The sequence below is a fragment of the Staurois parvus genome, unplaced genomic scaffold, assembly GCF_062004578.1.
Source record: "Staurois parvus isolate SC_StPar_1 unplaced genomic scaffold, SC_StPar_1.0 ptg000259l, whole genome shotgun sequence".
NCBI lineage: Eukaryota > Metazoa > Chordata > Amphibia > Anura > Ranidae > Staurois > Staurois parvus.
The window spans coordinates 2,313,917-2,458,095 of record NW_028318055.1 but is presented as its reverse complement, the minus strand read 5'-3'; positions in this window follow the sequence as shown (position 1 = coordinate 2,458,095).

Sequence of the window (144,179 nt, the reverse complement as noted above, 5' to 3'; positions counted from 1 at the left end):
AGGACCCCGAGTGTGGAGGAAGAATGGAGAGGCCCAAGGACCCTGAGTATGGAGGAAGAATGGAGAGGCACAAGGACCCCGAGTATGGCAGAAGAATGTAGAGGCACAAGGACCCCGAGTATAGAGGAAGAATGGAGAGGCACAAGGACCCCGAGTATGGAGGAAGAATGGAGAGGCCCCAGGACCCAGAGTATGGAAGAAGAATGGAGAGGCCCAAGGACCCCGAGTATGGAGGAAGAATGGAGAGGCCCAAGGACCCCGAGTATGGAGGAAGAATGGAGAGGCCCAAGGACCCCGAGTATGGAGGAAGAATGGAGAGGCACAAGGACCCCGAGTATGGCGGAAGAATGTAGAGGCACAAGGACCCCGAGTATAGAGGAAGAATGGAGAGGCACAAGGACCCCGAGTATGGAGGAAGAATGGAGAGGCCCAAGGACCCCGAGTATGGAGGAAGAATGGAGAGGCACAAGGACCCCGAGTATGGAGGAAGAATGGAGAGGCACACACTGCAAGATGCTTGAAGTCCAGTGTGAAGTTTCCACAGTCTGTGTTGGTTTGGGGAGCCATGTCATCTGCTGGTGTTGGCCCACTGTGCTTCATTAAGTTCAGGGTCACTGCAGCCGTCTACCAGGATATTTTGGAGCACTTCATGCTTCCTTCCGCAGACGAGCTTTATGGGGATGCTGACTTCATTTTCCAGCAGGACTTGGCACCGCCCACACTGCCAAAAGCATCAAAACCTCCTGCTTCAATGACCGTGGGATTACTGTGCTTGATTGGCCAGCAAACTCGCCTGACCTGAACCCCATAGAGAATCTATGGGGCATTGCCAAGAGAAAGATGAGAGACATGAGACCGAACAATGCAGAAGAGTTGAAGGCCGCTATTGAAGCATCCTGGTCTTCCATAACACCTCAGCAGTGCCACAGGCTGATAGCTTCCATGCCACGCCGCATTGGGGCAGTAATTGCTGCAAAAGGGGCCCAAACCAAGTACTGAGTACATATGCAGCTTCTACTTTTCAGAGGTCCGATATTGTTCTATGTACAATCCGTGTTTTATTGATTGCATGGAATATTCTCATTTTCTGAGATTGTGGATTTGGGGTTTTCACGAGCTGTAAGCCATAATCATCACAATGATGACAAATCACGGCTTGAACTATCTTGCTTTGCATCTCTATCACATATATGATATGCTAGGAGTAGACATGGGGATGCAGGCCATACTGATTCCCACCCTGAATAACATCATAAATATAGTTTATTTTACAACTTAAACAGAAATAAAGACACAAACACTCTTTTTTGGCATAAAATTGGCTGCGGCACTTTTATTGGTATAAATTGAAAATTAAACAAATAATAATAAATAACTCATATCATTTATTCAAATGTAATTAATACACTTAAATAATCAAGAATAGTTCAGTCATTAACAAATTGACGCCGATCGCACGCAAATATGCGGCCTCTCGGCGTCTGGGCCTTGACGCAGAGCGGCCGCATATTTGCATGCAATTAAAAATGCATATGCGCTGCCCTATTATTTATATGCAAAATGTTATAAGAAAAACACTTTTTTTCAAATTTTTTGGACATTTTCATTTAAATAGCAAAAAAAATAAAATTCCCAGCGGTGAATAAATACCACCAAAATAAAGTTTTATCTGTCTCAAAAAAATGGTAAAAGATTCATAGGGGTACAGTGTTGCATGACCGCGCAATTGTCATTCAAAGTGTGATAGCGCTGAAAGCTGAAAATTGCCCTGGTCAGGAAGGGGGTAAAAGTGTCCGGACTGGAAGTGGTTAAATTTGTTTCAAAACCAGAGGGAGTGACAGCCGCAAGCCCATGAAAGTGGTCATTGATTGTCTGCCCACTTTTTACATTCTAAATCTTCTAGGAAACCTTTGCGTAGCTCTGAACACCTCACTGCATACAATAATAATTGTTCTCTCACACAGCACTGTCACGGAAAGGTCCTTTCATAGTACATGTACAGTAAAACAGTCTGTGCATTCTGATGTCACGTAGGAAAGAATTAGCAACCCCTTTCTAAAAGTTGTGTGCAAATAAAACTTCAGCTCAACAAATAACTCCTCAAATTCCTGTGTATACCAGTGCTGCTGACACTTACGTGCCATTCCACACACAAAAGATATGTCACAAAATAGTGCAGCACATACATCTCTATAACCTCATATATGAATTAACCTCCCTGGCGGTCTGAATATGTCCATATTTCTGTGCTCAAAGCGGTACTTTTTTTGCATGGAAATATGTTGTTTATTTATTGTAGGCTGTAATTTAGGAATAACTCACTGAAATCTGTCCGAACAAGAGTCTAGTAAACATCCCGGGGAGGATAAAATTTGAAACACGAAATCATAAATTATAATATAATAAATAATCATAAAAAGTAATAATATAATAATAATAAATTTATTTAAATAATGTAATTAAACCAAAAACACTGAAATGTGAAATAGAGCGCCAAGTTCGCACATCGCTGAGCAAAGTCGCAGAATCGTTTTCAGTGTCTGATGAGGAATTTCCCCCACGAATCATTATCACTCAATTCTGCAAGTGGTTCTGATTTACTATCGCTGTTCTCTAGCCGGTCTAAAACCGCTTTTGACCTAAAAGGGACGCTTTTTGGACGCCATGGACTTTTCTAAGTTTCCAGGCAGAAAGAACAGTAAAAATGCAGGCAGGGCGCCGGACAAAGCACTCGGGACAAAATGTATGTGAAATGCTTTGATACAGGAATGTGATACTATGTGATTTTAGTGTATTATGTGTATGTAAAATTTTGACATTTTTGAATCTCCCACCGTTTCCGTCCCCCGTACGTCCCGACTCTCGCAGGGAATGGAACCCGGAAGATGGATGCCAGCATCGGCCGGATTACATTGCCGAGGACGCAGCGGGAGGACAGCACGGGAGCGCAGGACAAGGTAAGTGATCGAGGGATCCCGGATCAACGCTGCAGTGTATTCCCGAGTGTAGCTCGGGGGGGGTTACTGGTTCTGGTACTGAAACTTTACCCCGAGCTACACTCGAGAATACCGCCTCCAAACCATGTGATTCTGCAACAATAGTGAATACACTGAATACAACATAAAAGTCACGTGATGTAATGCAATGTGTAGAATGGGCCAATGACGTCACGCTGCTAAACAGGAACTTTACGAGCCGCCATCTTGAAAATTCCTAAACACATTGAAAATACATTATAACCAGGTTTTTACTGTGGTGCCCCAGCAGGACACTCTAAAATGTGAGTGCACTTTGTTTTTTTTTATAAATCCCGCTATATTTATATACTGCACTATGGCAAGCGTTTCTGTTTACATATACAGAGGATATGTGGGATAAAGAGGAAACGGGACCGTTTGCAGCAGAATGAGGAGGAAAGTGGAGTCATCTACACAGTATACCTACCCGGGTTAAAAGGGAAAGGCGGTATTTGACCGATGCAATTTGGGTCATAAAAGGAGGTGAGAGTATATATGTATGTCTGTGGTGGAGGAGCACCTATAGGAATATATGTAAATGTAAGCAATAAAGAGCACCTGTATGGAAACAAATAATAAACACACGGATCAAGCACACATTATGTATATAAACGGCCGGACGGGAGCAGTGCAGGGGCGGGTTGCCGTTCATAAACAGCGCCCGCCATTTTTGCCTGTGTGCGCTCCCTGGGAGTACGCGGCTTCGCGATCCGGTGCCCGCTGTGTCCGGAGGAACACCGATTGCTGTATGGGACTTCTGTGTGAGGTCCCGATCATTTGATCACTGATTGGCCAATCAGTGATCACATGAATAGTAATAAGCAAGTTGTCACTTGTGACATCATCGCTTACTTTGTGTGAAATCTGTGAATGATCACAGAGGTCACATGGTACAGGGCCATTCACAACAGCCTTGTACCATGTGACAAGCTGTGACCAATCACAGCTCACTCAGTAGTTCTCAATGGCTGCAAGAATGCAGACAGAGAGAAAGAGAAATGATTGCTTTTACAGCCTTTATGGGTGTAAAAGCAATCAGTGTAAAAAAAAAAAATCGTCATCACCCCCCACAAGTAGTATAGTGTCACCATGGTGTAAAATGTAAAAAAATGTTTTGAAAAATTATAATTTTTGGTTATAAACTAATTTGGGTTATTTTTGTTTTCACTAAAAAGATAGCTGAATACATTTTGGCTAAGATTTATGAAGAAAAATTATTTATTTGCAAAATTTTATAAGAAAAACACTTTTTTAAAAAATTTTTGGACTTTTTCATTTATATAGCAAAAAAAAAAAAATAAAAATCCCAGCAGTAAATAAATACCACCAAAATAAAGTTTTATATGTCTAAAAAAAATGCTAAAAAATTCATATGGGTACAGTGTTGCATGACCGCGCAATTGTCATTCAAAATGTGACAGCGCTGAAAGCTGAAAATTGGTCTGGACAGGAAGTGGTTAAGTTGTATTCAGTGTATTCACTATGGTTGCATAATCACATGATTTGGATGCTGTAATTACGTGTTCTCGCATGGCGACCACTTCCTGTTATCTCACATATATATTCTTATTATTATAGCCAAATTTACCCCCCTAACTCCTCCCACAGTTTTTACACTACATAGACAGTAATATACCGAAACGTGCGGATTGTTCCCGATTGGTGTGCTATTACTTTGTGGAACGTTTTGCCGAATGGTACACAAAATATCGCCGTTTTTGTGGTGAAATTGGTCCCATAGGAATGAATGGCGGAATGTTCAAAACTAGAGTGGGAGCTGACAAAAGCTAGAGTGTGAGCTGAAAAATCAGGACATGATTTCTAAACTGCCATCACTCCCTCATTTTCAAGCCCACCTACACAAATCTTATATCACAACGTTCAGCTATCCCTGCTGCCACTACAAATGTCCACGGCTAAGCCATAGTCCTGATAGTTTTCACAATATGACCATTTGTTTGCACCTCACGCCGCCCATTGACATTCATTGAAACTCCACTCTAGCCACCTCAAATTTGAAGGGCAACTGTGCCTTCATTTATAATATTTCAGAGACATACTATGCATCAAAATGTAGGTCTGGGTCTTGTGATTCTCAAAATATAAAGCTCTTCCGTGTAGGATTTACAATTTTTAAACTTCAACTGTTTGAAGATGGCAACCGCCAGTGAAGTGAGCAAGTTGGAGCAGTTTGTTTTTAACCGCTCTTCTCTGCCCTTGCTGTAGAGTGAGTTGCCATAGGAAACCAGGTGTGTGAGCAGGCAGCAGAGTGACAAAAGCTACTCCACCCAGTTACTCCGCCCACTCCAGTTGTAGGCTACTGGTGGAGGCAAGAACACTTCACACAATTTTCCCAGAAATTGGAGCTTTTCTAGTTCATAGATGAGGTTATAGAGATATATGTGCAGCACCTTTCTAAAAGTTACGTTGTATTCAGTGCAGGGGCGGACTGACAACTCATGGGGCCCCCGGGCAATAGGGGATCATGGGGCCCCTGTGTCCTTGCCCAAACTCAAAAAAACCTATGAAAAAGGCGGACTGACCATTTGGAAACTCGGGCACTGCCCGAGAGCCCGGGGTCAGTAGGGGGCCCCATGAGATGCCCCTGGTACCTTTTTCATAGGCTTTTTTGAGTTTGTGCAAGGACACAGGGGCCCCATGATCCCCTATTGCCCCGGGGGCCCCATGAGTTGTCAGTCCACCCCTGTTATAGAGATATATGCTCGGCAACTTTCTAAGAGTTACATAGTATTCAGTGTATTCACTATGGTTGCATAATCACATGGTTTGGACGCGGTAATTCCTGGATGCGGTTATAGAGCAGGGGGGACTGACCATTTGGAAACTCGGGCACTGCCCGAGGGCCCGGGGTCAGTAGGGGGCCCCATGAGATGCCCCTGGTACCTTTTTCATAGGCTTTTTTGAGTTTGGGCAAGGACACAGGGACCCCATGATCCCCTATTGCCCGGGGGCCCCATGAGTTGTCAGTCCGCCCCTGTCATAGAGATATATGCTCGGCACCTTTCTATAAGTTACATTGTATTTAGTGTATTCACTATGGTTGCATGATCACATGGTTTGGACGCGGTAATTCCTGGATGCGGTTACAGAGATATGCGCGGCACCTTTCTATAAGTTACATTGTATTTAGTGTATTCACTATGGTTGCATGATCACATGGTTTGGACGCGGTAATTCCTGGATGCGGTTACAGAAATATGCGCGGCACCTTTCTATAAGTTACATTGTATTTAGTGTATTCACTATGGTTGCATGATCACATGGTTTGGACGCGGTAATTCCTGGATGCGGTTACAGAGATATGCGCGGCACCTTTCTATAAGTTATCAGGCATTTGTCACTAATTAGAAATGGTCTTTTTTGTGCCCTTTTATTAGCTTTGCTTGTGACGTTGAAGGGATTCATCTGACCTCTACATCACGGCTGCCCCACAAAGCCGCCTGGTACAGTGAAGCTGTCACCTACAAAGCGTCTCATCCTGCCACACACACTGATTTAAAGATGCAATGAAAATAACTATTATTCCCTCCAGGAGGATCAGCAACTTCCCACCACGGCTCACCCTCACACCACATCAGAACCCCCTTTTTTCCATGTCAGTGACGTGAGAATACTAACAACTCAGACAGTTCTTCCCAGCTTGTTTACAATACCGTGAGCCATCATTTGGTTTGTTTTCAGGCACTGACACAGTGCTGACCAGGATGCACTGATGACACAGGAGGTCCTGTTCCTGTCGGGGTAATAACAGTTCACAGGGGCTTGCCATCATTTGGGATAAGGGGAAATCATAAGAAGATCCTGTTTGGGATTACTATTTGTGCTCTAATGAGTCACAATATGCTGGATTCATAAGAGCCAGATGTCACAGCTGACCCAGACAAAGTACTCAGACAGATCCCACGCGTTTCATGTGTCAGCCTCACATCCATTCATAAAACGCTCCCCTCCCACAATGTAAGCCTTGGGAAAATTTGAAATTGTTGCACAACACTGATATTGGCTTCATTGATGCCTTCGCTTCCTTCTGTCCAGACTGTGTATGTTGTGGTAAAAGATGGGCAGGAAAGCGGCGCTATCACGTCCTCTGCTGCACAAAGCCAACAAGGAGCTCAGTTAGTCACACTAGGAAAAGAAACAATATTATTTTTCCCTGCTATAAATTTTCCAGAGAGAAAAACCATCTCCTGGATGCAAACAGATGGGTGTGTTTTTCTTTTTTTTTTTTTCTTGTCTTGTTTTTCTTTTTTTTTTTTCTTTGCTTGAAGACTTTCTCAGCCGCACAGCTGAAAAGCTTTTGGAAGGAACATAATAAATAAATAAATAAATAACAGCAGGCGTTGGAGGTGTCTGAAGCTGAGGATTACAGCCGTTTTTAAGTTGGCTCCTCTTGTCAGAATTACAGCTGGAGAAAAGATGGTACCGGCTATCAGACACAAAATGCAGAAAGCACCATTTTTTATTTTTTTTTTCCAGTTCTAGCAAACCCCACAGATCCTGATATCCTGCAGCTGTAGCCGACACCGTGTTATAGATGGTCTGTTATCAATGCCGTATTGTTATGTGCAAATCTATTAAGAAGGATTACAGACTGATACCTCCCTGCTAATGTTTATAATAGACAAACCCTGTGCTTTCCTGTATTCCCTCAAGCTGAACAATTCCCTTCCTGGCGTGCTTTAAAAAGTTATGCAACTCTTCCAGGATTTTCCAGCAGATGGAGAGTTAAGGACGTTACGGGAGGCTTTGTCCAGATTTTCCATCTCTGCATATTATCTCACAAGAGACTTCTAGAATAGGTTCTGCTTTTTTTGTTTTGTTTTTTTTTTAGATATTTTGCTGATAATCAGTGCATGCTTTGTAATTAACCACGTGCCTACTGGGCACTTATATCCCCTTCCTGCCTACTGGGCACTTATACCCCCTTCCCGCCTACTGGGCACTTCTACCGCCTTCCTGCCTACTGGGCACTTATACCCCCTTCCTGCCTACTGGGCACTTATACCCCCTTCCTGCCTACAGGACACTTATACCCCCTTCCTGCCTACTGGGCACTTCTACCCCCTTCCTGCCTACAGGGCACTTCTACCCCCTTCCTGCCTACAGGGCACTTCTACCCCCTTCCTGCCTACAGGGCACTTCTACCCCCTTCCTGCCCACCTGGCACTTCTATCCCCTTCCTGCCTACAGGGCACTTCTACCCCCTTCCTGCCTACCGGGCACTTCTACCCCCTTCCTGCCTACAGGGCACTTCTACCCCCTTCCTGCCCACCTGGCACTTCTATCCCCTTCCTGCCTACAGGGCACTTATACCCCCTTCCTGCCTACAGGACACTTCTACCCCCTTCCTGCCTACAGGACACTTCTACCCCCTTCCTGCCTACAGGGCACTTCTACCCCCTTCCTGCCTACAGAGCACTTCTACCCCCTTCCTGCCTACCGGGCACTTCTACCCCCTTCCTGCCTACAGGGCACTTCTACCCCCTTCCTGCCTACCGGGCACTTCTACCCCCTGCCTGCCTACTGTGCACTTCTACCCCCTTCCTGCCTACAGGGCACTTCTACCCCCTTCCTGCCTACAGGACGCTTCTACCCCCTTCCTGCTTACAGGGCACTTCTACCCCCTTCCTGCCTACAGGGCACTTCTACCCCCTTCCTGCCTACAAGGTACTTCTACATCCTTCCTGCCTACCGGACACTTCTACCCCCTTCCTGCCTACCGGACACTTCTACCCCCTTCCTGCCTACAGGGCACTTCTACCCCCTTCCTGCCTACAGGGCACTTCTACCCCCTTCCTGCCCACTGGACACTTCTACCCCCTTCCTGCCTACAGGACACTTCTACCCCCTTCCTGCCTACAGGGCACTTATACCCCCTTCCTGCCCACTGGACACTTCTACCCCCTTCCTGCCTACAGGGCACTTCTACCCCCTTCCTGCCTACAGGGCACTTCTACCCCCTTCCTGCCCACTGGACACTTCTACCCCCTTCCTGCCTACAGGGCACTTCTACCCCCTTCCTGCCTACAGGGCACTTCTACCCCCTTCCTGCCTACAGAGCACTTCTACCCCCTTCCTGCCTACCGGGCACTTCTACCCCCTTCCTGCCTACAGGGCACTTCTACCCCCTTCCTGCCTACCGGGCACTTCTACCCCCTTCCTGCCTACCGGGCACTTCTACCCCCTTCCTGCCTACAGGGCACTTCTACCCCCTTCCTGCCTACCGGGCACTTCTACCCCCTGCCTGCCTACTGTGCACTTCTACCCCCTTCCTGCCTACAGGGCACTTCTACCCCCTTCCTGCCTACAGGACGCTTCTACCCCCTTCCTGCTTACAGGGCACTTCTACCCCCTTCCTGCCTACCGGGCACTTCTACCCCCTTCCTGCCTACAAGGTACTTCTACATCCTTCCTGCCTACCGGACACTTCTACCCCCTTCCTGCCTACCGGACACTTCTACCCCCTTCCTGCCTACAGGGCACTTCTACCCCCTTCCTGCCTACAGGGCACTTATACCCCCTTCCTGCCCACTGGACACTTCTACCCCCTTCCTGCCTACAGGACACTTCTACCCCCTTCCTGCCTACAGGGCACTTATACCCCCTTCCTGCCCACTGGACACTTCTACCCCCTTCCTGCCTACAGGGCACTTCTACCCCCTTCCTGCCTACAGGGCACTTCTACCCCCTTCATGCCCATGCCAATTTCCAGCTTTCAGCGCTGTCACACTTTGAATGACAATTGTGCGGTCATGCAACACTGTAGCCATATGAAATTTGTATCGTTTTTTTTTAGACAGATAGAGCTTTCTTTTGGTTGTATTTAATCACCCCTGGGATTTTTATTTTTTCTTAAACAAACCAAAAACCATTGAAAATTTAGGAAATTTTTTCTTAGTTTTTGTTATACAATTTTGTAAATAAATGATTTTTCTCCTTCACTGATGTGCGCTAATGAGGCTGCAGTGATGGGCACTGATAGGTGGCACTGATGGGCACTGAAGAGGAGGCAGTGGTAGGTTGCACTGATGGGCATTGACAGGCATCACTGATGGGTACTGAAAGGCAGCACTGATACATGACACTGATACATGACACTGATATATGGCACTGATAGGCGGCACTGCTAGGCGGCACTGACTGGCAATGATAGGCAGCACTTACTGGCACTGTTAGGTGGCACTGACTGGCACTGATAGGTGGCACTGACTGGCACTAATGCGCACTGATATGTGAAACTGACTGGCACTGATAGGTGGCACTGATTGGCAGCACTGATAGGTGGCACTGACTGGCACTGATGAGTGACATTGGAAGGCAGCTGATGGGCAATGGCACGTGGCACTGATGAGCACTGACAGGTGGCACTTCTGGGGCCACACTGATCATCAGGGCACACTGATCATCAGTGCACTGATGATCAGTGTGCATGTCCCCTCCGCGGAAAGCCAATTACAGGCTCTCCTCTCCTCTGTCAGCATGACAGCTCGAGAGGAGAGAAATGCCGATAACCAGCATTTCCATGTTTACATGTGATCAACTGTGATTGGACACAGCTGATCACATGGCCGAGCCGACATCTTCAGCTCTTTCCGTGATCTGCTGTGTCCGAGGGACACAGCACACTGGCGCTCCCTGAGCCGTTCATGCGCAGTGAGAATATGACATCCTATCAGAACGAGAGAACCACTTGCGCCCGTCATTGGACTATAGGGCGGGCAGAAGGTGGTTAAGCTTCAGCTCCACCCCATAGCAGAAATACTGCTACAGGGCGGTAGCTGTGCGCAAAATCACGTATATATATATATATATGTGTGATTTTGCATTTCCACCATTCACGGCCGCGGCTGTCAATCACTGGGTCCCGGACGGTGATTATTCGCCCGTGCCCGGTGATTGCCAAGGATCTCTGATAGGGGGGAGAACTGTTAGTAAACAAAACTGTTCTTCTTACAGTGAAGCACAAACACAGAACATGATGTAAAACAGCACACAGTTAACCCTTTGAGCACCCCAGATGTTAACCCCGTCATGCCCAGTGCCATTAGTACAGTGTCAGTGCTTTTTATTAGCACTGAACACTGTATTGGTGTCACTGGGGATGTCAGTGACACCATGTCAGTTCCCACCAGTATCAGAATGCCTGCAGCAGTCCCGCAGTCCTGCTATAAGTCGCTGATCGCAGCAATTACTAGTAAAAAAAAAAGCCCATTATATATACCACCATCTGTAAACTCTATAACTTTGACGTAAACCAATTAATTTACACATATTGGGATGTTTTTTAGCAAAGACATGTAACAGAATACATTTTGGCCTACATTTATGAGGAAATTAGATTTTTTAAATATTTTTACTGGACATGTTTAAAAGCAAAAATTTTAAAATATTGTTTTATTTCTCAAAATTGGCAGACTTTTTTTTTTACAGTGCAAAAAATAAAAAACACACAGGTTATCAAATACTACTGAAAAAAAGCTCTATTTGTAAGGAAAAAAAGGACGTAAATTTCATTTGGGTGCAGCGTTGCATGACAGTTAAATTGTCAGTTAAAGAAAGAAGTGCCTAAAGCAAAAAAATGGCTTTGTCAGGAAGGGGGGTAAATCCTCTGGAGGGCAAGTGGTTAAACTGCTGGCAAAATAAAGGCTACCACTTTTTTTCCGTTTGTAAACAAATTGGCCTGGCTTTCCCTTCATCTATATCAGACCTTTATCCTAAATGACAGATACAGATGCTAATGAGAGACCCCCAAAAAAACTGCCCAGGGTCCCCCTAAAAATCATACCATTCATATCCATTTGGAGGGCTCATTTAGGCACAGGGCTCTGTATTCCTTTGGTTGCACAGTATTTGTCTTTTGCACATATTTTATATATACTGAAATTTGTTGCATTGTGCACATGTAGAATGGTTTGGAATTGATAGATTGATAATAGGAGCAGGGGCGGACTGACAACTCATGGGGCCCCCGGCAATAGGGGATCATGGGGCCTCAAACTCAAAAAAGCCTATGAAAAAGGTACCAGGGGCATCTCATGGGGCCCCCTACTGACCCCGGGACCTCGGGCAGTGCCCAAGTTTCCAAACGGTCAGTCCGCCCCTGAATAGGAGTAAGGTTCATATATTCGTAGATCTGTTTTTTTTGCTTTTTTATTTTTAATACCAGACATGTTATGCTTACCTGCTCTGTTCAATAGCTTTGCATAGCGCAGACCCAATCCTCCTTTTCTCGGGTCCCCTGACGACACTTCTGCTCCTTCACCCCTGCTGAGTGCCCCCAGAGCAAGTAGTTTGCTCACATCAGAGCCCAACTCTGTGTGTCTATAGGATGTAGAAAGCCAGCTCTGCCATGCTCAGTCTTCACTGGCTGTGTTTGACAACAGTGGGAGCCAATGGCTCCTGCTGCTGTGTCTCAGCCAATCAAGAGAGAGAGCACCAAGGCTCTTGTGCACAGCACGGGATTGAGATTGGGCTCAGATAAGTATTAGGGGGAGCTGTGGGGGGAGCAGCACACAGAAGGTAGACTTCTGTCCGTATCACTTGAAGATGTAGATGTTACAGAGGTGGAAAGTGAGAAGCAAGGAAAATGAAAAGTAATTGTTCTTCAACTGCTAATGAAAACGACTTCCATACAAGACATCCATAGCCTTAGCGTGCGCCCCTGACCTGTTTTGAAAACACACGTCTTAAAACGTGGTTTTGCCCAGCCGTGCCACCCTGCCAACGTATTTCTACAGTGGCTGGGCGGCATGTGGTTAAATGGCTTTATTAGGTACTTCAAAAAGGAGCATTTCAAAATGCAATCCTTACAAACCGTCCTGAAAGTTATTCAGCTAGGGGACTGGCTGCTGTAAGTCAATCTGAAAAATGCTTACTTTCATAATCTAATTGCCCCCACTTCCAAAGGATTTTTCATTTTGCCATCCGCCATCTGCACTATCAGTTTGTCTGCCTTCCCTTTGGCTTGATCACATCTCCAGTTGCCTTTACCATGGTGCTTCTTGCAGTGATTGCCTTTCTTTGGAAGCAAGGCATCTGCATTGATCACTACTTGTACAATATCCTGCTGCTAACTCAGGAGAAGAAGCTGCTCCTAGCCCTTTGAAATATGGTAGTAGCAACTCTAGAGAAATTTGAGGAATGCTTCCAATGTGTTGGAATTAGGAACAGCTTTCCAGGCTTTACTAGCCTTCAATCATCAAATTAACGGAGGCTTAGTGATTCTGCAATTGGACAATACAACAGCAAAAGCTTACATCAAGAAGCAAGGAGGCATGCAGAGTCATTCTTTGTTGAAGGACGTAGACCAATATGTTTCAAGGTGGAACAAACTACAAGCTGACTAGTGTCAGCCAGGATGTTATTAAAGCTATCAGCCTTACAAGGTTTAAAAAATCCTTTGCAACCTTTCTAGAGGACTGAATAGTCCTTGTGCTGATGTTGGGTTTCATTTCAAAGGTGACCTCAAAATTCCACATGGAGCAAGAAATAGTTCTTCCCAATTTCTTTTCAGAAGACAACCAAACAGCCAGCCTGCTGCATGTGTGGAAAACTTTTCAAATTTCCTTGATGCCAAGGGATGGGATTAGGTCCACAGATCATCCATTCAGAAAAATTGTTCTTCATATTTACTGCAATTTTCCTTTCCTGACAAGTTACATGACCACACAATATTCTTGCCCAGTCCAGAGAAACATGTTGTGTAACACCGGTCTGCTGTGAGGGTGGATATTTTTTTTCATTTCATTACTTTATTTGTTTTCATAAGTATGGTCCTGGTTAGTACAAGGGGTGGGCAGGGCTTACGCTGGTGTACTGCCATGGAGCTTGTCAGGAAAGGTGATTTGCGGCAAGTATGACGAACAATTTTCCATTTTTTTTTCATTTTGAATAGAGTAAAAGAGGGTTATAATGTCTTTCAATGATATTGGTAAACAGGAAAAAAAAGAAAATGTGAATCTCCCTAACAGGTGCACAGACAACAGTAAGAACTGACATTTGTTCTAATATATCTCCACTGTATCCAAAAATAAAAAATACAACATTTCTGCCTTTAGTTATACTTTAGAGATCAGTCCAAATACAAGTTTGGACTGAACCTTGGCTGTTCAGGTGTACGGACAAGCGCCCAAACATTTACCCATTCAGCGGCTGCAAACATCATGTATAATAGCTGTATTACAGTCTCTATTTCACATGACAGCTTTATATTGTCAATGGTTGTTAAGGTCGCCAGCGGGTGCAGGTACTGATGAATCCTTAACAACTAGTGATGTCATGGCCCCATTCACTCACATGGCCAGAAATCCCCAGTTATGCAAGCAAAGGGGCAGGATGTTGGTGACATCACTGGCCAATATGGCCATAGACCAATTATAGCCATAGACCAAATATGATCATTAGTAATGGAGAAAAAGATATTGAGTGGACTTTTGAAGCACAAAAACTCAGTATACAAAAGATAAAATGAATGTTCCTTTATTCACATACAGTATCACCTCTAAAATATGTCTTGTATATAGTTAAAATTACATTGCACACTTAAACCACAGCTGATTTCTCACAACCAACCAACCATAACAAACTGGTTCCAACAAGGGTGTTGAGTACAGACGGTGATGAGAGTATATTCCTTCCAAAAGGTGGGGAATATTCAAGTTGTGCAACAGATGCCTGACATGTTTTGTGACTGAGCCAAGTCCCTCCAGGCCACCAAAAAAGGGTAGAACCAGGGGCAGAATGACAACTCATGGGGCCCCCGGGCAATAGGGGATGATGGGGCCCCTGTGTCCTTGCCCAAACTCAAAAAAGCCTATGGAAAAGGTACCAGGGACATCTCATGGGGCCCCCTACTGACCCCGGGCCCTCGGGCAGTGCCCAAGTTTCCAAATGGTCAGTCTGCCCCTGGGTAGAACCCACTGTTGGGTGTGGGGGTGCATAAACCAGACTATGGGCAGGTGAAAAACCCCACGAGACTCCCCAGACAATCAGCAGGTAAAGATTTTAAAACAGAAGTGCCGGTTGGTGGTCTACAATCTCCGTATAATAGTCCAGCCACATCTGGGTTGATAATGCCAAAACAATATGGGCCTAAAAAACCATAATATATAAATATAGATTGGCTAGTATTCTGCTGAAACGCGGATATTACGGCATGGGCCCAAATCCATAAGAAGAGTTTATCTCTATGCTTGAAAAGATGTTTCAACAATGGAGACCAATATGTATCCAATCCCTCACTGGGGAGTAAAAGGCAAACAGTTCTAACAGCCCGCAGTAGGTTGTCTCCAATAGTACGTATAGAAACTAGTTGGCCTAGAAGGAGAGAGGAGAAAACAAGGTGCCACCATTAGTGTGAATCCCCTCTATGTTCATAACCCCAAACCATCTATAGTATTTATCACCCCAAGAGGATGTAATCTACCTGTAATCACAAAGAAGCCCAAATTCTGTGGGGTCACTGATGAGGTGGGCCTGCGCACAGAAGTCTTAAGACCCTCACATACACCCCAACCGGGAACGCCAACGCCGCTCAGCATGTGACACTATCCCAGCCTGGCCAGGAGAGTCCATGCATATGTGGGAGGCCTGCACACGCGCAGAGCCCAACCTGACAATTCGCGACCGTGGGACCATGTGCAGATGGGGAGAAGAAAGGATCCGGGGAGATCCAATGCTCCCTAATTCACGGGCGAACCGGCACGGCAGCCACCGCCATCCCCAGGAGCACAATGGCAATGGGGGGAGCAGGCGCCTGCCAGTCAGCCAAATAAACAACTGCGGCCTTCCGGCCACACACCCGACCAAAAGAAAGGACCCCCACCAATGGAACCCAAGGACACCCGGCGCCCCCAGAGGGCCCATTGTGACAACAATGCACATCTTGTACAATATATAAAAACAAAAAAAAAAAGAACATTATCTTAAAGGCGGCTTCCAGATTCCAATAAGTCCCTCCACACCCCACAACCACTGGGCTAGGGTTGTGGGGAAGATGCCCTTGTCCTCATCAATATGGGACCCTTTCTATGTTGAAGCCATGTGGCTTGGTATGGATTGAAAGGGGCAACAGGTCTTTTTTTTCCATGTATGAGAAGGAGAACCTTAAAAAAAAGTTATTTTTAGGAAAAAAAAGCTGTTTATTCACTTTTACTCAAAAGCTTTCTTTATTTTGGAAATAATGCAACGGGGACTACCCCAAAATACATACCATATCCTAATCCTCCTTAAAGAGGGTCTGGTATATATTTTGGGGGTACCTATTGCATTAATGTCAAATATAAGACGCTTGCAGAGAAAGTGAATGTATGCCTCTAGCGATGACCCTAAAATTATCCTTCTATATCTGGCATGTTTGGAGATATCTAATACATGTTATATACAGTAGTAGGCAAGTGACCTATGTGTACTTATATTTATGTGTATTTATGTATGTTCCTATGTGTGTGTGTGTGGGGGGGGGGGGGTAACATTTTATTTTTTTTATTGTGTTCATTTTTTCAGGGACACAGAGCCCTTGATCTGATGCTCACCCAGAAGTTGCCAAGATTTGTTTGATAACTCTTGGAAGTGCTCAGAGATGAGCATTTATGTGTTAAGTGTAAATTGAGGAGATCAGCAAACAGAATATCCATGATCTCCCTCTTCCTGTCATGTAGTGACCTGCAACACTCATTGATTCGCACAGTAGCTGGATTAATGCTGATGCCATTAGGGAAAGAGCAACACTTTCCACGTGTAGAAGTGGCATTGATGCTGTTAGCATCACTTTACACCCTGTTACAAATTATTCTGCAAATGATATTTTTCTCATTTACCTAAATAATTGATGTAAATAACAGTCGGCAGAATTCTCAGGTTACAACTAGAAGAGTACAATTCACATTTTATTGAACAAACCTCCTAATGATAACAGGATTTTTGTTCCAAATTATTCCGCACAGGAAGTTTCAAAACACTTTATAGGTTGTAAAGAACTGAAAATTGTCATTTGTTGTGTTTGCAGCATATTTACTGAAATCTAAAGCTATTTCAATGAAACTTTTACCAACATTTTAACGTTTTAAACATTTGAACCGGTCACGTTACATTGTAACATAGGAGCCCTTAGTTGATAGCAGCTTCACAAGTCTCGCATCCATTAAACTTGGGAGTTGTTGGCAAGATGTCAGAATAGCCTCCCAGAGCTGCTGTTTGGATGTAAACTGCCTCCCACCCTCATAGATCTTTTGCTTGAGGATGCTCCAAAGGTTCTCAATAGGATTGAGGTCAGGGGAGGATGGAGGCCACACCATGACTTTCTCTCCTTTTATCCCCATAGCAGCCATTGATGCAGAGGTATTCTTTGCAGCATGAGATGGTGCATTGTCATGCATGAAGATGATTTTATTACGGAAAGCATAGTTCTTCCTTCTGTACCAGGGAAGAAAGTGGTCAGTCAAACTCCACATACTTTGCAGAGGTCATCTTTACACCTTCGGGGCCCCTAAAGGGGCCGACCAGCTCTGTTCCCATGATTTCAGCCCAAAACATGACTCCACCACCACCTTGCTGACGTCGCAGCCTTGTTGGAACAGGGTGGCCGTCCACCAACCATCCACTACTCCATCCATCTGGACCATCCAGGGTTGCACGGCACTCATCAGTGAACAGGACTGTTTGAAAATGAGTCTTCATGTATTTTTCTGCCCAATGCAGCTGTTTCTGCTTGTGAGCATTGGTTAGTGGTGGCCGAATAGAAGGTTTATGCACAGTTGTAAGACTCTGGAGGACTCTACACCTTGATGTCCGTGGGACTCCAGAGGCACCTGCAGCTTCAAATATCTGTTTGCTGCTATGTAATGGGATTTTAGCAGCTGCTCTCTTGATCTGATGCATGGATCTGGCAGAAATCTTCCTCAATGTGCCTTTATCTGCACCAACCCGTCTGTGCTCTGAATCAGCCACAAATCTCTTCATAGTGCGATGATCACGCTTAAGTTTTCATGAAATATTGAATGTTTTCATACCTCGTCCAAGGCATCGAACTATTTCACTCTTTTCGGCAGCAGAGATCCTTTTTCTTCCCCATATTGCTTGAAAATGGTGCTCTGCTTAATAATGTGCAACTCCCTCCTTTAGTATTTTTTCTTTAAATTGGGCTCACCGGCCAATCTAATTATCACAGGTGTCCGAGATTGTTTTCAGTGATCAAAAGAGCCCTGACACACAATGCCATCCATGAGTTACACTGAAAAACAAAATATTTCATCTTTGTGACACTTAAATAGAATTTGCATAATAATTTGGAACACGGTGTAGTAAAACAAGGTGCAGGTGGTTAAGACAACGTCCTAGATTGCCCTGTGGGTAATTCAGCCTTGCATTAACTTTGAATAATTTATTTGTATCCAACCGACAAGATGGTTATATCTGTTAAAACGTTTATGTAAACTATTTTTATCAGTATAACAACTTCTATATATTGCAGTAAATTTATCTCTTTCTAATATTAACTCAATTGCAAACAGGGATCATGTCCATGATTCACACATGTATGCTGCTCCTAGTGAATGACTTTTGGAGTTTTTACAGGCTAAGAAACTAGAAATACTTTTTCTGCCAAACAGGTCATCCAAGAAATAAAGCTGACACATGTAGCTATACACATAATAGATACATTACTAAATCAAAATGGAACTTTAACCAAAAACTAAAAGGTATATTTATAAATGCCCTTAGCCTAATTAGACATTTGACATGCCTAAAAACATTACCTAGCTTGAGTTAATAAAAGTGAAATCTTGCTCTCTGCAGCTGTAGTAGCTCCTCTCTTTTGGCAACCTTAAGTGCCGAGAACATTCTTCACTCTACAGCTCATAGACAAGGTAGATATTCTCTCAGGATTCTGTTTCTTCAGTTCTTCAGTTCAACTTCTGTTGTACAGCAGCCATGCTTTTATCCAAGTTATATTGCTTAACTGTTTTTCAAGCCAAATTAACATTTTTTATTGCTTCAGTGATAATTCTGATAGCAAGCACCAGTGAGAGAGGCAATAAATGAAGTAATAAAAAGGTCTGTGTGGCACTAATAACAAATAAGTAACACAGTGGAGAAAAAAAATTGTTGCCACTTAACAGCATTAGCAGATGCATTTTAACAAGCACTGAGCAGAGTGGGACCTCTATGAAACTGGCAATAGGTTCTGAGAGCATGTGTGGGTGTGTTCTCAGCTTGGAAGAAGGTTAGGATGTACAAGGTGTCACGGACGCACGATCGCCACCCTCAACATGCGACAATCGCACGACCGCGACCAACAATACGTCACGACCGCGACGTCAGACCACACTCATGACCAAAGGACCTGCCGATCTAAAACCGCGATGTGACATGCGTAACAATGCCACACTCAGCTGCACCCTGTACAACGATTGTCCAGCTAATGGAATGCAATCGACACACCAGCAGCCTGAATGCGCTTGTTACTGGGTCGGGTTAATTACGCAACCAACCCTTCACTGCCACCACCCCTTTTTCTACAGAGAAAGGGGAAACTCTCTTTATCCAATATACATTGTAATGGTTACAAAAGTCGCCTGTCCAATACGGTCACCGCAGACCGATTGGGCAGAGGATTAAACAAACACAGTAGCGTTTAGCAGGAATTCGTGAATTGCAAGTAAGCGCTTAGAAACAGTTTAACACTTTCAGAAAGAAAGATTTATTACTAAGAGAGTCAAACAGGTGCAATAAAATATTTACAAAGAAAATGTAACTAAGATATATATACAGTATATATGCATAGAAAACAGCTCAGCACAGAGATAACAGGGAGAAGTTAAAAGGTTAAGTTACTTGCCATGTTCAGCCTTAAGGTAAGCAGATCCAAGTTGCAGAGCGAAAAGGGTCTTTGATCTCCTGCTGTTACGATGTTAAAAATTGGGAGATGTCTTTAGCTTAACTTTTTAGGCCTGTTAGCCTGAGTTTTTAAAAGTCCCCCAGCAGGGGGAATGGCTCTGAGTAACTGACCAATATGCTGTTTAGGGAGGGGTCAGTCGGGCGAACTCTGAATTAGAACCAACATCTGTCATAATCCATGATATGAAACATAGGGGGAAATCAGATCTGTTAAAAATGTTATCTTGTTTGTGCTTCTGGGGAATGCCTTGAACTCTTGAGAAGGTTCTGCCATCCTTCCCCGAGGTGTGAAATCACACAGGTCCCTTGGACAGAGAGTCTGCTGTCTCTATGGGGGGGCTTTGTAGCACTGGGTCCCCTGCTGCTCCAGCCTGCCAGCAACTTTTAACACTTACACATCTGTCCCTGTGCCTCTCAGGAAGGGAGGGGGTAGGGAATAAAGGATTGAGGAATACTTCTAATAAAAAAGGAGAACTCCACGTCCATCTCTGATGAGCAAGTTTGCTACACAAAGTACATCCTTGGTGTGACGGGAGTCACTTTGGGTGAGGGGGCCCATGGAACCCAGCTCACTTTGGAGAGGTGGGGAGACCCCTGTCCCAGCTCCCCATATCCCTATTATGTGTAAATCACCCTGTGCCTTTTAGGGGTACATGGTGATCTGTCCTAATAGTGTGTGGGCTTTGTCTCAGACTGTGTAGACATGTTTGGGAAATAGGTGGGGTGGGGGTTGTTGATTGTTTATTGTTGTGTGGCTGCATCCTATTTTTCGAATGTTTGTCTGGCTGGGGAGCAAACTATTATGGGATGTATGTGTTTATGTGTAGTAGCTTAGTGGGGGGTGTCTCCAGCAGCCCTCCCTCCTGATTGGACTGTCTGCTGGTGTGAAGTTTCAATATCTGTGTGTTACTAAATGTAGATTGCCCCACCCTGTGTCATTATTATCTATGGAGGGGAATTGTCCCCTGAGTGTATATATCTTGTATCTGTGTTCAAATAAAGTAGTCTTTTATGGTCAGTGTCCCCTCTGATGATGTGCCTTAGCACAAAAGGCCTCAGGAGGAACTGACAGCCTGTGACGCCTTATTGCCGCCCAGACCACGAGGAGGTCTGGCAGCCATTCTACTATACAGGGTCAGTAACTTTTTTTAACCCTCTGTTTTCCTGCATTATATTCCTGGCATTTGCCAGCACCTATACAGATCTACCCTGCACTAAGTTTATTATCAATAAAATTTTTATGACATACTACACTATGGGTACTCTTCCACTTTTTGCCCCTCATTGAGGGGTCAGCAGACACAGCTTCCAATTTTATACTACATCCAGAGGAGGGAAGCCTTCACCTGGAGGGATTCTTTATCCGGCTGATCCATCCTGATCCTAAGGAGGTCCTGTGAGCCCAGCAGATTATCATTTGATGACATCCCTTCCTGAGGGAGATCGGTATCTCTGGGATTTAAGTACACACATGCGCATTTCCTATGCGCGGTCGGTGAGTGCGCATTTTTGCCATTTCTTGGATTCCTCATAGCTGTGCCCACTTTAATATCATATTGATGAAATTAACGAACTTTTGATAACTAAATTTCAGATCAAACTTTTTAGATCGAATTTTTCAGATGGATTTCTCTACTTGTTGATTTTAGCGCTGCACTTTATTTATTTTATTTTCTTGTAGTCTTGTATGGTCGGTTGTGGTGTTTGTTGTCGGTGGTCGGACGTGGAAGAGGTATTCTAACAGAAGTACTCAAGCGTAGTCTGGGTCGGTTCCGTTACACTTGGGTGTAACTATTAAAAAATATTTAATTGTTTAACTCTTAGTTTCAGTGTTTCCTTTTCCTTTTAGCATCACTGTTATTATGACTACATTTACGTCTATGCATATGAAGAGTGCATTTATAAAAGAAGATGGATTGGACGTCCAACATCTGCCTTTGACTAAGCATTAGCTTTTTTCCTAACACATGCAGAATTTTTAGCTTTTTATTATGGCAACCTGAAATTATTCTATTATGTACATTGGATATATTTTTTACAGTCAGAACAATGGCCTTCTTCAATGAAAAATAATTTATTTTGTCAGACAAACTATATATAATGTAGTATAGTGATGATAAAGATGGACTGAGCTTCATATAAACGTTGACAATAAAAACACTGCTGTTCTTGATCTTCCTCCTCTGCAAGACCCGTGAGTGCCGCTACATCAGTTGTGGATTTATAATGTATACCTCATATCAGAACCTGGATGACAGAATACAATCTAATTCAGCAATGGGCAAACTACGGCCCGGCGGACCTTTTAATCCGGCCCGCGGAGCGTGATACTGTCAGGATGGCTGTCAGGATGTGTGTAGGCGGGGCAGCGTGACGAACGCGAGGGGAGCTAGGCTCCTCTCACAGTCCGCCCTGAAGACCGGTGTAGCATGAAAATCTGTCTCCTATGAGGATCTGTCCCCCTCGACGTATCTGCGCATGTGCCGGAGATCGCCGATCGGCTGCTAATGCCTGAAACTGGCACATGCGCAGATACGTCGAGGGGGACAGATCCTCATAGGAGACAGATTTTCATGCTACACCGGAACGGCGCAGGAACACGGCGAGAGGAACGCGCGGAGCAAAGGTAAGTGAATTGACACAGGGGGGACTTAATATGGGGGATGAATTACTATAGGGGGGATGAATTACTATGGGGGATGAATTACTATATGGGGGATGAATTACTATGGGGGATGAAGTACTATAGGGGGTGAATTACTATATGAGGGATGAATTACTATATGGGGGATGAATTACTATGGGGGATGAATTACTATATGGGGGATGAATTACTATGGGGGATGTATTACTATATGGGGGATGAATTACTATGGGGGATGAATTACTATATGGGGGATGAATTACTATATGGGGGATGAATTACTATATGGGGGATGTATTACTATGGGGGATGAATTACTATATGGGGGATTAATTACTATATGGGGGATGAATTACTATGGGGGGTGAATTACTATATGAGGGATGAATTACTATATGGGGGATGAATTACTATGGGGGATGAATTACTATATGGGGGATGAATTACTATGGGGGATGAATTACTATATGGGGGATGAATTACTATGGGGGATGAATTACTATATGGGGGATGAATTACTATGGGGGATGAATTACTATGGGGGATGAATTACTATATGGGGGATGAATTACTATATGGGGGATGAATTACTATGGGGGATGAATTACTATGGGGGATGAATTACTATAGGGGGGATGAATTACTATGGGGGATGAATTACTATATGGGGGATGAATTACTATGGGGGATGAATTACTATATGGGGGATGAATTACTATAGGGGGGATGAATTACTATGGGGGATGAATTACTATATGGGGGATGAATTACTATAGGGGGGATGAATTACTATGGGGGATGAATTACTATATGGGGGATGAATTACTATGGGGGATGAATTACTATATGGGGGATGAATTACTATGGGGGATGAATTACTATGGGGGATGAATTACTATATGGGGGTTTAATTACTATGCTTACTATGGGGGAATATTACTATACTTACTATGGATGACACATACACATCATTCATCTACTCTTGGTCCGGCCCCCGGGTCCAATATATGAACCCATTGCGGCCCTCAAGTCAAAAAGTTTGCCCACCCCTGATCTAATTGCATCATAGTTATCTAATACAGTATATATCAAAATGCATTTTATTTTAGCACAAGAGCATTTGTTTATTTAAAACGAATGAAAAAACCTTTGCAGGACCGTGTACTTGATATGCATTAAAGCATTTATATTGTATGTTACATATACTGAATATAATTTAAAATTAGACACACAAATTCTCCAGTTATCCTAGTTTCTGATGCATATCTTGACTGTAGCTCAAATGTGCGCAAACAATTATGGATGGAAATTGTTAACTATTTCTCAAAATATGAATCCACAATTACAAAGTTGTCGGAATACAAGAAATTGATGATGATCCAATTAGAACACAGTGGAGGAAGAAAGTTCGATAAAACATTTCACTACTTTTTTTTGGTACTATGGCCCTGTGCCACATTCAAAAAGTCCTGCTACCAGTTTTAGTAGCTTTACAAAAGAGTGCCTGTCTATGTCCACTGTGTAGCAGGGTGGCATGTTTGCCGCTGCTGCCCCAACTCCTGCCCACCTGTAGACTTCACAGCTGACAGGCAATTAGCCACCAGTGATGCTGACAGTGGATTGAGCCTGATGAAAAAGCTGAGGGACTAATTTCCTATCAGGTCTGAACTCTTCTTGACAATTATTAAATTAATTGACAGTAGGCAGTCTGCTTATTGTCTATGGATCCGCCCACTGCTAGCTGTCAATCACAAAGGGAGTGGACCTAATAGGTACAGTGGGGAAAAAAAAGTATTTAGTCACCACCAATTGTGCAAGTTCTCCCACTTACAAATATGAGAGAGGCCTGTAATTGGCATCATAGGTAGACCTCAACTATGAGAGACAAAATGAGAAAACAAATCCAGACAATCACATTGGCTGATTTGGAAAGAATTTATTTGCAAATTATGGTGGAAAATAAGTATTTGGTCACCTACAAACAAGCAAGATTTCTGGCTCTCACAGACCTGTACCTTCTTCTTTAAGAGGCTCCTCTGTCCTGCACTCATTACCTGTATCAATGGCACCTGTTTCAACTTGTTATCAGTATAAAAGACACCTGTCCACAACCTCAAACAGTCACACTCCAAACTCCACTATGGTGAAGCCCAAAGAGCTGTCGAAGGACACCAGAAACAAAATTGTAGACCTGCACCAGGCTGGGAAGACTGAATCTGCAATAGGCAAGCAGCTTGGTGTGAACAAATCAACTGTGGGAGCAATAATTAGAAAATGGAAGACATACGAGACCACTGATAATCTCCCTCGATCTGGGGCTCCACGCAAGATCTCACCCCGTGGGGTCAAAATGATCACAAGAACGGTGAGCAAAAATCCCAGGACCACACGGGGGGACCTAGTGAATGACCTGCAGAGAGCTGGAACCAACGTAACAAAGGCTACCATCAGTAACACACTACACCTCCAGGGACTCAGATCCTGCAGTGCCAGACATGTCCCCCTGCTTAAGCCAGTACATGTCCGGGCCCGTCTGAAGTTTGCTAGAGAGCATTTGGATGATCCAGAAGAGGATTGGGAGAATGTCATATGGTCAGATGAAACCAAAATAGAACTATTTGGTAGAAACACAACTCGTCGTGTTTGGAGGAGAGAATGCTGAGTTGCATCCAAAGAACACCATACCTACTGTGAAGCATGGGGGTGGCAACATCATGCTTCGGGGCTGTTTCTCTGCAAAGGGACTAGGACGACTGATCCATGTACAGGACAGAATGAATGGGGCCATGTATCGTGAGCTTTTGAGTGCATACCTCCTTCCATCAGCAAGGGCATTGAAGATGAAACGTGGCTGGGTCTTCCAACATGACAATGATCCCAAACATACCGCCCGGGCAACGAAGGAGTGGCTTCATAAGAAGCATTTCAAGGTCCTGGAGTGGCCTAGCCAGTCTCCAGATCTCAACCCCATAGAAAACCTTTGGAGGGAGTTGAAAGTCCATGTTGCCCAGCGACAGCCCCAAAGCATCACTGCTCTAGAGGAGATCTGCATGGAGGATGGGCCAACATACCAGCAACAGTGTGTGCCAACCTTGTGAAGACTTCCAGGAAACGTCTGACCTCTGTCATTGCCAACAAAGGATATATAACAAAGTATTGAGATGAACTTTTCATATTCACCAAATACTTATTTTCTACCATAATTTGCAGATCAGCCAATGTGATTGTCTGGATTTGTTTTCTCATTTTGTCTCTCATAGTTGAGGTCTCCCTATGATGCCAATTACAGGCCTCTCTCGTCTTTGTAAGTGGGAGAACTTGCACAATTGGTGGCTGACTAAATACTTTTTTTCCCCACTGTAACTACTGTCTTTTAATCCCCATCAGTCTCCACCCACCCAGCTACAAAACTGCTGGGTCACTACATTGTCTGTGTGTCTTAGCTGCACTGAAGACCAGCTGTTTCTGGTAAGTACATGAATCTGTCTTTCACACTGAAATTTATCATACATAGACACCCTTTGTAAATTCCATTGAGTGTGTGTTTTGCAATTCAAGATGTATGTTGAGGTCATATCCACATAGAAATATTTCAAAAGATTCCCCAGCAATATAAGGCTGTCCCAAGTTAATATGTAAGATTATAACATATACTGTATAATATATAAAATAATATGTAATATGTATATAATTGACTTTGATCCAGACAGGTAGGATTAAAGTGTGATACTTGCATCTACAGTAGGTGTGGGTTGTTTGGTATCTCAACACTGAAAAAAGTTCAGGCTTTTTCCTCAATGCAAGCAAATGAACCAGATCAGCAGTTGATAACTGTTGGTAAGATAACTCTTGGTTAGGTAATTCAACATTTATGAAAGCAACATATGTCTGTAAATTCTCCCAGCAGAAGTTGGATGTTTCAAAACTCCATGTTCCACATGTCTTCTAATTGCACGAAGGGCTATTCTACGCAAATGGACTTCCAACTGCCCCCCAACTATGGCAGACATCAAACAAGAACTTAACTCTCTTCTTCGTTTGGACAGACTCCATCTACTCACATCCCCGAACACTTCGAAGGAATCACGTTACTTTAGTAAATGGAAGTCCTATATTGTAGGCTCCTTATCCATACCGGAGCAGGTCTTTTTTACTCAGACAAGGACTTGTTGATATGGATACATGTAGCCACATATGCCAATCGGTTATCTATGTGATTTATTGTCTCATTTACACCTGATATTGTAAGCACACCATAGATCTTCATTAGTCTGGTGGGGTGCCACTGATAGCGTCTTTCATACTACCACATCTTCCATGGCGGGACCCGTGACATGTCATACATACATACTTAATACATAGTCGCCACATACAAAGTATACAACTCCTGACTTCGCTTCCTACACAGGATCTAGCAACTTCCATCTCTCTATGCTCCGCTTACCTCGGTCTCTCGGTCTCCTATCTATATCTATCTCTATCTCTCTCCGAGCAAAACCACTTCTACCGCTATTACTACCCTTACCACTACTTCTGAATGTTTCCTGAACCCGGCTGACACACCATCTTTCCACTCTATTAAGTCCGTCTATTTTCGTCGATGCTGATTGGTTTATCTCATTCGCTCACAATTTCCCTCTTTCCTCTATGCTTACCCCCTTTTCTTCTGCACCTCTTGATAACATTAACATCTCCTCTCACCACCCGACTTTCAGTTATTGTCTTGCGCATTGGATCCCACACATAGGATTGGTGGGACATGATGTTAGTTAAATACTTTTTCACCACTCATCACTTGCTATTAGTAAATTACGTTTTGCTAGTTTGAGGCGTGTATACACCTTCATCACATCAGATATGACATAACATTGTACCACTACCCATTGTTGCTGGCTAACTTGTACTATGTTTCTTTTTCATACTAATATATTCATGACTAGGATGGATGTAACATGGAGGTTATGACTGCAGCTACACTTATCAGAGGTTGTTATTTGTTAAAACTCAATAAATCTTTCTTTAAAAAAAAAAAAACTGCCTGTTCCCAGTATTCATGGTAAATTTATAGTATATGCTTATAAATTGCAAATTTGTAGCCATACAGCTGACCTACAGTTATCACTTGAAATTTCCAACCAAATAGAATGATCTACCTCTGATGGTTGTGAATATCATGGAATGCACATAGCCCAAGGTTAAATGATGCATCAGTGCAGCACTTATTGGGTGAACAAATGTCTGTAAAAGCTCTAAGTGGTGTCCAAGCATTGCACCTAAACTGTCGAGATCATTCAATGTCCAGCTACCCAAAATTAAACCCAAAGGAGACACATATTGTGTGCTAGTAGCAGGAAACTCTGGCAGACGCCATTCTACCATCTAGCATGCTTCACTTGTGAAGACTGGACTTTTCTCTTATCAATTTACTAGCTGGTATTAATGAAAGCCCAATTTCATGGTGCAAAATACAGGTTATTGCCAGCATATTTCCAAACACCATCAATTTCCTATTCTTATCACTGGAACCCTTGTCTTAAAATACTTGTAAAATTGGTATATTTATAGTTTAATTAAAAATAAACAAGGCCTAAGCCACCCTTGGCTCTAGTTTTTACTAAAATGTAGTGGGTCATTTTTGTTATCTTTTATTTCAAACAAAAACTGGTGAATATTAAGGTAAATTAGGCAGCCTGTAAATGTTGCCTTTTTGGGACACCTGTACACCTGCATATTTATGCAATTATCTAATCAGCCAATCATGGGGCAGAAATGCAATGCATAAAATCATACAGATACAGGTCATATGTTAATGTTCACTTCAAAGAGCATACTTGGGGAAAAAATGTAAGCTCCATAATTTTGACCATGTTATGCTTGTTGGTGCCAGAAGGGCTAGGTTGAGTATTTCTGTTGATCTACTGTGATTTCATAAACGGTCCTTAGAGTTTACTTGGAATTGTGACAAAAACAGAAAGTGAGTGAAGGCTCTGTGGACAGACATATCTTGTTGAGAGAGATCAGAGGAGAATGGCCAGAATGCTTTTAGCTAATACTAGAAAGGCTATGGTAAATCAAATAACCATTCTTAACTACTGTGGTAAGCAGAAAAGCCTCTCAGATCATCAGATATTAAGGCAAATGGGTGTCAGGACCTGGATCACCTACTGGTAGCACAGTGGTCCTCAGAGCTGTACAGCAAAGTTCCCTTAGCCACCAGTAGGTGTCTCCCAGCAGATCACAATATTTAGGTCCCACCTAATGCTGGCTGATTGGAAGGTATATAACCCCTCCCTTGATATGCATCAGTGCTTCAGTGTTTAGCCTGTTATCCATATAAATGCTGCTGACTATTATGCATCCTGCTCCTTGTATCCAATACCCTGTATCCTGTTACCTCACCTCTGCTCCGCTGTCAGTCACAGCTAGTGGGGAGGGAGTGGGGGGGGGTGAGACTGAGCTGAGCTCTGTGTTTCTTATGGACACACAGAGCCAGCTCGCAAGCAAGCTTGCATGAGGGCCCCCATTGCAAGTGGCTTGCTATGGGTGCACTTGGCAGGTAAAAGGAGCCAGAAACTCTGGAAGGGGACCCTAAAAGAAGATCAGAGCTGCTCTGTACAAAACCATTTCACAAAGCAGGAAAGTATGATTTTTTTTTTATTTAAAAAAATAATAACTAAGCCTTTATAATCAATCACGTTAAGCCTTCAGATGGCCCCTGGGATCCAAGAGTTGGGATATGTGCTGCTTTATGGAACTGCAAATTCCAGGTGTTGCACCTTCTAAAGGATCTGACCTGCAGGGTACCCAGCCAGCTCCAAAACACCATTGGGAAGGCACCCAGCCAGTTTCCAGACCCTGCCAGCAGGCTGAAGGACTATGGCCTAAGGAAATTGGGAAAGTCCTCAGACATGGCTGATGGGAGGTCTTCTCCTGTTTGGACTTATCCAGTGCAAGAGACCATCCGTTCCAAACCTTCAAATTAGAGAAAAATGGAAGTAGCTCTTTACAATATTAAAAAGGCACTAATCCCACTTAAAGTGAAATAATGCTCAATACCACTCAGCAAAAAATACATAAAACTTATAATAGTAGCCTCTAATAATAATCAACATAGATCATTTGCTTCATAGTGTCCATTAACAAATCATAGTCCATCCAATGATTTCCCATACAATTTATCGCAACTGTGTGCCCAACACCTATGTGAAAGCCTTTCAATGCCAACTCACCACCACGTTCGGTTCTTGAAAGCTTACCATATCTCCATCAATTCATGCATATCACATAACGCAAAAAGATCAAGGAGGAAGTGGGCATCACTGGGGTCTTCTTTTTAGGTGATAAACTATGACAATACACAAACTCAGAAAAAAGGGATTTCTCCCACGGTGTAGTATGTTTTATTAAAAGTGCAAAGAGCAAAAAATGGAAATACACTCACATTTAAAAGTACGGCTTCAGACACTGAAATAACGATGTGGATAAACCACTAGGCTCCTCCACTCTAACTGTCTGAGCTGGCGTGCGATCCACAGGCTGAATCCAAATCACCGGAAGTGACTTACAATAGGGACCGGATGTGACAACAGCAGCCAGGCCTCAATGCATTTTGAGGAATCGTGTCATCATTTAATTTTTATAATTTCTTTTGAAAAAAAAATGCATTGAGAGTGCGCATGCACAGCCGGCGGGACGGACATGCCGCAATAGAGCTCCGTCTCCCCGTCAGGTGACACAGCAGTCCGCCCACAGATCCCGGCCAGCACGGCAGCTCGAAAGGTACCTGTCCCCACGGCAACCCCCCCCAGATCCGGCTCGGTCGGCGGCCGGCAGGATAAGTACAGGGAGCTGCAGCTCCGTCTCCACTGCAGACAGAGCAGAGGCCCGTCCACCGCCCACAGATCCGAGCCCGCACGGTGACACATGGCAATACAGGGGGGCTCCAATCCTAGTGGCAACCCCCCCTGACAGGATAAAGCATTGGTAAGGGAGCACCCCGCCACCAGGCTCCACCACAGCATAAAACAATAAAGGCGGCAAAGGCCTCCTCCAAGAAGGCCACCGCTCCAACACATGGTAGCAAGCAGGCTGCAAAATCATATGAAGCCCTGCAGGATACACAGCCCAACTATCCCTGCGCATCGGAGGGTGAGTCTGATATTGAACCAGACACCCCCCCACACACTTCAACACCTGATCTTACACCCCCTGACCTTCTAGCATGCTTTGAGAGGATGCTACATAAAGTTCTGAAGCAAACCTCTGACCACATCACCGCTACACTGTCCAGAGAAATCCACGAACTAGGACAACGCACTGCCGACCTAGAACAGAGAGTAGACGATCTTGACACCTCGTTTCAGACACATGTTGACGACCTTGACCTCCTGCGTGATGAAAACGCAACGCTGCTAACGAGCCTCGAGGACTTTGAAAATCGGGCAAGGCGCTCAAATTTACAAATCCGTGGCCTTCCAGAATCGATCGTCGATGCCCAATCAACCATAACGGCGCTATTCTAAGAGCTTGCCCCAGCCATTCCAGTTGAACGACTAGAAATGGACAGGGTTCATAGGGCATTAGCTCCACAGCGCCCCGTTGGCCCACCGCGTGACATCGTAGACAAACTTCACTTTTTTCGCACTAAAGAGCAACTCCTACAAGCAGCCCGCAATGCGGAATCCCTACAATTTCAAGGTCACACCTACCAACTGTTTCAAGACCTCTGCCCTACAACCATCGCTAAATGTAGGGCTATGAAGCCCCATGTGCAAGCGCTTCAGCAACATGCGATACCATGTAAATGAAGCTTCCCCTTTGCAGTGCGTTTCCGATATCAAACCCGAGACTACACATGCAAAACCCCCGAAGACCTACTGGACACCCTGCGGAACCTTCGGCTACACTCTTCAACAACACCACCAGAGAGTTCCAAACAGAGATCTACATCCTGCTCACCACGGAAATCCTATCCCCCACGCTCCACTGATGGTCAACTCAGTGTCCACAAACGAGGGCCCATCTCCACAAGACACCATGGACTGAACCGCATCCTTCAACTTCTACCTTACCACATACACCAGGCTACATATCATTTAGCCAGCGTTGAAGTTACCACCCATGGTGCCTACTTTCCCTGCTTCACACTTTGATGCGGGAGTTGTGTATCCTTATGCTAGTCCCCAGGGCTTGTTTAGCCCCCTTTTTCTCCCCTTTTTGGTATTTGTTCTTGGAAAATCCCTTCTTTTTGGTTTTCCTCACAAGTTGATGGTTACTTTAACTTTTTGTCTTTCCTATATCCTTGAGAGCCTGTTGAACCTCATATACTGTTTTTGGCATTATTTCACCAAGGTTGTATCTCAGGCTGTGTACAGAGGCCTCAGCTCTGGCAGCATAGGATACCACTTCTCCCCACTCTTATTGGTCCGCCTTCACAACTGATGCCGCCCGAGCTCAGGACCCCTCAAATTGTATGGGAATATATTTACCTACTCTTTTTCGGGATCTCATTACTATACATTTATTTAAATGCTGTCATCCCCACGGTCCGCGTACCTGTGCACTCTCCATTAGCCCTTATGCTATTGTTTATTTATTAGCACTTGGGCTATTACTGCTCCCTGGACCACCCTGATTTTGGGTGCCCCCGGGGACCACTTCTCAGGCCCAGAATGGCCCTTTACACCCTTTTCCTGATACCTTTCCCTATTCATATCCCCTCACCCTTCCCTTCATATGACTCCATGACCTCACCCGACCTCCTGTGCATTCACAGTGACTAGCAGACTCTCTCCCACCTGGCAATAATTTATTACTCAATACACCATACACTATGGGCTCGTTAAATATTCTCACCCTAAACGTTCAGGGCCTCAACACGCCATAGAAACGTAACACAGCCTTCCGCTCTTTTGCATCACTTAAGGCCCATGTAGTCTGCCTGCAAGAAACACACTACACTCCCAATTCAAATCCCAAGTTCTTTGGCCCCCGTTACCCACAGGTCTACACGGCCTCAGCCACAACCAAATGCAGAGGGGTACTCATCGCCTTCCACCGCACAACACCCTTTATATTATGTAATGAAATCAAAGACCCAGAGGGCCGTTATCTCCTGCTAATAGGACAACTCTTAGATGTGGACGTTACCATTGCTACATATTATGCCCCGAACCAGGGTCCCCTACTATTCCTTTCCCACTTATTATCAGTTATAGATCACCGCAAGCGAGGTACTCTGTTTGTCTGCGGAGACTCAAACTGTACCTCATATCCCTTCCTTGACAAACCTCCTAAACCTTCCCCCCTTCCTACCCCCAAGCAAACCCTTCAAGCCATGCTACAGCGTCATTCCATGATAGATACCTGGAGGGAACTTAACCCAAGCGCCAATACACTTTCTACTCTCACCCCCATAAGACCGTCTCTAGGATAGATCACATTCTCATAACTGCCAGCTCCTCCTCCCGGCTTTTGACCTCTTAAATACTTCCAATCCCTTGGTCAGATCATAGAGCCGTATTCACTTCCATGGCCTCCCTACTGACCCCTCCTGGATCATTAATGACAACTTATTAGCAAATCCATCCCACTGCTCAGAAATCGCAGCTGCATCCAAGCCTTACATCACCAAGTGCAATGCAAAGGGTCGGATGCAGTGGTGTAAAGTATGCCACCACTGGACTCCAGAGCAGTGGAGAAATGTTGTCTGGAGTGACGAATCACGCTTCTCTATCTGGCAATCTGATGGATGTGTTTGGGTATAGCTGTTGCCAGGAGAATGGTACTTGCTTGACTGCATTGTGCCAAGTGTAAAGTTTGGTGGAGGAGGGATTAGTCAGTGCCTGACCTCACAAATGTGCTTCTGGAAGAATGGTCCAACCTTCCCATAGACACCCTCCTAATCCTTGTGGACGGCCTTCCCAGAAGAGTTGAAGCTCAGGCATCCTCCAAACACACCCCTATCCAGACATCAAATGTGCACTCTGTTGTGTCAGTGGTCAACATGGTCCCCCTGTGTCATTATTCATTGGGAGGGGTCTCCTGTGTCACAGGGTGGAATAGTGTCTTGTGTCAGTGGGAAGAATAGTGTCCTTGTACAAGTGGTCAAAACTGTGCCCTATGTCAGTGGGAGGAATAGTGTCCCTGTGTCAGTAAGACGAACATGTCATTGGTCAGTTAGAGGAACGGTGCCTGAGTTTATCTCTATTCCCAACTTAATTAAAATGAATGCAGTGAAGCTCTTTCTATCCTGCAATTTCTAGTATATGCCTTCTTGCACGGAGAGGAAGCCTGCTTCTGTATATTGTTACTTGCCTAGTGATAAAGATGCACTGCAGATGGTGCAGCTCTTCACGTACAGGGGGAAGCTGTGAGCAGGTGGGAAAAGCTTCTGGGGCCCCATAGGAAAGTGAGGGCCCTTGGCAATCCGTAATTTTCCCACTCCAAATGCCAGCTTTGCTGTAGATCCCACAATAAGCATAAGAAAATCCCTCTAAAGTGAAGGAAAATCCCCTTGTAACGGACCGCCTGACAGCACCTCTATCAGTCCCCCGGTAGAGCCTCCCCAGAGTGCGGAGTCTAAGCACCGGAGCACTTGTTCACCAGGGCCCTGATGGTGGGGATGGACTTGGAGCACTCCGGTACCAGGTCGCAACTACCAGGTATCTCCAACAGGGGTAGAGGAGTCTGACAGGGGCTCCAGAGAGCTAGGAGTCTGATGTAAGGGAGCCTAGTGATCCCTGGGGGGTGGGTGGGTGGATGGATGAGCTAAATCAGAGTCATGCAGGTCAGGTCGGTAACTAGTGGATCGGTAAGGTACTAAACGGTAGGCAAAGGATAGTCGGGTCACACGCAGGGTCAATACCAGGAGGTCAGATCTAAACGGGAACATCCAGGAGCAGAGTCAGGCAAGCCAAGGGGTCAGGACGGGAGAAGGCAACAAGGTCAAAACAATCCAGATCAGAAGTACTCACACACAGGTAACAGCATACAAAGACCATTCGGTAACAAGTGTCTGTGCAGGGCTAGTTTAAATAGCCCGCCCTGCACCTGACAGGCGTAGCCTGGGTCCAAGTGCCTGCCTAGTACTGTCTAGACGACGGGTGCGCCTGGGTCCTAGTGCCCTGCCACCTATACGTCTCGGCAGACACCTACGCATGTGTAGACCCATGCGTCGCGATGGTTCCTGACACCCCTCTTAGACAGTTTTTACAGGAAAAGATGCCCTATTGCAAGCTTTTCCTTCTTCTCAGTGCCAGCACTTTATTCCAGCAGCAATTTGTTGCCTCTATGAGCAAAAAAGGTAATACAAATGAATCATCTTCCAGTGCTAGGCAGAGCATCATTCCCAGGTGGTGGCATATGTAGTGTTTTTGTCAATTAATAAATTTGTAACCCTATCTGAAGATGAAGAGCGCTGTATTGCTTGGACCTTCAAGACGGACGGGGGGGGGGGGGGGGGGGGGGGGTATGCCCAGAAAGCTTGTCCTGAAAATTTGAATGTTAGTGCAAATAAAAAAGCATCACAGACAGCAGTAGAATTGTCAAATAACCATTTATATTCTTTAAATATAATACCACACAGAATTACAGTATATAATATTTTTTTTTATTATGTATAATATATATGTATATTAAGTATAGGTTTTATATATATATATATATAACCACACACAGTGGTTTAGAAATGAACATGTCACTGAATATAGCATTTAAGCTTGCAATGACAGAAGTCTTGTATACAGCGTATCAGAGGTTAAGCTTTTAGGTTAAGCTTTTAGTTCTTATATGGACCACCTTGGAGGGCACTTAGGAACAGAAATGTAGAGCAGGTGTCCAACGTAATTTAATACATTTTTAAACATCACATTTATATGATACGCATTGTTATTCCAAAAACAAACAAAAAAAAAGAAAAAGAAAAGCAACTTTAGTGAACAATTTTGGCCAGACAGAAATCATTGCCACAAATGTTTTATTTATTTATTTATTTATTTTAATTTTCACTTTTATTTTGTTTTCCTTTTATGTATGTTCCAGTAGCTTACTAGCTTATCCTCATGCTGCATATTTTTATTCAACTTTCTCTGAAGTGCCTGTCCCATGGTATTGAGCATGATAGAATTGAGAGATCATGATGGGAGAACCTTGCTGGGTTTGATTCACCTGTTTGAAATTCAGAGAAGCTGCAATTAGTAGTGAATCCCATTCAAGGTTGTCTGTCTATGAAGTGAATCCTGTCAGTAAACTCTACCCACTTACAGCTTTAATAGGCAAGCTACTGTCAAAAAAGGCACGAGAAGCTTGACACTGCCTTGTGGTACATGCCAACAATGCTAACAATGCCAAAAAAGTAAAAAACAAACACAAAAAAAAACTAATAATAATAATAATGTAGAGAGGGGAGGTGATCATTTTCATATGTTTTTGAGGCAACCTGGAAATAAACACAAATTCTTAAAATGACAGCTTTGGAGGGGTGTCTTAACCACTTGCCCTCCTGAGGATTTACCCCCCTTAATGACCACGCCTCTTTTTGCTACTCGGCGCTGCACTAATTCAACTGATAATTGCGCGGTCATGCAATGCTGCACCCAAACGAAATTTACGCCCTTTTTTTCACACAAATAGAGTTTTTTTTCGGTGGTATTTGATCACCTGTGCGCTTTTTATTTTTCACGCTATAAACAAAAAAAGGCCTAAAATTTTGAAGAAAAACAATATTTTTTATTTTCAGCTATAAAAAATATATAGTAAACTCAAAGTTGGTTACAAATTTAGGCCAAAATGTATTCTGCTCCATGTTTATGGTAAAAAAAATCCCAATAAGTGTATATTGATTGCTTTGTGTGACAGTTATAGCGTCTACAAACTATGGTATAAATACTGCAATTTGCGCCATTTTTTTGCTATACAGCGCTGCGCTAGTTTAACGGACAATTGCACGGTCATGCAATATGGTACATAAATGAAATTTACATCCTTTTTTCCCCACAAATTGAGCTTTCTTTCGGTGGTATTTGATCGCCTGTGCGGTTTTTATTTTTTGCGTTATAAAAAAAAAGTCTGACAATTTTGAGGAAAAAAAAACAATATTTGGACTTTTTGCTATAAAACATGTCCAGTAAAAAAAAAATGCAAAAATCAAATTTAGTCATAAATTTCTGCCAAAATGCATTCTGCGACATGTCTTTGCTAAAAAAAAACCCAATACGTGTAAATTAATTGGTTTACGTGAAAGTTATAGCGTTTACAATTGGCGGGAAAGATACTGGGATTTTTAGGGTTTTTTTTATACTAATAATGGCGGCGATCAGCGAATTATGGCGGCGATCAGTGAATTATGGCAGCGACCAGCGACTTATGGCGGGACTGCGGCGGACATTTTGACATTGGGGGGTACTGACTTGGGGTCACTGACATCCCCAAAAACACTAATACAGTGATCAGTGCAAAAAAAAAACTGACACTGTACTAATGGCACTGGGGAGGAAGGGGTTAACTTTATTTTGCAGGGAAGGGTTATAGGAGTGAGGGGAGTGTTTTACTAGGGGGCGGGGGAGTGTACTGGACGGGACAAGGCTGATCGAGAAAGAGAAACTGTTCTTTCTCGATCAGCTCATCCTCGAGCTGAGAAGGAAGTGACAGACAGCACAGCTACTGCAGCTGTGCTCTCTGTCACTGTTTGCCGCCGATCGCCGGGACATAGCCGCTAAGGAGTGGCTGTGACCCAGCGACTGACATCCGCAGATCACAAATATCCGCGCGCCCCCTATTTGTTTACAAAACACACGTCTTAAAACCTGGTTTTGCCTGTGAGTGCCGCCCTGCCACCATATATGTACAGTGGCTGGGCGGCATGCGGTTAAAGAGATGTTATGGAACAGTACAATTTTCACGGACAGCCTCAATGACAGCATACTCTGGCAGTGCATATTTACAATTACCTTGTCTTACATATAGCAGCAGCACCCCAATCAATTGCATTTCAATAAAAAAAAAAATGACTTATTTCAGGTAGTTATAGCAGTGATATATGCTTTCTCATCAAGTGGTATTAGGTCTCATATGACCGGCAAAAATATAATACCCAGGGGTGTGCTGGGGCTGTTCTTGTTTCCCCTGATACAAAACTGTTCTACCTAGGGTACACGTACATGCTTTTGTGCAAGAATTAAGAGACCACATTTCATAAAGCAGTGTAAAAATTGGGCAGTGGCAGAAAAGTTTTAATCAGGGAGAATAGGCCTAGTCTGTATGCCTAACTTTTATTTTCACTATGAAGATAGGAGGCCATGTATGAGGGTTATAGAACGTGAGATGGATTAGGATCTTGCACTTTTTTTTTTTAACAATGCAAACAAATGGGGCAGCTCCAAAATGTGGATGTTCAGGAACAATCGAATGCTGTGTTTTGGGCACTCCAAACTTTAAAAAGGCCATATCAACATAGTTTTAAAAACAATATACTCCCCCCCAAAAAGAAAATACCCAAATCCCTCCCCTTCCTCCCACACACACAAATCAAAGTCCATTAAAGAAAGAAAACCTTGTAGCAAAAAATAAATAAAAGAGGTTTGCTGTCCCCAAATCACCCACAAGCTAAGCTTAACCACATATATAGCTGATTGATGGCTACAGCACGGTTGTCCAGTTCTGGGAGGGTGTTATATGATGTTCTCCTAGAACGCGTCCTCCCACGTGCCCCCAGTGGCGCGCACCCGGCGATCTCCATGATTGCTGTGTGCTACAGACACAGCTGATCACGTGGTGAGGTAAAAGGCCAATCGCAGCTGTCTTTTACCACGTGATCAGTTGTGTTCAATGACAGAGCAGATGACGGATCAGCAGTTGCCGGTTATTGGCAGCACTTTCCTCACGCTGTCACATCCAGGTGCTGACTGACAACTCATGGGGCCCCCGGGCAATAGGGGATCATGGGGCCCCTGTGTCCTTGCCCAAACTCAAAAAAGCCTAGGAAAAAGGTACCAGGGGCATCTCATGGGGCCCCCTACTGACCCCGCGCCCTTGGGCAGTGCCCGAGTGTCCAAATGGTCAATCTGCCCCTGGTCACATCGTGAGGAAAGTACTGCTGATAACCAGCAGCTGTCACTGAGAAAATCAGCACTGATCATCAGGGCACTAATGATCAGTGCCCTGATGATCGGTGCCCTGCAGTGCCACCCAGCAGTGCCACCCATCACTCCCCAGCAGTGCCACCCACCAGTGCCCATCTGTGTTCAGAAGTGCCACCCACCAGTGCCCACCTGTGCCCGGCAGTGCCACTCTGCAGTGCCACCCATCAGTTTCCCCCATCAGTGTCACCCATCAGTGCTGCCCAGCAGTTGAGCCCATCTGTGCCAGCCATCAGTGCCGTCAGTCAGCGCTGCCCATCAATACTGCCTATCCATGCCATCTCATCAGTGCCCATCAGTGCTGCCTATCAGTGCCCATCAGTGCTGCCTACCAGTGCAGCCTCATCAACGCACATCAGTGAAGGAAATTACCTGTTTGCAAAATGTTATAACAGAAACAAAGAAAACATTTTTTTTCAAATTGTTTGCTACTTTTTTGTTTATAGTACAAACAAAACACCCAATGGAGATTAAATACCACCAAAAGAAAGCTTTATTTGTGTGAAAAATTTCATATGGGTACAGTGTGCAAATGTCATTCAAAGTGTGACAGCGCTGAAAGCTGAAAATTGGCCGGGGTAGGAAGGGGGTAAAAGTACCCGGTAGGCAAGGGGTTAAAGACAAAAAAGTCCCAAGGAACAAACTTGTTTAACCCCCCTGGCGGTATTCCCGAGTGTAGCTCGGGGTAACATTTCAGTACCAAAAGCGGTAACCCCGAGCTACACTCGGGAATACCATGCGGCGCTGCTCCGGCATGTGTTCTTCACTTACCTTACCCTGCGCTCCCACGATGTGTCCCCTGCAGCGTCCCCGGCCATCTCCTCCAGCCGATGCCGGCATCCGGCTTCTGTGTCCTGTCCCTGTGACGTCGGGACGTACGGGCGCCGCCGCCGCCGCCGGCGGGAAATTTAAAAATTTTAAAAAATGTCATTTTTTTTTTTTTTCATTTTACACAGTAAAACATTGCTGTTTCAACCTATTTCACTTACATATTGTCCCTAGTGCTTTGTCCTGCGCCCTGCCTGCATTTTGTCTGTTCTTTCTGCCTGGAAACTGAGAAATGTCCATGGCGTCCAAAAAGTGTCCCTTTAGGTCAGACGCGGTTTTAGATCAGCTAGAGAACAGCGATAGTAAATCAGAACCACTTACAGAATTGAGTGATAATGATTGGTGGGGGAAATTCGTCATCAGAAACTGAAAACGATTTTGCGACTGAGCTCAGCGATGTGCGAACTTGGCGCTCTATTTCACATTTCAGTGTTTTTGGTTTGATTATATTATTGAATTAAATTTTTTATTATTTTTATATTATTTTTATGATTATTTATTAAATTATAATTTATGATTTTGTGTTTCAAATTTTATCATACCCGGGATGTTTACTAGACTCTTGTTCGGACAGATTTCAGTGAGTTTTTCCTAAAAATTACAGCCTACAATAAAAAAAATACATATTTCCATGCAAAAAAATGGTACCGCTTTCAGCACCAAAAATCTGAAATAATCAGACCGCCAGGGAGGTTAAGAAATAAATCAGGGTTGTGGAGAATCTAAGCCTCATTCATATTGATCAACTAGACTACAATGTGGAAATATAACATACTGTAAATAGTACTGATTAATTTGGACTGCTTTTGCTTGTATTAAAAAGATGAGGAGGATGATGAGTAGGAGGAAAATGAAATGTATTTATTTTTATTAGATTAAGTATAGGCCTATTTGTCAAAAATATGTTGGACTGCTAAATGTAACAAGCCAAGAAAAATATAAGATTTTATTTTAGTTTATTTAAAATTGAATCCACACCTGACAAAGTCACCAGGTCACAACATGAATACATAGGAAGATATTACCAAATCAACATTTTCATTGGATTTTTGTTCTTTTATTCTTGTGAAAGAACTTATTTTTACTTTTTCTTAGCCGTGACAGTTCACTATTAATCAAATACATATGGCTGCACTTTAAATGAACATCCATTTGTATTTTGGAAGCCTAGATATATTGTATATACAAGACAAAATGTGAAGGTTACATTTCAATAACTTGATTTACTGGCAGGTAGGTGGTGGTCTGCTGTTTATTTTCACCTTTTCCCTTTCTAAATTGTGAAAACTGTGGCTATAAAGATTCGTCTACTGCACATGAAGTGAGTTTTGAGCCAATGTAAAGACAGGATTGTCATGTTGAATTATTCCAAGACTTTGTAATGTGTGTATTGGCACTGCAACTTCTTTCCGGAGCATTTATTGTATTTTAAACATTGTCTTGCAATGGGTAGATCATATTTAAATGTCTGACCTTCAAAAGAGAAGCTGTCCAAATGTCTTTTAAGTTCTATCTTAATGTGAAAAATAGAACCACTGACCCCTGACCTAACAACGAAAGATGAATTTTAGTTTTAAAAAAATGGAAGAAGAAAGCTATTGGAGATCTTAATTGTATCAACAAATGGACTTGACTAAACATGAGAAAAATAACAAACGTTTAATTCTTCTCTGATCTTGTGAGCCCATCTACCACTGCAAAACAATCATAAACCACAATTTTTTAAACTGATCCACAATTTAATGCACAAATGTAACAAGACTATAGACATTGAAGCGATTACACATTTTTTTAGCAAGCAACAGATTAAAAACACGCCCTTACTGACCTCTCTAGTTGCTTGCACTAAGACGTAATTCAATCTCAATGATTTGCAATGATCACAACAATCACTCTAAATATGTAGTTCAGTTGGTTTCTAACATCTTGAAGAAACTTCCTGTGTGTTTACATTAGAGGGCTGGCAGGCTGCCAAGATACTTTACTGCCAAGAAGTCTTCATGGTGAAAAAGGTGAATTTCTCCACAATGCCTGAGGCTACATAGGTGACTGGGGGCTTATCTCTAAAGGCTTTCACTGCTTACTTAGAATATGTAAATACTTCAGTGTGCATAGCCTGGGCACAGATTAACTTTAAACACTTTTCTACCAGGGCAATTTTTTTTTCCGCACACAAGTTAAAATCTGCATTTTTTTGCTATAAATTACTTTAAATCCCCAAATAAGTATATATTTTCTGAAAGAAGATACCCTGGGGAATAAATGGTAGTAGCTCCATTTTTATGTCACATTTTTTTCAGGAAAAAAATGCATGTTTCAGGAAAAAATACATTAGCATGAATTTTAATGCATGTAAAAGTTAAGTTAATACCAAACAAGTCAGGTTTTAACATTGCAAATGGCCTTGAAATTGCAAAAACAAACTTTTGTCCCCCAAATTTTCCATAGGCAATGCTTTAGAGCCTTTACAGGTTATCAGTTTACAGGTAACAATTATACCCCTATAATTGTTTTCTCTCACTTCAGCATTTGCAGCAACACCTCATATATGTGCTACAATTTATGCTTGAATATACATGCTCACCCTACACTGTGTGCTTGAATTAGGTTGTGTGTGGGTGTGACAGGGGTGCTTTTAAATTTTCTTTTTAATTAATTTATATACATTTTTCATTTTTAATTTACTTAATGTATTCTTTTTATAATTATTACCGAAGGGTAGTAAGCCACTTATGCGATATCATTGACAGGTGACAGGTCTTCTTTATGGAAACATTGGGCGTTTATTAGACCACCATTATCTTCCCTGCCATCAAGGAATGTGCCAAAACCTACAGATCCTGAAGCATTAATAAACAAACCAACATCAATATCATCTATGAAAATGTGTTGCCAAATGGAAGAACCAAGAAAATTAACCAATAATTTTTACCAAAATTTTACTGCTCGTTCACACAGCCCTGGACAGCTGCCATACACAAAACTGCAGTGGCTTTGTATGTGGCAGCTGTCCATTCTGGCTGCAGTGAGCCAGATTAGGGGATGTTTCAGCGCTTCACATGGCTCCGTTTTGTTTGTACCAACTTTATTGAAGTGAAGAAAAGTGACACTTCATTCATGTTACTGTACAGCAGCATGGTGTGTTGCACTGCTATACTGTGACATGCAATCCTGTTCTGTACACCGCATGCAGCATGTCTACATTTTGTCATAGCTCACTGCATTGCACCTCAATAGGACACATAGAAAACAATTGTTTTTGTGTGTCCTAGTGGTGTAATAAAACACAGGTCATTAAACTATGTAAGAACAGGGTCTTAAATATTCTTTGATACACCTAGAAGTACTAACATAAGAATATAGAGTTTTAAGTTCTCTTGTGGCTAGATCAAATCTGCGTGAACATATCTTATACAGTATATCTTAGCTACAAGAATGACTCTGGCTGCTAAAATAAAAACACAGAGTAGTGAATAAACATCTTTGAAAAAGGTCATACATTTACTGAAAAATATTAAGATCTAAATATGGACAGCACAATGGCTAACTGGGTAGTGTCACGGATCCACGGTCGCCGCCACCAACATGCGACAATCGCACGACCGCGACTAACAGTAATACGTCAAGCCCACGGCGTCAGACCCCAGACCTTCTCACCAAACTCGTGATCGAAGGACCGGCCGATCTAAAACCGTGGTGTGACGCGCGTAACAAGGCCCCACCCAGCTGCACCCCACACAGTGATTGCCCAGCTAATGGTCTACAATCGGTGCCTGCAGCCTGAATGCGCTTGTTACTGGGTCGGGTTAATTACACCACTAACCCTTCACACTTCCACCACCGTCTTGAAATGTACAGAGAAGACGGACTCTGTCAGAAATACACTTTAATGATTGAAAAGTCACCTGCCCAATATGGTCAATTGGGCAGGGAGTAAACAAACACAGTAGCGTCTCTTCAAAAGGCAGGAATTCGTGAATTGCAGGTAAGCGCTTAAAAACAGTTTAACACTTTCAGAAAGAAAGATTTATTACTAAAAGAGTCAAACAGGTGCAATAAAATATTTACAAAGAGATGTCACAAAAATATATATATATGTATATAAATATATATAAAGATACAGCAAAGAGATAATAGGGAGGAAATTAAAGAGTTAAGTTACTTGCCAATATGTCTTGGTTTCTAAGCAGATCCAAGTGCAGAGCAGGAAGGTTCTTTGATCTCCTTTTGTTACGATGTTCAGCTGAGGAGATGTGTTACACTCTAACTCTTAGGCTTGCAGCCTGTCCCTTTTTAAAAATCCCTCTGAAAGGGGGGATGGCCTTGAGTCTGCCCAATACAATATGTTGGGCAGAATGTCAGTGGACTCTCAGTTAAAACTAACAGCTTCATACCCCATGATATGAAACACACAGTTGACCTGAGGAATGTTCAATTAATTGCTGGTCAGTTTTATGATGTGTGGGCCTACACAGTTTTGGGTGACGAAGGTTACACTTCAGCAGACTGCCTGGCACCTGGACTCAGGATGCTTAACCTGGGCTGACCCACACCATCTGTCAGGAGATAACGTTTGCCTCTCAGGACTGCAGGGGGGTAGGGAATGAGGCTGAGGAGTGAGAAATATCTCAAATAAAAAGGAAAAAAAAAGGAAAAAGGAGAACTCCGCTCCAACTCTGATGAGCTAGTTTGCTACAGGTAGCACTTATGCCTAGCAACAGTAGCATTGTTGGTTCGGATACCAACCACAGCACTACCTGCCTGAAGTTTGCATGCTCTCACTCTGCCTGAGTGGGTTTCCCCTGGGCACTCCGGTTTCCTCCCACACTCCAAAAGACATGCTGGTAGGTTAATTGTCTCCTGTCTAAATTGTCCCTAGTAAGTATAAATGAGAGTTAGGGACCATAGATTGTAAGCTCATTGAGGGTTAGGGACTGATGTGAATTTACAATATATATGTAAAGTGCTGCATAAATTGACAGAGCTATATAAATACCTGTAATAAATAAATAAATAACTTATGCTTACTAATTTCATTAAAGGCAACCTGAATTCCACAGAAGTTTACTCTATGGTGATAGCTGGGAGTGCCATTTTACCTCAGCAAAAAGAATACCAAAAGCTTTTTTAAATACCCAAAAAAGAAAAAAAAAACAGGGTGTAGTTTCAAAGCAAACAGGGGAATCAGCAGGACCAAATAAAATAAAATTATCCAAATAATGAACAAATCTGCCAAATGGAATCGCTGTTAAAAAGGTGGGAAATGCTTTAAAAAATAAACCCAATAAAGGAACATCCATTTACATTTATCGTAATAGAGAAATTAATCAAAAAGGAAAACCTATTGGATTGAAACATTGAGGATGGGCTGTAGTACTGTATATAAGGAGCTGATTTAGTATCAGCCTTAGACAATAAAGCAGACCTACCAAATAATCTTAACAAAACAAGAGCCTTATCGAAAGATGCGGAGGACACTACAGCTTCAAAGTCTGAATCCTCAACATTCAATGATTCAACAGGAGGATACAATATATGGTGAACTACATGGAAAGAATCTGGTTCTTTTTTAGAGACTATACCCAGCAGGGAAATTCTCAAATCATAAAAAAGAGTAGATAAGAAAGGGCCAGCAATTCTGCCTTCAGTCAACTCTTTTTCAATCTTTTCTTTCACAATATTAGGATGAAAAGACACAGAATGCACATTCTTTACTAAAACACAATACTTACCAGAGGGAAGAAGTACTAAAAAACCTTCCTGGAAGTCATTAAGAAGGAGTTCCGCCATCTTGTTGTTTGGATAAGGATCTAGCCATGGCAATATTTTTTGACAACTACACTGGCATCTAGGTTTTTGACATTAGCATTTCTTGGTTGGAGTTAAGCAGATGTGGCGGAAGCCTTTCAAAAATATTAGCAGGCAGGGTGTGCACCGAACTTGTAACGGAGCCCAGACACCCATGACTGGGTATCTCCGTCAAGAAGCTGCTTCTCAGGCTCTGGAACACGAGACCAGTGACTCTGGCTATTGCTACCCCAAGATCTAGACGACATCAGATTTAAAGTAAGACAGAGGTAGACTAGTTTATTTGAACACAGATACAAGATATATACACTCAGGGGACAATCCCCCCTCCCTGCATAATGACGCAGGGCGGGGCAATCCCCCCTCCCCGCATAATGACACAGGGCGGGGCAATCTACATTTAGTAACAAGAGACATGCAAGTATTCAAACTTCACACCAGCAGACAGTCCCATCAGGAGGGAGGGCTGCTGGAGATGGCCCCCCACTAAGCTAATATACATAAACACATACATCCCATAACAGTTTGCTCCCAAGCCAGACAAACAATAGAACAATGGGATGCTGCAGGCACACAACACAAACAATCCACAACCCCCACCCCACCTATCTCCTAGACATGTCTACACAATATTAGGACAGACTACCCAGTACCCTTAACAGGCACAGAGTGACTTACACATAAGATGGATATGGGGAGCTGAGACAGGGGTCTCCCCACCTCTCCAAAGTGAGCTGGGTTCCATGGGCCCCCCACCTAAAGTGACCCCGTCACAATACTGTATGAACATTCATGTCCGTTTCTACAGTTTGATAAAAACTTACACTGCCCATTATTAGATGCAAAGCATATTCCTTCGCAAAAGGAATACTGCATGTTATCTGGGAATTTAGATTGCAACGACAGCATCAAATTCAACCATAAGTCCACATTATTATTATTATTATTATTATACAGTATTTATATAGCGCCAAAGGGTGTGCTCAGCGCTGTACAGTAGCAAGGGGGACAGAACATGAGACAAGACAGTAACAATACAATACACGAGGGGTTCAAGGGCCCTGCTCTTTCGAGCTTACAGTCTAGGAGGGAGGGGAAGGTGATACAGGAGGAGATGGCTGTGGGGGATGGAGTGGTGGGAGGAGTGGAGGAGGTTGTTAGGTGAGGTCAGGTGTTAGGTGAGGTTGGGGTAGGCTTCCCTGAAGAGGAGGGTTTTCAGGGTGCGCCTGAAGGTGAGGAGGGTGGGTGACAGTCTGATGGATTGGGGTAGCGAGTTCCAGAGGATGGGGGAATTGAAGTCCTGCAATCGGGCGTGGGAGGAGGAGACCAGGGAGCTAGAGAGTAGGAGGTCCTGTGAGGAGCGGAGGGCATGGGTAGGGTAGTATTTGGGTATCAGGTCAGTTATGTAGTTTGGGGCGGCATTGTGAATGGCTTTGTAGGTCAGGGTTAGCAGTTTGAATTTGATGCGCTGGGCAATCGGGAGCCAGTGAAGGGATTGGCAGAGGGGGGAGCAGGGGCGGACTGACAACTCATGGGGCCCCCGGGCAATAGGGGATCATGGGGCCCCTGTGTCCTCGCCCACACTCAAACGACACCCAAAAAAGCCTATGAAAGGTACCAGGGGCATTTCATGGGGCCCCCTACTTACCCCGGGCCCTCGGGCAGTGCCCGAGTACCCGAATGGTCAGTCCGCCCCTGGGGGGGAGGCAGATGTGGAGCGGTTGGTGAGGTGGATAAGTCTAGCCGCTGAATTTAGGATCGACTGGAGTGGGGATAGCGTTCGTTTTGGTGGGCCAGTGAGAAGGGAATTGCAGTAGTCCAGGCGTGAGATGATGAGGGAGTGTACGAGTTGTTTGGTGGTTTCTGGGGTGAGGAACGTACGTATCTTGGAGATGTTGCGGAGGTGAAGCCTGCAAGATCTAGATAGCAATACATAACACCCCATTGCATGTTTGGGTGCACAGCTAATTTTTGCCTAAAGACCCCATCATATGTGAACTATGAAAAGCTGCCAAAATTTCTAAAAGCTTCTGCTGACAGCAATAATAAAATCACCACATCAGATTTTCTCCTTAGCAGATGTATAGTAGCCAAGTGAAAACCTAAAGGGTTTTTTTTCTTGGATTGAATCAATACAGCTTTGACCAGCACCAGCACTCTTGAATAGCACCAATACCATTTGCTCCTATATCATCACTAGAGCTTTGAGGTTTATGTGAAGCACCAGATCTCTGTGCCCTTTTAAATTCATTAACACTTTGAGATGTATGCAACACACCAGTACTCTGTGCCCCTCTATTAACATTAGCGTTTTGAGATGTATGTAACGCACCAGTGACTTGTGCCGCTAAAATGTTGCTGAATAAACCAACATTGTGTGCACCTTGTAAGCTTCACAGGACATTGTCTACAAAGGCAAATGATCATACCAAGCGCAATATTAGAGAAAAAGGAAAATTAATCACCAGAGTGTTATTTGATCTGATTTCCTGCCCACTTGGAACCAACTTGTTACTGGCTGGGGGGTAGCTACAGAAGGAGGTACATCCAGAAGGCGGCACATCCAAACAAGGCATTTGCCTAGGGCGGCATTTTTCAGAGGGGCAGCACTGCCCCTCAGAAGAAGGGATGGAAGAAGAGCCATACATGGCATGGGGACCAGGCGGGTTCTGAGAGAGACTGTGGGTTTCATGATGGTGTATGCACAGCCCGACTCTCGTTCCCAGGGATGTCCGGAGCTGTGAAGGTGAGTGTCTTTCTCTCTCTCCTCTTGGGCGATGGTGGCTGGTGTATGGGTGGGCAGTGGCAGTAGAAGGCTCTCTCAAGTTGGGGACAGGGGTGTTGTTGGTCAATGTCAGGCTCTCTCTGCAGGGCGACGCTGATTTTTGTGTTGCCTGGGACAGCACAAAACCTAAATACATCACTGGGTACATCTGTGTGTTTCCTTTAGAGCGAAAACGCTGGTTACATCTGCTGGTCTTGAGAGGTGAAGGAGGAGATTCACCTACATTCTCCTCCTAACAGTCAGGTGGAGTTTGCTGTTCATGTCAGAGGTAGCAGAGTCCTCCCTGACTGACACAGAGACAGGCTGCTCATCGTCTAGGGGCAGCAAAGGTATGGCAGCAGGTATATCTTCACTTACAATACACTTCACTCCTCCCCACTCGAGTTCTGTGCCTTCTCAGGCACCTGAGGAGATCTTCCATAGATGACGGCTGCAGAGAAGGGGAGCCAAGGTTCGGTCACTTAAGCAGCTCCTCTTGCGCAGAATGGAGATGTTCTTCTATAGGCAATGGCGCTCAGGATGCTGAACCAGCCAAAAGGTACCAGTAAATGGATTGTTGCTATGTAGGTTCTCCAGAAACAGCAACCAACAGCAACATATAGTTTAACCAATTCAATACCGGGCAATTTTCCCCCTTCCTGCCCAGGCCATTTTTCAGGTTTCAGCGCTCTCACACTTTGAATGAAAATTGCGCGGTCATACAACATTGTACCCAAACTAAAATTTTATCATTTTCTTCACACAACTAGAGCTTTCTTTTGGTGGTATTTAATCACTGCTGGGGTTTTTATTTTTTGCTAAATTAACAAAAAAAGTCCAAAAATATTGAAAAAAAACCCACGTTTTTCTTGGTTTCTGTTATAAAAGTTTGCAAATAAATAATTGTTCTTCATAAATTTAGGCCGAGATGTATTCTGCTACATGTCTTTGGTGAAAATAACCCAAATTAGGATGTATTATTTAGTTTGTAGGAAAGTTATAGAGTTCACAAACTATGGTATAGATTTGAATATTGATCAATCCTGAAGTACTGACAACCAATCTAATTTCTTGAGGTCCAAGAATGTCAGAACAGTCCAGATATCCCCCAAATGTCAGGACGGTACATATATCCCCCAAATGTCAGGACAGTACAGATATCCCCCAAATGTCAGGACAGGACAGATATCCCCCAAATGTCAGGACAGTACAGATATCCCCCAAATGTCAGAACAGTACAGATATCCCCCAAATGTCAGGACAGTACAGATATCCCCCAAATGTCAGGACGGTACAGATATCCTCCAAATGTCAGGACAGGACAGATATCCCCCAAATGTCAGAACAGTACAGATATCCCCCAAATGTCAGAACAGTACAGATATCCCCCAAATGTCAGGACAGTACAGATATCCCCCAAATGTCAGAACAGTACAGATATCCCCCAAATGTCAGCACAGTACAGATATCCCCCAAATGTCAGGACAGTACAGATATCCCCCAAATGTCAGGACGGTACAGATATCCTCCAAATGTCAGGACAGGACAGATATCCCCCAAATGTCAGAACAGTACAGATATCCCCCAAATGTCAGGACAGTACAGATATCCCCCAAATGTCAGGACAGTACAGATATCCCCCAAATGTCAGAACAGTACAGATATCCCCCAAATGTCAGGACGGTACAGATATCCCCCAAATGTCAGGACGGTACATATATCCCCCAAATGTCAGGACAGTACAGATATCCCCCAAATGTCAGGACAGTACAGATATCCCCCAAATGTCAGGACGGTACAGATATCCTCCAAATGTCAGGACAGGACAGATATCCCCCAAATGTCAGGACAGTACAGATATCCCCCAAATGTCAGGACAGTACAGATATCCCCCAAATGACCCCTTTTTGCAGAGTTGACAGTCCGATGTACTTCATAAGAGGAATGGCGAGTTTTTTGAAGTTGTATTAATTTTGTCATAATTTTTCTGAAAATGAAAAAATTAAAAAAATTTGTTTCACTATTTTTTTTTACATACTGTCACCAGTGCAGTACAGCGTCATCATATAACTGGCATGGCGGTGATCAGGGACACTGACTGGTGACAGTATGAAAAAAAAAATATTTTTTTATTATTATTTTTTATTTTTTTTTAATTTTTTTATTTTTTTTTAAGATTTTTTTTTTCATATTTCACTATGACCAAAGAAGTACAATGTTACCATAGTAACATTGTACTACTTTGGGGAAGTGATCAGTATTTTTTTTTTTTACACAATTTGCTTATAGCAAAGAATTACTCTGCTATAAGCAAGCATTTACCTGAATGACATCGATTCATTCAGGGTTTTTTTTTTTGTGCTTAGCTGTGATTTGGCCACAGCTAATCACATGACATGTGCATGTGACCTGCTGTGACCATTCACAGCTAGGCAGTAGTATACAATGGATGGTATGAATGAAGCCACCCATTGTATACAACTGTCATGTGACCTGCTGCGATTGGTCACAGCAGGTCACATGGTACCGGCAACAGGGGCTGATACTCAGCTCTGTCATTGGCCGTGTCCGAGGTACATGGCCGGTGACAGATCGCGCCACTGCGCGGCTCTGCAGGAGCGCAATCTGCGCATGTGCGGGAGGACGCCATATGGCGTCCACCCGGAACGCTGATGACATTTGCCGGCCGCCATTCGGCCATAGGGTGGGCGGCAAATGGTTAAAGAGGGATGGGGAGCAAAAATAGGGCGCTTTGGGGAGGTAATAGGGCTATCCCTTGGGGTTCCTGCCAAGTACTAGGGAACCAATCATAGAAGAATAGATAACTGAAGGTCTGCTTCCATACATATGTAGAAAGACAATGAAGGTCTCTTTTAATAAATATTTACTGCAAAAGAATAGACAGAAAGTAGATTTAATACATTGGGAAACCATGAAAAATTTAAATTACAAAATGTGTCCTGAACATTGTGTTCCAGAAGGAATTATTCTAGTCATAAGTTGCTTATTGTGGTCACGCATCAAAAACAGGGGAACAAACATGTCACTGTGACAACCCCACCCCCACCCCCCACTTTTGTTTTCAGAATAATGGAATATAATAAGTTCAATATCACCATGACCCCAAACAAACAAGATTTATTTTATGAATAGCAGAATATATCACAAATGGAATTAGTACATTTGCCCGTGCAACAAAAAACATTGTTTACACAAAAACCTGAATTCATCTCAGAAATGTTTTATTAGATTTTACATTCTGTCCTGTGTATTTGAACTTCTTTCCTTATGTCCCGATCTTTCATACCATTCTTATGTATCTAAAAAAAGTAAATATTGCATATTTATAGAAATATGAAAAAAATGTCAGTGTTATCTGAACCTGACCCACACGGCTGGATTCACACTGGAGTGTTGTGTCTTTGATTTTTGGGCACGACTTTTGCATGTTTATGCGTGTTTTCATACAGCCTATTTCAGATGTTTTTGAGATTTGCTGTTTTTTTTATTAGCCAATAGAGAAAAATATCATCTGTTGCATCATTTGTTGCTATATTCTTCAGCTTTTGCAGCTTTTCCATCAGCTTTTCTTTCTTGTTTTTTTCAATTATTATTAATTTATATTATTTTTTTGTTAAAGTAGGGTAGAGTGGGGATAGTATTTTATGTATTGTCTTCCTTTTTTTGTTGTTAAGGTTTGGGTGTTAATAATAACAGTAATAATAATAATAATACATTAATAGATTCATGTAAAATAAATAAAGTACAATAAATGAATAATATGTAATAATAAATAAATAATAATTAACCTCCTATCCCTTAAAAAATTTAATACATTATTATTATTAATAAATAACAATAATAATAATAATAATAATAATAATATACCCTAATTATAACACAGAGATCAAGAGTCTGATAGACCCCAGATTTCTCAAAAAAAGAATATATGACAATGCCAATTGAAATTATAGGGGATATTTGCATTCCCTGTGATAGCATTAAATCAAAGTTACAGTGTAAAAATAATTAAAAAAATCAAAATAACAAAAAAAAAACTCGCCCCCCCATGCTCGCACACCTGTGTGCACAAGCCTTGACCCTGTGCCGGTATGTAAACAGTGGTTGCACCATACATGTGAGGTATCGCTGTGAACGTCAGATGAAGGGCAGTAATTCTAACACTAGACCTCCTCTGTAAATCTAAAATGGTAGCTTGTAAAGGCTTTTAAAGCATTGCCGGTGGATATTAAAAATGTTTGCAGTTTGTCGCTATTGCATGGGGCGTGCACAGTTTTAAATCATGTCATGTTTGGTATCTATTTACACGGCATACCATCAACGTTTATATTTTACCAAATAATTGGCCAATATATTCTGTTTGTGTGCATTAAAAGTAAAAAAAAGTGTATTTTGTTTTAAATTTGCCTTTGTAAAATCGCTGCGCGAGTATTTTGTGACATAAAAATTTTTAGCACCCACCATTTTATTCACTAGGGTGTCTGCTTTAAAAAATATATAATGTTTGGGGGTTTAAATTAATTTCCTAGCAAAAAATACTGATTTTTTTCATGTGAACAAAAAGTGTCAGAAAAGGCTTGATCTTCAGGTGGTTAGAAGAGTGAGTGATGTGTGGCATAAACTTCTAATGCTGGGCATGTAATGCCCCCACCCCCCAAAACGACCCCTTTTTGGAAAGTAGACACCCCAAACTATTTGCTGAGAGGCATGTTGAATCAATAGAAGAATTTATTTTGTTTACCGCAAGTTTTTGGATTATAAAAATTTTTTATTTTTTTTTTACACAAACTTGTTGTTTAATGATTTACTGCTCACACATGCCATGGGTATATGTGGAATTACTCCCCAAAATACATTCTGCTACTTCTCCCGAGTATGGGGGTACCACATGTGAGAGACGTTTTGGCAGTCTAGCCAAGTACAGGACCCCAAAATCCAATAAGCACCTTCAGGCTTTTAAAGGGCTTTATTTCCTCATTACACTTCCTGACTACCTATCACAGTTTCGGAGGCCCTGAAATGCCAGGATAGCACCAAACCCCCCAAATGACCCCTTTTTGGAAAGTAGACACCCCAAGGAATTTGATAAGAAGCTTGGTGAGTATTTTGCAGATCTCGTTTGTTGCCACATGTTTTTGGAAAATGAAGAAAAAAACTTTATTATATTATAATATTTTTTCTTTTCTTTTTGTATATTTGAAAACCTTGCGAGAAAAAATGAGATCTGCAAAATACTCACCATGCCTCTTATCAAATTCCTTGGGGTGTCTACTTTCCAAAAGTAGATCATTTGGGGGTTTGGTGCTATTCTGGCATTTCAGGGCCTCCGAAACTGTGATAGGTAGTGAGGAAGTGTAATGAGGAAGTTACGCACCTCCCAGGTTTCAAAGTGGTCATTGGATTTCAGGCTCCTGTCTGTGGCTAGGCTCCCAAAAAGTCTCACACATGTGGTATCCCCATACTCGATAGAAGTAGCAGAATGTATTTTGGGGTGTAATTCCACATATACCCATGGCTTGTGCGAGAAATAAATCATTTAAATGACAGCTTTGTGTTTTTGTCATTTTCCAGAAACTTGTGGAAAAAAAAATATCTTCCTTGGACTCAATATGCCTCTCAGCAGATAGCTTAGGGTGTCTACTTTCCGAAAAGGGGTCATTTGAGGGTGTTTGTGCTATGCTGGTATTTTAGCACCTCAAGAAATGTGATGGGCAGTCAGAAAGTAAAAGCTGTGTAAATTCCATAATCACACAAAGATATCAATATACACTTATTGGGATTTTTTTAACCAAAAACATGTAGCAGAATACATTTTGGTCTAAATTTATGATGAAATTTTAGTTTTTTTTAATATTTTTTATGACCGAAAAAAAAGAACGTAAATTTCATTTATGTATTGTATTGCAATACCGCGCAATTGTCCGTTAAACTTGTGCAGCGCTTTATAGCGTAAATGGCGTAAATTGCAGTATCTATACCATAGTTTGTAGACGCTATAACATTCACACAAAGCAATCAATATACACTGATTGGGATTTTTTTTTACCAAAAACATGGAGCAGAATACATTTTGGCCTAAATTTATGACTAACTTTGAGTTTACTATATATTTTTTATAGCCGAAAGTAAAAAATATTATTTTTCTTCAAAATTTGTTTATAGCACAAAAAATAAAAAGCGCACAGGTGATTAAATACCACCAAAAGAAATCTCTATTTGTGTGAAAAAAGGGGGTAAATTTCGTTTGTGTGTAGCATTGCATGACCGCGCAATTATCATTTGAATTAGTGCTGCGCCGAGTAGCAAAAAGAGGCGTGGTCATTAAGGGGGGTAAATCCTTTAGAGGGCAAGTGGCTAATTGGGTTTTTTTTTGTTTTTTTTAGGGTTAAGGGCAGGGGCGGACCGACCATTTGGAAACTCGGGCACTGCCTGAGGGCCTGGGGTCAGTAGGGGGCCCCATGAGATGCTCCTGGTACCTTTTTCATAGGCTTTTTTGAGTTTGGGCAAGGACACAGGGGCCCCATGATCCCCTATTGCCCGGGGGCCCCATGAGTTGTCAGTCCGCCCCTGCCCTGCACTCTGTATGTAAAGCACTCCTGGTATTTATTGTCCCTTTAAAAATCTCCCACTGTGCAATGTGGCTACACCCACCAATTTATGTGGTTCATCTTGGAAGGGGAGTGAGGGGTTCTGGGGGGTGTGGCTGAGTTCTCTCACCTATTCAGTGAGAAGAAAACCCCTGGATTTCCAGTATATTTGATGGTTTTGTGTTAACTTGATCACTTCACTATATTGTATTTTTATTTAATTAATGATAATATATCAACAAATTCACTCCTCTAGATTTTCTTCTTAACAGATACAAACAAGTGAAAACCTAAAGAGGGAAGCTTGCAAGGGAGAGCCTCTTTCATGCATCATTCAGATATATAATCCTTTGCAGGGACAGAATGAGAGTTTGTAGTTGAAACAGCAAATAAAGGGTTAATGCTAGTAATTAGAGATGAGCGAATTATTCAAAAATTCGATTCGGCTGATTCGCCGAATTTGCGGAATAAATTTGATTCGATGCGAATTTATTCGCTGCGAATTTAACTTATTAAAAGGGTTTCTAGGCTTCAGAGAGCCTTTATATTAGTGCAGAACACTGTACCTTTAATTTAAATGCCCTTGGAGTCTGCTGGGGAAGAGAAATAATACTGTCAGTCAGTATGACATGCAGATGAGTGCCGTCGATCTTAGAATCACCGCACACTTCACTCATTTGGGCAGTCACGGGGCACGACGAAGAAGAAGAAGAAGAAGAAGATGAAGAAGAAGAAGAAGAATGAAAAGAAGAAGAAGAATGAAAAGAAGAAGAAGAAGAATGAAAAGAAGAATGAAAAGAAGAAGAAGAAGAATGAAAAGAAGAAGAAGAAGAATGAAAAGAAGAAGAAGAAGAATGAAAAGAAGAATGAAAAGAAGAATGAAAAGAAGAAGAAGAAGAATGAAAAGAAGAATGAAAAGAAGAAAAAGAAGAATGAAAAGAAGAAGAAGAAGAAGAATGAAAAGAAGAAGAAGAAGAATGAAAAGAAGAAGAATGAAAAGAAAAAGAAGAAGAATGAAAAGAAGAAGAAGAATGAAAAGAAGAATGAAAAGAAGAAGAAGAAGAATGAAAAGAAGAAGAAGAAGGAAAAGAAGAATGAAAAGAAGAAGAAGAAGAATGAAAAGAAGAAGAAGAAGAATGAAAAGAAGAAGAAGAAGAATGAAAAGAAGAATGAAAAGAAGAAGAAGAAGAATGAAAAGAAGAATGAAAAGAAGAAGAAGAAGAATGAAAAGAAGAAGAAGAAGAATGAAAAGAAGAAGAAGAAGAAGAATGAAAAGAAGAAGAATGAAAAGAAGAAGAAGAAGAATGAAAAGAAGAAGAAGAAGAATGAAAAGAAGAATGAAGAAGAAGAATGAAAAGAAGAAGAAGAAGAATGAAAAGAAGAAGAAGAAGAATGAAAAGAAGAAGAAGAATGAAAAGAAGAAGAATTCCAGTACAGCAAAAAGTGTATCTGCAGAGAGCTCCGCTATTTCTGACAGTTCTCTGACAGTTCCTTCACATTTACAGCGGTTGAAACATTGTATCTATTTGTTTCCGAATAAAAACATCTGTATCCTAAATGGAAACAAATAGATACAATGTTTCAACCGCTGTAAATGTGAAGGAACTGTCAGAGAACTGTCAGAAATAGCGGAGCTCTCTGCAGGGACACTTTTTGCCGGCTGTAGAAGGGATGAAAATCGGCCGATCGGGAAAAATTTGATTCGTGCATCCGAAGTTTGCTAATTTTCGGATTCGGTGCGAATCGAATTTTTCCTAATATTCGAAACGAATTCCACTTCGCCAAGTTCGATTCGCTCATCTCTACTAGTAATATATGTATTAGCAGACAAACTATGAACATGTACACTAGCATTATGAACTGTAACATTTAAAGGGGTTCCAACAGGGTTCATTGAAATGGAGAGGGATTCCCCACTGACAGCAGAATATTAACAAAGCAGTGCCATCATTAAAAAATTAAAACAAACAAAAACAGCATGGGGGTCCCCCTCCCAATCATTACTATGCCCATTGGGTACAATGTTCACATTAGGGGGCTAGGATCTGGGGCCCCCTTGTTAAAGGATTACAATAAGCCCCCCATCCTCAGACCCCCAAAACCACTGCTGTGAAGTGAAACAAAAAGAAAACGCCCCAACCTTGCGCATTACCTCAGTAAAATTTTATTTTATTGAATTTAAAAATATACTCACAAACAGAGACGTATAACAAGCGTGTAAAATCCTCAACGGAACTCTAGGAGTGTGAGACCAGCGCAAGTCTTATCACGAGGGAAAACTCTCAAAGTCAGGCTGACGCGTTTCGAAGGGAGTCCCTTCTTCATCAGCGCTCACAGGGTTGTGGGCAAGATACCCTTGTCCCCAACAACATGTGGACAAGGTGCTTTGGGGGGAATCCCCCTGCCCCAAAGCACCCCCCATATTGAGGGCATGTGTCCTGGTATGGTTCAAGAGGGAGGGTGTTTGCTTGTTCCCCCCCCTTTCCTGACCTGCCTGGTTGCATGCTTAGCTAAGAGTCTAACAAATAAAAAGTGTAAACCTCCCGCGCTACTAAGCCTATACTAAGAAGATCAAAAGAAGCTGCCAACATCCAATCATATACCAGATGATAAATCAAATCATGAAAAAGGAAATGATGTGGCGCTGCTACCTAAGAAAAACCTAAACCTGTAAAAAATAAACTTATAAACGCATGTAAATATCTACAATGAAACAAATAAAATGAATACACAAATCAAGTGATATTATAGTGCATGTGATAAATGCCAACTATATAAGTGAAAAAAGGAACATACATAAGCTGATAAAGTATCAAAACACATGTACATGTAACATATAGACAAAATGAACCAACCAACTAAATCAATATGTGAAAAAACACATCACATTTCATGCAAATACTCAATAAAACGATGGAAAACACCTATATGCATAAAGTGCAAAAAATATATCTCATGCCGTGCAGAACATACATATATATAGCACACCCTAATATAACAAAAAAAGTCCAAGATGGGTGCAATACACATAAAATATGAAATCTTGTGAATTTTAACCATTAGCCTCCTGGCCAATGGCCGTTTGGCGGCTTCAAAAGTGCTTCTGCACTCCGGGTGCACGCCATTTGCAGTTTGCGCTAATGCAGAATGGCGCAGCGGCGCGATCTGTCACCGGCCGTGTACCTCGGACACGGCCGATGACAGATCTGAGTACCGACCCCCGTTGCAGGTATCATGTGACCTGCTGTGACCAATCACAGCAGGTCACATGACAGTTGTATACAATGGATGGCTTCATTCATGATGCCAGCCATTGTATACTAGTGCCTAGCTGTGAATGGTCACAGCTAATCACATGCACATGTCATGTGATTAGCTGTGACCAAATCACAGCTAAGCACAAAAAAAAAAAAAAAAAACCCGAATGAATCGATTTCATTCAGGTAAATGCTTGCTTATAGCAAAGTAATTCTTTGCTATAAGCAAATTGTGTAAAAAAAAATACTGATCACTTCCCCAAAGTAGTACAATGCTACTATGGTAACATTGTACTACTTTGGTCATAGTGAAATATGAAAAAAAAATCTTAAAAAAAAGTAATAAAAAATTAAAAATAATAAAAAAAAATAAAAAAATATATATATATTTTTTTTTTCATACTGTCACCAGTCAGTGTCCCTGATCACCGCCATGCCAGTTATATGATGACGCTGTACTGCACTGGTGACAGTATGTAAAAAAAAAAATAGTGAAAATAATTTTTTTCATTTTCCGAAAAATTATGACAAAAAAAATACAACTTCAAAAAACTCGCCATGCCTCTTATGAAGTACGTCGGACTGTCCACTTTGCAAAAAGGGGTCATTTGGGGATATCTGTACTGTTCTGACATTTGGGGATATCTGTACCGTCCTGACATTTGGGGATATCTGTACTGTTCTGACATTTGGGGGATATCTGTACTGTCCTGACATTTGGGGGATATCTGTACTGTCCTGACATTTGGGGGATATCTGTACTGTTCTGACATTTGGGGGATATCTGTACTGTCCTGACATTTGGGGGATATCTGTACTGTCCTGACATTTGGGGGATATCTGTACTGTCCTGACATTTGGGGGATATCTGTACTGTCCTGACATTTGGGGGATATCTGTACTGTCCTGACATTTGGGGGATATCTGTACTGTCCTGACATTTGGGGGATATCTGTACCGTCCTGACATTAGGGGGATATCTGTACTGTCCTGACATTTGGGGGATATCTGTACTGTCCTGACATTTGGGGGATATCTGTACTGTTCTGACATTTGGGGGATATCTGTACTGTCCTGACATTTGGGGAATATCTGTACCGTCCTGACATTTGGGGGATATCTGTACTGTCCTGACATTTGGGGGATATCTGTACTGTTCTGACATTTGGGGGATATCTGTACCGTCCTGACATTAGGGGGATATCTGTACTGTCCTGACATTTGGGGGATATCTGTACTGTTCTGACATTCTTGGACCTCAAGAAATTAGATTGGCTGTCAGTACTTCAGGATTGATCAATATTCAGATCTATACCATAGTTTGTGAACTCTATAACTTTCCTACAAACTAAATAATACATCCTAATTTGGGTTATTTTCCCCAAAGACATGTAGCAGAATACATCTCGGCCTAAATTTATGAAGAACAATTATTTATTTGTAAACTTTTATAACAGAAACAAAGAAAAACGTGTTTTTTTTTCAACATTTTTGGTCTTTTTTTGTTAATTTAGCAAAAAATAAAAACCCCAGCAGTGATTAAATACCACCAAAAGAAAGCTCTAGTTGTGTGAAGAAAGTGATAAAATTTTAGTTTGGGTACAATGTTGTATGACCGCGCAATTGTCATTCAAAGTGTGAGAGCGCTGAAGCCTGAAAAATGGCCTGGGCAGGAAGGGGGAAAATTGCCCGGTATTGAAATGGTTAATGAACTGTGCAGATGGTGACAAGAGGGCATCCACTAATGGAAAAAAAAGCGCGCTCAACTCCCCGCGTCGACCCGTTAAGGGTCACAATGCTATTAGGATCTCTATCACTGGATCCTTCATGTGAAAAATTCCTCCATAACCGCGTCACTTTCTCCTGGATGACATCCCTTTTTCAGACTGGTATATGTAATGGCAGACCTCTTTCCCGTAGTGTAGTAAGTATGGCCAGTAACTCTCACAGAATATAAGCAGAAGCTCCAAACGGTGTAATACTGCTTTTATTAATTAATGCAGGTAACAGTAAGATATACACTCACATAAAGAGCCCAGAGGAAGTCTCGAGACACACGTGACGTAACGCGTAGGCACGCAGTGACGCACTTCCGGTTGGGCGCCATCTTTGTGCACCCATTCAGCTACACCCATTGTGAAGGGAAATATCTGTTTATGCTGTTCACAAGAAGGAGGATCATGTGAGTGTATATCTTACTGTTACCTGCATTAACCTCCTTGGCGGTATTCCCGAGTGTAGCTCGGGGTAACATTTCAGTACCAAGAGCGGTAACCCCCCCGAGCTACACTCGGGAATACCATGCGGCGCTGCTCCGGCATTTGTTCTTCACTTACCTTACCCTGCGCTGCCACGATGTGTCCCCTGCAGCGTCCCCGGCCATCTCCTCCGGCCGATGCCGGCATCCGGCTTCTGTGTCCTGTCCCTGTGACGTCGGGACGTACGGGCGCCGCCGGCGGCGGCGGGAAATTTAAAAATTTTAAATAATGTAATTTTTTTTTTTTTACATTTTACATAGTAAAACATTGCTGTCTCAACCAGTTTCACATACATTTTGTCCCTAATGCTTTGTCCGGCGCCCTGCCTGCATTTTGTCTGTTCTTTCTGCCTGGAAACTGAGAAACGTCCATGGCGTCCAAAAAGTGTCCCTTTAGGTCAGATGCGGTTTTAGATCAGCTAGAGAACAGCGATAGTAAATCAGAACCACTTGCAGAATTGAGTGATAATGATTTGTGGGGGAAATTCCTCATCAGACACTGAAAACGATTTTGCGACTTTGCTCAGCAATGTGCGAACTTATTATGACGCTATATTTCAAATTTCAGTGTTTTTGGTTTGATTATATTATTGAATTAAATGTATTATTATTATTATTATTATTATTTTTTATTATTATTTATTAAATTATAATTTATGATTTTGTGTTTCAAATTTTATCATATCCGGGATGTTTACTAGACTCTTGTTCAGACAGATTTCAGTGATTTATTCCTAAAAATTACAGCCTACAATAAAAAAACGACATATTTCCATGCAAAATAATGGTACCGCTTTCAGCACCAAAAATCTGAAATAATCAGACCGCCAGGGAGGTTAATTAATAAAATCAGTATTACACCGTTTGGAGCTTCTGCTTATATTCTATGAGAGTTACTGGCCATACTTACTACACTACGGGAAAGAGGTCTGCCATTACATATCCGAAGGACCTGGTAAGGATTGGGAGGGGACTCCCATGCTGGTTTTTTTTTTATTTTTATATCAGCACTTGTTTGTTTATATTGTGCTATTAACGGGATTCATGATTGTTAAGGACGCCACAGCTGGCAGGCCACCCCACTCCTTAACAACCAGCTATTATCGTATGAACTTGAATAATTTGTTTCATTCAGATGTTTCTAATATTCGAAAGAAAGATTTAATTTCGTTATTTTGTTATTGTTTATTTCAGATTAATTGAAATTTGTTACTGTTATATTTCAATTTGACACAAAATTTACTGCGCATGTCTAGTGTGCCGTGTCTTTATTCAAACAATGCTTCAGCCCAGGGGCGGACTGACCATTTGGAAACTCGGGCACTGCCTGAGAACCCAGGGTCAGTAGGGGGCCCCATGAGATGCCCCTGGTACCTTTTTCATAGGCTTTTTTAAGTTTGGGCAAGGACACAGGGGCCCCATGATCCCCTATTGCCCGGGGGCCCCATGAATTGTCAGTCCGCCCCTGCTTCAGCCACTCCTGCCCACTTGAGTTCTGTGCCTTCTCAATTAGGCACCTGAGGGAGGAGATCTTTCATAGTTGTGAGGCAACTGATGGGTGCAGAGGAGGGGAGTCCAGTCACTTGAGAGGGAAGATAATATCCTTTTATAGGCAGTAGCACTTGGGATGCTGAGCACTCCAAAATGCACCAGTAGCTGGCTTGATGCTATGCAGGTTCCCCAGAAGCAACAGCCAATAGCAACCTGCAGGAGAAAAGAAGGATGTGGAGAAAAGTAGTTCCCTTTGTGCTATCCCATAGGGTCCCCTCTAAGCACCTGGGGCTCAACCATTGTAGAAGTATACAACACTGAAGGCCTTATTGCATGCATATGTACAAAGACATTGGAGCTTCTCTTTTAATACATTTTTAATACAAAAGAAAAGAAAATAGATTTAATAATTGGGCAACCATGACAAATTGAATGTACCCAGAACATCTTGTTCCAGAAGGAATTCTTCTAGTCATCAATTGCTTATTGTGGTAAGGCACCAAAAACAGGGGAACAAACATGTCACCGCGACTTCCCCCCAAAGGTTTATTTTCAGAATAATGGGATTTGTTAAGTTCAGTATCACCATGACCCCAAACAAACAAGATTTATTTTATGAATATATTACAAATGGAATTAGTACATTTGTTCATGCGATAAAAAATTACTGTATTTTTTTCAGTGGGTGATTGTAAAAAATGTTTACACAAAAACCTGAATTTGAATCGATTTTTATTCGATTTTAGATACTGCCCTATGTATTTGCACTTCTTTCATTATGTCCTTATCTTTCATACTATTCTTATGTATCCAAAATGTAAATACTGTATATTTATAGACATATGAAAAAAAAATGATGTTATCTGAACCTGACCCATAACAAGTTACTTCCAATATGTTTTATATATTGGGATTTAAAGCAAATCTGCCACCATCTTAATGGGTCTGTACCAGGGGCGGACTGACCATTTAGAAACTCGGGCACTGCCCAAGGGCCCGGGGTCAGTAGGGGGCCCCATGAGATGCCCCTGGTACCTTTTTCATAGGCTTTTTTGAGTTTGGGCAAGGACACAGGGGCCCCATGATCCCCTAATGCCCGGGGGCCCCATGAGTTGTCATTCCGCCCCTGGGATGAAGTTTATATCAGCTGATTTGCCAATCCTATCAAGATCAAATGACTGAGTGCTTAGACTCTCAGCCATTTAGACTTCAGACCAGGGGCGGACTGACAACTCATGGGGCCCCCGGGCAATAGGAGATCATGGGGCCCCTTTGTTCTTGCCCAAACTCAAAAAAGCCTATGAAAAAGGTACCAGGGGCATCTCATGGGGCCCCCTACTGACCCCGGGCCATCGGGCAGTGCCCGAGTTTCCAAAGGGTCAGTCCGCCCCTGCTTCAGACTTCATGTTCATATCCCAGTAAGACTATTAATTTAGTTATATGTTAAAATGCATGTAAACCCTAAACATGCACTTCTGGCTCATTAACCCCTCGCCCCCCTGAGGATTTACCCCCCTTAATGGCCTCTTTTTGCTACTCGGCGCTGCACTAATTCAACTGATAATTGCGCGGTCATGCAATGCTGCACCTAAACAAAATTTACGTCCTTTTTTTCACACAAATAGAGCTTTCTTTCGGTGGTATTTGATCACCTGTGCGCTTTTTATTTTTCACGCTATAAACAAAAAAAGACCAAAAATTTTGAAGAAAAACGATATTTTTTACTTTCAGCCATAAAAAATATATAGTAAACTCAAAGTTGGTTATAAATTTAGGCCAAAATGTATTCTGCTCCATGTTTTTGGTAAAAAAATCGCAATAAGTGTATATTGATTGCTTTGTGTGGAAGTTATAGCGTCTACAAACTATGGTATAGATACTGCAATTTACGCCATTTGTTTGCTATACAGCGCTGCGCTAGTTTAACAGACAATTGCGCGGTCATGCAATACGGTACATAAATGAAATTTACATCCTGTTTTTCACACAAATAGAGCTTTCTTTCAGTGGTATTTGATCGCCTATGCGTTGCTTATTTTTTGCGCTATAAAAAAAAAAGCCTGACAATTTTGAGGAAAAAAAACTATATTTTGGACTTTTTGCTATAACATGTCCAGTAAAAAAAAATGTAAAAATCAAATTTAGTCATAAAGCCAAAATGCATTCTGCGATATGTCTTTGCTAAAAAAAAACCCCACTTCGTGTAAATCAATTGGTTTACGTGAAAGTTATAGCGTTTAGAAATTGCTCTATATGTGAAAAACTCTACCAACTGATCTTACCTATCTCAAGTAAACTTATCAACCTCATCCTGTTGACCTATGTGAACTACAGAATGCCTCCCCCATGTTATTTTTATGAGGAGAGAGGAAAGTTTTTTCTGTAGTTCTAACCCATTTCATGTCCTATGGTGACAATGCATCTCTTTCATGGATACAGTACAGTGGGTGAGCTTTGCCACCCTAGGGTAGGAAATGTGTTTATTGGCAGGATAACCAGGAGAAAATTAAGGTAAAAAGTCAGAGTAAAAATGCAACATCACATGTTTTTGGGTTTAGATAAACTTTAGTGACTCCATTGCTTTGTGCAAAGTATTGTTTAATCTCTTCTTTGCTTTCATATACCATCGCAATGACCTGTTCAATAGAGAAAAGATCAATAAACACCCAAAAGAGATTCTAATCTTTCCTCAATATACAATAAAACTGATTTTTACTTGAGTCTAAGTCCTTCTTGGAGAGATTTTGCTCACTCCCTGTATTTACACAGGAAGTGATGACAAATTGTCTCTACAGATACACAGATAGCAATCAGGGGTGTAGATAAGGAGGGGAGGGAGGTTAGGGGGGTCTGAACCAAAGCAGTTACTATCTTGTGTAGGGAGAGACTGTAAAAAACCAGGGCGCTTTGCTCCTATCTGTAATTGTACAGGAAACACTGGCAGTCTGCCATACTACTGATATTTCTTTCTCCTCCTCCCTCCTCCCTTCTCCCTCTAGGCTGCTCAGTGGAACATCTCTCCTCCACCTGCAGTAAATTTTGCCCGCTAATATGTGGCAGTGCCAGATCTAGGGTAAGTTGGGGTAGGCTGCCCCCCCTCCAGATTTCAGTTGGATTCTGATGTTAGAGAGAATTCTGCTGGAGGATGATGTAAGGGGATACTCTGCTGGTTTCTGATGTAAGGGGGCACTCTGTTGGTTTCTGATTTCAGGGGGCACTCTGCTGGATTCTGATGTAAGGGGGCATTCTGCTGGTTTCTGATGTAAGGGGCACTCTGTTGGTTTCTGATTTCAGGGGGCACTCTGCAGGTTTCTAATGTAAGGGGGTACACTGCTGATTTCTAATGTAAGGGGGTACGCTGCTGGATTCTGATGTAAGGGAGCACTCTGCAGGTTTCTAATGTAAGGGGGTACGCTGCTGATTTTTAATGTAAAGGGGCACTCTGCTGGATTCTGCTATAAGGTGGGATTCTGCAGACTTTGCTGTAAGGTGGTGAAACTCTGGGGACACTGGTGTAAGGTGGGAGTTTGGAGACACAGATGTAAGGGGGGAAAGCTGGGGACTTTGATGTAAGGAAGGACTGTGAATGTGGGGCTCATCCTGACTGCTGCACTCCATATGTTGTTTTGTTCTTTACTTACTCCTGACCCCTGCACTCTATACATTATGTTGGATATAGACCTTACCAAGGTGTTTATTTTCTCACCAGTTTCTGGTTTTAATGAAGTTCTTATTTAAGGTAAGTTCAGTAAGGCAGCCCATACATTAGTCACATTTTTTTGTTCATTCGGTAGGTTGAACAAAAAAATAAGTTGTTTTTCCCATCCACATATTCAAGGTGCTGATCGGTGTATTATGAGAGTGGAGGAGTCCCGCTGTTAACCCCTTCCTGTCCGGACACTTTCACCCCCTTCCTGTCCGGACACTTTCCCCCCCTTCCAGTCCGGACACTTTCCCCCCCTTCCGGTCTGGACACTTTCCCCCCCTTCCTGTCCAGGGCAATTTTCAGCTTTCAGCGCTATCACACTTTGAATGACAATTGCGCGGTCATGCAACACTGTACCCATATGAATTTTTTACCATTTTTTGAGACAGATAAAGCTTTATCTTGGTGATATTTATTCACCGCTGGGATTTTTATTTTTTTTTGCTATGTAAATGAAAAAGTCCAAAAAATTTTTAAAAAAGTGTTTTTCTTCTAAAATTTTGCAAATAATCTTTCATCATAAATCTTGGCCAAAATGTATTCTGTTATCTTTTTAGTAAAAAAAAAAAATAAGCCAAATTAGTTTATAACCAAAAATTATAATTTTTAAACTTTTTTTTACATTTTTATTTTAGTTTTTTATATTATTATTTGTTTTTTTTACATACTGTCACCCTAGCAGTACAGTGTCACCATGGTGACACTGTACTACGTCTGGGGGGTGATGATGATTTTTTTTTTTACAGTGATTGCTTTTACATCCTATATGGGTGTAAAAGCAATCATTTCTCTTTCTCTCTGTCTGCATTCTTGCAGCCCTTGAGAAATACTGAGTGAGCTGTGATTGGTCACAGCTTGTCACATGGTACAAGGCTGTTGTGAATAGCCTTGTATCATGTGACCTCTGTGATCATTCACAGATTTCACACGTTATAAGCAATGATGTCACAAGTGACATCTTGCTTACTACTTTGTATGTGATCACTGATTGGCCAATCAGTGATCACATGATCGGGACCTCGCACAGAGGTCCCATCTGACGATCGGTGTTTCACTGTGTCCGGAGGACACAGCGGGCACTGGATTGCGGTGCTGCGCGCTCCCAGGGAGTGCGCACAGCTAGAAATGGCGGGTGCCGTTTATGAACAGCAACCCGCCCCTGGAGTGCCACCGCCCTGCCGATTATAAACAGCAGGCGGACGGCAGGAGGTTAAGCTGGTTTTAGATGAGTCAGTGGTTGAACCAAAAAAATTGACCTGATTCGATTGTGTGTGGATGGTGGAATCCTCTCTGTTGAGCGTTTGTATTCTGACATCAAGAAGACTCTCCCGCCATCAGAATACACTGATTAGTCATGCTGGCTATAGCCTGCTGCACTGATCGAGCGGGGAAAATATGATAGGGCAGTTGTACAGCAGCCGATCGGTAGATCAACTTCTTTACAATCTCCCTACACATACATAGATCAAAATATTCCCTGCTGAATTTATATCTATGTATGGCAGGCTTTAGAGTACAATGACAGAGTGGGGAGAATTTCGCCATCCACCTTGGTTTTATGGATGGGGAAATCTGTTTGTTTGTTTGTTTGTTTTTTTGATCAGCCCAATAAAGTTAGTTTTGGTGCATTAACAAGACTGGTGAAAAAAGGCTTCTACATAGCTTATACATGACAGGTTTTTTTCTATTATACTTTTGAATTTGTTTTATTTTCTGAAACAAAAGTGAGATATTTCCATGAGAATATCAATACTTTAACAAGAATGGAAAAAGAAAAAGTACAGTTAAAGCATTACTTATTATAGGGAATGTTAAATGATAAGTTCACCTTTACAGAATAAAATAATAAATGAACATATTTTTGCAGAAAAAAATGTGCATTTATTATTTTTTCTTGCAGGAGTCTGGAAAGCATTGCACCTGGAATTAGTAGATCACAGGTGCAATGTGGGCTCTAGTAAAGGGCTGCATGTTTCAGTCTAATGTAACTTCGACTCAAACATGGGCCGTTCCTGTGTTCTTTGATGACACAAACGGTATGGGTATTCGGCGGGCTATTCGCTCGTCGCACCCAACAATACACTGTGCCCTGGCAGTGCATTGTGATTGGCCAAAGCAGTGCACCTGACCACAGGTCAGGTGCACTACTTTGGCCAATCACGGGTGTCATAATGACGTCACAAGGGGGTTGGGGTGATCCCGCCCCCTTGTGACATCATCACACTATTTAAGAAATGTTATTGTGGCGCAGCTGTCAAATGGCAGGAGCCAGCTTCGAGCCAGCGTTTTTTGGCTCAGTGGTAGCCGCGGGCATCGTGATTGACATCGGATCTGCTTTAGGGGACATTTTTTTATTTTTAAGAGGACTTGTCAAAGACTGTCTCCTGTCTATTTTTACACTACACTTTTTTTTTTGATGAATGGATGGCGGTTCCATGTACCACAGACTCATTCTCATGGGGGGGCGGGATCCGGGTCCACCTTGTTAAAGGGGGCTTGCAGATTCTGATAAGCCCCCCACCCTCAGACCCCCTCAACCACCAGCCAGGGCTGTGGGGAAGAGGCCCTTGTCCCCAATCTACATGGGGACAAGGTGATTTGGGGGGAGCCAAAGCACCCCCCATGTTGAGGGCATGTGGCCTGGTATGGTTCAGGAGGAGGGGGGAGTGCTTGCTAATCCCCCCTTTCCTGACCTGCCAGGCTGCATGCTCAGATTAGGGTCTGGTAGGGATTTTGGGGGATCCCCATGCCATTTTTTTTTAATTTTGGTGTGGGGGGGTTCTATACAAGACCCAAAGGGCTAGGTATAGATGGGAGGGGGACCATATGCCATTTTTTTAATTGTCTGGCAATGCCAACAATTCTTTTGACATTCAGCTGTCAGCTGGGAAAAAAACATGAATGAATGTTTCACTACTAAAATACTGCATGACTTAATAATATAAATCATGCCGTATTTTAGTAACTGAGCGGTATCTTCCCTCATACTCACATACGGTTAGATACCGCTCAGTAAATTGTCCTTGTTCAAAGTTCGCGGTCAAACTTTTGGTAGGTTCAAATGTTTGACCGTGAACCGAACAGGGGGGTGTTCAGCCCATCACTAGTGGGCTCCTGCAGACATGTCTTCCACCTCTGTAAAGGTTTTCTTGAAAGCCAGGGGACATGTCAGTGGAATACTGGAGCTTTCATCAGCACTTCTGCAGCCCATTTAAACTTGAAAAAAGAACAATATTGCTTTGCCTTCCCTATAAATAGTACAAAACCTTATATATCACCTTTGATATGCAATATAAAACAAATATATCATACAATATTCCGCAGAAATTTAACAAGTGTTCATTAAAGTAGATGAATGTCCTGATATATCTTTGTCTATATTATAAGGTCACACCGTGCTGCCTTCTCCTCACTCTTGTTGTGTTGAGCCACTTGTATTCCTCAAGTATGTGTATAGTGATGCCCACCACCATTCACCACTGCACTCATCTTAGCTGGTGGACCTGTCAATCTCCAGGTCTCAAACTCTTTTTCCCCTTTATGGGACTTCCTTGGGTAGCTACACTCCAGTAATCTATGTTGTGGGCTCTTCTATGATTCCTAGATGAAGGATCTGTGGGTCACCATATATGGTAGTATGGCCCTTTAACCACCTCCTGCCTGCCATAGAGTAATATGACGGATGCAAGGTGGTTCTCTCGTTCTGCATGTGCGGCTCCTGGAGTGTGCTGTGTCCCTCGGACACAGCGGATCACTGATCCACGGAAAGAGCCGAAGCTGTCAGCTCGGTCATGTGATCAGCTGTGTCCAATCACAGCTGCTCACATGAAAACAGGAAAATGCCGGTTATCGGCATTTCTCTCCTCTCGAGCTGTCACGCTGACAGAGTAGAGGAGAGTCGGTAATCGGCATTCCTCAGAGGGGACATGTACACTGATCATCAGAGCACTCCTGTTCCTACTTATTAGGCGCAATGTAACGTGTTGGCCACGTCCCTGACGTCGCGTGTTTGCCATCTTGTTGGTTGGAAATACTATTCAAATCTGCTGATTTTTACCTCTGCTATTTTAAGTGCATTACTTAAATAAATTGCATTTTCAGTCAATTACTACACTATGAGCGGTTATACTTTTTCCCTATGTGGTGTCTATAGTGTGGAGAAGTATTTGCCATCCTAGACCTTGTTGTTTAGTGAGAAGTCCCTAATTCATCCTGATTTCTTGGGAGATCCATCTGGGAGTCTTGGACTCATCAGCTGGACTTGATATCTGCTTCGTTTGACCAATCCTTTAGGAGGTCAAACTCTCCGGGAAGAGGCCAAATGATTGGGTGAAAGGTAAAGGATTCACTCTCTTCTTCTGGCTTTTGGTTCCACTTGGCACCACCACTACTGGATCAGAGGAATTTTGCATAGACTTTATTTAATGTACTATATTGTCTCGCCATTATCCTTCTCATGTGGGGACTTTGACAATATTTTTTATTGTTAATTACTATGATAAGCGCTACACTATGTATTTTTAATTTCTTGTACACCTAATGTCACCCCTGCACTCTGTCAAAACTAATTGAGCACACACAGTGTGCTGGATCTATTGCTTTCTTGGCCACGCTCACCAGGGTTTAACAGCTTTGAACCCAGAAAAACGTAGAGCTGAGTGCTTCTAGGCTTGTACTGCGCAAAGAAGGTCAGCCATTGCTGACCCCCCCATCCTGACATCTGTCAGGGACATGAACCCAGGTTTATACACATACAGGCAATGCCTGTTTTTAATTCGACAGATTGATGTACATTTTTATATAAGTTAGGGATTTTAGATTGTACACCCCTTGAGGGTTAGGGGCTGATGTGAATGTACAATATATATGTAACGCACTGCATAAATTGACAGCACTGTTAAGGACCGACTGGCAGTAGCCTCTAGTGACTCACAGGCCGGAATCCCTCAGGACGTGGAATCTAAGCCTCAGTCTGCTGTTTCACCAGAGCCCCTGATGGTGGGGATGGACTTGAAGCAGCCTGAGACCAGGTCGCGACCCCCGAGTTCAACCAGCTGTGGTAGAGGTGGATTTGCCAGTGGTAGGTAACAAGTGAGAGCCAGATGTGAAGAGGTAGTGTGTAACGTAGTCAGACAGGCCAGGTCGGTAACAGCGGAGGCAGACGGTACAGATCAGCAGGCAAAAGGATAAACGGGTCACAGTCCAGGTTCAGCAACAGAAGGTCAGGTACATAGGAGAAAGTAGAAGAATGGTCAGACAAGCCAGGGATCAGGGCAGGAGAGAGTCACGATAATCTGGGTCAGGCAGGTTCGGCAACAAAGGCAATCTCAGGTACTAGGAACAGGAACACAGGAATAAGACCATACGGCAATGTGAGCATTGCAAGAGCTGATTTAAATAGCCCGCCCGACGCTGACAGGCGCGCCTGGGTCCTAGTGCCTGCCCGGCCGTCATTGGCGACAGGTGTGCCTGGGTCCTAGTGCCTGCCCGGCTGTCATTGGTGACAGGCGCGCCTGGGTCCTAGTGCCTGCCCGTGCCGTCATTGGTGACAGGCACGCCTGGGTCCTAGTGCCAATCTTCCCTATGTCTTGTCAGGATTCTACGCATGTGCAGATTCATGCGTCGTGGCGATCTTCTCGTTCCCTGACAAGCACTATATAAGTACCTGTAATAAATAAACAAATAAATAATTTAAGATATGAAATTAATTGCAAAAATGAGAATATAAACGTGAATTCTTTGCCAGGGAGTGATACCAAAAGGTAACATTAGACTCTTCACCCGTGTATACACATGTGTATAATGTATGTTTTCCACTATCAGTACAAGTTTTCTGCCTATATTTACAAATATTACATATATAAAATGTAAGCTAAAATGATGATGACAATATAATTCTGTTATCATTTTTGATAACACTATATCCTGATTAAAATAGTTTATAGTTTCTAACAAAAAAAAACATAACTTTTTATTTAATGCAATGCTCCACCACCTGTATTTTTTTGGCCTGGGGAGTGCACTAATGGGAGTAATAATGTTGTCTACATCTGTATCTTATGTAGAGTATTTGAAAACATTACAGTGTTCAATGTTTATCATTCAAAGACTTACAAAGCATTCATTTTGGATGCATCTCTTCTTCTTGTTGTGTCTAATTAGCCAACATTTTAACACTTGTAGCCATCACATTCACGTCTCATTAATTTTACCATCAGAATTTATAAGAAGTGGGAGCTCAAAGTCAGTAACTTCCACAATGTGTCAGAAACGCTGGCAAGAGTCTTTTCTCTCTCACTTGCTTCCTTTACAACACATAGTAACTTTTATAGAGTTTTGCTAAGAAATGTAATTCTGAGTCAGGATATCGGTGGCCAGTTGGCAAATAATCAGAACATTAACTTTTGTTTTTTTATAGTCTGTTTGGAAGAAGTCAACAATTATTTCCCTTGAGGTGGATCTATTATTTCCTTCTGAATCTGAAAGCAAGGCTTAAGAGTGTGTTGCCTAGAATACATTGTTGACAATTTAGAAAAATGCAGGAGAGATTTAAGTTTTAAAAGAAAGAAAAAATCAACTATTTGCTTAAAATTATGTCATTAGAAACCAAAATTTAAAAAAAAAATAAAGACATTTTGCACTATATAGAATATCAAATATGTCCATCCATTGTTATATATTGTACTCAGGTTTGCACTTTGACCACACCTGAGACATGTACTTCAGTTTCTGGAAAGTAAATTTCAGAGGGACAGTAAATAGCAGAGACAATTCAAAACAGGTTATTAAATTAGTATACGAGCTTAACTGTTTTAAGAGAGAGTCAGTTATAAATAGTTTGGATCAGCATTCAACTGCTTTCATCCAAAATACTGTCATTGAACAGCAAATTATAACTATCCATAGCACTGCACACATGAATTAATATGATAACCGAGACTGTAATTACCATGCTTGGATTTCCTCCACACAATCCACAAGCAGAAGTCATTTAGAAAGTGGACCTGCTGTGCATATGACCTTCAAACATCAATCAATTTATTGTTTATGGGCTGTACACAAAATAACCCATTTGTGTATTTTCAAGACAAGATCATTCCCATTGTAGAATCAGCATATACTAAACATTTCGATGAATTAGCAGGGAGGTTAGTTAATAGAATTGTCTTTTTACATACTGACTGTGCAAAATTTAGGTTTCAGAACCTACAGAAAGAGCCTGAAGCTGGTGCTTTAGTGCAAATCGAAACAAAAACGAGAAGCGCACCAACCTTGCGCATTACCTCAGTAACCAAGGTTTATTAATTATAAAATAATACTCACAAACAGCGAATAAAATCAGGCATGTAAGTCCTCAGAGGGACCTGAAAGATAAAGAGCCAGCGCGGATCCCATCATGGGGGTGGATACTCAGTACCACTGACGCGTTTCGAAGGGCATCCCTTCTTCATCAGCGTCAGCTGTACTGAGTATCCACCCCCATGATGGGATCCGCGCTGGCTCTTTATCTTTCAGGTCCCTCTGAGGACTTACATGCCTGATTTTATTCGCTAATTGTGAGTATTATTTTATAATTAATAAACTTTGGTTACTGAGGTAATGCGCAAGGTTGGTGCGCTTCTCGTTTTTGTTTCGATTTGCAGTATTGGTCGGGCTTCCCCAGCCTTATTTGGAGCTGCACAACTCTACATGCATTGGTGGTCAATCTTTCCAGGTCTGGTTCCATCTATTCGCCACCCGCCTGGGTCTTTGAGTGCAGGAGATTTCGCTTATGAGCTGGTGCTTTAGTATTTAAATTAAGAAGAAAAAAAATGGGAAAAAAGTAAATTCTATTTTAGTACGATAAAATATTCGAATGGTGCATCCAATTTTAAGCCCTGGGGTCTGAGGACTCAAATCGTCCCAAATATAAAGAATGTCAGTTCAGATTTTAACCTCTTCGTGCCTAAAGGTAAAACAAATCTTAATGCTTAAGCCCAATTTTGAAACTTTGACATGTGTTAGTAAAACAGTCCATATCATCACAACTACTTTGTACATCCAGGTGGATTATACCGCGTTTTTTTTCAGGGCAAATTGGGCTTTCATTTGGTGGTAAATGGTAATGGATATCTCCTGATTTTTTTTATATTATCAAAAGAAAACTGACCCAAAATAGTAAAGAAAATCATTTTTTTAGCTGTATATTTCTTGCTACTACAATAACCTACCACCAAAGTAATTCTTTGCTATAAGCAGATTGTGTAAAAAAAAAACAAATACTGATCACTTCCCCAATGTTACTATGGTAACATTGTACTACTTTGGACATAGTGAAATATGAAAAAAAAATCTTAAAAAAAAATTTAAAAAAAATGTAATAAAAAATTTAAAATAATAAAAAAATAAAAAAAAAATAAAAATATAAATATTTTTTTGTTCACACTGTCACCAGTGTCCCTGATCACCGCTATGCCAGTTATATGATGACGCTGTACTTCACTGGTGACAGTATGTAAAAAAAAATAGTGAAAATATTTTTTTTTATTTTTTCATTTTCCGAAAAATTATGACAAAAAAAATACAACTTCAAAAAACTCGCCATTCCTCTTATGAAGTACGTCGGACTGTCTACTCTGCAAAAAGGGGTCATTTGGGGGATATCTGTACTGTCCTGACATTCTTGGACCTCAAGAAATTAGATTGGCTGTCAGTACTTCAGGATTGATCAATATTCAGATCTATACCATAGTTTGTGAACTCTATAACTTTCCTACAAACTAAAAAATACATCCTAATTTGGGTTATTTTCACCAAAGACATGTAGCAGAATACATCTCGGCCTAAATTTATGAAGAACAATTATTTATTTGTAAACTTTTATAACAGAAACAAAGAAAAACGTGTTTTTTTTTTCAAAATTGTTGGTCTTTTTTTGCTAATTTAGCAAAAAATAAAAACCCCAGCGGTGATTAAATACCACCAAAAGAAAGCTCTAGTTGTGTGAAGAAAATTATAAAATTTTAGTTTGGGTACAATGTTGCATGACTGCGCAATTGTCATTCAAAGTGTGAGAGCGCTGAAACGTGAAAAATGGCCTGGGCAGGAAGGGGTAAAATTGCCCGGTATTGAAATGGTTAAGTACACTTCATGGATAATTCTCTTTCTAACAGACATTGGGGTGGCACTTTTTAATAAAATATGTTATTTAACTAATCTTTTCTTAGTGCAGACCCCAGGAGGGTAAAAACACAATCTGGACCATTCCTAGTAAAAAAAAGATTCAAAGGATAAATCAGTAATAAATACAAATACTGGGCGTCAGCTTTTATCCCCTCCAAACAAGTTCAAACCTATCAAGGATCCTTACTTTTTTGCTCATAATTGACTTTATAAATATCTCTTTTAATAAAAATTATATTCAATGCAATTGAGGGATACTTTTGATCAGTGGAAGGAGAATGAGGCTCAATTTGAAATGACTATGGAACTTTATCTGATGATTGTTTATCCACAAATGCAATACGTGACCTTGAGGTGAGAACACAATTGAGGGCCCGTTCCTGCCCTGAGCTTCTTCCAGGATTAACATTTAAAATTTTCTGGTGTTTCAGACATATCTTAGTACCTAGGCTTTTCTTTAACAAACCACTAAGAGAATTGAACAATTTTTGGTTAAAACCCCATTTCTATTTCATTGTATCTCAATTGCAACAATGTGCTCTGTTCAATTTATAATCTAATTCAGATATTCTAACCAAATCCTCAGGTAATGGTGGTAACTTTTTTGTTAAGAACAATTCTTTTCACAGGAAATGTTCCTTTGGATACTTAGGTATCAACCTGTTTATGACACCATAAACCATATCCTCAGAGGGACTCATTCTGGAGCCATTATTGATAAGTATACCTTTGACTACTTAAACCTTCAACTTCCACATGTTCCTATATTTTATGTGTTTCCTATACTGTATAAAGATCTTCAGACACTGTTTATATTTTTATGTGCCTCCTATAATGCAAAAGCAGCTTCAGAAACTGTCTGACTGGCCAGTAGACATGAGCAGAATGAGAAAATGTGTTTCCTTTTGATTCGTTATTTAAATAATATTGTTTAGTCAAACGTGTTTAATTTGTTTTTGGAATTGGTTTAGTTTCGTTTCTTTTATTAATTTTTAAATTTGAATTCAAAATTCAAAAAATAATGAATCGGTATTCGAATTGTAATGTATTTTCAATTCTATTATATTCTTTTCTATTCTATTCTAATCTATTCTATTTGAATTTATTCTGTTCAAAATTTGAATTTTGATTCTATTGTAATCTATTCTATTTGAATTAAAATTCTATTCTGTTCTATTTAAAATTCAAATTTCGGAAGATAGTTGTATTCTTTCTATTGTATTGTATTGTATTCTATTGTTTTTTTCTGTTGTATTCTATTCTCTTTTCTTCTATTATTTTATTTTCTATTCTGTTTTTTCTATCCTATTTCTATTCTATAATTTTCTATTGCAATCTAATCTGTTCTATTAAAATTTAAAAATTTGAATTTATTCTATTTTATTTCTAATTTCAGAAGGCAGTTATATTTTACTCTACTATTCTCTTCTATTATTATTATTATTATTACTTCGAGTTTATATAGCGCCAAAGGGTTTACTCAGCGCTGTACAATAGAGGGGGGACAATACATGAAACAGAACAGCAACTACAACAGCACACGAGGGGTTAGAGGGCCCTACTCTTTCGAGCTTACAATCTATTCAAATTTAAATTTATTCTATTGGAAATTCACATTTTGGAAGACGGTTAAATTCTTTCTATTTTTTTTTTCTATTTTATTCTATTGTTTTTTCTATTCCATTCAATTATTTTCTATTCTATTTCCTTATGTTCTATTTTAGTCTATTCTATTCTTTTCTTTATATTATATTTTGTTCTGTTTTACTCTACTCTTTTCTGTTCTATTTTCTTTTCTATTCTATACTTTTCTTTTCTATTCTATTCTTTTCTATTCTATTCTGTTCTTATTTACTCTATTCTTTTCTGTTCTATTTTATTCTATTCCTATATTTTCTATTATACTCTGCTCTGTTTTACCCTATTCTTTTCTATTCTATTCTTTTTTCTATTCTATTCTATTCTTTTCTGTTCTAAATGTATTCTTTTATTTTCTATTCTATTTTATTATAATCTTTTTCAATTTTGTTTTCAAATTTGATTAGAATTTGATAAGAATTTTGGCCAAAATTTTGTTTCATTATTTCAGATTCATTTAAATTCATTACTATTGTAATTCGGGAATTCGGTGAAAAATTTGCCCAAATTTCTATTCGGAACTAAACGAACCACACGTGTACTGGCCAGTTATGTCTCTGGCTGGACCCTAGATGCAATTGGATTGTAGACTACTTGATGCATACCTCAGGCCACATGTTGTGAGCTTACCTTCTTACATAAAAAAATATATTAGAGCTGTTCAAAATCTTAGAAATTGTATTCTTATTAGAGCACTTTGGATGGTGATTGACATTGAAACACCGTCTTGCATTATAGTCTGAATCAGGGCGGATGGCTTCATACAAAGCAGGCAGCCCACTTAGATATATAACAAATGTATATATTGTTTTAGAACACATTTTGACACAATATATTTACATTTCATGATTACCTCTACCTCCAGGTGCAGAGGGTTACAAGGGGGACTTGTTGTACCCCACTATATGTCAAGTTATACCTGTGGAGGGTGGGAACAAACCCTGTATTTTGATGACTCCTTTGTCATGTACATATGCCACATTTTTGTGTGGTACTTTTACATTGATAGTGTCCTGCTTAAATAATCAGGGGCATCTCAGGAATTCAAGCAAGTCCTGGTAATTACTTAATTTTAATTAAAAAAATGCACTCTGGTTATGCTAGGGTCATATTCCCTGAAATGGAGAGAAGGTGAATGGCTCGTTAGCCACCTCCTTGTACAGAAAACTCATGTCAGAAAATAAAGTTCTCTGTGCTCAATGGCTAACCTCTTGCCCCTCATACATAATATCCCTTGTAGTCCATACTTTAGGCTTAGGATAAACTGTTCAAAAGAAGAGGATTTTCAAAGAGAAGCCAAATTACTTTTCAACAGAGGATATAGTAGAAAATTGCTAAAATAAAGGCATACCAGCAAGCTAAAACAAAATCAAGACAGGACTTGCTTTGAAATGTTATCCAATTCCATACCGGGCACTTTTACACCTTCCTGCCCAGGCCAGTTTTCACGTTTCAGCGCTCTCACACTTTGAATGACAATTGCGCGGTCATACAACACTGTACCCAAACTAAAATTTGATCATTTTCTTCACACAACTAGAGCTTTCTTTTGGTGGTATTTAATCATCGCTGGGGTTTTTATTTTTTGCTAAATTAACAAAAAAAGACAAAAAATTTTGAAAAAATAAACACATTTTTCTTTGTTTCTGTTATAAAAGTTTACAAATAAATAATTGTTCTTCATAAATTTAGGCCGAGATGTATTCTGCTCCATGTCTTTGGTGAAAATAACCCAAATTAGGATGTATTTTTTAGTTTGTAGGAAAGTTATAGAGTTCACAAACTATGGTATAGATCTGAATATTGACCAACCATTGGTCTCTAAGGGGGGTGGCTTATATAAAGGGACTCTGATCTAATGGGGGTATCTATGGGTGCACCTGTATTATGAGGGGGGAGTGACAGCCCAGACAGCCCAGACTTTGAGTAATGTGTCCAGGTGTCAGTCCACCTGTCTCTTTGCTATATGTGGATGTATCTTTGCTGGATTAGTTAGCATTAGGCTGAATTGGAGATATATATATATATATATATATATATATATATATATATATATATACACAGTATAATGTATATGTTGTATTCTGTATAAGTCATTTGGTACTTCATTCTCAATATGCATTAAGATGTTTCTTTTCCTTCCTTGTTCCTTCCTTGTCATTGCTTCATGTGTAATGTAAATATATTGTTTTAATGTGATGTGTTTTATTTTTTTTATTTAATCCCACCTTAGGATTTGTGATTTATGGATATCTTTTCTCATGCAAGATTATTGGTGTTACCCATAGAGACTAATATTTGTGACCTCTTTTTTTCATTACACTTAGGATATGTCATCACCCCTAGCAACCTATCGCCCCTAGCAACCTATCGCCCCTAGACACCTGCTTTTTCAATTTCCCTTGGCATTGTAAAGGGCTATGGATAGGGGGATACATTAGATTATGGGTGAATGCTTCATAATAGAGAACCTTCCTCTTTGTGCTTTACTTCTCCTAGTTACATATTTTTCTTTGAGGGACTGGGATGGGGTGGTGCCCTGGGCAAGGCATGCTGCTTGGCACTGCCCCTCTTCCACCAGCATTTTGCGGAAATATTATTATATTGATTTTGAGGTAGTGGTATATGCAGTGCATAAATTAATGTGTGTATATATACAGTGGGGATCGAAAGTTTGGGCACCCCAGCTAAAAATTTGTATTAATGTGCATAAAGAAGCCAAGGAAAGATGGAAAAATCTCCAAAAGGCATCAAATTACAGATTAGACATTCTTATAATATGTCAACAAAAGTTAGATTTTATTTCCATCATTTACACTTTCAAAATAACAGAAAACAAAAAAATGGCGTCTGCAAAAGTTTGGGCACCCTGCAGAGTTAATATCTTGTACTGCCCCCTTTGGCAAGTATCACAGCTTGTAAACGCTTTTTGTAGCCAGCCAAGAGTCTTTCAATTCTTGTTTGAGGTATCTTTGCCCATTCTTCCTTACAAAAGTCTTCCAGTTCTTTGAGATTTCTGGGCTGTCTGTCACGCACTGCTCTTTTAAGGTCTATCCATAGATTTTCAATTATGTTGAGGTCAGGAGATTGTGAAGGCCATGGCAAAACCTTCAGTTTACGCCTCTTGATGTAATCCCCCGTGGATTTTGAGGTGTGTTTAGGATCATTATCCATTTGTAGAAGCCATCCTCTCTTTAACTTCAGCTTTTTCACAGATGGCATCAAGTTACCATCCAAAATTTGCTGAAATTTTATTGAATCTATTTTTCCTTCTACTCATGAGATGTTCCCTGTGCCACTGGCTGCAACACAACCCCAAAGCATGATTGATCCAACCCCATGCTTAACAGTTGGACAGAGGTTCTTTTTATTAAATTCTGTGCCCCTTCTTCTCCAAACGTACCTTTGCTCATTCCGGCCAAAAAGTTCAATTTTAACCTCATCGGTCCACAGAACTTGTTTCCAAAATGCATCAGGCTTGTCTATATGTTCATTTGCAAAGTTCAAACGATGATTTTTGTGGTGAGGACGTAGAAGAGGTTTTCTTCTGATGACTCTTCCATGGAGACCATATTTGTACAAGTATCTCTTTATAGTGGAATAGTGACCACAACTCCAGTGTCTGCCAGATCTTTCTGGAGGGATCGTGCAGTCAAACGTGGGTTTTGAATTGTTTTTCTCACAATCCTGCGAGCTGTTCTGTCTGATATTTTTCTTGGTCTTCCAGATGTTGCTTTAACTTCCACTGTTCCTGATGACTGCCATTTCTTAATTACATTCCGAACAGAGGATATTGACATCTGAAAACGCTTTGCTATCTTCTTATAGCCTTCTCCAGCTTTGTGAGCGTCAACTATTTTCAGTTTCAGTTTTCTAGACAACTGCTTAGAAGAACCCATGGTGCTGATTGTTGGGGCAAGGTCAGATGAGTCTGGGCATTTAAAACCTTTGAGATTGACATAACCTGGTCTTCCCAGACGATGATTGAGAACAATCCATGACACTGGCAGGTCTCAGCTTTTCAAAGGGGGCAGTGCATGCTATAAATTCTGCAGGGTGCCCAAACTTTTGCAGACGCCATTTTTTTGTTTTCTGTTATTTTGAAAGTGTAAATGATGGAAATAAAATCTAACTTTTGTTGACATATTATAAGAATGTCTAATCTGTAATTTGATGCCTTTTGGAGATTTTTCCATCTTTCCTTGGCTTCTTTATGCACATTAATACAAATTTTTAGCTGGGGTGCCCAAACTTCCCATCCCCACTGTATATATATATTTAATCATCAAACTTTTTTATGGCAGTGTATTTTATATATGCTTTGTAATAAAAGTGTGATTGTATAATTTTGTTGTGTCCTGGAACCTTTAAAGTCTGATGTTTAAAATGTGTACTGTTAGGTATGTGGTACCATGTCAGCCCAATATACCGTATCATATGTTGTCTCTTTCCTAGACCTTTTCTTTGTTTCCTTTTTTTATTTATTTTCTGCTTATGTTCTAAAAACCAGTGGCCCACCACACCAGCCCGTCAACTAACATTTTCAAAAGTAGATGAAAAAAGGCAGTTCTTTTTTTCACTTATGGCACGCTTACTTTAATATGATACAGTTTAATGGCTAACTCAGTAGACTGGAAATGGAAGGTTCCAAACATGTTAGGTTTCTTCATCAGATCCAAGATTAGAGGAACGAATGGCCAGATTAGTATCTGCAGGTTGATTGCCCATTTTGTTATTTTCTGTAAGATTTACTGTATTTACTAGCATTGTGCTATGTAATACTTGCAGGCTTGTAGAATATGACCATATGTGTTTATAGGCGAGAAAAAAAACCCGATGTTTCTGTGGATGAGTTTTTGGATCTTTCCTCAACATCCAAACAACATGTAAGCAAGAAAGTGCAATGAATGCAATTTCCTGCCTGTTATATATCCTTCACTATATATACAGCATTCACATGTTTTTAGCATAATTAAACACAGATGAGAATGGAAGTTTGTCCAATCAGTTTCTTGAATGCTGCCAAAATTTATGACAACACTTCATTTTCAATATATATATATATATATATATATATATATATAATATTCTGCAAAAACATACCCACAGAAGGTCTGAATTTTCCTGCAATGTTTACATCTTCACCACTTTCGTGAAATTTTTTAAAATTTAATTTTCACATAAAAAATTAGACTCAAATCTAAAGCATGATGTAAACAAAGTTCCCTTTTTTTTTGCTTTATGACAATAGATTAGTTATGTTGGTTTAAAAATCTATAAACACAAAGTAGTGTAGCACTCAATCAAGCAAAATGTAAAACAAATACTCCAGAGGCACCTTGTGGTTTGAATATATATATATATACAGTGGGGATGGAAAGTTTGGGCACCCCAGCTAAAAATTTGTATTAATGAGCATAAAGAAGCCAAGGAAAGATGGAAAAATCTCCAAAATGCATCAAATTACAGATTAGACATTCTTATAATATGTCAACAAAAGTTAGATTTTATTTCCATCATTTACACTTTCAAAATAACAGAAAACAAAAAAATGGCGTCTGCAAAAGTTTGGGCCCCCTGCAGAGTTAATATCTTGTACTGCCCCCTTTGGCAAGTATCACAGCTTGTAAACGCTTTTTGTAGCCAGCCAAGAGTCTTTCAATTCTTGTTTGAGGTATCTTTGCCCATTCTTCCTTACAAAAGTCTTCCAGTTCTTTGAGATTTCTGGGCTGTCTGTCACGCACTGCTCTTTTAAGGTCCATCCATAGATTTTCAATGATGTTGAGGTCAGGAGATTGTGAAGGCCATGGCAAAACCTTCAGTTTACGCCTCTTGATGTAATCCCCCGTGGATTTCGAGGTGTGTTTAGGATCATTATCCATTTGTAGAAGCCATCCTCTCTTTAACTTCAGCTTTTTCACAGATGGCATCAAGTTACCATCCAAAATTTGCTGAAATTTTATTGAATCTATTTTTCCTTCTACTCATGAGATGTTCCCTGTGCCACTGGCTGCAACACAACCCCAAAGCATGATTGATCCAACCCCATGCTTAACAGTTGGACAGAGGTTCTTTTTATTAAATTCTGTGCCCCTTCTTCTCCAAACATATCTTTGCTCATTCCGGCCAAAAAGTTCAATTTTAACCTCATCGGTCCACAGAACTTGTTTCCAAAATGCATCAGGCTTGTCTATATGTTCATTTGCAAAGTTCAAACGATGATTTTTGTGGTGAGGACATAGAAGAGGTTTTCTTCTGATGACTCTTCCATGAAGACCATATTTGTACAAGTAGCTCTTTATAGTGGAATAGTGTACCACAACTCCAGTGTCTGCCAGATCTTTCTGGAGGGATCGTGCAGTCAAACGTGGGTTTTGAATTGTTTTTCTCACAATCCTGCGAGCTGTTCTGTCTGATATTTTTCTTGGTCTTCCAGATGTTGCTTTAACTTCCACTGTTCCTGATGACTGCCATTTCTTAATTACATTCTGAACAGAGGATATTGACATCTGGAAACGCTTTGCTATCTTCTTATAGCCTTCTTGAGAACAATTGAGAACAATCCATGACACTGGCAGGTCTCAGCTTTGCAAAGGGGGCAGTGCATGCTATAAATTCTGCAGGGTGCCCAAACGCCATTTTTTTGTTTTCTGTTATTTTGAAAGTGTAAATGATGGAAATAAAATCTAACTTTTGTTGACATATTATAAGAATGTCTAATCTGTAATTTGATGCCTTTTGGAGATCTTTCCATCTTTCCTTGGCTTCTTTATGCACATTAATACAAATTTTTAGCTGGGGTGCCCAAACTTTCCATCCCCACTGTATATCTTTTTTTATTTTTTTTTTAAACTTATTTCAAGTACTTATATAGCACCATCAAATTACGCAGTGCTTTACATATGTATTGTACATTCACATCAGTCCCTGACCTTTAAGGGGCTTACAATTTAAGGTCCCTAACTTACATTCATAACCATGGACTGTTTATAGTCCTTCCATCGGGCAAATGATACAGGTGTCTCAGAGCCCGTACAAATAGACTGAAAAAATGTTTTTTTTTCCCCTGTGGCTATTAAAGTATTGAACAGCTAATCATTAGACAATATTGCATTACTGTATATTTTATTCACCGTTGCATTACTGAATATTGCATCCATTACTGCACTACTCATTGCACCGATTATGGTATTACTGTATATTCCATAGTCCGATTTTTTTTTATATTGTTATTTATTGTAAATGGGTCATTTATTCACTTCTGGCTGGATGCTAACTGCATTTCATTGGCTCTGTACATGTACTTTGCACAATGACAATAAAGTTGAATGTAAAAAAATCTATCTAAAATCATACATACACATACCAGGGCCAACGTAGTCAGGATCCAATTGTGATGGATTTGGTAAAATGCCTATTGGTTTCCTATTGAACATATATATATATATATATATATATATATATATATATATATATACACTTTTTTATACATATTTTTATACATATTTATTTTTATATTTTAATACTATTTTTTTCCACATATTTATAAATGTTTAGTATGAATATATATGTTGTGTGAATATTTTCTGTCTGCTGGGTTTTGTGGTACTTTAAGAAATTTTTGCTTAAGAAATGTTTGCTCACAGGCACCGACCCCCTCCCATCGCGTGATTTCGAAGACAAAAGGAATGTTTTTTTTTCTGTAAGATAAAACTTGGAAAAAAATCACACCTATACCATAACGGAGATTGTTTTCGTGTAAAATGACCAATCAAAAACTAATATAATGCTTATACTTTTATCACGTGATGTTCGCATAATTTTTCATATATAAACTCACGATTTCATTTCAATAAATTAGAGAGAAGTTTTCACAGACCAAACGTGTCAGTGTGAGTTTCTTTATGTGCGCACATTCCAGAGCAAACCAGCATCATAAATTAGGACAGGAACAGATAAGCACTGGACAATTCAGTCCTCAACTAAATCACAATTAACCTACCAGCATGTCTTTGGTGTGTGGGAGACAACCGGAGTACCCAGAGTAAACCCCCGCAGGCACAAGGAGAACATGCAAACTCCAGGCAGGTGGTGAGTTGGTGTGGATTCGAACCAATGACCCTAGTACTGTCAGGTGGAAGTGCTAACCATTTAGCAATTGTGCTGCCCGAATATTTTGTTATATATGCTAAAAAATAGTATATAAAATGGTCCACTTACAGCAAATATATATTCTGTAACAAATGTAAATAATAACATTTTCTGTGTATGATTTTCATTGATAACAAATAAGTGCAGGAGGTTACATTAAACTTGAACTCCAGGCAAGAAAACTTTCATTCAAATTTACTCCTCAGTAACCACAAAGAAGTTAAGTCCACTCTGTGCACCAAAATTACCAGGGGGTGGGGCGGTGGGGATACAAGACCAGCCATCCTGCACCAGGAGAGAAAGTAGCAGTGACTGGTCTTTATTATAGGAAACTCCTACAAAGTTTTATACTCAATTACTGCCCAGATGTGGAAGACATACATATAACACATCAACATTCAAGTAAGAATCAGGGGCGGACTGACAATTCATGGGGCCCCCGGGCAATAGGGGATCATGGGGCCCCTGTGTCCTTGTTCAAACTTAAAAAAAGCCTATGGAAAAGGTACCAGGGGCATCTCATGGGGCCCCCTACTGACCCTGGGCCCTCAGGCAGTGCCCGAGTTTCCAAATGGTCAGTCCGCCCCTGGTAAGAATACATGTCTTTTATGTGTACACAATTTTTACTTATTTTGGAGTTCAGTCTCAACTGGAACTATACTCCGATATTAACATACAACAATGTTAACAGTCTTGCTGGGGTGGGTAAATGTACTTAAAGTCCTGGAATAGCTGCTTCCAGGGGCGGACTGACAACTCATGGGGCCCCCAGGGCAGTAGGGGATCATGGGGCCCCTGCGTCCTTGCCCAAACTCAAAAAAGCCTATGAAAAAGGTACCAGGGGCATCTCATGGGGCCCCCTACTGACCCCGGGCCCTCAGGCAGTGCCCGAGTTTCCAAATGGTAAGTCCACCCCTGGCTGCTTCCCAGGAGTTCTACTCTCATAATAAAATCCCAGGCCTTTTTTTTTGTGATCTGCGATGAAAAGGAGACTTGCAGTTTAAATGGGCTAATAATTTGCTTCTTCACAGATTATGTGACCAGATACCTAGCCTATGGTTTATGTGCACCAAAAGGAGCCTTGAGCAGGAACGTTAATTACTTCATTTACTATACAATCTGCTGGTAAACTATAATAGCCAATGGTGTGGTTTTTAAAGTTAAAGCTGAACTGTAGCTTTTTAAACTCGTTTATGTTTTATCATTTTTTTTTTAATTGCTATCCATAATTTCTCTTACATTTCATGTTATTTACTAAAGTAATAGAGGCTATGTTATTATAAAAATGAATATTCACTGTGTAATGTATACACCTCATCAGCCATAACGTTATGACCGCTGACAGGTGAATAACATTTTTTATCTTGTTACAAGGTCAGTGGAATATATTAGGCAGCAAGTGAACAAGTTGTCCCTGAAGTTGTGAAAGCAGACACAAATTGCTGGTAGGTTAATTGGCTCCTGTCTAAATTGTCCCTAGTATCTGTATGTATGTGAGTTAGGGACCTTAGATTGTACGTCTCTTGAGGGTTAGGGGCTGATGTGAATGTACAGTATATGTATGCAAACTGAAAGTGCCATATAAGTACCTGTAATAAATAAATAAGTAGAGTAAATACAAAGAGATACTTCGGCATACTACACTATCAGAGTATCTCTTTGTATTTACTCTACTGGAACGAGTGGCATTTGGAGTGGAGATCGGGAGCCAGGACATCTGGTGCACTATCCCCATAGGAGGGCAGATCTGGAGGAGTCTATCTAACACCATTGGAGTAAGATCCTGAGTGATCTTGAAGGCATGCTGGCCCAGTGGGCCGCAGAGTGGAGGTGAGGAGGCAATTCAGCTATAGAAGGAGAGTCACTCACCGTTATTGGAAGTGTGGTGTGATCACGCACATTGCATGAATTATTTATAGTGAACACCCTCACTGTTTATTTATGAACTGTATGTGCTCATCGGACTGACTTTTTTCTCACTGGTCACACTATTTAGTGGGAGTGAGGGGGGTATGACTATTGCTTATAGTCACCTATATATGAATGTCTATTATTCTGGTCATAGTTGATATACCTTGTGTTATTAGTGGACTTTGGGAACATCTTATTTATGTTTTTATGTGTTATTTGTTTGGAATTGAGCGCTGCACTATTTTTGGTTGAGTTTTATGGTTCAAGAATGGCTTGAGGAAGTTTCAGGTGTTGACTTGGCTTCCATATTTTCCAGATCAATCCAATCAAGCAACTGTGGGATGTGTTGGAAAAAACAATTCTGATCCATGGAAGTACCACCACACAAATTACAGGACTTAAAGGATCTGCTACAGACAGCTTGGTGCCAGATACCACAGCATACCTTCAGAGGTCTACTAGTCTCCATGCCTCAATGAGTCAGGGCTGTTGTGGTGGCAAAAGGGGCTATTTTGGCACAAAAAGGGGGACCTATTCAATATTAGGTGGGTGATCATAATGGCTACTCTGTGTATGTTCCTTATGCAATGTTATTGTTAGTAAATAAAGTGAAGTTTTTTATAATACCAAATGCAAAAAAAGAATGATGTGTGAACATTCTTTTTGCAAAGTGAAAATTATCTGCTCCATGACTGAATCCTCCCATCGCCTGAGCTAGGGGGTGAACATCTATTTAAGAGCTGGATTCACCTACTCCGCTATAAAAATAATTAAATGCACTGATTTATCATACATTGATTTGGATTTCTTTTATTATGGGCACTTAGTATTATAATTAAGAGCATATGATCCCTCAATGTGTTTAGAACAAATGAACGCTACAAATGACATCTTTGGAACAATTAAATGCTTTATTTAATGTTTCATAATGTTATCTACTTGCATCTTTGATCTCTTTCCTGCCTTCGACACTAGATTCTTAAGTTTGGCTTTCCAGCAGATTCATCCCTCTTGGGAACACAGTGGAAAGTCAGTTACAAGAATGTCAATACAGCAAATGTATTTAATTATCTCATAATCATAACAACATGGCCTAAATTAATGTACAACATTTCTGCATACTCTCACATTCCAGTTTCTATTGAGTTGCCAAAACTACAACTCTCATTGGAATGTAATGTTTAGATGTTGTAGATTTTTTTTTACTGGATCTGCTCTCAACTGACCGTGCATCATGTGCCATAGATAGAAATATTATTTTTGTTGAAATGTTATAATTTCACTGAATGGCATTATCGTACACCAATCTGAATCCTTCTCTTACACAGCAAGATGTTCATTACTAGAAATGGAAAAACACATTTATATGAATATTGATTCTAACTATATTGCCCTATGCTGTGATTCATAGCACCCGATTAACTAAGAATTTGAGGCTGATTTACTAAAGTAGTTGAACGTTTTCACTTTAGTTATTTATTCCTTTATCTGTATAACAAAAAATGAACGGTGTACCCTTTAAATAATTCCCCAATTGCACCTAAACACTTTTCACCCCAAAAAGTGTATCATCCAAATATATATATATAAAGTGCTAATATACTAAATAACACTGATAAATAAATAAATAAATACTACTGTCCAAAAATTATATTGTCCACAATAAAAAATAAAATCAAATAAAATAAACAGAATAAACAAAAATCCTCCAGAAAGACTGTCCGCAAAAAGGCTTCCAGCCGAATGAAGATCCAGTGATTACGGAGATCGAACCAGAACATGGATATAACACGCATGTAAGTCCCAATCCAAAAACGGCTTTTCAAACTTAGCAAGTGGGAAATTCCTCCTCCATTACCATATAGATTCCCTCCAAAGCTGAACAGATTATACTGATAAAGTTCATGTAAAACTCATCCGGTCATGTTCTCAATGACTCCGGATAATGCCACCACAAACAGCAATAGGAAGTTCTTCAATACCACATAAATTTTATTGCATAAGTGTCACATCATATTAAAATTACGAACAGACCCTCCATAGATCCTCAGGAACACTCCACCTGTATCTCTGAATGGAATTTCCAGGATCCAAGATGGCCGACCGGCAACTGTTTATTTTATTTGATTTTATTTTTTATTGTGGACAATATAATTTTTGGACAGTAGTATTTATTTATTTATTTATCAGTGTTATTTAGTGTATTAGCACTTTATATATATATATATTCCTTTATCTGTGCCTGATTGATTATTCAAAGTGAACACAGCTAAAATTTATTAGGTGGAGATTCTCAACTCCTGTAGTAAATCAGCCTCTACCTTATGTATGAAAACGAAACTCCAGTTAAAAATTTAAAAAAGAAAAATGAGTAGCGTATTATAGGATAAAAAAATCTACTGAAATACTCATCTGCTCTCCAGAGTAATTCTTCTCTGTAGAGTAATTCCTTTACATTACTGGGTGTCTGCAATTTTTGATTTGAACGATAGCCAGCATTAATCAACCCACTTTTTTTTAGACCAGCCTGTGACTGGACAATGAAGCAGAGTAAGAAGAGCTCATTTCTCTGATTTCTACTGCTATCAGCATGCTTATTGTTAGCACATGCACTGATTGGATCCTTGTGCTGCTTCTTCCTCTCTCATTCTGCTGTACAGGGTGGCTAATACCAGGTCAAATTCAAGTACTTGCACAAATTGCAATCTAAAAATACAATTATTGATATATTAATTAATCTAGAACTGTATTAATGTATATATTTTATTTCTGCCCAGGGTTCAACCTTAACCAGGGGCGGACTGACCATTTGGGTACTCGGGCACTGCCCGAGGGCCCAGGGTCAGTAGGGGGCCCCACGAGATGTCCCTGGTACCTTTCATAGGCTTTTTTGGGTGTGGTTTGAGTGTGGGTGAGGACACAGGGGCCCCATGATCCCCTATTGCCCGGGGGCCCCATGAGTTGTCAGTCCACCCGTCCCTGACCTTAACCCCTGCGTGCTGACATCACACTTTTTCCTGTGGGGCCGCATATTTGCGTACCTGTCTGTGTGTTGGAAGAGCGCCACACAAAGTGCTCCCAGCACAAAGACCAGGGTGTCACTGAGAGCCCCGGGTCCCATTCTAATGATCGGGACCCAGGACTCCCGATTCGGGGCCACATGATCACTGTGATAGCCTCTGATTGGCTATCACAGTGATCAGTCACGGTACAGCCCGGGCCCCTTGTTTTTTTTTCTCTCTATGAATGGAGGAGAGAACTCCTGGCATAGAGGGAAAAAAAATGTTTGTAGAAAAAAAAAAAAATTAAAAAATAAAGAAAAAATACCTAGATCAAGGTTTGATCTATTTCAGTGCCAGGGCAGGGGCGGACTGACCATTTAGAAACTCGGGCACTGCCCGAGGGCCCGGGGTCAGTAGGGGGCCCCATGAGATACCCCGGGTACCTTTTTCATAGGCTTTTTTGCGTTTGGGCAAGGACACAGGGGCCCCATGATTCCCTATTGCCCGGGGGCCCCATGAGTTGTCAGTCTGCCCCTGTGCCAGGGTAAGTGGTTGGGTCAAGGTCAGGGTCAAAGGTCAAGGTCAATAGGCCAGGGTGAAAGGTCAGGAATTTTTTTTTAATTGGTATTAGTGTCAGTTGTTTTAGGTAAAAAAAAAACCCAAAAACCAAAATGCGCACTACTGTTTCTGGGCTGTACTACAGGTACAAACAACAAATAGCAGACACATATACTGTATGGGTATCGCTGCGATCGCCAATTTTTTCACTGAAATTTTTTTTTACTATTCTGGGCCAGTTTTCCTTGGATAATAAATATCCAATAATATCCATTACCATTTACCACCAAATGAAAGCACAATTTGTCCTGAAAAAACAAGGCATAATTCACCCGGATGTACAAAGTGATGATATGAACGGTTTTACTAACACATGTCAATGTTGCAAAATTGTGCTTAGGCTTTACGATTGTTTTACCCTTAGGTGTGAAGGGGTTAAGTATGCACCACATGTGCTTGAAGAACATTCCTGATTCACACATTCATTTATGTATGCATCCATCTCTTATAACTAGAAATTCCCGGCTCCACATGTGAATATCTGCTTATCTGAAGTAAAAGGTTAACGTGACTTTTGGAGTAAAATTATTTTTATAATATTTTCATAGTCTGTATTTCTTTATTGGATTTTTGTCAGGGCAAATATTAAGCACATAGTGTTTCTTGGTAACGCATAAGATGAATAAAACAATAACTGTCGTTGATAATGCAATGTACAGTACATACACTATATTGCCAAAAGTATTGGGACGCCTGTCTTCACACTCACATGAACTTTAATGGCCTCCCAGTCTTAGTCCATAGAGGTTCAATATTGAGTTGGCTCCGCCCTTTGCAGCTATAACAGCTTCAACTCTTCTGGGAAGGCCGTCCACAAGGTTTAGGAGGGTGTCTATGGGAATGTTTGACCATTCTTCCAGAAGCACATTTGTCAGGTCAGATAAGAAGGCCTGGCTCGCAGTCTCCGCTCTAATTCATCCCAAAGGTGTTCTATCAGGTTGAGGTCAGGACTCTTTGAAGACGAGTCAAGTTCCTCCACCCCAGACTCACTCATCCATGTCTTTTTGGACCTTGCTTTGTGCACTGGTGCGCAGTCATGTTGGAACAGGATGAGGCTATCCCCAAACTGTTTCCATAAAGTTGGGAGTTTGAAATTGTCCAAAATATCTTGTATGCTGATACCTTAGGAGTTCCCTTTACTGGAACTAAGGGGCCAAGCCCAACCCCTGAAAAACAACCCCACACCATAATCCCCCCTCCACCAAACTTTACACCTGGCACAATGCTGTCAGGCAAGTACTGTACTCCTGGCCACCGCCAAACCCAGACAAGTCCATCAGATTGCCAGACAGAGAAGTGTGATTCACACATCTCCACTGCTCTAGATTCCAGTGGCGGCGTGCTTTACACCACTACATCAGACGCTTTGCATTGCACTTGGTGATGTAAGGCTTGGATGCAGCTGCTCGGCCATGGAAACCCATTCCATGAAGCTCTCTACACACTGTTGTTGTGCTAATCTGAAGGACACATGAAGTTTGCAGGTCTTTAGTTATTGACCTTACAGCCAGATGGCGACTTCTGCACACTGTGCGCTTTAGCATGCGCTGACCCCGCCCTGTCATTTTATGTGGCCTACCAATTCGTGGCTGAGTTGCTGTTGTTCCCAGTTGCTTCCACTTTGTTATAATACCCCTAACAGCTGACTGTGGAATATTTAGTAGCCAGGAAATTTCCTTGATGGACTTATTGCACAGGAGGCAACCTATCATGGTACCATGCTTGAATTCACTGAGCTCCTGAGAGCGGAACATTCTTTCACAAATGTTTGTAGAAGCAGTCTGCATGCCTAGGGGCTTGATTGTATACACCTGTGGCCATGGAGGTGATTGGAACACCTGAATCCAATGATTTGGAGGGGTGTCCCAATACTTTTGGCAATATAGTGTATATTTTGTGCTGTCAAGTTGTAAACAAAGCAAGGATATTAATATTTTTGTCCTGTATGGTTGTAAACATCAAAGAAAAAGGAATCGATTGCTGTGCCTCCCAATCAAATAAATCAATCCAATATACAATCCTACGAATAATAAATGTGCTATTCAAAATGCTAGAAGTGAATAGAAGCATAAAATACATGAATGGTGGCGGGCATCACTACGTATGTTTGGTGTGAAGTATCACTAGAGGTGGAGTGTAGTGATGCGAAGTATCACAAGAAGTGGAACGCAGTGATATATCATGTGGAAATGAGAGAAGATATTCACGATTTATATATGGACATTCACTGTTAACATGTTATGCATATATTCACTTATAGTACTTTGAATAGCACATTTATTATTCATAGGATTGTGTATTGAATTTATTGGATTTTGTATATGTATATTGTATATTGGATTTCTCTGGCAAGGTGGAGTTCCCAGGTTTCGGCTTGGGATTCCTACAACAACCTTGGAAGAAAAGTGGTTTAGCAGTACCCAACCTTTATAAATATTTTGTAGCTGGCCAATTACTCTTTGCACATAGATGGTTCACAAGCCCTCAGGATGATGCTACAGTTGCCTTGGAGGCAGCTGTGGTTGGCTCCTATGAGGCCTTGGCCCATCTGGTTCACAGAGGTCCAAAGTACCCATATTTTTTGACCATCTCAATGACATCCGCAATAAGGGCTTGATCTGTTGCTCACAGGCCTGAATTCAGGGGACCTTTTGCTCCCTCCGCCCATGCTCCCATATGGAAAAATCCTAACCTACCCCATTTTTACACATATCTGTACCCTATTATATGGATGAAATATGGGGTCAAAAAATTAGGGGACATTACACATAATGGACAATTAAGAACATTTGATGAGTTAAAGGCCTTGTTTCACCTGCCCTAAAAACAGTTTTTCTGATATATCCAATTGCAGCATGCTTATCAGGCACAATTTGGGCCTTTCAGGGTTCCCTTTTCCCCTTCAGACTTAGGGTCTTCATTGCGGGATGATGAGTTATCTAAGCCCTTGTCCACTATTTATAAAGTTATTTTCCCTGAAACTCATAAACTCTCCATCTGGCCGATGCCGGCATCCGCCTTCTGTGTTCCGGTCCCTGTGACATCGGGCGGCGGGAAATTTTACAATTTTAAAAAATGTAATTTTTTTCCAAACAAATTTTACATAGCATAACATTGCTGTTTCAATGCATTTCACATACATTTTGTCCCTACTGCTTTGTCCGGCGCCCTGCCTGCATTTTGACTGTTCTTTTTGCCTGGAAACTGAAAAAAGTCCATGGCGTCCAAAAAGTGTCCCTTTAGGTCAAAAATGGTTTTAGACCGGCTAGAGAACAGCGATAGTAAATCAGAACCACTTGCAGAATTGAGTGATAATGATTCGTGGGGGAAATTCCTCATCAGACACTGAAAACGATTTTGCGACTTTGCTCAGCGATGTGCGAACTTGGCGCTCTATTTCAAATTTCAGTGTTTTTGGTTTGATTATATTATTGAATTAAATGTATTATTATTATTATATTATTATTTTTTATGATTATTTATTAAATTATAATTTATGATTTCGTGTTTCAAGTTTTATCCTCCCCGGGATGTTTACTAGACTCTTGTTCGGACAGATTTCAGTGAGTTATTCCTAAATTACAGCCTACAATAAAAAACTACATATTTCCATGCAAAATAATGGTACTGCTTTCAGCACCAAAAATCTGAAATAATCAGACCGCCAGGGAGGTTAATATGTGATTGAACAGTACTAGCATATTCAAGCTGTTGATATCTTTTTATATCCTTTTCCAGCATTATAAAGTTACGCGGGTCTTTTGACAGTTCTTTTCTGCTCCCCATGGCTCAGTATCTTGCCTGCTCAGTGCACCCACATGAGAGCTAACAAACTCATTGACTGTTTATACACAGATGCTAATTGCAATTTAAAAAGCAACAGATGTCGGAAATTAACCTTTAGTTGCCACTTTAACATTTGAGTATCACCTTGTCTTGTGCCAAGGACAAACATTCCAGAGTATGTAAACTTTTGAGCAGGGCCATTTAAAAAGAATCCAAACAACTACGTGATAATAAATAGTTTCATATGATCACTATCCTTAAATAAAAGACAGTTTTCTGGCATGATCAGTCATATTTTCAATATCAATACCAAAATTTCATAATTTCTACAGGATATACAATCTTTTGAGCACAACTGTATATGATAAATACTTTTTTATAAATGATCACATAATCTCTGTCCTCGCATAAAGGGCTTACAGAGGAGACAGTGGAGAAACAAGAGCACACTGATCTTTCCAGTAAATGGCTGTGCAAGGGTTGGAGTGTCAACGCAAGTCTGATCATTGGAGGATAGGCAGGCTGTTTTCCCAGTACAGCCAGAAAACTGACCACACTGGGAAGGAGGTACTCTCATGCCTGGCATAGTCAGTTTTAAATCTGTGAATTGGCAGGATCACCAGGTATTTCACATAAAGGAATATCAGGAGCATGAAATGTTGAGATTTCATATTCTTTACTTAAAAACCTGTATTAGAGAAGAAAAAATCATGACAGTGAGACTAGGTTGCAATGAAATAATTAGAGGCTAGCTGGACTTCCTGAGTCTGTTAAATGTTTACAAGGCTGACAACTTTCATTTAAATACATTCCACAATTATTAACTCTGAAAATGGAGAAGTACAAATTGAAAGAACACATCAAACTCATCCTAAAATAGGAAAAAAAGGAGAATCGGGAGACAATGCAGACATATGGGAGCCTTGGACCACTGCAGTGTGGAGGTTGGAGACTTCTGCTTTTTCTTGATTGCTCACCTATGAGGCAGAATGTCTTCACTCCTCGATGTAGATATTTGGTCCAAGAAAAAAATATAGTTTGCTCTGTTGTTTCTGGCAAGACCAGCTGGATTGCCTGCAAAGGTCAAAATATTTTGAGAACCATAATCAACTGTTAGAATGGATACAAAATAGTGAAGCTAGGACTGGATGGATATAACTGGGACATTTGTAGTTAAAAGAGTAATAGTAAATAGATGTATTTTGTGGAATATTGGTGGATTGAACTGCCTGATAAAAAGGCAACAAATATTATCTTAAGTAAGAAATGTATTTATTGGGCTTAGAGACTGTTAAGCTTGAGAAAGGATGGGTAGTAGTGATGGTGTTGGCTCTCTTGAAAATGTTGGTGAAGAAGGAGGATGACACATTAGTTATTGTGGGTGGTTAAAATCAGGGATGGACTGACAACTCATGGGGCCCCCGGGCAATAGGGGATCATGGGGCCCCTGTGTCCTTGCCCAAACTCAAAAAAGCCTATGAAAAAGGTACCAGGGGCATCTCATGGGGCCCCCTACTGACCCGGGCCCTCGGCCAGTGCCCGAGTTTCCAAATGGTCAGTCCGCCCCTGCTCAGGACATATATTCCAGTATAGATCTGCACTCCTCTCTTGTAACCTATCCTCCCAGCTGCTTTAAGTATATCCCAAAGTATAGCAATCTATGAAACAAGCAACTTCAGGTCACAGCTGGATCCTTATGAATAATAGTGAATACAACATGGGAAGGGGTTCACATGTCACTCAAGGACAAAAAAGATAGCTTTGTATAGATTCTTTTTTGGTTTCAGGAGGCATTCTAAGGGTACAAGTTAAAACTGACATTCACGATATTCTGCATTCAGATCATGCATACATTTCATTAGATTTTGGGACAGGAAAAAAAACTTGCAAATATGTTTTAGAAATTTCCTATTCAGAGAAGAATGAGGGTTCTAAATAATAATATTCCACAAAAAGAACAACCTATACTACTAAGGCACACTCTAGAGGTCATATCATCTCCTATGTAGCACATTACAATAAAAATAAAAATCAGTATTACATTTGAGTACAGGAGAAGGAAAGTTAGGGATAAATATAATTACTTAATTATTTATTTATTATATTAATGTATTTATTAGCTGGAGGCATATTTCACCAGTATGGACAGTGAAAGGTAGATTTGGAAAGCAATATTTCTAACACTTGGTAATAGAGTTGGAATATTGATATCCAGGCTGTTTAAAAAAGGCTGTTAAAAAAAAAAAGAGTGAATTCAGTAATTTTGAGGATAAAAGATAAATATAGCATGATACATCTATCCCAGGATAAGTTAGCAAAGGTAATTGCAAAAATCTGTATAGATCTCTAGAGAAAGACAACTACGGTAGACAGGTTTGTTGGTCATACTAATATATAATACAATATTTAAATACATGTGGTAATTAAGTAATGGTCCAGGCATGCTGTATTTAAGGAAGGTAAAAATAGCCAATTCTGAGTAGTCTCTGCTTTTTTGGATCAGTTCTCTCAACAGTAATGCATAGAACAATAAAGAACGGTAATTTTAGGGAAAGAACCCTAATAAAAGAAGGTATCATACGTGATCCAAGTATTTTGACTAATATAACAAATTTTATTGAAAAACTATAAAGTAATATAAACAATATGAAAACTTCCCCTTACAAAAATATATAACTACACCCATCACCAATAAAAACTCGACAACGTTGTCAATTTAAACCCAGGAATCCGGACTAAAGGTGACTTAAAGAGGATGTCAACCGCCAGCAGTTCTATGTCTTGGACCTCATGTACCTCCGCTCAAAACCCGAGCAAATAGAGTTTAACAATATATCCAGTGAAATAGGACAATGACAAGACACAGACACTCCGTTGTAACACTGAAATCGATTAAATCAAGCTAGTGCAAGAACACATATATAACGTACCAAAATAACAGCGATAGTAAAATTGGAAATGGCAGGAACAAGATCAGGAGCTGAGCAGATGATTTTTTTATTATTATATATTTTATTAATTTTAATTAAAATACATTATACAACAATATTTTTTCAAAATTGTTTACACTAAACAAACAAAGAAAAAACTCTACACACTCCCCTCCCCAGTCACCTTAATTCTCAATTAACCTAATTTCTTCACCTTTACCGCAGACTTCCCCTTCTCTTTCATCTTCCTTCTTCTTCCCCTTCTCCTTTTCCTTTCTCTTTCCTTCACATTCCTTTCAATTCTGCATAACTCTTAGTTGTTTTATAAATTGTCCACTCCTCCCATATTTTTCTAGATTCTTTGGTTTTATCTTCTCTAATATGGTAAAGTTCCTCCATCCTATACACGTATTCCACTCTGCTGAACCAATCTTTTATTTTAAGGGTTTCTTTACTCTTCCAAAATTTAGGAATCAACCCTTTAGCTGCATTTATTAAAAGAAATATTAACACATTCTTATATTGCTTCACCGTAAAATCTCCTTTATGAAATATACACACCCAAGGGTTATTTGGTATTTTTGTTCCTGTTATCACCTGAATTTGTTGAATTATTCCTTGCCAAAACTCTTGGATATTAGGGTAATCCCACCATATATGTGCCATGGTTCCTTCAAGCCCACATCCCCTCCAACATAGGAATGAATTTTGAGATCGTTGTTTATGTGCTACACTCGGTGTACAGTACCATCTTACTAGACATTTATAGTTCATCTCTACTATATTCAAATTTACAGCACTCTGGACCAATCTAAATATTTTCTTCTTATCATGCTCCTCTAGTTTTGTTCCAAGCTCTTTTTCCCATTTCTCAAGGTACAGCAGACAGAGAGCTCCTGCAATATTAGTAATAATCTTATAAATACAAGAAGTTGTATGTTTACATTTCGTCTACTGACTAAACAATCATTCCAGAGGATACATACTGTCCACCGTCCTTAATGGTTGCAGAAGAGCTGATACAAACTGCCTCAGTTGGTGGTACCGCCATACATCTAACCTAAAAAACAAATCCCTCTTATCTTTTAATTCTAAAAAGGAAAACAACTCCCCTTTTTCCGTGATATCCTTCAAACGTGCATTTTTATTTTTTATCCAGTTACCTGCAACGTCTTCCTTCCCTGGTGGGAAAAAATCTGTTCCCTCCTGTGGAATTAATAGTGAATTATATTCCAATCACATTTGCTTATGTAATCTATCCCATTCTCTTGAAACATTCCATGTTAAAATACTTATGTTTTCGGAAAAAGTTCGGTATTGTTGTGGAAGCCATATTATCTTATCTAACTGTGACCCACTTAGTGTATTTTCTATTTTTACCAATATGTTCTCGGTGTATTGTAAATCCAATCAATCATTCGTGAATCAGTACAGCACAATAATACCTCTTAAAATCCGTCACGCCTAAACCACCATTAGCCTTATCTCTACATAATACTTCAAAGCTAACCCTTGGTTGGGAGGGGTCCTTTCCCTCCTTCAGTATAACTGTGATATTTGCCTGCAGAGATCCCTCCCTCATATCCATCCCTTTTCCCAATGCCTTTATATATCTACATAATTTGGGCATAAGCTGTTTTTGAAACTTCGTGTAATATCTCAGCGTAAAACCATCTGGTCCCAGGCTTTTTCCTGTTGCTGTACTTCTCAATACCTTACTTATTTCTTCATGGGAGATTAATTTGTCTATTGCTAACAATCTCTCTTCCTCTATCCTGGGCAATCCCGCTTCTTTTAAATATTGCTGCCTCTTTCTTTCTTTTTCCCCCTCTGATTCTTTCAGGTTACTGGGTTTTAAATCATATAACTTACTATAATATTTTTGGAACGTTTTAGCTATATCGGTGGTTGAATAAACCATTTCACCATTTTATTTTTAATTTTTTATATATAATTCCGTGATTTCTTCTCTTACTCTTCTCATCAGATATTTTCCTGGTTTATTTCCCCACTGATACTTTTCTTTATCCACTCTATTGAAAACTCTTCTAGTATCTTGTTTCATTTCCTCTCTCTTCAAAATTATCTTCTGTTATGTCCCTACATCTATTTTCTTTTTATGTAGTTGTTCTAAATCATATAATTCTTTAGTTAGCAATTTTATTTTCTTCTCCCTTTCTTTCTGTTTTTTAGCTCCTGTCTAGATCAAAATGCCCCTGATATACGCCTTATGAGCTTCCCAGATTGTTGCCAGAGATATCGCTTCCATTTCATTGAGCATAAAGAATTGCTCTATCTCTTTCCCTAATCTTATATCCACCTTTTGGTCTTGAATTAGTGTTTCATTTAATTTCCATGCGTTACTTCTATTTTCTTCCTTTCTCCATTTTAATTTCACTATAACAGGTGCATGATCTGATAATGACATTACTCCGATCCTAAAATTTACCAGGGATTCCAAGTGTCTATGTTCTATCATTATGCAATCCAACCTTGAGTACATCCCATGTGCTGGAGAAAAGAAGGTATAGTCTCTGTCCCATGGATGTTTAAATTGCCATGTATCCATCAATTGACACCAATACAACCTTTTTTGATTGATTTTAGACTATTGCCTCTGTCCCTCTGTGCACATGAAGGTGTATCCAGCCACGGATCCATACAAACATTGAAATTTCCTGCCACAATCAATTGACCCTTCTTAAAATCCATAAGCCTTCTCATTAATTCCTCCAAATAGGTCATCGGATTTCTTTTAGGACAATAGATATTGGCAAGAGTGCATTCAACTCCCTGCAATTTCCCTTTCAGAAACAAATACTGACCTTCTGGGTCAACCATTCTATCATCTACCGTAAAACTAAAATTTTTTGCTATTCCAATTGCCACCCCTTTTGCTCGTTTAATGGGTAAGTCCGCATACAATCATATAGGATAGTATTTAGAAAATATCTGGGTATTTGTATCTTGGGATAAATGTGTTTCCTGTAGGAACACCACATCTTCCGAGTATTGATGAGGATTTTATATCTTTTAGTCGTGGTGTTCAATCCTTTAACATTATATGTTATAAAGTTACATACATTCATCACCTTTCCTCAAATAATCTCCCTCTAGACCCAAAACACAGAGAAAAAGCAAATATATACAAATTAGAACAGGAAAGATTTTCTTGTAGGTGACCTTTACTTTCCCATCCCCCCATCCCTTCTCACGCCATACCTCCTCTCCCCCCCATACCCTTTTCCTCTACACCCTCCCTCCCCCCTCCCTTAACCCCCTGGCCCATATTCTAGCCCAAGTCTGTTGTAACTAATTGCACTTTTGATTCCTATTTGAGGTAGGACTCTGATCCCTGACACCCAGCTATACCGGTATTTCAAAGCTATAACTAACCCGTCTCTTATTTAAGTCTCCTGATGCCCCTCATAGATGAAAACAATAAACAGTGAAGAGTGGAGGTGGAAAAAAAAGGAAAGAAGAAGGGGCCTTTCCCCTCCTTTCTCCCTTCACCCTCCTCCCCCCTCCTCCCTCCCTGTCCCCCTCCCTGTCCCCTTCTACAACAACCTTTATGTCTCGCACAGTTGGAGGAAAAAAAAAACACCCTCTGAAAAACACTGGACTAGAAAACACCCTCTGAAAAACACTGGACTAGAAAACACCCTCTGAAAACACCAGAAAAAAAAGACCGCCTCTAAAAAACACCGGACTAAAAGACGCCCTCTGAAAAACACCAGACAAAAAAAAAAAAAAGCCCTCTGAGAAACACCTGACTAAAAAACTCCCTCTGAAAAACACCGTACTAAAAAAAAAAAGTCCTCTTTAGTCTGGACTCGTGGGTTTTAAATTGACAGCATTGTCAAGTTTTTAATTTTTCATATTGTTGATATTACTTCATGGTTTTTCAATACAATTTGTTATATTAGTCAAACTCCTTGGATCACGTATGATACATTCTTTTATGTGGGTTCTTTCCCTAAAATTACTTTCTGTCCTATGTTTTGGGTACCATGATCCACACCTTCTATGGTGAACCAGTGGACTTGAATTTTTTCCCTTTCTTGTGGGTGCTGCTGTATTTACAGTATTACCTTATTATTTTTTGCAGTAATGCATAGAAACCTAAATATGGAAATCCTTGGGGTTGATTTACTACAGGAAAAAACACCTGTCAGGTTTTTATTGCTGTCTGTGCGCCCCATTAGATTTACCCTCTCTATTTGTCCTGTTTACCATTATCGTTGAAAGTGAAAGTAAAAGAAAATCCCACATTATGGGTCGTCGTCAGAAAAGTAGTAGAGGGGACATCTTCCAATGGGAATTCTGAAGGACCCTCTGCACACTGGTATATACCCTTCAAGCAGACTATGCAATAAATAGAGATATTTAGTTCACACATATTGCAATACATGCTTAAGCTGGCCAAATGTGTCAAAGTAATCCCTCTCTGGCCAGTCCCTACTCTGCTCTGCCTCTCTGGCCAGTCCCTACTCTGCCCTGCCTACGCAAATGCTACTGTGGACACAATGCTAGCATAGGGGAGAAGACACAATGGGGAGAGCTACAAGGTTCAGGTCTGGCTACTGACCCAACAATACAACAAACAAGAGATATCTGTGCTCAAATCCCAACAGCTAGTGCATGCATTTATCCATCAGGTGCTAAAGGGGTGCAACCACATATTAACACTAGAAATTCTGAAGGACCCTCTGCACACTGCTATATACCCTTCCCAGCAGACTATGCAATAAATAGGGATATTTTGTTCACACATATTGCAATACATGCTTCCAATGGGGACACAATTGGCAAAAAAAAAAAACTGACAGGAGTTATAACCCTCCCTTACTCTATCCAAAATGAAAAAAAAAAAGTGTTTCCTATAGTTTTACTTTAAGACAAAAAGACTGTACAATTTGCAGGTTGGTCCACAGCTTAGTACATGAGGTAAGGCTTCTCTTTACAAAGAATATCCAATAACATGCAGAGAAAAAAAGAGCATTTTTGCTTTGGAAGATGGAAGTTAGCAGAGCTCCCTCTCATTTACTAAGCTCTGGAGCAACTTCACTTACAAAGTGCTCAGTCTATGTGTCTTTAGAAAATCAACCCCATTCATTTAGTAGATCCACCCCATTCCATGTAGTAAAAGATACTTATTTTCTGCTGTCATTTTGTCAGATTTTTAGAGACTTTTTTTGTGCATATACAGGCATATATACTGTTTCATTTGCTGCAAAACAAAACTACCAATCACTCCACACATCATACAGTGCACAATGGTCTAATCCCTTGTTAGAACATATGTCATGCTGTATGTAGTGGGGTATTGGGGATACTTTACTTTTTCACAATTATTTTTAGAGATATTTTCCCACTGACATCATTGATCTTTTTAGCAATCTATAAGGGGGTCATTCTTCCCACTGACCATCACACTAATGTATCATGAGTTGCAGAAATAGCAATTTTTAGACAGGGTTTCCTGAGACTAGAAAGTTATTTTAGGAGTCCCTCTGTGTTGAAAAGGTTGACAAAGGCTGCTTGAAAGTGTAACTAAAGACAAAACTTTCTTTTTTTTTATTTTGGATAAAGTAATGGAGGGTTATAACCCATGTCAGTTTTTAGAAAAAAAAAATTGCCATCTGTGTCCCCATTTGAAGAATCCTCCTTCTTTTAATTTTACTTTCAATGATAATGGTAAACAGGACAAATAGAGAGGGTGACTCTTACTAATGGAGACAGACAGCAATACAAACTTAAAAGGTATTCTAATACCTCTCCACACTATCCAAAACTAAAAAAAAGGGTTTTCCTTTAGTTATACTTTAACCACTTCCTGTCGGGACACTTTTACCCCCTTCCTGTCCAGAGCTGTTCAGCTTTCAGCTCTATCACACTTTGAATGACAATTGTGCAGTCATGCAACACTGTACCCATATGAATTTTTACCATTTTTTTGAGACAGATAAAGCTTTATTTTGGTGGTATTTTGTCACCGCTGGGATTTTTATTTTTTTTTGCTATGTAAATTAAAAAGTCCAAAAATTTTGAAAAAAGGTGTTATTCTTATAAAATTTTGCAAATAAATAATCTTTCATCATAAATATTGGGCAAAATGTATTCTGTTATCTTTTTAGTAAAAAAGAAAATAAGCCAAATTAGTTTATAACCACAAATTATAATTTTTAAACATTTTGTTTACATTTTTATTTTATTTTTTATATTATTATTTATGGTTTTTTTTTTACATACTGTCACCCTAGCAGTACAGTGTCACCATGGTGACACTGTACTACTTGTGGGGGGTGATGAAGATTATTTTTTTTTTTTACAGTGATTTCTTTTACACCCATATAGGATGTAAAAGCAATAATTTCTCTTTCTCTCTGTCTGCATTCTTGCAGCCATTGAGAAATACTGAGTGAGCTGTGATTGGTCACAGCTTGTCACATGGTACAAGGCTGTTGTGAATGGTCTTGTACTATGTGACCTCTGTGATCATTCACAGATTTCACACATAGTAAGCAATGATGTCACAAGTGACATCTTGCTTACTACTTTGCATGTGATCACTGATTGGCCTATCAGTGATCACATGATCGGGACCTCGTACCTTGGTCCTGTCTGACGATCGGTGTTTCACTGTGTCCAGAGGACACAGCGGGCACTGGATCGCGGTGCTGCGTGCTCCAAGGGAGTGCGCACAGCTAGAAATGGCGGGTGCCGTTTATGAACTGCAACCCGCCCCTGGAATGCCACCATCCTGCCGTTTATAAACAGCAGGCGGATGGCAAGTGGTTAAGTAAATACAAAATATCTTTATAAATGTCACCTATTGAATGAAAAACATTGAATAAAAAAATCACACATCTTCCACCAATAAAAAAGACATTGTATTTTTTACTGGTGGAAGAAGGGTATTTATTTATGGGTGATTTTTTTTATACTATTTTCATTCAATATTTGACATTTATAAAGATATTTTGTATTTACTTAATTTAACTTGTTTTCGATGCACCACGTGTGTCCTGTGAAAGCAGCTTCCCTTTGACTGGTATTCCAGTCACCTTTTTTCTTTTGTATTAATACATATGCTGCAGGCAATGCACTGACTTAGTGAGATGGCATATTTCTAGTTTAAACCATTTTACCTTTATATTAGCAATAAAAACTGACACGGATTATAATTCTTCTCCACTGTATCCATCCCACTGGATATCGCATATCGAGATAAAATACCACATGCTTTCATGAGATAAATACTGCATATTTTGGAAAAATACCCCATGCGGTATATAAAAGTGTTTTTAGTGAATGGCAAAAAATGTTTTTTAAAAACACTGAGCAATACTGTACTGCATTACTTAACCTCTTGCCACCCAGCCACTGTATAAATACATTGGCAGGGCGGCACGGGCAGGCAAAACCACGTTTTAAAACGTGTGTTTTGTAAACAGGTAGGGGGCGTGCGTGAGGCGCGCCGCCGCCCTACCTGTCCCACCGATCACCGTCGCAGATGTCAGTCGCCGGGTCACAGCCGGTCGTTACTGGCTATCTCCCGGCGATCGGCGGCAATCAGTGACAGAGAGCACAGCTGCAGTAGCTGTGCTTTCTGTCAGTTCCCTGACAGCTCGAGTACAAGCTGATCGGGACAGAAGAGTATCTCTCTCCCGATCAGCGTGTCCCCATCCAGCACACACCCCGCCCCCTAGTAAAACACTCCCCTCACACAGATAACCTTTCCCTGAAAAATAAAGTTAACCCCTTCCTCCCCAGTGCCATTAGTACAGTGTCAGTGTTTTTTTTTTTGCACTGATCACTGTATTAGTGTCACTGGGGATGTCAGTGACTCCAAGTCAGTACCCCCCAGTGTCAGAATGTCCGCCGCAGTCCCGCAGTCCCGCCATAAGTCGCTGATCGCCACCATAAGTCACTGATCGCCGCCATTATTAGTATAAAAAAAAACTAAAAATCCCAGTATCTTTCCCGCCATTTGTAAACGCTATAACTTTCACGTAAACCAATTAATTTACACGTATTGGGTTTTTTTTTTAGCAAAGACATGTCGCAGAATGCATTTTGGCAGAAATTTATGACTAAATTTGATTTTTAAATTTTTTTTACTGGAGATGTTTTATAGCAAAAAGTCCAAAATATTGTTTTTTTTTCTCAAAATTGTCAGACTTTTTTTTTTATAGCGCAAAAATAAAAACCGCACAAGCGATCAAATACTACCGAAAGAAAGCTCAATTTGGGGGGAAAAAAAGGATGTAAATTTCATTTATGTACCGTATTGCATGACCGCGCAATTGTCCGTTAAACTAGCGCAGCGCTGTATAGCAAAAAAATGGTGTAAATTGCAGTATCTCTCCCATAGTTTGTAGACGCTATAACTGTCACACAAAGCAATCAATATACACTTATTGGGTTTTTTTTACCAAAAACATGGAGCAGAATATATTTTTGCCTACATTTATAACCAACTTTGAGTTTACTGTATATTTTTTATAGCTGAAAGTAAAAAATATTGTTTTTCTTCAAAATTTTTGGCCTTTTTTTGTTTATAGCGTGAAAAATAAAAAGCGCACAGGTGATCAAATACCACTGAAAGAAAGCTCTATTTGTGTGAAAAAAATTTCCTTTGGGCGCAGCATTGCATGACCGCGCAATTATCAGTGGAATCAGTGCAGCGCTGAGTAGCAAAAAGAGGCGTGGTCATTAAGGGGGGTAAATCCTCAGGAGGGCAAGTGGTTAAAGTGCTAGATACCCCGATGTGCACGGAGCCCATTGTAAATTACCCCAGCTTAAACCTGACCAAATTCAATTTACAAATTCCCTAATAAAGAATTATGAGGTTTAGGATACCATGAATATACTCCCATTATTGAAAGCACCAGGCCTAGAGGCATGCTAATGTGTACTATTGTATGATGAAAAGTTAGACAGCCCTATACTTTCAGATATTTATAATGCATATGTTGTTGGATGTAATCAATTCCCAAAATGTTTTTCTAGGAGCAAATATTGTCTATATTTGAAAACCTAGGAAGGCCCCTGAGGAGACTGCCTCCTACTGTCCTTTCTCACTTCTGAATATGAACTTCAAAATATTGATGCTGATTATGGCAGGTGGATTGAAGTGGGTGGTTGGAGATTTGGTAGATCAAGACTAGTCTGGCTTCATGTCTGGCTGGTCAATGTAATGGTGGTAATACACTACTCGTTCAATTTAAATATCCAAAGAAGAAATGGGTGGAACAAGCTCCCAGCTATGGTCTTCTCAATGGATGCTCAGAATACTTTCAATAAAATCTACTGAATCTAAATTGTACTCTCACACTTTTCATATTTACTTTGGCTATTGAACCTTTATCCCAAGCTTCAAGAATCATTAATTCTGGTTTGCTAGTGGGTGCTGACCCTTGAAATTATCGCTATATGCCAATGAAATGCATCTCTATATCCCAGACCCAGAAACACACATGCCAAAAATGTTTAATTGAATTGGGGAGTTCTAATTGTTTGTTGTCTACTGTATAAACCCAGAGAAGTTGGTATCTGTGTGGTTGGCAGGGAAGCCGCAAGTCCCTTTTAGAGGAAGGGACTGCTCAAAGAAGTTCCATTACTTGGAACTTTACTTCTCTAGGAAAGTGGGGGAAGTCTACCATTTAAACTATCCACCAATGGCTTTAACCATTTCCATACCGGGCAATTTTACCCCTTCCTGCCCAGGCCATTTTTCACGTTTCAGCGCTCTCACACTTTGAATGACAATTGCGCGGTCATACAACATTGTACCCAAACTAAAATTTTATCATTTTCTTCACACAACTAGAGCTTTCTTTTGGTGGTATTTAATCACCGCCGGGGTTTTTATTTTTTGCTAAATTAACAAAAAAAGACCAAAACTTTTGAAAAAAAAACACGTTTTTCTTTGTTTCTGTTATAAAAGTTTACAAATAAATAATTGTTCTTCATAAATTTAGGCCGAGATGTATTCTGCTACATGTCTTTGGTGAAAATAACCCAAATTAGGATGTATTATTTAGTTTGTAGGAAAGTCATAGAGTTCACAAACTATGGTATAGAGGAATGGCGAGTTTTTTGAAGTTGTATTTTTTTTGTCATAATTTTTCGGAAAATGAAAAAACTAAAAAAATTATTTTCACTATTTTTTTTTTTACATTCTGTCACCAGTGCAGTACAGCGTCATCATATAACTGGCATGGCGGTGAACAGGGACACTGACTGGTGACAGTATGAAAAAAAAAAATATATATATATATATATTTTTTTTTATTATTTTTAATTTTTTTATTAATTTTTTTTTGATTTTTTTAAGATTTTTTTTTCATATTTTACTATGACCAAAGTAGTACAATGTTACCATAGTAACATTGTACTACTTTGGGGAAGTGATCAGTATTTTATTTTTTTTTTGCTTATAGCAAAGAATTACTTTGCTATAAGCAAGCATTTACCTGAATGACATCGATTCATTCAGGGTTTTTTTTTTTTTTTTTTTTTAGCTTAGCTGTGATTTGGCCACAGCTAATCACATGACATGTGCATGTGATCTGCTGTGACCATTCACAGCTAGGCACTAGTATACAATGGATGGCATGAATGAAGCCATCCATTGTATACAACTGTCATGTGACCTGCTGTGATTGGTCACTGCAGGTCACATGGTACCGGCAACGGGGGGCCGATACTCAGATCTGTCATCGGCCGTGTCCGAGGTACACGGCCGGGGACAGATTGCGCCGCTGCGCGGCTCTGCAACCGTGCGAACTGCGCATGTGCGGGAGCACGCCAAATGGCTATAGGCCGGGTGGCTAATGGTTAAAGGATAAGTTCACCTTTTCTAAAAGAAAAAATAATACATGCACATTTTTCTTTGTGGAGGTAAAAAAAATGTGCATTTACTATATTTTCTAAGAAACCTGCAGACTAGAGATGAGCGAATCGAACCAGGCGAACCGGAATTCGATACGAATTTCAGGAAAAATTCGATTCGCGTTGAATCCGAATATTTGCCTACTTCGGGTGCGCGAATCGGATTTTTCCCGATCAGCCGGCAAAAGTGTCCCTGCAGAGAGCTCCGCTATTTCTGACATTTCTCTGACAGTTCCTTCACATGTACAGCGGTTGAAACATTGTATCTATTAGTTTCCATTTAGGATACAGATGTTTCAACCGCTGTACATGTGAAGAAGCTGTCAGAGAACTGTCAGAAATAGAGGAACTCTGCACATACACTTTTTGCCGGTTTGGAATTCTTATTTCCATCCTACTTCTTCTTCTTCTTCATCCTCATCCTCATCCTCAGAAGAAGAAGAAGAGGATGAGGATGAGGATGAAGAAGAAGAAGAAGAAGAAGAAGAAGAAGAAGAAGAAGAAGTAGGATGAAAATAAGAAGAATTCCAAGCCGGCAAAAAGTGTATCTGCAGAGCTCCTCTATTCTGCAGATACACTTAGAGGAGCTCTGCTGATACACTTAGAGGAGCTCTGCAGATACACTTTTTGCCGGCTTGGAATTAATCTTATTTTCATCCTACTTCTTCTTCTTCTTCTTCTTCTTCTTCATCCTCATCCTCAGAAGAAGAAGAAGAGGATGAGTATGAGGATGAAGAAGAAGAAGAAGTAGGATGAAAATAAGAATAATTCCAAGCCGGCAAAAAGTGTATCTGCAGAGCTCCTCTAAGTGTATCTGCAGAGCTCCGCTATTTCTGACAGTTCTGTGACATTCACTCCATACAGCGGTTGAAACATTGTATCTATTTGTTTCCATAAATGGATCCATTTATGGAAACAAATAGATACAATGTTTCAACCGCTGTATGGAGTGAATGTCCCAGAACTGTCAGAAATAGCCTATTTCTGACAGTTCTGTGACATTCACTCCATACAGCGGTTGAAACCGCTGTATGGAGTGAATGTCACAGAACTGTCAGAAATAGACAAAAACTGTCACAGAACTGTCCTTCTTCTCATCCTTCTCCTTCTTCTCATCCTTCTTCTCATCCTTCTCCTTCTTCTCATCCTTCTCCTTCTTCTCATCCTTCTCCTTCTCCTTCTTCTCATCCTTCTCCTTCTTCTCATCCTTCTTCTTCTCATCCTTCTCCTTCTTCTCATCCTTCTTCTCATCCTTCTCCTTCTCCTTCTTCTCATCCTTCTCCTTCTTCTCATCCTTCTCCTTCTTCTCATCCTTCTCCTTCTCCTTCTTCTCATCCTTCTCCTTCTTCTCATCCTTCTCCTTCTCCTTCTTCTCATCCTTCTCCTTCTCCTTCTTCTCATCCTTCTCCTTCTTCTCATCCTTCTTCTCATCCTTCTCCTTCTTCTCATCCTTCTCCTTCTCCTTCTTCTCATCCTTCTCCTTCTTCTCATCCTTCTTCTCATCCTTCTCCTTCTTCTCATCCTTCTCCTTCTTCTCATCCTTCTCCTTCTCCTTCTTCTCATCCTTCTCCTTCTCCTTCTTCTCATCCTTCTCCTTCTCCTTCTTCTCATCCTTCTCCATCTTCTCATCCTTCTCCATCTTCTCATCCTTCTCCTTCTTCTCATCCTTCTCCTTCTCCTTCTTCTCATCCTTCTCCTTCTTCTCATCCTTCTCCTTCTTCTCATCCTTCTCCTTCTCCTTCTTCTCATCCTTCTCCTTCTTCTCATCCTTCTCCTTCTCCTTCTTCTCATCCTTCTCCTTCTCCTTCTTCTCATCCTTCTCCTTCTTCTCATCCTTCTTCTCATCCTTCTCCTTCTTCTCATCCTTCTCCTTCTTCTCATCCTTCTCCTTCTTCTCATCCTTCTTCTCATCCTTCTCCTTCTTCTCATCCTTCTTCTCATCCTTCTTCTCATCCTTCTCCTTCTTCTCATCCTTCTCCTTCTTCTCATCCTTCTCCTTCTCCTTCTTCTCATCCTTCTCCTTCTTCTCATCCTTCTCCTTCTCCTTCTTCTCATCCTTCTCCTTCTTCTCATCCTTCTCCTTCTTCTCATCCTTCTCCTTCTCCTTCTTCTCATCCTTCTCCTTCTTCTCATCCTTCTCCTTCTTCTCATCCTTCTCCTTCTCCTTCCTCATCTCCAAGGGCATTTAAATTAAAGGTACAGTGTTCTGCACTAATTTAAAGGCTCTCTGAAGCCTAGAAACCCTTTTTATAAGTTAACTTTGTAGCGAATTAATTCGCATCGAATCGAATTTCTTCCTGAAATTCGGCGAATCAGCCGAATCGAATTTTTGAATAATTCGCTCATCTCTACTGCAGACCATTACACACATACATTGTATGGGCAGGCGGTTATTTGACAGCAGGAAGAATCCATAAACTACCACAACTACCAAACATTGAGAACTACAAGTTGTCAGCCGCAAAGGCTGGCTGTACTTGTAGGCTATTCATTCAGAGGAAACTGTGAATGAATGATGCGGCAGTGTGCGTGGAGCTCTTCATGGCTGCACAGTTTTTAAATGTGATAGCAAGCGCAGGGAGAAGATGCCCCGCCTGCTATCACAGGGAGGTAAGATTGGGAGTGCAGGTGGAACATGTAACATGTTCCAAAGGTGAATCTTAAAGTTGCTGGCAGATGGAGAACACTTTCACTGTCACTGAGAGGTAGAATTGCTTTAGTAAAAAACAGCATTTTATAAAAAAAAGTATGTATTGAATTCAGTCCTTATCCCTCTTATTGTCAAAGCTGAACTTTATGAAATGAGAGAAAGTAATCCATGGATTAATTTGCAAGGGAAAAAGAGCTAGAATAAATAAAAAAAATATTTTAAACGGTGAAGTTGGAGGAGCAATTTTCATAGGACTTGGCAGGGGTTTTCTACTGCATGCTAAAAAAAAAGAAGGAAAATACTGGGTCCTCTTAAAAAACTCTTTTTATTTTATATTGAAAGCTTTGGAAAAACTTTTAGAAAATATTAAACCGTTGTTTTAAACATTCTGATGATCTCCTTTTTATGGGAATCCCCAAGTTTGAGCTGGATTTAATTTACAAGGGTATACCAAGATCGTGAGAATAACAGGCTTTCTACACATTTAATCTTTTCTGAAGAATAAGGGAAAGCTAGTAAACTGAAGGATACGTTTGTATTCCAGATGAATTTTCTTTTGATCAAAGGCATATTTAGGATTATGTTTATTTAGGATTATATTAAGAAAAAAAAATGGTAACTGGGAGATGAAACGTCCATCAGTAAAGCAATCATGAAAAACTTCCTTAAGAAAAAGAAATAATTAGTAAATTCCAATTTAGATGTATTTATAGAATTTTGTTGGAGTCAGAAGTTAAGGGGTGGAAGATTGCTATGAAGCTAAATGGAGTAAGTTCTTCCTGCATGTAAAGGAAATAGGAGATTTAGGGGTTGATTTACCAAAGGCAAATAGGTTATTCACTTTGCGAAGTAATTGTGACTACTTAGGGAATGAGGTGAAGCTCTGTCTGTCTCTATCTTTAAGCAGCCAACCATGTGCATGCAACTATATATTATATATACAGTATATATATATATATATATATATATATATATACACTGCTAAAAAATTTAAATAAACACTTTGAAAACACATCAGATCTCAATAGAGAAAAATTTCATGCTGGATATCTACACTGATATGGACGGGGTAATGTGTTAGGAACACAAGGATGCCCCATCGTTTGATGAAAATGAAAATTATCAACCTACAGAGGACTGAATTCAAAGACACCCCGAAAATCAAAAAAATTATGCAGCAGGCTAGTCCATTTTGCTGAAATTTCATTGCAGCAACTCAAAGTGGTACTTACTAGTTTGTATGGCCCCCACATGCTTGTATGGATGCTTGACAACATGGGGGCATTCTCCTAATGAGACGACGGATGGTGTCCTGGGGTATTTCCTCCTAGATCTGGACCACAGAATCACTGAGCTCCTGGACAGTCTGATGTGCAACCTGTCAGCATCAGGTGGACCAAAACATGATATCCCAGAGGTGTTCAATTGGATTTAGGTCAGGCAAGTGTGGGAGCCATTCAATCATATCAATTCCTTCATCCTCCAGGAACTGCCAGCATACTCTCGCCACATGAGGCTGGGCATTGTCGTGCACCAGGAGGAAACCAGGACCCACTGCATCAGCATAATTTTTGACAATGGGTCCAAGGATTTCATCCCGATACCTAATGGCAGTCAGGGTGCCATTGTCTAGTATGTAGAGGTTTGTGTGTCCCTCCATGGATATGCCTCCCCAGACCATCACTGACCCACCACCAAAACAGTTACGCTGAACGTATGTTACACGCAGCATAACATTCTCCATTGCCTCTCCAGACCCTTTCGAATGTACTCACAGTGAACCTGCTTTCATCTGAGAAAAGTGGTGGCCAGTGGTGGACCTGCCAATTCTGTGTGTTCAATCGTGAATGATGCCAATCGAGCTCTATGGTGCCGGGCAGTGAGCACAGGGCCCACTAGAGGATGTCGGGCCCTCAGGCCACCCTCACGAAGTCTGTTTCTGATTGTTTGGTCAGAGACATTCACACCAGTGGCCTGCTGGAAGTCATTTTGTAGGGCTCTGACAGTGCTCATCCTATTCCTCCTTGCACAAAGGAGCATATACCGGTCCTGCTGGTAGATTAAGGACCTTCTACAGCCCTGTCCAGCTCTCCTAGAGTAACTGCCCATCTCCTGGAATCTCCTCCATGCTCTCATCTCCTGGAATCTCCTCCATGCTCTTGTCTCCTGGAATCTCTTCCATGCTCTTGAGACTGTGCTGGGAGACACAGCAAACCTCCTGGCAATGGCACGTATTGATGTGCCATCCTGGAGGAGTTGGACTGCCTGTTTAGGGTCCAGGTATCGCCTCATGATACCAGTATTGACACTGACCCTAGCCAAGTGCAAAACTAGTGAAAAACAGTCAGAAAAGATGAGTAGGGAAAAAAATGTCAGTGGCCTCCACCTGTAAAACTATTCCTGTTTTGGGGGTCATCCCATTGTTGCCCATCCAGTGCACATGTTTATTTCATTAACACCAAAGCACCTTAAACTGATTAAAAACCCCTCTGCTATTTAACTGACCAGATATGTTTTAATGTATCCCAAGAGTTTAATTGACTTGATGCCATACTCTGATTAAAAAGTGTTCCATTAATCTTTTTGAGCAGTATATATATATATATATATATATATATATATATATATATATATATATACACACACACTCATATATAGTATTCAACTGCTAAAACCAATGGCCACTACTCCATTCTCTTACTACTAGATAATACGGCTTTTGATACTGTTGACCATCCCCTCCTGCTCAAAAAACTCCACTCTCTTAGCCTTTGAGACTCCACTCACTCCTGGTTCTCCTCCTACCTATCACAGCACTCTTTAAGTGTTACCTATAACTCTGTCTCCTCCTCTCCACTTCTTCTTGCTGTAGGGGTCCCCCAAGACACCCTTCTCTTCTCCATCTACACCTCCTCCCTTGGTCACTTCATAAACTCCCATGGCTTCCAGTACCATCTCTACTGAGGACACACAAATGCTGATGTCACACAAATATCTCTACTCCTCACCTCACTCCTTCAGTCTCCTCTCGCATTACTAACTTACTAACTGACATATCATCACGGATGTCACACCACTTCCTCAAACGCAATCTTTCTAACACTGAGCTCATAATATTCCCTCCAGCCCGTGCCCTCTCCCCTGACTTCTCCATGAAGATCAATACAGCCATGAGTCCCTCCCATCATGCCAGGTTACTAGGTGTAATCCTGGACTCTGACCTGTCCCCAAATCCAGCCCCAAATGTTTCAGCCCCAAATCCAATCACTGTCCAAATCGTATAGACTTCACCTCTGTAACATCTCCAAAATATGCACTTTTTTAACCATTGAAACCATTGAATCGCATTATTGTTTAGTACATTTATAGTTTAAATGCAAATGACCCCTATATCTCCAATAGCTGGATTTATTTATTGCATCAGAATCTGACTGTTAAATCAATAACTTTCACCACAATCAATTATCATACCTCTACTGGTTGTAAGAACCAATAATCACTTAGCTTAGTTGGATATGGACCTGGAGACATCAGGAGTAATCATGTGAAGCAGCTGGAAGAATCTGCATGACCCGTGCTTAATTTGTAAAACCTGCAAGTTTCTTTGAAGTGGAGAATTCATAAGTCTGTTCTACATCACTTGTGTACATGAACTTATCATATATGATGTTCATCAAATGAGCTCTGTCTGGGTGTATGTTTCTGCGCCCTGTTAGCTGTTATTTCCATCTTGGATTTCTGTATGCACATTTAGTCCTATATACTTAGAATAGATAGAATAGATCGTTTCTAACCTTTCATAAACCCCTTGGACCTAGGATTCTTGAGAAATCACTTTCCTTAGGCTGCATTCACACCTGAGCGTTTTGTAGCTCGAAGCTCCAAAAACGCTCAAACTTAAAAAAGCAACTGTTCTCTATGTTGCCTGTTCACGTGATCAGGTGTGAACAGGCACCATAGAGAACAATTGATTTTTTGAAGTTTGAGCTTTTTTGGAGCTTGACACTTCGAACTTCAAGCTACAAAATGCTCAAGTGTTAACCTCCCTGGCGGTATGATTCTTTCCGATTTTTTGTGCTGAAAGCGGTACCATTTTTTTGCATGGAAATATGTAGTTTTTTATTGTAGGCTGTAATTTTTAGGAATAACTCACTGAAATCTGTCCGAACAAGAGTCTAGTAAGCATCCCGGGTAGGATAAAATTTTAAACACAAAATCATAAATTATAATTTAATAAATAATCATAAAAAATAATAATATAATAATAAATTTAATTCAATAATATAATTAAACCAAAAACACTGAAATTTGAAATACAGAGGCAAATTCGCACATCGCTGAGCAAAGTCGCAAAATCGTTTTCAGTGTCTGATGAGGAATTTCCCCCACGAATCATTATCACTCAATTCTGCAAGTGGTTCTGATTTACTATCGCTGTTCTCTAGCCGGTCTAAAACCGCTTTTGACGTAAAGGGACGCTTTTTGGACGCCATGGACTTTTCTAAGTTTCCAGGCAGAAAGAACATTCAAAATGCAGGCAGGGGACAGGACAAAGCAGTCGGGACAAAATATATGTGAAATGCATTAAAACAGCAATGACAGCAAAAATTACATTTTTTAAAAATTTCAAATTTTCCGCCGGTTCCGGCGCCTGTACATCCCGACGTCACAGGGACCGGAACACAGAAGCCGGATGCCGGCATCGCCCGGAGGAGATGGCCGGGGACGCTGCAGGGGACACAATGTGGGAGCGAAGGACAAGGTAAGTGCTGGAGGGACCCCCAGAGCAACGCCGCATGGTAAGCCCGAGTGTAGCTCGGGGGGGTTACCGCTTTTGGTACTGAAATTTTACCCCGAGCTACACTCAGGAATACCACTAAGGAGGTTAATGCAGCCTTAGTCCTTTAGCACACCCACTGATTTCAGTCTTCTCTACTTTTCACAATTGCAGTGAAGTGAGTGAGAATGACATGCCCACCATTCAGTTTTTATTATCAATTTATGGGTCTCTGTTCCCTTAACAAATGCTAACAAAGTGAAACCAGCCAAAAGCTATAATTCCCTGTCATTGTGTACAGAGGGATGGTGGTCCTGACAGTACGGTTTATTAGCATTTAGTAAGGTAAATCATCCTCCATCTTTCTTTAAGTACTGCTACCAGATTGTTCATTTTTCCTCAAAGTAGAAAATAATAAAATTTTAGCACTTTTTTCAATTGCTCTTAACCTATATCTGATTGCTTTAGGACTAAGTACAGTATAAAAAGATATATAATAAGCCACAAATGGTAAAACTCACAATGTGGAAGTAATAAAAAAGCCTGTCAGTCTAGCCATGACCCTAGTCCTGCAGGAATCTGTCCCATGGGGTGCTAACCACTGTGGATGATGGAGGGGATTCCAAGCTGCTGTGGATGGTCAGGAGTCCCAGGCACCGTTGTCTGACCACAACCAGAAGTACCTGTAACCAGCGTGAACCACAAGCCGGGTGGAAGTGACGTCACACAGGAAGAGTTCGGCCGACAAAAGGGAAGAAACAAGGCTAAGTGCTTGGAGCTAACTGTTCCTTCTACAGGCCATCCACAGCAGCTTGGGATCCCCTCCACCATCCACAGCAGCTTGGGATCCCCTCCACCATCCACAGCAGCTTGGGATCCCCTCCACCATCCACAGCGGTTAGCACCCCACTGGACGGATTCCTGCAGGACTCGGATCACGGCTATACTGACGGGCTACTTTATCACTTCCCCATTGTGAGTTTTACCATTTGTGGCTTATTAAATATATTTTTATTCTGCACTTAGAAGTCACCTCTCTTTCTTTCCTTATTATTAGAGATGAGCGAAGAAATGAAAAATTCGATTCGACTGATTCGGCGAATTCGTGGACAATATTCGATTCGAGTCGAATAAATTCGCTGTGAATTTAACTTAAAAAAGGGTGTTTCTAGGCTTCAGAGAGACTTAATATTAGTGCAGAACACTGTACCTTTAATTTAAATGCCCTTGGAGTCTGCTGGGGAAGAGAAATAATACTGTCACTCAGTATGACATGCAGATGAGTGCCGTCGATCTTAGAATCACCACACTTCACTCATTTGGCCAGTCACGGGGCCAAAACCAGTGTTTGGAGCCACAGTGTGGCGGTGGAGGCAGCAGCAATGGGAGGCCATACAGCAACCTATGACAAAATGGAAACCAGCAGGAGTGTGAGGAGACCTGAAAGTGGCACATGCAGTGGGAGCAATGGGAGGCGGTACAAGGACCCATGTCACACTGTGGACCCAGCAGCAGCGTGACCAGGCGGTACGGGGGCCCATGGCAGATTACAGGCCTGGCAGCAGCAATGGGAGGCCCGTAATCTGCCAGCACCCTATGACAAAAAATGGAACACACCAGCAGTGTGTGAGGAGACCTGAAAGTGGCACATGGCAGAGTGTGGCGATGGAGACAGCAGCAATGGGAGGCCGTACAGGGACCCATGAGAGACTCTGGACCTGGCAGCAGCATGAGGAGGCGGTATAGGGGCCCATGGCAGATTAGGGGCCTGGCAGCAGCTATAAGAGGCCCGTAATCTGCCAGCACCCTATGACAAAAAATTGAACACACCAGCAGTGTGTGAGGAGACCTGAAAGTGGCACATGGCATGAGACACTCTGGACCTGGCAGCAGCATGAGGAGGCGGTATATAGGGGCCCATGGCAGATTAGGGGCCTGGCAGCAGCTTTGGGAGGCCCGTAATCTGCCAGCACCCTATGTCAAAAAATTGAAAACACAAGCAGTGTGTGAGGAGACCTGAAAGTGGCACATGTTTGGGGCATGATTCATGGCGGATTTAGTCAGTTGTGTCAGGAACTAGTGGTTTGAAATCCAGACTAATCCACGCCTGATTCATTTTCACAAACGTGAGTCTCTCCACACTTTGGGTGGACAGTCGTGTCCTCCGCGGAGTTGCAATACCTCCTGCCGCACTAAACACGCGCTCCGATGCCACGCTACTGGCCGGGCATGACAGCCTTTCAAGGGCAAATTCAGCTAGTTGGGGTCAAAGGTCAAGTTTTGTTGCCCAATAGTCAAGGGGATTGTCTACCTCGGTTGGCAGGGTGCTGTCCAAGTAGGCCTAAGCCTGTTGTTTGAGGTCCTGCTCCAGGTCCACCTGATGCTGCTGCTGCTGCGGCTGGTTAGTAGTTTCCTCACTGCGCTGGTGAAGAAAGCTACTCATCATCGACTGCAGACTGAGGCAGCCGCTGCTGGTGGAGCTGCCACTGCTCCTACCACCCCACCCCTCCCCTGCTGCCATGGCAGCGGAACGCGAGCGCACAGGGCCCACAGTGTCTGAGGATGGACGTTGGCGCAGAAAGGCAGAGACCAGCTGACTACATAGGTGGTTTTTATAGTACGTTATTTTGGCCTCCCTCTCAGCAGGTGTGAAAAAGGCCACCATTTTTGAACGGTAGCGAGGGTCCAACAAGGTGGACAGCCAAAAGTCATCCCTCTGTCTGATGGTTATTATTCGGCTGTCGCTACGCAAGCAAGCGAGCATGCTATGGGCCATTTGTGCCAAGGAATGCGAGGGACTCCCTACCTCCATCTCCACAGCATACTGCCACGGTGCGTCTGGGTCCTCTGTCTCCTGCTCCTCCTCCTCCTCTATCAGATGCTCCTGCTCCTCCACTCCTGTCCGCTGAGTGGAAAAACCACCCATTTCACTCAATAATTCCTGAGCACAAATGTCCTCCTCTACCTCCTCCTCTTCTTCCTGTCCTGCCCCCACAGGGGTCATGTGGCGTTGAGATCTGTGCGCCACGTCTACCGCACCCTGACCAGCCATTGTTAACAGCATTTGTTCCAGGACGTGCAACAGAGGAATGACGTCGTTCATCCCATAGTCCTGCCGACTCACGAATAGCGTGGCCTCCTCAAAGGGCCTGAGCAAGCGCAGGTGTCACGCATGAGCTGCCAATGGCTGACATCTAAGTTACACAGGGAGTACCTTTATCCGCTTTTAACATCAGGAAATCTGTGAGGGCCTTTCGCTGTTCGTAAAGGCGGTCTAACATATGTAGGGTTGAATTCCACCTTGTTGCAACGTCACAGCATGAGGAGTCGGTACGGGGGCCCATGGCAGATTACGTGCCTGGCAGCAGCAATGGGAGGCCCGTAATCTGCCAGCACCCTATGTCAAAAAATTGAACACACCAGCAGTGTGAGGAGACCTGAAAGTGGCACATGGCAGAGTGTGGCGATGGAGACAGCAGCAATGGGAGGCCGTACAGGGACCCATGAGAGACTCTGGACCTGGCAGCAGCATGAGGAGGCGGTATATAGGGGCCTATGGCAGATTAGGAGCCTGGCAGCAGCTATGGGAGGCCCGTAATCTGCCAGCACCCTATGTCAAAAAATTCTACACACCAGCAGTGTGAGGAGACCTGAAAGTGGCACATGGCAGAGTGTGGCGATGGAGACAGCAGCAATGGGAGGCCGTACAGGGACCCATGAGAGACTCTGGACCTGGCAGCAGCATGAGGAGGCGGTATATAGGGGCCTATGGCAGATTAGGGGCCTGGCAGCAGCAATGGGAGGCCCGTAATCTGCCAGCACCCTATGTCAAAAAATTCTACACACCAGCAGTGTGTGAGGAGACCTGAAAGTGGCACATGGCAGAGTGTGGCGATGGAGACAGCAGCAATGGGAGGCCGTACAGGGACCCATGAGAGACTCTGGACCTGGCAGCAGCATGAGGAGGCGGTATATAGGGGCCTATGGCAGATTAGGGGCCTGGCAGCAGCAATGGGAGGCCCGTAATCTGCCAGCACCCTATGTCAAAAAATTCTACACACCAGCAGTGTGTGAGGAGACCTGAAAGTGGCACATGGCAGAGTGTGGCGATGGAGACAGCAGCAATGGGAGGCCGTACAGGGACCCATGAGAGACTCTGGACCTGGCAGCAGCATGAGGAGGCGGTATATAGGGGCCTATGGCAGATTAGGGGCCTGGCAGCAGCTATGGGAGGCCCGTAATCTGCCAGCACCCTATGTCAAAAAATTCTACACACCAGCAGTGTGAGGAGACCTGAAAGTGGCACATGGCAGAGTGTGGCGATGGAGACAGCAGCAATGGGAGGCCGTACAGGGACCCATGAGAGACTCTGCACCTGGCAGCAGCATGAGGAGGCGGTATATAGGGGCCTATGGCAGATTAGGGGCCTGGCAGCAGCAATGGGAGGCCCGTAATCTGCCAGCACCCTATGTCAAAAAATTCTACACACCAGCAGTGTGTGAGGAGACCTGAAAGTGGCACATGGCAGAGTGTGGCGATGGAGACAGCAGCAATAGGAGGCCGTACAGGGACCCATGAGAGACTCTGGACCTGGCAGCAGCATGAGGAGGCGGTATATAGGGGCCCATGGCAGATTAGGGGCCTGGCAGCAGCTATGGGAGGCCCGTAATCTGCCAGCACCCTATGTCAAAAAATTCTACACACCAGCAGTGTGAGGAGACCTGAAAGTGGCACATGGCAGAGTGTGGCGATGGAGACAGCAGCAATGGGAGGCCGTACAGGGACCCATGAGAGACTCTGGACCTGGCAGCAGCATGAGGAGGCGGTATATAGGGGCCTATGGCAGATTAGGGGCCTGGCAGCAGCAATGGGAGGCCCGTAATCTGCCAGCACCCTATGTCAAAAAATTCTACAAACCAGCAGTGTGTGAGGAGACCTGAAAGTGGCACATGGCAGAGTGTGGCGATGGAGACAGCAGCAATGGGAGGCCGTACAGGGACCCATGAGAGACTCTGGACCTGGCAGCAGCATGAGGAGGCGGTTTATAGGGGCCTATGGCAGATTAGGGGCCTGGCAGCAGCTATGGGAGGCCCGTAATCTGCCAGCACCCTATGTCAAAAAATTCTACACACCAGCAGTGTGAGGAGACCTGAAAGTGGCACATGGCAGAGTGTGGCGATGGAGACAGCAGCAATGGGAGGCCGTACAGGGACCCATGAGAGACTCTGGACCTGGCAGCAGCATGAGGAGGCGGTATATAGGGGCCTATGGCAGATTAGGGGCCTGGCAGCAGCTATGGGAGGCCCGTAATCTGCCAGCACCCTATGTCAAAAAATTCTACACACCAGCAGTGTGAGGAGACCTGAAAGTGGCACATGGCAGAGTGTGGCGATGGAGACAGCAGCAATGGGAGGCCGTACAGGGACCCATGAGAGACTCTGGACCTGGCAGCAGCATGAGGAGGCGGTATATAGGGGCCTATGGCAGATTAGGGGCCTGGCAGCAGCAATGGGAGGCCCGTAATCTGCCAGCACCCTATGTCAAAAAATTCTACACACCAGCAGTGTGTGAGGAGACCTGAAAGTGGCACATGGCAGAGTGTGGCGATGGAGACAGCAGCAATGGGAGGCCGTACAGGGACCCATGAGAGACTCTGGACCTGGCAGCAGCATGAGGAGGCGGTATATAGGGGCCTATGGCAGATTAGGGGCCTGGCAGCAGCTATGGGAGGCCCGTAATCTGCCAGCACCCTATGTCAAAAAATTCTACACACCAGCAATGTGAGGAGACCTGAAAGTGGCACATGGCAGAGTGTGGCGATGGAGACAGCAGCAATGGGAGGCCGTACAGGGACCCATGAGAGACTCTGGACCTGGCAGCAGCATGAGGAGGCGGTATATAGGGGCCTATGGCAGATTAGGGGCCTGGCAGCAGCAATGGGAGGCCCGTAATCTGCCAGCACCCTATGTCAAAAAATTCTACACACCAGCAGTGTGTGAGGAGACCTGAAAGTGGCACATGGCAGAGTGTGGCGATGGAGACAGCAGCAATGGGAGGCCGTACAGGGACCCATGAGAGACTCTGGACCTGGCAGCAGCATGAGGAGGCGGTATATAGGGGCCTATGGCAGATTAGGGGCCTGGCAGCAGCAATGGGAGGCCCATAATCTGCCAGCACCCTATGTCAAAAAATTCTACACACCAGCAGTGTGTGAGGAGACCTGAAAGTGGCACATGGCAGAGTGTGGCGATGGAGACAGCAGCAATAGGAGGCCGTACAGGGACCCATGAGAGACTCTGGACCTGGCAGCAGCATGAGGAGGCGGTATATAGGGGCCTATGGCAGATTAGGGGCCTGGCAGCAGCAATGGGAGGCCCGTAATCTGCCAGCACCCTATGTCAAAAAATTCTACACACCAGCAGTGTGTGAGGAGACCTGAAAGTGGCACATGGCAGAGTGTGGCGATGGAGACAGCAGCAATAGGAGGCCGTACAGGGACCCATGAGAGACTCTGGACCTGGCAGCAGCATGAGGAGGCGGTATATAGGGGCCTATGGCAGATTAGGGGCCTGGCAGCAGCTATGGGAGGCCCGTAATCTGCCAGCACCCTATGTCAAAAAATTCTACACACCAGCAGTGTGAGGAGACCTGAAAGTGGCACATGGCAGAGTGTGGCGATGGAGACAGCAGCAATGGGAGGCCGTACAGGGACCCATGAGAGACTCTGGACCTGGCAGCAGCATGAGGAGGCGGTATATAGGGGCCTATGGCAGATTAGGGGCCTGGCAGCAGCAATGGGAGGCCCGTAATCTGCCAGCACCCTATGTCAAAAAATTCTACACACCAGCAGTGTGTGAGGAGACCTGAAAGTGGCACATGGCAGAGTGTGGCGATGGAGACAGCAGCAATGGGAGGCCGTACAGGGACCCATGAGAGACTCTGGACCTGGCAGCAGCATGAGGAGGCGGTATATAGGGGCCTATGGCAGATTAGGGGCCTGGCAGCAGCAATGGGAGGCCCGTAATCTGCCAGCACCCTATGTCAAAAAATTCTACAAACCAGCAGTGTGTGAGGAGACCTGAAAGTGGCACATGGCAGAGTGTGGCGATGGAGACAGCAGCAATGGGAGGCCGTACAGGGACCCATGAGAGACTCTGGACCTGGCAGCAGCATGAGGAGGCGGTTTATAGGGGCCTATGGCAGATTAGGGGCCTGGCAGCAGCTATGGGAGGCCCGTAATCTGCCAGCACCCTATGTCAAAAAATTCTACACACCAGCAGTGTGAGGAGACCTGAAAGTGGCACATGGCAGAGTGTGGCGATGGAGACAGCAGCAATGGGAGGCCGTACAGGGACCCATGAGAGACTCTGGACCTGGCAGCAGCATGAGGAGGCGGTATATAGGGGCCTATGGCAGATTAGGGGCCTGGCAGCAGCTATGGGAGGCCCGTAATCTGCCAGCACCCTATGTCAAAAAATTCTACACACCAGCAGTGTGTGAGGAGACCTGAAAGTGGCACATGGCAGAGTGTGGCGATGGAGACAGCAGCAATGGGAGGCCGTACAGGGACCCATGAGAGACTCTGGACCTGGCAGCAGCATGAGGAGGCGGTATATAGGGGCCTATGGCAGATTAGGGGCCTGGCAGCAGCAATGGGAGGCCCGTAATCTGCCAGCACCCTATGTCAAAAAATTCTACACACCAGCAGTGTGTGAGGAGACCTGAAAGTGGCACATGGCAGAGTGTGGCGATGGAGACAGCAGCAATGGGAGGCCGTACAGGGACCCATGAGAGACTCTGGACCTGGCAGCAGCATGAGGAGGCGGTATATAGGGGCCTATGGCAGATTAGGGGCCTGGCAGCAGCTATGGGAGGCCCGTAATCTGCCAGCACCCTATGTCAAAAAATTCTACACACCAGCAATGTGAGGAGACCTGAAAGTGGCACATGGCAGAGTGTGGCGATGGAGACAGCAGCAATGGGAGGCCGTACAGGGACCCATGAGAGACTCTGGACCTGGCAGCAGCATGAGGAGGCGGTATATAGGGGCCTATGGCAGATTAGGGGCCTGGCAGCAGCAATGGGAGGCCCGTAATCTGCCAGCACCCTATGTCAAAAAATTCTACACACCAGCAGTGTGTGAGGAGACCTGAAAGTGGCACATGGCAGAGTGTGGCGATGGAGACAGCAGCAATGGGAGGCCGTACAGGGACCCATGAGAGACTCTGGACCTGGCAGCAGCATGAGGAGGCGGTATATAGGGGCCTATGGCAGATTAGGGGCCTGGCAGCAGCAATGGGAGGCCCATAATCTGCCAGCACCCTATGTCAAAAAATTCTACACACCAGCAGTGTGTGAGGAGACCTGAAAGTGGCACATGGCAGAGTGTGGCGATGGAGACAGCAGCAATAGGAGGCCGTACAGGGACCCATGAGAGACTCTGGACCTGGCAGCAGCATGAGGAGGCGGTATATAGGGGCCTATGGCAGATTAGGGGCCTGGCAGCAGCAATGGGAGGCCCGTAATCTGCCAGCACCCTATGTCAAAAAATTCTACACACCAGCAGTGTGTGAGGAGACCTGAAAGTGGCACATGGCAGAGTGTGGCGATGGAGACAGCAGCAATAGGAGGCCGTACAGGGACCCATGAGAGACTCTGGACCTGGCAGCAGCATGAGGAGGCGGTATATAGGGGCCTATGGCAGATTAGGGGCCTGGCAGCAGCTATGGGAGGCCCGTAATCTGCCAGCACCCTATGTCAAAAAATTCTACACACCAGCAGTGTGAGGAGACCTGAAAGTGGCACATGGCAGAGTGTGGCGATGGAGACAGCAGCAATGGGAGGCCGTACAGGGACCCATGAGAGACTCTGGACCTGGCAGCAGCATGAGGAGGCGGTATATAGGGGCCTATGGCAGATTAGGGGCCTGGCAGCAGCAATGGGAGGCCCGTAATCTGCCAGCACCCTATGTCAAAAAATTCTACACACCAGCAGTGTGTGAGGAGACCTGAAAGTGGCACATGGCAGAGTGTGGCGATGGAGACAGCAGCAATGGGAGGCCGTACAGGGACCCATGAGAGACTCTGGACCTGGCAGCAGCATGAGGAGGCGGTATATAGGGGCCTATGGCAGATTAGGGGCCTGGCAGCAGCTATGGGAGGCCCGTAATCTGCCAGCACCCTATGTCAAAAAATTCTACACACCAGCAGTGTGAGGAGACCTGAAAGTGGCACATGGCAGAGTGTGGCGATGGAGACAGCAGCAATAGGAGGCCGTACAGGGACCCATGAGAGACTCTGGACCTGGCAGCAGCATGAGGAGGCGGTATATAGGGGCCCATGGCAGATTAGGGGCCTGGCAGCAGCTATGGGAGGCCCGTAATCTGCCAGCACCCTATGTCAAAAAATTCTACACACCAGCAGTGTGTGAGGAGACCTGAAAGTGGCACATGGCAGAGTGTGGCGATGGAGACAGCAGCAATGGGAGGCCGTACAGGGACCCATGGGAGACTCTGGACCTGGCAGCAGCATGAGGAGGCGGTATATAGGGGCCTATGGCAGATTAGGGGCCTGGCAGCAGCAATGGGAGGCCCGTAATCTGCCAGCACCCTATGTCAAAAAATTCTACACACCAGCAGTGTGTGAGGAGACCTGAAAGTGGCACATGGCAGAGTGTGGCGATGGAGACAGCAGCAATGGGAGGCCGTACAGGGACCCATAAGAGACTCTGGACCTGGCAGCAGCATGAGGAGGCGGTATATAGGGGCCTATGGCAGATTAGGGGCCTGGCAGCAGCAATGGGAGGCCCGTAATCTGCCAGCACCCTATGTCAAAAAATTCTACACACCAGCAGTGTGTGAGGAGACCTGAAAGTGGCACATGGCAGAGTGTGGCGATGGAGACAGCAGCAATGGGAGGCCGTACAGGGACCCATGGGAGACTCTGGACCTGGCAGCAGCATGAGGAGGCGGTATATAGGGGCCTATGGCAGATTAGGGGCCTGGCAGCAGCTATGGGAGGCCCGTAATCTGCCAGCACCCTATGTCAAAAAATTCTACACACCAGCAGTGTGTGAGGAGACCTGAAAGTGGCACATGGCAGAGTGTGGCGATGGAGACAGCAGCAATAGGAGGCCGTACAGGGACCCATGAGAGACTCTGGACCTGGCAGCAGCATGAGGAGGCAGTATATAGGGGCCTATGGCAGATTAGGGGCCTGGCAGCAGCAATGGGAGGCCCGTAATCTGCCAGCACCCTATGTCAAAAAATTCTACACACCAGCAGTGTGTGAGGAGACCTGAAAGTGGCACATGGCAGAGTGTGGCGATGGAGACAGCAGCAATGGGAGGCCGTACAGGGACCCATGGGAGACTCTGGACCTGGCAGCAGCATGAGGAGGCGGTATATAGGGGCCTATGGCAGATTAGGGGCCTGGCAGCAGCTATGGGAGGCCCGTAATCTGCCAGCACCCTATGTCAAAAAATTCTACACACCAGCAGTGTGTGAGGAGACCTGAAAGTGGCACATGGCAGAGTGTGGCGATGGAGACAGCAGCAATAGGAGGCCGTACAGGGACCCATGAGAAACTCTGGACCTGGCAGCAGCATGAGGAGGCGGTATATAGGGGCCCATGGCAGATTAGGGGCCTGGCAGCAGCTATGGGAGGCCCGTAATCTGCCAGCACCCTATGTCAAAAAATTCTACACACCAGCAGTGTGAGGAGACCTGAAAGTGGCACATGGCAGAGTGTGGCGATGGAGACAGCAGCAATGGGAGGCCGTACAGGGACCCATGAGAGACTCTGGACCTGGCAGCAGCATGAGGAGGCGGTATATAGGGGCCTATGGCAGATTAGGGGCCTTACAGCAGCAATGGGAGGCCCGTAATCTGCCAGCACCCTATGTCAAAAAATTCTACACACCAGCAGTGTGTGAGGAGACCTGAAAGTGGCACATGGCAGAGTGTGGCGATGGAGACAGCAGCAATGGGAGGCCGTACAGGGACCCATGAGAGACTCTGGACCTGGCAGCAGCATGAGGAGGCGGTATATAGGGGCCTATGGCAGATTAGGGGCCTGGCAGCAGCTATGGGAGGCCCGTAATCTGCCAGCACCCTATGTCAAAAAATTCTACACACCAGCAGTGTGTGAGGAGACCTGAAAGTGGCACATGGCAGAGTGTGGCGATGGAGACAGCAGCAATGGGAGGCCGTACAGGGACCCATGGGAGACTCTGGACCTGGCAGCAGCATGAGGAGGCGGTATAAAGGGGCCTATGGCAGATTAGGGGCCTGGCAGCAGCTATGGGAGGCCCGTAATCTGCCAGCACCCTATGTCAAAAAATTCTACACACCAGCAGTGTGTGAGGAGACCTGAAAGTGGCACATGGCAGAGTGTGGCGATGGAGACAGCAGCAATGGGAGGCCGTACAGGGACCCATGAGAGACTCTGGACCTGGCAGCAGCATGAGGAGGCGGTATATAGGGGCCTATGGCAGATTAGGGGCCTGGCAGCAGCTATGGGAGGCCCGTAATCTGCCAGCACCCTATGTCAAAAAATTCTACACACCAGCAGTGTGAGGAGACCTGAAAGTGGCACATGGCAGAGTGTGGCGATGGAGACAGCAGCAATGGGAGGCCGTACAGGGACCCATGAGAGACTCTGGACCTGGCAGCAGCATGAGGAGGCGGTATATAGGGGCCTATGGCAGATTAGGGGCCTGGCAGCAGCAATGGGAGGCCCGTAATCTGCCAGCACCCTATGTCAAAAAATTCTACACACCAGCAGTGTGTGAGGAGACCTGAAAGTGGCACATGGCAGAGTGTGGCGATGGAGACAGCAGCAATGGGAGGCCGTACAGGGACCCATGAGAGACTCTGGACCTGGCAGCAGCATGAGGAGGCGGTATATAGGGGCCTATGGCAGATTAGGGGCCTGGCAGCAGCTATGGGAGGCCCGTAATCTGCCAGCACCCTATGTCAAAAAATTCTACACACCAGCAGTGTGAGGAGACCTGAAAGTGGCACATGGCAGAGTGTGGCGATGGAGACAGCAGCAATGGGAGGCCGTACAGGGACCCATGAGAGATTCTGCACCTGGCAGCAGCATGAGGAGGCGGTATATAGGGGCCTATGGCAGATTAGGGGCCTGGCAGCAGCAATGGGAGGCCCGTAATCTGCCAGCACCCTATGTCAAAAAATTCTACACACCAGCAGTGTGTGAGGAGACCTGAAAGTGGCACATGGCAGAGTGTGGCGATGGAGACAACAGCAATGGGAGGCCGTACAGGGACCCATGAGAGACTCTGGACCTGGCAGCAGCATGAGGAGGCGGTATATAGGGGCCTATGGCAGATTAGGGGCCTGGCAGCAGCTATGGGAGGCCCGTAATCTGCCAGCACCCTATGTCAAAAAATTCTACATACCAGCAGTGTGAGGAGACCTGAAAGTGGCACATGGCAGAGTGTGGCGATGGAGACAGCAGCAATGGGAGGCCGTACAGGGACCCATGAGAGACTCTGGACCTGGCAGCAGCATGAGGAGGCGGTATATAGGGGCCTATGGCAGATTAGGGGCCTGGCAGCAGCAATGGGAGGCCCGTAATCTGCCAGCACCCTATGTCAAAAAATTCTACACACCAGCAGTGTGTGAGGAGACCTGAAAGTGGCACATGGCAGAGTGTGGCGATGGAGACAGCAGCAATGGGAGGCCGTACAGGGACCCATGAGAGACTCTGGACCTGGCAGCAGCATGAGGAGGCGGTATATAGGGGCCTATGGCAGATTAGGGGCCTGGCAGCAGCTATGGGAGGCCCGTAATCTGCCAGCACCCTATGTCAAAAAATTCTACACACCAGCAGTGTGAGGAGACCTGAAAGTGGCACATGGCAGAGTGTGGCGATGGAGACAGCAGCAATGGGAGGCCGTACAGGGACCCATGAGAGACTCTGCACCTGGCAGCAGCATGAGGAGGCGGTATATAGGGGCCTATGGCAGATTAGGGGCCTGGCAGCAGCAATGGGAGGCCCGTAATCTGCCAGCACCCTATGTCAAAAAATTCTACACACCAGCAGTGTGAGGAGACCTGAAAGTGGCACATGGCAGAGTGTGGCGATGGAGACAGCAGCAATGGGAGGCCGTACAGGGACCCATGAGAGACTCTGGACCTGGCAGCAGCATGAGGAGGCGGTATATAGGGGCCTATGGCAGATTAGGGGCCTGGCAGCAGCTATGGGAGGCCCGTAATCTGCCAGCACCCTATGTCAAAAAATTCTACACACCAGCAGTGTGTGAGGAGACCTGAAAGTGGCACATGGCAGAGTGTGGCGATGGAGACAGCAGCAATAGGAGGCCGTACAGGGACCCATGAGAGACTCTGGACCTGGCAGCAGCATGAGGAGGCGGTATATAGGGGCCTATGGCAGATTAGGGGCCTGGCAGCAGCAATGGGAGGCCCGTAATCTGCCAGCACCCTATGTCAAAAAATTCTACACACCAGCAGTGTGTGAGGAGACCTGAAAGTGGCACATGGCAGAGTGTGGCGATGGAGACAGCAGCAATGGGAGGCCGTACAGGGACCCATGAGAGACTCTGGACCTGGCAGCAGCATGAGGAGGCGGTATATAGGGGCCTATGGCAGATTAGGGGCCTGGCAACAGCAATGGGAGGCCCGTAATCTGCCAGCACCCTATGTCAAAAAATTCAACACACCAGCAGTGTGTGAGGAGACCTCAAAGTGGCACATGTTTGAGGCATGATTCATGGCGGATTTAGTCAGTTGTGTCAGGAACTGGTGGTTTGAAATCCAGACTAATCCACGCCTGATTCATTTTCACAAACGTGAGTCTCTCCACACTTTGGGTGGACAGTCGTGTCCTCCGCGGAGTTACAATACCTCTTGCCGCACTAAACACGCGCTCCGATGCCACGCTACTGGCCGGGCATGACAGCCTTTCAAGGGCAAATTCAGCTAGTTGGGGCCAAAGGTCAAGTTTCGTTGACCAGTAGTCAAGGGGATTGTCTACCTCGGTTGGCAGGGTGCTGTCCAAGTAGGCCCAAGCCTGTTGTTTGAGGTCCTGCTCCAGGTCCACCTGATGCTGCTGCTGCTGCTGCTGCGGCTGGTTAGTAGTTTCCTCACTGCGCTGGTGAAGAAAGCTACTCATCATCGACTGCAGACTGAGGCAGCCGCTGCTGGTGGAGCTGCCACTGCTCCTACCACCCCACCCCTCCCCTGCTGCCATGGCAGCGGAACGCGAGCGCACAGGGCCCACAGTGTCTGAGGATGGACGTTGGCGCACAAAGGCAGAGACCAGCTGACTACATAGGTGGTTTTTATAGTACGTTATTTTGGCCTCCCTCTCAGCAGGTGTGAAAAAGGCCACCATTTTGGAACGGTAGCGAGGGTCCAACAAGGTGGACAGCCAAAAGTCATCCCTCTGTCTGATGGTTATTATTCGGCTGTCGCTACGCAAGCAACCGAGCATGCTATGGGCCATTTGTGCCAAGGAATGCGAGGGACTCCCTGCCTCCATCTCCACAACATACTGCCACGGTGCGTCTGGGTCCTCTGTCTCCTCCTCCTCTACCAGATGCTCCTGCTCCTCCACTCCTGTCCGCTGAGTGGAAAAACCACCCATTTCACTCAATAATTCCTGAGCACAAATGTCCTCCTCTACCTCCTCCTCTTCTTCCTGTCCTGCCCCCACAGGGGTCATGTGGCGTTGAGATCTGTGCGCCACGTCTACCGCACCCTGACCAGCCATTGTTAACAGCATTTGTTCAAGGACGTTCAACAGAGGAATGACGTCGTTCATCCCATAGTCCTGCCGACTCACGAATAGCGTGGCCTCCTCAAAGGGCCTGAGCAAGCGGCAGGTGTCACGCATGAGCTGCCAATGGCTGACATCTAAGTTACACAGGGAGTACCTTTATCCGCTTGTAACATCAGGAAATCGGTGATGGCCTTTCGCTGCTCGTAAAGGCGGTCTAACATGTGTAGGGTTGAATTCCACCTTGTTGCAACGTCGCAGATCAGGCGATGATGTGGAATTCCGTTCTGCCGCTGCAGCTCAAGGAGGGTGTGCTTTGCGGTGTAGGAATGGCTGAAATGCATGCAAAGTTTACGTGACAGTTTAAGGATGTCTTGCAGTGGGATGGTGGATTTTAGGAACCGCTTGACAACCAGATTGAACACGTGAGCCATGCATGGCGCATGGCACAACCTTCCTTGACGCAGAGCAGACACCATGTTCTTTCCGTTGTCGGTCAACATGGTTCCGATTTTCAGTTTGCGCGGAGACAGCCATCTGTCGATTTCTCTGTTCATTACACTCAGAAGTTCCTCCCCTGTGTGACTACGTTCGCCAAGGCATACCAGGTGCAGAACAGCGTGACACCGTTGCGCCCTGCACATGTGATATGCCGGTCGGGTAATGGGACTTGGCACGGGGGTGGCGGCTGAGGACACGGCGGAAGAAGAGGTGGTAGAGGCGGACATCTTTGCCGGACCAAGGACGTGCAAACGTGGAGGCAAAAGCGGCGTGACCTGTCCAAGTTGCTGGTGCGGCTGTGACGGCACCACGTTCACCCAGTGGGCCGTAAATGACATGTACTGTCCCTGACCGTAGTTACAGCTCCACACGTCGGCGCTGCCGTGCACTTTGGCAGAGACCGACATGCTCAAAGACTGGCCCACCATGTCTTCTACATGTGAATGCAGGGCTGGCACTGCCTTTTTGGCGAAGAAATGCCGGCTTGGCACTCTCCACCGCGGCGCGGCACAAGCCATCATTTCTCTGAAAGGTGCTGAGTCCACCACTTGAAAAGGGAGGGACTGCAGCACCAGCAACTTGGACAGCAGGACGTTCAGCTTTTGCACCGTCGGGTGCGTGCTCGCAAACTGTTGTCTCTTGGAAACGGATTCCAAGAAAGACTGCTGACGGAATCCGTGAAGAGGAGTAGCAGGAGAAGGAGCATCTGAACGAGCGGAAGATGCCAACGAGCGACAACTCCCCTCAGCAGAGGTGTTGGAGCCTTGACTGGCTGATGGAGGGCGATTGACGTCGGGTGACGGAGCAAGTAACGGAGCGGGTGATGGAGCGGGGGCTGGGGCGGGCAGAACCGCCGTATCTTTATCACGGTTTTCCCAGGCCACCAAATGGCGACGCTGCATATGCTGCCGCAATGCTGTAGTCCCAACATGGGCCCCCTGGCCACGCTTGACTTTCTGGCCACATAGTCGACATACGGCTACGTTTACTTCCTCGGGCGGCTTGACGAAAAATTGCCACACCGCCGAGTAGGAAACTTTGCCCCCGATACTCCTCACTGGCTGACTGCTGCTTCCTCCGTGCACACCGGCACCACTACTGGCCGTGGTGGTAGGCTGCAGTGGAGCTGGTGCTCTACTCCGTGGCCGTTTGGCTCCACTGACACTGCTTCCACTGACACTGCTGCGACCCTGCTGCTGTCTCCTGGGCAACCCACCGACTGTTTCGCTCACTGCCAAGCTGCCACCCTCTTCTCCTGATGATGCGGAAGAAATTGCCTGATGACGACGAGGCTGCCAAGTGCGATCAACCTCCTCATCATCAAGTAGGGTCTCCGCCTCACTACTAACCCCCTCGGCTGCGTCTGGGTCAGGAGACAGACCTGTCTCTAGACCGGCTACCGAGCCACTCTCCTCGCCAGTACTTCTTCGCCTGGCTGCTGAAAAGGCGGATGTCTCCCCCCGTTCCTGACCGCCCTCTGTTAGCTCTTCCTCACTGTACAGTGGGGCTGAGCCCACAGCATGCGATACTTCGCTTGGTGAGGGAACACCAAAGGACAGGGGCAGGTAGAGGACACGTGATTTCAGTGGGCTTGGTCCCGGGCCATGCCAACTAACGGTTGTGTCTGACGTACCCACCGACCGTTGGCTGTAGGTGTCAGAGGTGACCTGGGAAGAGGAAGACAACCGAGCCAACCAATCGATGACGGCAGGGTTGTCGGTGGAGACACGACCGCTGGATGACACCGGGAGCACTGGCCTCTGGCTGCGAATAGTGCTGCCTCGACCCCTTCCTCTGCTGCCACGTCTGCTCGCTCCTAAAACATTGCCTCCTCTGCCACTCCTCTGCATGTTGTCTGACATACTCTTTAATTAAACGATTATGTGTCCCTGAGTAACAATTCTGTGTCCCTGAGTAACAATTCTGTGTCTGTGCGAGTAACAATTCTGTGGCCCTAAGTAACAGTTCTGTGGCCCTCAGTAACAATTCTGTGTCTGTGCGAGTAACAATTCTGTGGCCCTAAGTAACAGTTCTGTGGCCCTCAGTAACAATTCTGTGTCCCTGATTAACGTTTCTGTGGCCCCAAGTAACAGTTCTGTGGCCCTCAGTAACAATTCTGTGTCTGTGCGAGTAACAATTCTGTGTCTGTGCGAGTAACAATTCTGTGGCCCTAAGTAACAGTTCTGTGGCCCTCAGTAACAGTTCTGTGTCCCTGAGTAACAATTCTGTGTCTGTGCGAGTAAGAATTCTGTGTCTGTGCGAGTAACAATTCTGTGGCCCTAAGTAACAGTTCTGTGGCCCTCAGTAACAGTTCTGTGTCCCTGAGTAACAATTCTGTGTCTGTGCGAGTAACAATTCTGTGTCTGTGCGAGTAACAATTCTGTGGCCCTAAGTAACAGTTCTGTGGCCCTCAGTAACAGTTCTGTGTCCCTGAGTAACAATTCTGTGTCTGTGCGAGTAACAATTCTGTGGCCCTAAGTAACAGTTCTGTGGCCCTCAGTAACAATTCTGTGTCCCTGATTAACGTTTCTGTGGCCCCAAGTAACAGTTCTGTGGCCCTCAGTAACAATTCTGTGTCTGTGCGAGTAAGAATTCTGTGTCTGTGCGAGTAACAATTCTGTGGCCCTAAGTAACAGTTCTGTGGCCCTCAGTAACAGTTCTGTGTCCCTGAGTAACAATTGTGTCTGTGCGAGTAACAATTCTGTGGCCCTAAGTAACAGTTCTGTGGCCCTCAGTAACAATTCTGTGTCCCTGATTAACGTTTCTGTGGCCCCAAGTAACAGTTCTGTGGCCCTCAGTAACAATTCTGTGTCTGTGCGAGTAACAATTCTGTGGCCCTAAGTAACAGTTCTGTGGCCCTCAGTAACAATTCTGTGTCCCTGATTAACGTTTCTGTGGCCCCAAGTAACAGTTCTGTGGCCCTCAGTAACAATTCTGTGTCTGTGCGAGTAACAATTCTGTGTCTGTGCGAGTAACAATTCTGTGGCCCTAACTAACAGTTCTGTGGCCCATAAGTAACAGTTCTGTGTCCCTGAGTAACAATTCTGTGTCTGTGCGAGCAACAATTCTGTGGCCCTAAGTAACAGTTCTGTGGCCCTCAGTAACAGTTCTGTGTCCCTGAGTAACAATTCTGTGTCTGTGCGAGTAACAATTCTGTGTCTGTGCGAGTAACAATTCTGTGTCTGTGCGAGTAACAATTCTGTGTCTGTGCGAGTAACAATTCTGTGGCCCTAAGTAACGGTTCTGTGGCCCTCAGTAACAGTTCTGTGTCCCTGTGTAACAATTCTGTGTCTGTGCGAGTAACAATTCTGTGGCCCTAAGTAACAGTTCTGTGGCCCTCAGTAACAATTCTGTGTCTGTGCGAGTAACAATTCTGTGTCTGTGCGAGTAACAATTCTGTGGCCCTAAGTAACAGTTCTGTGGCCCTCAGTAACAATTCTGTGTCCCTGATTAACGTTTCTGTGGCCCCAAGTAACAGTTCTGTGGCCCTCAGTAACAATTCTGTGTCTGTGCGAGTAACAATTCTGTGTCTGTGCGAGCAACAATTCTGTGGCCCTAAGTAACAGTTCTGTGGCCCTCAGTAACAGTTCTGTGTCCCTGAGTAACAATTCTGTGTCTGTGCGAGTAACAATTCTGTGTCTGTGCAAGTAACAATTCTGTGGCCCTAAGTAACAGTTCTGTGGCCCTCAGTAACAGTTCTGTGTCCCTGAGTAACAATTCTGTGTCTGTGCGAGTAACAATTCTGTGGCCCTAAGTAACAGTTCTGTGGCCCTCAGTAACAATTCTGTGTCCCTGATTAACGTTTCTGTGGCCCCAAGTAACAGTTCTGTGGCCCTCAGTAACAATTCTGTGTCTGTGCGAGTAAGAATTCTGTGTCTGTGCGAGTAACAATTCTGTGGCCCTAAGTAACAGTTCTGTGGCCCTCAGTAACAGTTCTGTGTCCCTGAGTAACAATTGTGTCTGTGCGAGTAACAATTCTGTGTCTGTGCGAGTAACAATTCTGTGGCCCTAAGTAACAGTTCTGTGGCCCTCAGTAACAATTCTGTGTCCCTGATTAACGTTTCTGTGGCCCCAAGTAACAGTTCTGTGGCCCTCAGTAACAATTCTGTGTCTGTGCGAGTAACAATTCTGTGTCTGTGCGAGCAACAATTCTGTGGCCCTAAGTAACAGTTCTGTGGCCCTCAGTAACAGTTCTGTGTCCCTGAGTAACAATTCTGTGTCTGTGCGAGTAACAATTCTGTGTCTGTGCGAGTAACAATTCTGTGGCCCTAAGTAACAGTTCTGTGGCCCTCAGTAACAGTTCTGTGTCCCTGAGTAACAATTCTGTGTCTGTGCGAGTAACAATTCTGTGGCCCTAAGTAACAGTTCTGTGGCCCTCAGTAACAATTCTGTGTCCCTGATTAACGTTTCTGTGGCCCCAAGTAACAGTTCTGTGGCCCTCAGTAACAATTCTGTGTCTGTGCAAGTAAGAATTCTGTGTCTGTGCGAGTAACAATTCTGTGGCCCTAAGTAACAGTTCTGTGGCCCTCAGTAACAGTTCTGTGTCCCTGAGTAACAATTGTGTCTGTGCGAGTAACAATTCTGTGGCCCTAAGTAACAGTTCTGTGGCCCTCAGTAACAATTCTGTGTCCCTGATTAACGTTTCTGTGGCCCCAAGTAACAGTTCTGTGGCCCTCAGTAACAATTCTGTGTCTGTGCGAGTAACAATTCTGTGGCCCTAAGTAACAGTTCTGTGGCCCTCAGTAACAATTCTGTGTCCCTGATTAACGTTTCTGTGGCCCCAAGTAACAGTTCTGTGGCCCTCAGTAACAATTCTGTGTCTGTGCGAGTAACAATTCTGTGTCTGTGCGAGTAACAATTCTGTGGCCCTAACTAACAGTTCTGTGGCCCATAAGTAACAGTTCTGTGTCCCTGAGTAACAATTCTGTGTCTGTGCGAGTAAGAATTCTGTGTCTGTGCGAGCAACAATTCTGTGGCCCTAAGTAACAGTTCTGTGGCCCTCAGTAACAGTTCTGTGTCCCTGAGTAACAATTCTGTGTCTGTGCGAGTAACAATTCTGTGTCTGTGCGAGTAACAATTCTGTGTCTGTGCGAGTAACAATTCTGTGGCCCTAAGTAACGGTTCTGTGGCCCTCAGTAACAGTTCTGTGTTCCTGTGTAACAATTCTGTGTCTGTGCGAGTAACAATTCTGTGGCCCTAAGTAACAGTTCTGTGGCCCTCAGTAACAATTCTGTGTCTGTGCGAGTAACAATTCTGTGTCTGTGCGAGTAACAATTCTGTGGCCCTAAGTAACAGTTCTGTGGCCCTCAGTAACAATTCTGTGTCCCTGATTAACGTTTCTGTGGCCCCAAGTAACAGTTCTGTGGCCCTCAGTAACAATTCTGTGTCTGTGCGAGTAACAATTCTGTGTCTGTGCGAGCAACAATTCTGTGGCCCTAAGTAACAGTTCTGTGGCCCTCAGTAACAGTTCTGTGTCCCTGAGTAACAATTCTGTGTCTGTGCGAGTAACAATTCTGTGTCTGTGCGAGTAACAATTCTGTGGCCCTGAGTAACGGTTCTGTGGCCCTCAGTAACAGTTCTGTGTCCCTGTGTAACAATTCTGTGTCTGTGCGAGTAACAATTCTGTGGCCCTAAGTAACAGTTCTGTGGCCCTCAGTAACAATTCTGTGTCTGTCCCTGAGTAACAATTCTGTGGCCCTAACTAAAGTTTCTGTGGCCCTAAGTAACAATTCTCTGGCACTCAGTAACAATTCTGTCTGTCCCTGAGTAACAATTCTGTGGCCCTAATAACGTTTCTGTGGCCCTAAGTAACAATTCTCTGGCACTCAGTAACAATTCTGTCTGTCCCTGAGTAACAATTCTGTGGCCCTAATAACGTTTCTGTGGCCCTAAGTAACAATTCTCTGGCACTCAGTAACAATTCTGTCTGTCCCTGAGTAACAATTCTGTGGCCCTAATAACGTTTCTGTGGCCCTAAGTAACAATTCTCTGGCACTGAGTAACAATTCTGTCTGTCCCTGAGTATGAATTCTGTGTCCCTAACTAGCGTTTCTTTGTCCCTAAGTAACGATTCTGTGGCCCTAATTAACAAATCTGTGTCCCTGAGTAATAGTTCTCTGTCCCTAAGTATCGTTTCTCTGTCCCCAAGTATCGTTTCTGTGGCCCTAACTCTGTCCCTGTCCCTAATACAGAGCGGTCTGCCTCTGTTCAATGACTGCAGGCAAATGAAGAATTCCAAAATGGCCGCTATTTATAGCTCGACCATTACACAGTGCTAGCTGGCTGGCTGCTGATTGGCTGATGCGATCACATGTCGTTGAGGAATGCATTATGGGTCAGCGCGCCTTGTCTGCGTGCCTTCCCAGACGTCGCCGCACATGTCAGCCGCCATTTTCGGAAAAATTTCGATTCGCGCGTCCGAATTAGGCTATTTTTCGGATTCGGCGCGAATCGAAATTTTTCCGATATTCGACTCGAATTCCACTTCGGCTACTTCGATTCGCTCATCTCTACTTATTATATATCTTAATTATGCATATTGACACTGATCTGTTTCAAGGGAAATGTAGCTGACTCCCCTACTGGAAATATATGCATTTACTTTACACATGGATGTGATTGATGTACTGTTCCACATCATTTCCCAATTAGGAAAGTTTCACTTTCATATCTATGTTGTTGGAAAATATACTGTATAGACATACTGTACATACAGGGCCACCCTCAGAAACCACTATATACAGTTGCAAGAAAAAGTATGTGAACCCCTTGGGATTACGTGGAGTTTTGCATGAATTGGGCATAAAATGTGCTCTGAACGTCATCTAAGTCACAACAATAGAAGAACACAGTCTGCCGAACATAATACTAAACAAACATTAGATGTTGCCATGGTTTAATTGCACATAACATGTAAACATTCACAGTGCAGGGAGGAAAAAGTATGTGAGGCCCTAGCTTAATGACTTCTCCCAGAGCTAATTGGAGCCAGGAGTGAGCCAACCTTGACTCCAATCAGTGTGATGATATTGGATGTGTTGCTGACAGCTGTCCTGCCCTTAAAAAACACACACCTGTTTTGGGTTTACTGGTTTCAAGAAGCACTGTCTGATGTGAACCATGCCTCACAGAAAAGAGCTCTCAGAAGACCTACGATCAAGAATTGTTGACTTGCATAAAGCTGGAAAGGGTTACAAAAGTATCTCCAAAAGCCTTGATGTTCATGTGTCCACGGTAAGACAGACGGTCTACAAATGGAGAAAGTTTAGCACTGTTGCTACTCTCCCTAGGCCTGGTTGTCCTGTAAAAGTGACTGCAAGAGCACAGCGCAGAATGCTGAATGAGGTAAAGAAGAATCCCAGAGTGTCAGCTAAAGACCTACAGAAATCTCTGGCACATGCTAACATTTTTGTTGACATATCTACAATAAGGAGAACATTAAACAAGAATGGAGTACATGGGAGGACACCACGGAGGAAGCCATTGCTGTCTAAAAAGAATATTGCAGCACGTTTGAAGTTTGCAAAAGAGCACCTGGATGTTCCACAGCACTACTGGCAGAATATACTGTGGACAGATGAAACCAAGATTGAGCTGTTTGGGAAGAACACACAACACTATGTGTGGAGAAAAAAAGGCCCAGCACACCAACATCAAAACCTCATCCCCACTGTGAAACATGACGGAGGGAGCATCATGGTTTGGGGCTGCTTTGCTGCCTCAGGGCCTGGACGGATTGTTGTCATTGATGGGAAAATGAATTCCAGAGTTTATCAAGACATTTTGCAGGAAAATGTACGACCATCTGTCCCCCAACTGAAGCTCCGCAGAGGATGGGTGATGCAACAGGACAATGACCCAAAGCATACAAGTAATTCAACAAAACAATGGCTGCAACAGCACAGAATACGCCTTCTGGAGTGGCCCAGTCAGAGTCCTGACCTCAACCCCATTGAAATGCTGTGGCATGACCTTAAGAGAGCGATTCACACCAGACATCCCAAGAATATTGCTACACTGAAACAGTTTTGTGAAGAGGAGTGGTCCAAAATGACTCCAGATCGTTGTGCAGGTCTGATCTGCAACTACAGGAAACGTTTGGTTGAGGTTATTGCTGCCAAAGGAGGGTCAACCAGTTATTAAGTCCAAAGATTCACATACTTTTTCCTCCCTGCACTGTGAATGTTTACATGTTATGTGCAATTAAACCATGGCAACATCTAATGTTTGTGTAGTATTATGTTCAGCAGACTGTGTTCTTCTATTGTTGTGACTTAGATGACGTTCAGAGCACATTTTCTGCCCAATTCATGCAAAACTCCACGTAATCCCAAGGGGTTCACATACTTTTTCTTGCAACTGTATATATATATATATACAGTGGGGATCGAAAGTTTGGGCACCCCAGCTAAAAATGTGTATTAATGTGCATAAAGAAGCCAAGGAAAGATGGAAAAATCTCCAAAAGGCATCAAATTACAGATTAGACATTCTTATAATATGTCAACAAAAGTTAGATTTTATTTCCATCATTTACACTTTCAAAATAACAGAAAACAAAAAAATGGCGTCTGCAAAAGTTTGGGCCCCCTGCAGAGTTAATACCTTGTACTGCCCACTTTGGCAAGTATCACAGCTTGTACACGCTTTTTGTAGCCAGCCAAGAGTCTTTCAATTCTTGTTTGAGGTATCTTTGCACATTCTTCCTTACAAAAGTCTTCCAGTTCTTTGAGATTTCTGGGCTGTCTGTCACGCACTGCTCTTTTAAGGTCTATCCATAGATTTTCAATTATGTTGAGGTCAGGAGATTGTGAAGGCCATGGCAAAACCTTCAGTTTACGCCTCTTGATGTAATCCCCCGTGGATTTCGAGGTGTGTTTAGGATCATTATCCATTTGTAGAAGCCATCCTCTCTTTAACTTCAGCTTTTTCACAGATGGCATCAAGTTACCATCCAAAATTTGCTGAAATTTTATTGAATCCATTTTTCCTTCTACTCGTGAGATGTTTCCTGTGCCACTGGCTGCAACACAACCCCAAAGCATGATTGATCCAACCCCATGCTTAACAGTTGGACAGAGGTTCTTTTCATTAAATTCTGTGCCCCTTCTTCTCCAAACGTACCTTTGCTCATTCCAGCCAAAAAGTTCAATTTTAACCTCATCGGTCCACAGAACTTGTTTCCAAAATGCATCAGGCTTGTCTATATGTTCATTTGCAAAGTTCAAATGATGATTTTTGTGGTGAGGACATAGAAGAGGTTTTCTTCTGATGACTCTTCCATGAAGACCATATTTGTACAAGTATCTCTTTCTAGTGGAATAGTGTACCACAACTCCAGTGTCTGCCAGATCTTTCTGGAGGGATCGTGCCGTCAAACGTGGGTTTTGAATTGTTTTTCTCACAATCCTGCGAGCTGTTCTGTCTGATATTTTTCTTGGTCTTCCAGATCTTGCTTTAACTTCCACTGTTCCTGATGACTGTCATTTCCTAATTACATTCCGAACAGAGGATATTGACATCTGAAAACGCTGTGCTATCTTCTTATAGCCTTCTCCAGCTTTGTGAGCGTCAACTATTTTCAGTTTCAGTTTTCTAGACAACTGCTTAGAAGAAGCCATGGTGCTGATTGTTGGGGCAAGGTCAGATGAGTCTTGGCATTTAAAACCTTTGAGATTGACATCACCTGGTCTTCCCAGACGATGATTGAGAACAATCCATGACACTGGCAGGTCTCAGCTTGGCAAAGGGGGCAGTGCATGCTATAAATTCTGCAGGGGGCCCAAACTTTTGCAGATGCCATTTTTTTGTTTTCTGTTATTTTGAAAGTGTAAATGATGGAAATAAAATCTAACTTTTGTTGACATATTATAAGAATGTCTAATCTGTAATTTGATGCCTTTTGGAGATTTTTCCATCTTTCCTTGGCTTCTTTATGCACATTAATACAAATTTTTAGTTGGGGTGCCCAAACTTTCGATCCCCACTGTATATATACACACACAAATATGTACAGTACATATATAAACTGCTCTATGTTTTACAGGGTAAAATAAGCGGTGATAGAGGAAGCGGAGGATGTAATTCCTCTACTTTCCCATCCCATTGCAGCCATTTCCCTCTTCTCTTTCTGCTAATGCTACCTCTGAGGTGGAGAAGCAGATAGAAGGGGATTTACACAAATTCCAGTCAGGTGGTTATTTCTCATCTTATTAAACTGGCCATTTGTATTGACTTCTCCGGCAGCTTCGCACTGTGCTGTGATGAGGAGCAGAAATGAGCATTTCCATACGTTATCAGAGCTTCATAAACTGCTGCACAGTTGAGATAAGCCTTGATAGTGACTCTCAATCTCATCTCAGCAGTCTATGACAGCTTCTCACTGTGCTGCAATGAGGAACGGAGGGTATTCTTCACTCCTCATCACAGCACAGTGACAAACTGCTTTTGAAGTCAATCTCACTTTAAAAAAATGACCACCATAATGGGGATTAGATTTAGCATAAGGGCAAGAAACATCCTGTTCATTCAACCAAAATGTAACATGAAAGCATGTAATACAGACATCCAGCCACAAAGTAAAATGCATAGATTGCAAAAAAACTTCTGCTTAATTAAACCTTACTTAGTCCATTGTTCCAGGTAATGTTCCTCTTTTGGAACAGCAACAGTCTATAAGAATGCTGTTATAGCACTGGCAGTCTTTGTGCAACAGCCTCCAGCTCACAGTGGATCATTTTCTGAGCTGACACATACAGTGGGGCAAAAAAGTATTTAGTCAGCCACCAATTGTGCAAGTTCTCCCACTTACAAAGATGAGAGAGGCCTGTAATTGGCATCATAGGGAGACCTCAACTATGAGAGACAAAATGAGAAAACAAATCCAGACAATCACATTAGCTGATATGGAAAGAATTTATTTGCAAATTATGGTGGAAAATAAGTATTTGGTCAATATGAAAAGTTCATGTCAATACTTTGTTATATATCCTTTGTTGGCAATGACAGAGGTCAGACGTTTCCTGTAAGTCTTCACAAGGTTGGCACACACTGTTGCTGGTATGTTGGCCCATCCTCCATGCAGATCTCCTCCAGAGCAGTGATGTTTTGGGGCTGTCCCTGGGCAACACAGACTTTCAACTCCCTCCAAAGATTTTCTATGGGGTTGAGATCTGGAGACTGGCTAGGCCACTCCAGGGCCTTGAAATGCTTTTTACGAAGCCACTCCTTCGTTGCCCGGGTGGTATGTTTGGGATCATTGTCATGTTGGAAGACCCAGCCACGTTTCATCTTCAATGCCCTTGCTGATGGAAGGAGGTTTGTACTCAAAATCTCACGATACATGGCCCCATTCATTCTGTCCTGTACATGGATTAATCGTCCTGGTCCCTTTGCGGAGAAACAGCCCAAAAGCATGATGTTGCCACCCTCCTGCTTCACAGTAGGTATGGTGTTCTTTGGATGCAACTCAGCATTCTCTCTCCGCCAAACACGACGAGTTGTGTTTCTACCAAACAGTTCTATTTTGGTTTCATCTGACCATATGACATTCTCCCAATCCTCTTCTGGATCATCCAAATGCTCTCTAGCAAACTTCAGACGGGCCCGGACATGTACTGGCTTAAGCAAGGGGACACGTCTGGCACTGCAGGATCTGAGTCCCTGGCGGCGTAGTGTGTTACTGATGGTAGCCTTTGTTACGTTGGTCCCAGCTCTCTGCAGGTCATTCACTAGGTCCCCCTGTGTGGTCCTGGGATTTTTGCTCAACGTTCTTGTGATCATTTTGACCCCACGGGGTGAGATCTTGCGTGGAGCCCCAGATCGAGGGAGATTATCAGTGGTCTTGTATGTCTTCCATTTTCTAATTATTGCTCCCACAGTTGATTTGTTCACACCAAGCTGCTTGCCTATTGCAGATTCAGTCTTCCCAGCCTGGTGCAGGTCTACAATTTTGTTTCTGGTGTCCTTCGACAGCTCTTTGGTCTTCACCATAGTGGAGTTTGGAGTGTGACTGTTTGAGGTTGTGGACAGGTGTCTTTTATACTGATAACAAGTTCAAACAGGTGCCATTGATACAGGTAATGAGTGCAGGACAGAGGAGCCTCTTAAAGAAGAAGGTACAGTTCTGTGAGAGCCAGAAATCTTGCTTGTTTGTAGGTGACCAAATACTTATTTTCCACCATAATTTGCAAATAAATTCTTTCCAGATCAGCCAATGTGATTGTCTGGATTTGTTTTCTCATTTTGTGTCTCATAGTTGAGGTCTCCCTATGATGCCAATTACAGGCCTCTCTCATCTTTGTAAGTGGGAGAACTTGTACAATTGGTGGGGACTAAATACTTTTTTGCCCCACTGTATACACATGCTGAACAAAACAACTTGGTCCAGCTGAACATAACTACTTGCCCTCCATAGGATTTACCCCCTTCCTGACCAGGCCATTTTTTGCGTTATGGTGCTGTGTTACTTTGACTGTCAATTGCGCAGTCATGCAACGCTGCACCCAAATTAAATTTATGTCCTTTTTTTCCCATGATTTGAGCTTTCTTTTGGTGGTATTTGACCGCCTGTGCGTTTTGAATTTTTTGCACTATAAAAAAAAAATAAGAGACCGATAATTTTGAGGAAAAAAAACAATATTTGTGACTTTTTGCTATTAATATGTCCAGTAAACAAATTAAAAAAATCTAATTTCCTCATAAATTTAGGCCAAAATGTATTCTGCTACATATCTACATGTCTTTGTCCCAATATGTGTAAATTAATTGGTTAACTTGAAAGTTTTAGCATTTACAAATGGCAGTGTATATACTGTGCTTTCACTAGTAATGGCGGCGATCAATGACTTATAACGGGGCATTCTGACACTGAAGGGAACTGACTTGGTGTCACTGACATCCCCAGTGATACTAATACAGTGATCAATGCTAATAAAAAACACTGACACTGTACTAATGGCACTGGGCATGAAGGGGTTAACATCTGAGCCGATTAAAGGGTTAACTGTGTGCTGTGTGCTGTTTTACACAATGTTATGTGTTTGTGCTTCACTGTAATCACACTGCTTTGCATGGCTGTGCTGTGCAAAGAGCTCTCTTTTTACACCAAAGGGTGGTGTGCCCAATCCTAGGGAGAGTTGAGGCAAGTGGAAAGATATCGCTAGACCAGTAGGGTTATCTCCCTGGTAATGTTATCTCAAAGCATTGATGTTGATGTAAATGATCTGGTTCAAACAAAAATATAAATTTAAGCACCACATGGCTGCTAAGAGGTCCAGCTACCTCTTTATTCCAATAAAAGTGAAGTATACAGTGCAAAAAGTTACCAACCCTTTTCGGAGGTCCGAGAATACCTCCTTCATCAGGGCATGATTGACAACAGTATGAGCAAACCATTTTCCTAGCCCAAAAACAGAATAATGTGCGGTCAAGTTCAATGCAAGACACTTTAAGCTTTACTCCAGAAGAGAAATGACAGTCCATCCAATATTAAACAGAATCTTCTTCATTACAGTGACTTGGCAAGGCTCGTCCAACAAAGCAAACATGTCCCTTTTTTAGGGTGACTCAGGTGCTCATTTAGTTTCTATTATAGAGGTTACTCATAACTATCCTTTCTTTCTTCAAACGATAAAACGGTGCAGCACTAGGAAATAGAGTGCAAATGGCAACTGAAGTATTATGAATAATATGCAAAACTGTTATAGAAGGCACAGTGTGTAATGTGATTAATGATCACAGTAAATTATAATGTCCAGATCACAAGATATATATCATATAAATCATGCAGGATCCTGTCTGTGGTGATAGTATATAATCCAGAGGTGAAGACTGTTAGATAAATGGAATGCGCACTCACCAGAAGTGCGTATTAAATACGCATGAGAGAAGTTTCCTTTCTCGTCAAACACCTAGGTCATCAGTATTCTGGTCAGGCTGCATTCCACCTCATCCTCTGCT